The sequence below is a fragment of the Drosophila yakuba genome, chromosome 3L (genome assembly GCF_016746365.2).
Source record: "Drosophila yakuba strain Tai18E2 chromosome 3L, Prin_Dyak_Tai18E2_2.1, whole genome shotgun sequence".
NCBI classification, from domain to species: domain Eukaryota; kingdom Metazoa; phylum Arthropoda; class Insecta; order Diptera; family Drosophilidae; genus Drosophila; species Drosophila yakuba.
The window spans coordinates 10,667,353-10,802,780 of NC_052529.2; the positions used below are offsets into that span (position 1 = coordinate 10,667,353).

At 41.4% G+C, this 135,428-nt stretch overlaps 22 protein-coding genes and 1 non-coding gene across 30 annotated transcripts; 12 read left to right on the top strand and 11 right to left on the bottom strand.

Annotated features, from left to right (window-relative positions):
• Window positions 1-11,658: 11,658 nt before the first annotated feature.
• On the bottom strand, window positions 11,659-12,288 carry LOC26534845 (glycine-rich cell wall structural protein 1). Its single transcript, XM_015194692.3, has 2 exons — window positions 12,180-12,288; window positions 11,659-12,125 (listed from the first exon to the last, which is right to left on the bottom strand). The coding sequence occupies exons 1-2, from the start codon at window positions 12,232-12,234 to the stop codon at window positions 11,800-11,802; spliced, it is 381 nt and encodes a 126-aa protein (XP_015050178.1). The 5' UTR covers window positions 12,235-12,288; the 3' UTR covers window positions 11,659-11,799.
• Window positions 12,289-13,487: 1,199 nt separating this feature from the next.
• On the bottom strand, window positions 13,488-14,460 carry LOC6533599. Of its 2 annotated transcripts, none has more exons than XM_015194694.3 (4): window positions 14,177-14,460; window positions 13,998-14,116; window positions 13,779-13,929; window positions 13,488-13,714 (listed from the first exon to the last, which is right to left on the bottom strand). In XM_015194694.3, exons 1-4 carry the CDS (start codon window positions 14,343-14,345, stop codon window positions 13,581-13,583), a joined length of 573 nt encoding a protein of 190 aa, XP_015050180.1. In that variant the 5' UTR covers window positions 14,346-14,460; the 3' UTR covers window positions 13,488-13,580. The 2 variants fall into 2 exon arrangements, with proteins under 2 accessions (XP_015050180.1, XP_015050179.1); XM_015194693.3 differs by having other exon boundaries at window positions 13,998-14,103; window positions 14,177-14,282.
• Window positions 14,461-15,395: 935 nt separating this feature from the next.
• LOC26536348 lies at window positions 15,396-16,307 on the top strand. Its single transcript, XM_015194695.3, has 4 exons — window positions 15,396-15,563; window positions 15,629-15,712; window positions 15,778-15,925; window positions 15,982-16,307. The coding sequence occupies exons 1-4, from the start codon at window positions 15,435-15,437 to the stop codon at window positions 16,254-16,256; spliced, it is 636 nt and encodes a 211-aa protein (XP_015050181.1). The 5' UTR covers window positions 15,396-15,434; the 3' UTR covers window positions 16,257-16,307.
• Window positions 16,308-16,571: 264 nt separating this feature from the next.
• LOC6533600 lies at window positions 16,572-17,539 on the bottom strand. Its single transcript, XM_002094272.4, has 3 exons — window positions 17,261-17,539; window positions 16,962-17,193; window positions 16,572-16,905 (listed from the first exon to the last, which is right to left on the bottom strand). The coding sequence occupies exons 1-3, from the start codon at window positions 17,372-17,374 to the stop codon at window positions 16,649-16,651; spliced, it is 603 nt and encodes a 200-aa protein (XP_002094308.1). The 5' UTR covers window positions 17,375-17,539; the 3' UTR covers window positions 16,572-16,648.
• A 523-nt stretch (window positions 17,540-18,062) lies between these two features.
• On the bottom strand, window positions 18,063-18,907 carry LOC26536069. 2 transcript variants are annotated; one of them, XM_015194697.3, is made up of 5 exons: window positions 18,769-18,907; window positions 18,626-18,709; window positions 18,415-18,562; window positions 18,262-18,360; window positions 18,063-18,201 (listed from the first exon to the last, which is right to left on the bottom strand). In XM_015194697.3, exons 1-5 carry the CDS (start codon window positions 18,898-18,900, stop codon window positions 18,122-18,124), a joined length of 543 nt encoding a protein of 180 aa, XP_015050183.1. In that variant the 5' UTR covers window positions 18,901-18,907; the 3' UTR covers window positions 18,063-18,121. The 2 variants fall into 2 exon arrangements, with proteins under 2 accessions (XP_015050183.1, XP_015050182.1); XM_015194696.3 differs by having other exon boundaries at window positions 18,063-18,207.
• Window positions 18,908-18,952: 45 nt separating this feature from the next.
• Window positions 18,953-19,884, bottom strand: LOC6533601. Its single transcript, XM_002094273.3, has 5 exons — window positions 19,624-19,884; window positions 19,489-19,572; window positions 19,285-19,432; window positions 19,147-19,227; window positions 18,953-19,089 (listed from the first exon to the last, which is right to left on the bottom strand). Exons 1-5 carry the CDS (start codon window positions 19,801-19,803, stop codon window positions 19,025-19,027), a joined length of 558 nt encoding a protein of 185 aa, XP_002094309.2. The 5' UTR covers window positions 19,804-19,884; the 3' UTR covers window positions 18,953-19,024.
• A 118-nt stretch (window positions 19,885-20,002) lies between these two features.
• Window positions 20,003-23,580, top strand: LOC6533603 (chromosome transmission fidelity protein 8 homolog). Its single transcript, XM_002094275.4, has 3 exons — window positions 20,003-20,135; window positions 23,017-23,140; window positions 23,213-23,580. The coding sequence occupies exons 1-3, from the start codon at window positions 20,116-20,118 to the stop codon at window positions 23,519-23,521; spliced, it is 453 nt and encodes a 150-aa protein (XP_002094311.2). The 5' UTR covers window positions 20,003-20,115; the 3' UTR covers window positions 23,522-23,580.
• On the top strand, window positions 20,250-22,928 carry LOC6533602 (general transcription and DNA repair factor IIH helicase subunit XPB). Its single transcript, XM_002094274.3, has 3 exons — window positions 20,250-20,391; window positions 20,452-22,262; window positions 22,320-22,928. The coding sequence occupies exons 1-3, from the start codon at window positions 20,340-20,342 to the stop codon at window positions 22,863-22,865; spliced, it is 2,409 nt and encodes an 802-aa protein (XP_002094310.1). The 5' UTR covers window positions 20,250-20,339; the 3' UTR covers window positions 22,866-22,928.
• Window positions 23,513-26,901, bottom strand: LOC6533604 (histone-lysine N-methyltransferase E(z)). 2 transcript variants are annotated; one of them, XM_015194698.2, is made up of 8 exons: window positions 26,664-26,901; window positions 25,860-26,591; window positions 25,645-25,805; window positions 25,438-25,452; window positions 25,009-25,106; window positions 24,761-24,950; window positions 24,129-24,698; window positions 23,513-23,985 (listed from the first exon to the last, which is right to left on the bottom strand). In XM_015194698.2, exons 1-8 carry the CDS (start codon window positions 26,783-26,785, stop codon window positions 23,576-23,578), a joined length of 2,298 nt encoding a protein of 765 aa, XP_015050184.1. In that variant the 5' UTR covers window positions 26,786-26,901; the 3' UTR covers window positions 23,513-23,575. The 2 variants fall into 2 exon arrangements, with proteins under 2 accessions (XP_015050184.1, XP_002094312.1); XM_002094276.3 differs by lacking the exon at window positions 25,438-25,452.
• Window positions 26,902-27,159: 258 nt separating this feature from the next.
• LOC6533605 (nuclear envelope phosphatase-regulatory subunit 1 homolog) lies at window positions 27,160-28,726 on the top strand. 2 transcript variants are annotated; one of them, XM_015194699.2, is made up of 4 exons: window positions 27,160-27,337; window positions 27,436-27,507; window positions 27,569-27,715; window positions 28,302-28,726. In XM_015194699.2, exons 1-4 carry the CDS (start codon window positions 27,316-27,318, stop codon window positions 28,454-28,456), a joined length of 396 nt encoding a protein of 131 aa, XP_015050185.1. In that variant the 5' UTR covers window positions 27,160-27,315; the 3' UTR covers window positions 28,457-28,726. The 2 variants fall into 2 exon arrangements, with proteins under 2 accessions (XP_015050185.1, XP_002094313.1); XM_002094277.2 differs by having other exon boundaries at window positions 27,163-27,337; window positions 27,581-27,715.
• Window positions 28,727-28,795: 69 nt separating this feature from the next.
• LOC6533606 lies at window positions 28,796-29,234 on the top strand. The gene is made up of 2 exons (XM_002094278.3): window positions 28,796-28,946; window positions 29,009-29,234. The coding sequence occupies exons 1-2, from the start codon at window positions 28,889-28,891 to the stop codon at window positions 29,143-29,145; spliced, it is 195 nt and encodes a 64-aa protein (XP_002094314.1). The 5' UTR covers window positions 28,796-28,888; the 3' UTR covers window positions 29,146-29,234.
• Window positions 29,235-29,373: 139 nt separating this feature from the next.
• On the bottom strand, window positions 29,374-50,626 carry LOC6533607 (CYFIP-related Rac1 interactor B). Of its 2 annotated transcripts, XM_015194700.2 has the most exons (5): window positions 50,408-50,626; window positions 48,932-49,249; window positions 35,947-36,210; window positions 30,652-30,914; window positions 29,374-30,587 (listed from the first exon to the last, which is right to left on the bottom strand). In XM_015194700.2, the coding sequence occupies exons 2-5, from the start codon at window positions 49,112-49,114 to the stop codon at window positions 30,323-30,325; spliced, it is 975 nt and encodes a 324-aa protein (XP_015050186.1). In that variant the 5' UTR covers window positions 49,115-49,249; window positions 50,408-50,626; the 3' UTR covers window positions 29,374-30,322. The 2 variants fall into 2 exon arrangements, with proteins under 2 accessions (XP_015050186.1, XP_002094315.1); XM_002094279.3 differs by lacking the exon at window positions 50,408-50,626 and having other exon boundaries at window positions 48,932-49,676.
• On the top strand, window positions 30,969-32,089 carry LOC6533608 (putative uncharacterized protein DDB_G0271982). Its single transcript, XM_002094280.4, has 3 exons — window positions 30,969-31,098; window positions 31,170-31,731; window positions 31,795-32,089. Exons 1-3 carry the CDS (start codon window positions 31,031-31,033, stop codon window positions 31,966-31,968), a joined length of 804 nt encoding a protein of 267 aa, XP_002094316.3. The 5' UTR covers window positions 30,969-31,030; the 3' UTR covers window positions 31,969-32,089.
• LOC6533609 lies at window positions 32,522-33,494 on the top strand. Its single transcript, XM_002094281.4, has 2 exons — window positions 32,522-32,674; window positions 32,740-33,494. Exons 1-2 carry the CDS (start codon window positions 32,552-32,554, stop codon window positions 33,397-33,399), a joined length of 783 nt encoding a protein of 260 aa, XP_002094317.2. The 5' UTR covers window positions 32,522-32,551; the 3' UTR covers window positions 33,400-33,494.
• A 309-nt stretch (window positions 50,627-50,935) lies between the features above and the next one.
• On the top strand, window positions 50,936-52,731 carry LOC6533610 (ankyrin repeat and MYND domain-containing protein 2). Its single transcript, XM_002094282.4, has 3 exons — window positions 50,936-51,371; window positions 51,619-52,392; window positions 52,457-52,731. Exons 1-3 carry the CDS (start codon window positions 51,165-51,167, stop codon window positions 52,685-52,687), a joined length of 1,212 nt encoding a protein of 403 aa, XP_002094318.1. The 5' UTR covers window positions 50,936-51,164; the 3' UTR covers window positions 52,688-52,731.
• Window positions 52,732-53,136: 405 nt separating this feature from the next.
• LOC6533611 (1,2-dihydroxy-3-keto-5-methylthiopentene dioxygenase) lies at window positions 53,137-54,157 on the top strand. The gene is made up of 5 exons (XM_002094283.4): window positions 53,137-53,327; window positions 53,410-53,487; window positions 53,550-53,677; window positions 53,741-53,834; window positions 53,901-54,157. Exons 1-5 carry the CDS (start codon window positions 53,205-53,207, stop codon window positions 54,036-54,038), a joined length of 561 nt encoding a protein of 186 aa, XP_002094319.1. The 5' UTR covers window positions 53,137-53,204; the 3' UTR covers window positions 54,039-54,157.
• Window positions 54,158-54,416: 259 nt separating this feature from the next.
• Window positions 54,417-79,750, top strand: LOC6533612 (dual specificity protein kinase splA). 2 transcript variants are annotated; one of them, XM_039373449.2, is made up of 9 exons: window positions 54,417-55,034; window positions 74,923-75,789; window positions 75,847-76,150; window positions 76,952-77,062; window positions 77,129-77,230; window positions 77,297-77,495; window positions 77,557-78,486; window positions 78,551-78,652; window positions 78,798-79,750. In XM_039373449.2, the coding sequence occupies exons 2-9, from the start codon at window positions 74,963-74,965 to the stop codon at window positions 78,980-78,982; spliced, it is 2,760 nt and encodes a 919-aa protein (XP_039229383.1). In that variant the 5' UTR covers window positions 54,417-55,034; window positions 74,923-74,962; the 3' UTR covers window positions 78,983-79,750. The 2 variants fall into 2 exon arrangements, with proteins under 2 accessions (XP_039229383.1, XP_002094320.1); XM_002094284.4 differs by having other exon boundaries at window positions 76,976-77,062.
• A 1,207-nt stretch (window positions 79,751-80,957) lies between these two features.
• LOC6533613 (guanylate kinase) lies at window positions 80,958-82,594 on the top strand. The gene has a single exon (XM_002094285.4). It carries the CDS (start codon window positions 81,100-81,102, stop codon window positions 81,808-81,810), a length of 711 nt encoding a protein of 236 aa, XP_002094321.1. The 5' UTR covers window positions 80,958-81,099; the 3' UTR covers window positions 81,811-82,594.
• Window positions 82,573-83,258, bottom strand: LOC6533614. The gene is made up of 2 exons (XM_002094286.4): window positions 82,882-83,258; window positions 82,573-82,801 (listed from the first exon to the last, which is right to left on the bottom strand). The coding sequence occupies exons 1-2, from the start codon at window positions 83,114-83,116 to the stop codon at window positions 82,752-82,754; spliced, it is 285 nt and encodes a 94-aa protein (XP_002094322.2). The 5' UTR covers window positions 83,117-83,258; the 3' UTR covers window positions 82,573-82,751.
• Window positions 83,259-83,382: 124 nt separating this feature from the next.
• On the bottom strand, window positions 83,383-84,440 carry LOC6533615 (NADH dehydrogenase [ubiquinone] 1 alpha subcomplex subunit 5). Its single transcript, XM_002094287.3, has 3 exons — window positions 84,340-84,440; window positions 84,042-84,203; window positions 83,383-83,681 (listed from the first exon to the last, which is right to left on the bottom strand). Exons 1-3 carry the CDS (start codon window positions 84,358-84,360, stop codon window positions 83,490-83,492), a joined length of 375 nt encoding a protein of 124 aa, XP_002094323.1. The 5' UTR covers window positions 84,361-84,440; the 3' UTR covers window positions 83,383-83,489.
• A 1,149-nt stretch (window positions 84,441-85,589) lies between these two features.
• LOC6533616 lies at window positions 85,590-85,785 on the bottom strand. Its single transcript, XR_005561373.1, has one exon. It is a non-coding gene; the product is annotated as a U2 spliceosomal RNA (small nuclear RNA).
• Window positions 85,786-98,244: 12,459 nt separating this feature from the next.
• Window positions 98,245-99,625, top strand: LOC122319598 (proline-rich receptor-like protein kinase PERK14). The gene has a single exon (XM_043207069.1). The coding sequence runs from the start codon at window positions 98,393-98,395 to the stop codon at window positions 99,323-99,325; it is 933 nt and encodes a 310-aa protein (XP_043063004.1). The 5' UTR covers window positions 98,245-98,392; the 3' UTR covers window positions 99,326-99,625.
• Window positions 99,626-101,926: 2,301 nt separating this feature from the next.
• Window positions 101,927-104,885, bottom strand: LOC6533617 (ninjurin-A). Of its 2 annotated transcripts, none has more exons than XM_015194701.3 (4): window positions 104,568-104,885; window positions 103,100-103,151; window positions 102,520-102,842; window positions 101,927-102,275 (listed from the first exon to the last, which is right to left on the bottom strand). In XM_015194701.3, the coding sequence occupies exons 1-4, from the start codon at window positions 104,643-104,645 to the stop codon at window positions 102,081-102,083; spliced, it is 648 nt and encodes a 215-aa protein (XP_015050187.1). In that variant the 5' UTR covers window positions 104,646-104,885; the 3' UTR covers window positions 101,927-102,080. The 2 variants fall into 2 exon arrangements, with proteins under 2 accessions (XP_015050187.1, XP_002094324.1); XM_002094288.4 differs by having other exon boundaries at window positions 102,520-102,890.
• Between the last annotated feature and the right edge of the window lie 30,543 nt (window positions 104,886-135,428).

The window sequence follows — 135,428 nt, forward strand, 5'->3', positions numbered from 1 at the left end:
TGCCAAGGAGCCAAGTCAGCGGCGGAAGTCGACTTGAATGCGCTTCAAAATGCTGTTAAATTATTTTAAAACGTTGCAGCCCCTCGCCCCTCGCCCCCTCTTGGCACCCCATCACAATAGGCGCTACTTGAGTGCTTGCAATTATTTGTAAGTGCTGCAAAAAGTTGACAATGCCCCTGGAAATTACATTTTTCGGCAGCCAGCTGCTGGACAAAAGTAATGCAAAAAACAAAAATAAATTAACAACTTTTTTCCTTATTTTCATTTTGATGCTTTTTCGATGGCAATAAATAAAAAAGACATTTCGCCGCACGATTGGTATGTCATGTCATGTCAATCTTTCCGGAATATTCCCATCCCGGCGCCGGGATTCGTAACCCTTTAGGCCAGTGAGCCACGCGTTGGGGATCATAAATAAAGCATGATTTCCATTTGACCCCTTCCTGTCGCGAATCTGGGATGGGGGTCCTATTTTATGTGGTCTTGTGTGCATTGTTGTAACCCGATATTCGTTTTTTTGTTCTCATTTTTATCGTCAAATCCGTATGTGCCACGGCAGCCACTCAAACCGTACTGTGGTTCACTTAAATCCATGAAGCCTGAATAACCATATTCCCATAAACCAGCGTTTCCCACACCCCTCGGCTTCCCGGCAATGTGAAATATTTATATATTGATGTATGTGGAATGTATTGTGCTCTTTATGTTAGTCATTTTGTATTGCCCTGCAGTTTATTGGATTTTATCTATGGATAAAAAACGCAGCGGCAGCAACGACCACATGGCGTATACGTAATTAGTCACATTTAGCTGGCTGCCCTAATCAAAGCACTTGTACGTTTTATACGGACATGGCTTTGGTATTTATATTTACTTGGATATTCTATGACATTTGTAAAGAATTTAAATACTTCGACTCTGGGGATAATTTGCTGATTTTTGAGTGGCATAATAGGGCAAAAAACCACATGGCGTATGCGCAATTAGCAGCTTCCAGTTAACTGCCAAACCAAATAATTTGTAGAAATCAGGAAACTAGTTAGGGTTTCTTAATTGCATTTGGTACGGAAATAATATGGTTACATTTAGAAAAAACTTGAACATTTATGTTTCCCGTTTGACTGCATAAACATGTTTGCTTACAAGAGCTACTAGACTTTGTTGGGTAAATAAATGCGTAGGTTTCTGTCCTATGGGAGTTATAAAAGAAACTTACATACATAATAAGCATGCTTTCTCAATTGCATTTTATATATATATATATTGCACAAATCAATGTTGTGCAATTGTAGATCGAACACACGAGGTGAATCAAACAAGGTAATTTAAATTATGCCAGCAATCTAATGAAATATGTTCATGTTCCACTTGAGTGGGAGACTCTGTATGCAAATGAGCATGGGATTAGCATAAAAAGAGCTATCGTGAATAGATTCAGGTTCAATTCGGATAATTTAATACGTGAAATATAATTGCTACATTGCAATGATTAAAAGATAATGTTCACGCACCTACACACATCCAGGCAATAGCAATAAATGGGGATATGCAAATTTGATTGGTCTAACAGGTCGTAAAAATGTGTGTGCATTTCGTTTTCATATTTGGGTTTATTTTTCTTTCGCCACATTAAGGCGATTAACACGTGAAAAGCTTGTGGTTCAATTTCAATTTGTTTGAGAACAAAAGATTTAATTGATTTATATCAGCATGTTGCCTTATGTCCTAAACACAATATGATTTGTGTGCAACCGCAAAAAAAAGTTAGACAAAGTTAATTATTAAATGGAATAGATTGCGTTTAAATCAAAAATGGGAAACAAAGAGAAATAATTAAAGCCACATATAGTTAAAATTTATAGACTATTAATTTGGCTCGGAAAAAGTTTAATCTTGTTACATAAATTAATTTTTTTTAACGCATTTTTTCCGCCAGCCCTTTGCACCTAACTTTTTTGTGCATTTCGCAGTGCAGACAATTTGCATATTTATGCAATCGTTTTGCAAGTGCTATTCTGAACAAAACCGTAAAAAAAACAGCGTACGCATTAAAATCACTAGGAACAGTGTGCGCTTTATTTTGCGTTAAGCGCTGGGGGGTATAATTAAATGCCTCGGGTCATTGTCCAGCTTTGAAAGCACTTGCTGGTGGGATAAACTGCTGTCCACTTCACGGACGAGTGACTGAAACGCTTAAACGGATTGTCACGGTAAACGGCAAAGGAGCCACGCCAACACACACTTGCACACACTCGGCCAACTTAACACGCACATGCACACACTCGCACATGAGCGCCGTAGCGTATGCAGCAGATTCTGTGAGGTTGCAGACAATTGGGGGAGAAAATATAGAATTCAACTTACAAATTCCTTAATAAATGTATTTAACACATAATTTCTTAAGCTGCCTGAAGGTAGCAATACAATCATTTAATTCTACATATGTTCAAATTTTTTATAATAAAAACAAAAATAAATTGCTATCAAATTGAGAAACAAAAAGAAAAGGTTTTAGTATGCCAACTTTTTAACTCTTTATAAATATTGTTAAGCAACGAAAATGCACTTGTATATTTTTAAGTAAAAGCTTTTTTGCATAAATATAAAAATATATAAATATAAAATATCACGAAATGTTTTTTTATTATAATAATAATAATAATATACATATAATATAACAATAAATATAAATGTTAAAGGCAATCTCAAATGCAACACTGATTTGTAATCTATTGTATATTTGTAATTATAGTACCTTATAAACATTTTTGTATATTTTCAGAGCAACTAATTGATTTATTGTAAATATAATTTCATGGCCTGCTATATTATTTCTGCTGACATTGTTGTTCCAACTGGCATTGTAGTTGTTGATGATGCCCTGGCCGAAACTGCTGTTGTGTGGCTCCTTTTGACTAACTTCCGACGGACAGCGCAGCCATTGGCAACCGTTTCCAATGCATTCCCATAGATTATTGCATAATTTCCAGGGGGCCAGTGGCGAAGAGGCGACGGGGCGACGAGGCTGTGCAAAATGAACATCATTTGCAAGTGCAGATTGGACCGGGGGGTTAGATGACGATGGCGATGGCGATGGTGATGGTGAACTGCTTAGCCGCCAGCCAGCTAATCTTGGCCAGGCAACGATGATAAATCGCCCAGTCCAGCCAGGCATGTAAATACTCCCAGAGGACTGGAAACTGGGACTGCGACTGGGACTGGGACTGGTACTGGTACTGAGAATTACTGTCCAGCCAGCACCGTCGTTAAATTTAATTTGCAGTTGGCTTTTAATTAAAAGCGAACAAAGCTTCATTAAAAAAATAGTTTGCGCCTGCTAATTTTTACCATGTGATTTACATAATTCAATTAAAATGGAGTTATGAAACGGGCGCACATTTTGCCCAAATGTTGTCGTTAGCTGAGGAAAATTGGACCAGCTGAGGCAGCGGGGCAGGCAATCCTCTTTGACGACTCTGGACGCCACTTGGTTATGCAAATTATGAACGAATTGCGGACGGGCACTACGCAATGGGTTTTGTTTGTTGAAGCGGCAAAAATAAATAGCGCAAAAAGAGCGGAAATGGCTTACTGACAATAAAGAAGATGATAGAGTATAAAAGAGGTTTCAAAACAGTTGCAAAAATCATTTTTACTTAGTCTTTTAACATGTAAGTAAAACATATTTAAGTGAAAATTTAATGCTTTAAAAACTAAAATTAAATGGATATAAAATGAGTAATAAGTTAAGTACCTACGGATTTTTAAATATCTCTTTGTATGATTTTTTTGATTTAAACATTTTTTATTTGCATCCAAAGTATCAATTGATATAACGTGATATCGTGTAATTTTAAATACTTCTTTATTCTTCAAATTAAAATCTAGAAGAGTGCGCTCAAAAACCCCTTTCAATAGGTAAGCTATAATTCTTTCAGTGTATGCTTGGCACGCAATTGTGAGCGAAGTAAAATGATTCTGTTGGGAGCACTTACAAAGGATTTAAGCGTGAATAGAATATTATTGCGCAAGGCAAAATAAATCAGAATAGGATTTCCGTTTGCTTTTTACTAAATTCCTCCTCTACACCTGAGTTGAAGTCTCATTCCTCTACTTGACCCAAACAAATGATAATCACAATTTTCATCCCCAACCTTTTTTGTCCAACAAATAGCCAGTGTAATCTCCATCTTCATCTCCATTGTCCGGCGCCGGCAATTTGACAAGCCGGACACATTGGAGCAGTACTCGATGTACAGGAACACGGTAATGGCTTGGGCCTATCTGATGGCCAATCTGCAAACGCCCATCGCAGCCAATTTTCCCGCCTTACAAAGTGTCGAGCCCACACGCATACATATATAGCGACACATACAGCGACACATATAGCGACACAATTTACACAACATTGAGGAAACACGTTTGTGATGTTGGCAGTGGGTAAAAGTGTAACAACGAGCTACGCACTCAATTACTTTTATTGTCTTACACACGCTCGGAAAATTCGGGCAGCATTAGTAGCCAACTGGGCGGGGATAAAAACGCCCACTGATGCCAATCAATCTGCGGAAAGCTTTCAGTACAAACTTCAACGACGCAAAGAATACGCTTTAATGGTTTTTCTCGATTCCCATTTTGGTCTTTGGAACTCAACAAATTTCATTACATCAACGGCAAAAAGCAGCGAAATGAGTGAAAAACTTTTTGCCCAAACAGAGAGGCAATGAGGGCGAAAAAAAAAAAAAAAGTGGAAAACTTTTCAGCAAGGACATAATTTACGTGAAAGTTGAAAACGAGGGACCGCATGGCGTATGAGTGTTATTTGACTATTCGCTGCTAATGCACATCAGGCTGGCATAGAAAATCGGGTGGCTATACCCACTATATATATGGGTGGAATACGGGAAGGAATCTGTTGCCACAGCTGCAGGTGAAGTGAAAGTTGACAACGCGGCGTCAGCAGAAAATTTCGCTTTGGCCTCACGTAACTAACACGCGGCGCCCATGACGCCATGTTTTCCACTACATATATATATATATATATATATGTAAATGTATCTATGTATCTACATGTCTCATTCCTTGTTGCTTTAGTTGTTATTGCTGTTGCCGCTAAGAGCAAATGCCAGGCAAAATGCAAAGCCAGCAGGACACATACCTAGATATGTGTGTATGTGCTAGATATCCCAGCTCGTATGTATAAATAAAATATTGAGCTACATAAATTTAAATTTTTGCGCGTTTCACTCTCCTCGATTTCCAGTACGTCGGCAAAAGTTAGTCAGCAAAAATCAGGAAAATCAAGGAAAGTGGGAAGGAGTCGGGATAGTGCGAAGAATCTAGTCATGGGTCGCCATGGAATGCAATTGGTGGGGAAACATCTGGCGTTCTTTTTTTTTTTTTTGACAGGTCTCTTCAGACAACTTCTGATTCAAAAGATTCCGGGGCAAAAAATGTTCAAGCATCGCAGATATGCACACTTGAAAAAGGTGTTTAAGTAATCAAAAAAGTAGTAAGCGGTATCAAATCATTTAAAAGTTTGTTTTAAACAATTTTGTACGATCGAATTATTTATATACATTTTTGCTAATAGCTATGACTGTAAAATCAGAAACAATGTATTTCATAATAACATTAAACACACATTTTCTTAACTTAAATTTTGAAAGCTTTAAAATTGTTATATTGTTCCCTTAAAAAATATAAAAAAAATATATATTATTCTAGTTCGTTTTTATTTAATTACTACCTTTGTGGCTTCTGTATATAATTAATATTCAATAATTATTTTCTTACTTATCAGCGATGTTATTTTTTTTTTAATGATTTATATTCTCTATTTTTTTGTACAGATATATTGCTTTAGAGTTTTTGTTTTGCGTTCACTTGTGGCTGCTGTGCAGAATTAATTAAAGCTATGCCCCAACTTTGTCAAGAAACAAACCGAAGGAGAGCTTCGAGTTCTTGGGGGTGAAGCAGGTGGTTGGCCTGCTAATTGCGAAATTAATGATCGGACTGCGTGAACTCAAACAATGGCCACAAAGCCAACAGCAATCGAGTCGCTGGATTGCGAGCCACAATGGGAATCATCGGGCAGTTGAAAAGTTTTAGCCAAGACAGGAAAAGTTGTAAATGGCAATTAGCCGGCTAGGAAGTTGATATGGCTATGCTAGCTATATATATATATATTTATATACGATATACGCAATGCAGCCAAGCGCAATTTTACCTCTAACATTTATTGTACCAAGGTATCGACTGGACTAAGTCACGACTGGTCCACTTGAAGCGTCCATTTGGCGAATTAGTTAATAATCAGGGGTGGCCAACTCATCACTAATCTCAGCCAGCTTTATGGTCGTAATTAACGGAAATTCAATGCCTGGCACATAACGAATTTGTTAACGCGCAAAACTACAAGGAAGCAGGGTCAGGATACAGCTACAGAATTAACTCGCAGTCCAAGGCAAAGTAATTGTGAAAGCTTTCTTAGAACCGGGCCAAATTCTTACAACAAAACGTTGGCAGCGCCACACACAGAAAGTGATTACAAGTGAAGAGCGGCGAAAGCCGGAAATACTGCAAAAAAAAACCATTTCATTGTGGGATAAGATGGAATAAGTGAAATAAATACTGATATTTATAATCGCAAAAACACAGAAAATCGATTTTCGGCAAAAATCCAAAATCATCATCAAAAATTGCAAAATATTTGAAATAAAATATATTTTTTTTTGAAAATACAGTTCGATTCGAAATTTAATTACCAACTCAACGAGGTATTACATTCCATATTTGGAGCTATATTCTGAAAGTTCTGATCAAAATACTGATATTTATAATCGCAAAAAAACAGAAAATCGATTTTCGGCCAAAATTCAAAATCATCAAAAATTGCAAAAAATGTGAAAAAAATAGAATTTTTACATATGTTGTATGACAAGCTACAAAACCCTTATCCTCCATTTATTTTTATCATATCATAGATTTTCTACTTAAATTCCGAACTCACTGCATACAAGTAAACATAAGTACGCATACGGCGAAAACAACCATTAAATTAACGACCAATTTAGTGACTTATTTTTTTCCAGTACCCCTAGAACAAGAGGCGTTGGCAGAGGAGTTTGGGAGGGGGGTTTGGCGGATCAGGATAGAGCTGCTCGTTGGGGGAAGTGCGCCCTATGCCATGAGCACTAATTACGCCCGGCGAACAAATGGCAGCGGCAATGGCAACTGTGGCGACAACGGAAGCTGCAGCTGGCGCAGTCTTGACTTGGTTAACAAAGCGCGAGCAAAAATAATAGCACCACCACGGCAGCAACGACAACAACATTATTAACAAAGAACCGGCTAAAGCAGTAGGGCAAAAACAAAAACAAAACAAAAAACTGGCGTAGAATCTCAAATACAACTTTAAAAATAAATAAGAAAGAAAGAAAAAAAAAACAAGACATGATTTAAGAATCCTCCTTGGTGCTACTGCTGCTTGGCAACTTCGTTCTTTGCCAATTTCTGTGCTGCTCTATAAGCCGGAAACCATAAAAAAGCAATTCGTTATTAAAACTGCATAACAGAGAGGCAAAATATCCAATGCGGCTAAAGAAGGTAAAAAGTTTAAGTCCAAATCGAAGTGAAATTACTCTAACAGTTTGTGGAAGTTGTATGGAAGAAAATGCTGTGTGAAGGCAACATGGCGTATAAGTGATATACTATCATCTGAATTCATACTAAATAATTGAACAACTTTTCCAATATTGACCAAATAAATAAAGCAATTTGAAAGCCAAGAAAGAAACTTTTAACTATAAATCGGTTTCTCATTAAATTTCTTTATCATAACTGACGCATTTTCATATCAATTTCTTGAGAGCACAGTACGTACCTTAAAATGCACACATAAATTCGCAAATAATTACAATTTCCATATCACTGGATCCATTTCGCCGAACAGCACGAGCTTTTTGTGTTGTCCAAATGAAAAGTAGGAGAAAAACGCTGGGAAAATATAAAGCGGCAGGGCGAGCCGTACAATGCATATTGATAATGCACATAACAGCCATAAGTAACTGGCATCCAGGCAGACAAACGTGACCCCAGCAAAACCACCATGAAAAGCAATGGAAAGGCAATGGAAAAGCAGGAAAAGCTGAGTGAAGAAAATGTGCGAGCGGGAGAGCGTGCGTGACGTGTGAGCGAGAGGGGGCGACACAGATGCCGGTCGAAGCAAATGACATGCAAATAAATGAGAACAAAGGGATAAACGAATGGCCCAAGCCAGTTGAAGTTGGCACTGCATTTGCTATTTGCCATTTTACCATTTTGCCATCGCCATCGTCCGTAGTCCGTAGTCCGTAGTCCGTCGCATTTCCAGGCATCGCAAACGAGCCGCATAATTTTTGCCGACTGCACTTTGCGGCCAAGGCGCCGGAAAAGGCCGACCAGCCCTCATCCTCGGCCACCACCCCCTCCACCAGGATCCTCTGATGGTTCCTGCTTTAATGAAGTATAACGCGGCCAAATGAATGGCGTATTAAGCGAACGTCGCCTTCAAATGCACTGACAAAAAATCCTGCGGATATCTCTATATCTACAGCTAGTTTAACTTAAATTGGCGTTTTTCCGAGTTGTATTCATGAACTATATATCAATAAAAAAAAATCAAAATATTTTAACTTATTAAAAATATATTATGTTTTCAACAAAATAATATATATGTAAATAGTATAGCTTTTTAAATAGTATTTTATATTATTTACACTTTAATAAACTGATTGGGGGAAAGAAATATATATCTTAGTTCAATACAACAATATTTATTGTTATTATTAGTATTTTTAAAAATTAATTAAAATGGTACACGTAATGTAAACTTTCGAACAATTATATACGAAAGTTTAATATAAATATGTAATTATACCCGTAACTCGTTTTAAAATAAGGTTTGCATAATCACAATCATTAAAATTAAGTATACATTTTATTGCCCATAATAATAATTATTCATTATACAACACATTATACAGAATAATAAATTGAAATATTAATAAAACAAGTCAGTTTCCTTGTATGTATATTAATATTATAAAATAAATATATTTTATAAAAACCCGTTTCAAAAGCTTACAAATGGAAATGCGAAAGCCATTTATTCCGTGCAAAATCGCCGTATAAAAACTTTAGTTTGCTTAACTATACCATCATTTATAGCAACAAATACATTAAGTTAATTTAATTTCTTTTCGTTCAGTGGCCACATTGAAATGTGAGGATAAATCAAGGTGGGCTGCGGCCGTGGCTGAGGCTCCTGCTTCAGTTGCCGCCGTAATTTGTAAGTCGAGTGGGAAACAATATTTTTTCATCCGCCCTGGTGACCCGAGACAATAAGCATAAATAACACCAGCGTGGAATATGGAATATGGCATATGTATGTATGGATGGGCTGCCAGCTGTAATAGACAGCGAGTGGACTGGAACTCTGCCGACTGCTAACTGCTGACTGGCAGTAGATGGGATGCTGGCTGTGGATCCAGGACCTACTAGTCCCTCCAGACATCAGGACACATCATGTTCCTTCGCCCAGCCGCCAACCACCCCCCGCAATCCGGTCCTGATTAATGCTTGTTTGTTTGCATGGCCGTGTATCACTAATGGAATTCACATGTTGGGACATGACTGATTATGTACACATTAGTCGACTGATTTGCAATTCCAAGTGTGCCCGCGTGTGAGTGAGTGTGTCATGTCCTGTTTGGGGCCTCAACTTTTCCACTATATGGGCCCCAAAAAAACAATGTTGCATGCCATAGTATTGCGATGCGGCAACTTCATTGGCGTCGCTGTCAGCGCGCCAGATGACTGTATCTACGTGTGTGAGTGTGTGTGTGTGGCACGTGTCCTGTCGCCTTGCACACAGGAGTCCACCCACAAAGGACGCTCCATGACTAAGCGCATTATGGGGCATGCAACGCAGCGCTAATTGGCAGCCGCATTTGTGCTCACCGCCTTCGCAGCGCCTAAAGCAATTTCGCGTGCTCGATAATTTGCTCAAGACGATGCGACACAAAGTGCAACATTGTGGCCTTCAGCATGCCCGCTTCGCTCAGTGTATGCCCCCCTCGCACGCTTAAGTGCAGTGCTCCTTTTTAAATGGTTTAATAAACATGCACCGCAGCCAGCGGTTTGCTCAACAAATTGACTCTTTTGAACGGCACTTTCGAGTTCCATTTGCCGTAATGCCGTGAGTCCTGGCACAGGTGACAAAGGCTATAAAAATATAAATAGAATTCTCTGAATTCAAGGTAACAAAGACTATGAAAAGAAACCGCTTCTCATGTATATTAAGAGTATAAGAGCTTAGATTATATATATATTTAAAATACAATTTAAGAACATCACTTAGATGTTGTATACTGAGAATGTATACCGAAATGTAAGATTATTTAATATTTTTTAATACCTATGTATATAATAATAAATATTTAAAATTTATTACTACATAAACTTTTAGCTTGACTTGTATTTTAGCCTTTTTCTTACAAATAAATGTTATTTTGCTTATTTCTGAAATATTTTTTGTCGCCTGATTCTTGGAAACTCATATGACTTTCTTTTTTTTGGAGCGTCAAGCGGCACTCGAAATGCAAAACTATATAAAGCGTGACTTAAGCTTCCAGCGGCGTCATTTCGGTTTAATTGAGCATGTAACAAGGATAGCTTTAGCTTTTACCTTGCACACACACAAACACACACACACACGTGCTTTGGCAGGACGAAGGATGTGCACACAAAGACCCCCAAAACGGTGCCAAAACTTAGCGAAACCCCCCAAGAGCATATCACCCAGTAAGGATATGTGTGCATCGCGTTATGGAACTAGTGTATATGCTTCGTCCATGTTTATGTTTGCCACCACAAGGACTTGTGTTCAAACTCCTGCAGGACCCTCACACACCTACACAAACACCGGGTAACACACACGTGCGTTTAGTGTGGGAAAACATTCGGTTGGGTGTGTTGGTGATACAGTGGCACCTTCACCCCCTCAACCCCCCCAACCCCCTCAGCCAACTAATTGCCCACCTTTCCCCTTCTCATAAAGTATAATCCCGCCCTTTTCCCACGAACTCCACTACAATGGGCAATATTTTTTCCGCTTTTCCTTACCTGTACGTAGCGGAAATCAATCAATTTCCTGCGTAGACTTTTCCATTCTGATGGGTTTTTTTTTCCTCTTTCGCCGCGCTGTAAATGAAATGTATTGAATACTGGATAGTTGAGCACAGGAATTGATTATGCCAGCAGGTGAGTGGGTGAGTCAAGCGGCTGGGCATGGGAATTCTTATATAATTTAATTAAAATTCCGCGCTGCATTGTGTGTCGGTTGGAATGTGTCCGAGGCATTCTAACAAAGAAAACTAATTAGTACGGAGAAAACACGATAATAAAGAAATATTTATGGCTAGCAAGTAATCACAGAATGTTTTTTTGCATTTGCGGTGTGTACAAGGTAAATTAAATCTGGGAACAACAAATGTTTTTCGTGTTGTAAAAGCAAAACAAATTTGTTCAAATAATTAGTTTTAAGGTATAAGGTGTAATAAATTGCCTCACTTGCAAAATGAGATCATTAAGTTTCTTGTTAAAATGCGTACGTAGTTTTAGTAGTTTCTTAAATCGTTTTACTTGGGCAACAAAAAAATACAAATTAAATGAATTAGTCGTAGAATTTATTTAATTATACAAAATAGACTGTTTTTTAATATACAATTTTTTTTTAATTTACTTTGAATAGGTTATTCAATACCATAAATATTTTGACCTTGGCTCTGGTCGCCTTTGACCCAATGAAATACCATTCCTCCAATATCCCCTTCTTCCTGCTCGGCCGCCTGCCCCACCTGCTCCCCCATCACCTCCACGGCCACCTGCTCCTCCCCCTCCTCCAGCTCCACCTGATCCTCCATGCCGTCCAGGTCGCCCAGGAATTCCCTGGCCAGGTCGTCCTGGTATTCCGGTGCCAGGTCTTCCTGGCTGTCCTGGATTAGCGAAGTAGCTTACATGGCGCAGACTTCTCTGTTTCACTGGCGGACCCACTGCGCCAATCTTCTCTTCGTCAGCTTGACCTAAGCACGGTTATATTCAGTTAATCTGATTAGAAAGTTCTTTATATAATATACCTTTGGGCAACCAGCAAAGGCAGCAAATTAGAAACAAGACGCACACCGTTCGCATTTTCAAGTTGACTGATCCACTTAGCCAGAAAAATTGCTCTATATATAGCACTCGGAAAACCTCAGTCACTCTCTGTTAACAATAAAGAGGAGAACTCACCTCGACAGAGAAGCGAACTACTTAACTCTGCTTAAAAAAGCAACTATTTATATTTATATTTAACTGATTTGTCCATGAGTTAATGATTTTCCAATAGGGGTCTTTTAGATGCTTTGTTTATCGACATGACCATAAATTCTATACATAAGTACGGAGAGCACTCCATGCTGTGGAAAATAACTCGATGTTTTTCGAGTTTTCCACGCTGCTATTTTCTGCACCCAATACCCATTTTCCATTTGTCAACGCTGCTCTAAAATATTTGTTTGCTTTATCGAAATATGTTTCATGGCACATCACAGTCTTAATAAATACTAAAGAGCCATGATGAGCTGTTGCCCGGGCACAAAAGCCATCAAATCCGTCCCAGTGCCACGCCCACTCCATTCTGCTGCCCCAATCCGAAATTCTAACTATGACTATGAACGCTGACGAGCCGAGCTGAGTTGAGTTGAGTTGAGATGGTGAAATTCTGCGCTATGCTGTGCATTCCCAATGGATTTGCTCGTGCGTGTCGACAAGAATTTCAATTTGCAAACAATAAATTTGAGCAGCGAGTCGCTCCTTCGAGGGCGACCACTGCCAGCGCTTGGGGACCAAAGAAAGCCGCACAAAAAAAAACAGCACAGAAATATACGTACATATATAAAAAATAAAATAAAAAAGTTGAAAAATAAACGGACTGCCAGCAATGTTTAATAAAGAAGAAATATTTTGCTTTTCACTTTGGCATCGCGTTGCAAGTGACAAGTTGACAATCCACGCACTTTGTTCCAAAGCTCTGCAAAGCCGGGGAAAATGGAATTAGATGCCGAATTAGGACTAATACAGCTTGAATTTGATTTTGAGACTTCAGTCCAGCTGGCATTTGAGTTCTGGAGAACTTTAAGCGGCGGAGGAGGAAGAGCAGACAAGACCGGAAGCGCAGAGCAAAAAACGGAAATGAATCAATTTCCGTGCTGCAGACCATTAAAAACTACAAAAGCCCTCCAAAGAACCAGATGAAGTACAGGAGAAGCGAGAAACAAGAGTCGGCACAACAGATACAAAATATGCTCTTCTGTCTGGCGCCGTATGAACGATGACCTATGACCTGGCTTCATAATGAGTTTGTGGTCCGGTGTATAGACAACTGAAATTAAATCATGCCAATATGGAAATATTCCAAGATTCAAGCCCACATTTAGGCGTAATATCTAGGAAACTTTGAAATTAAATTTATTAATTTAACAGAAACATGTTTGAATTTATCGCTTCGGATCTGAAATCATCATAAAAGCATATTTCGATTTTTCTGCCACTTTCGCCCCTTCATCTTTGCTGGCATTGGACAAGTTCAAGAAGATGGTGTAGATAACATAGATGAAGCCAAACTCAATTGCTGCCAAATTAAAGCCATAAACATAATAAAGTTAGTAACTAATTGATAGAAATGGAAAACCCACCCATGGTCAGCAGGGAGATCAGAATGTTGGTCAGTGCTTCAATGGCGTCGCCCACAAAAAGTTCGTAGACCCACCACAAAATGAGGAAGACATCGAAGACCAAGCCACAGACGCACCATATCAACCAAAATGCCATAAGCTCCGGTTTTTGCTGAAAACAAGAGTATAGAATGAATGGAATGGGGGTTAATGGGTATCCACGGGATACTTGCGACCCACCAATGAGATGCCAGCTATCATGAGCAGTGTAACGCCAATCCAGACATTCAGCATCAACAGGTAGCCCCAGAATATCCAAAGGTTTTCGCTTTCGCTCAGCTTTTTCCTGCAGAGAAGACCTCGAGGGCATGAATTGGTTAGAACACTGCACTCGAGCACCTTTTATTGAGTGCACTTACTGGGCAGTGAATCCTTGTGGCACTTCACTTGCGCCTCAATCGAAACGATTTCGGATTTTTGTGCCAATCGACGACGTCGCATCATATAGAACATTATCATTTCGAAGAACAGAACTCCCACAATGTCCATCCAGCCAATGGCCATTCCAAACGCATTCAAGGCATTCATCTCGTTCAGCTTTTTCTTGTCCAATCACTCTCCTTTCAGTTGATACTTGGGGGTTTTTACAAACATCTTATATGACAAATTTGGCAGGGTACCGATAAATAAATAAATAGCTTCTGAAATAAGCATGTAATTGTGATTGTTCAATAGATTATTGTTTGTCGTCTGCAAATAGACACTTGAAATGGCCAATGCAAAAGTCTTGTTAGTTAAACAAGCTGTAGTTAAGGACAGACAAATAAAATACAAATAACTTTGTTAAGTTAGGTTAAGTATGTATGTAAGCTTGTGCATTTGTTGATTTTACTTATTTATTTAAAAAACTCTTTTAAATATTAATACAATTTTTGAACTGAACTATAAGTAACATATTTCCTTGAGTTCCATAATTTATTTTAAATAAATTGAGCCTCCAATTCGGTTTCTCCTCTGTGTTTTCCTCAAGTTTTTTTGTTGCTTCTGTTGGAAAAACTTTAACTGCAAGTGAGATGTTTAAGAAGGCTTTGTCGCACCCCGGGGATCAAAATGTGCTCCCACTTTTTCGCCCGAGTTGCAAATGAGCGCGAAAAAAGTAAATTATATTTGTCAACGGGGATTCCCCTCGTTCTTCCTACCACACATACACACTCGCACACACACTCGCACACACACTCGCACACACACTCACACACACAGGGTAAGAGTAGTGGCTGTGTGTGTGTGTGTGAGCCGCCGCACGTATTTCATCAGCACGGCATTATATGCATGGGTATACTCTTATGTACTTACGTACACTACACGGTGGTATGTCTCATTTTTCCCCTGCATAAATAGATGCGACAGCCACAGCAGCGAGACTTGGCTGTCATTTCCGTTTCCGCTTTGATACCGTGTGTGGAGTGTGATCGAACACCGAGTTATTTGATTAGCTTAGCTTTAAAAATATATATAAATATTAATAAATACCCTAAAAATGTAGAAAGAACAAAAATTAGTTTACTTTTCAGAATTAAATAATTATATATTAGGGAAAATAAATTATAAATAAATAAATAAAATATTTAACATATTTTTAAAGCGATCAACTGCTCCTATCTTCAACTGCCACAAATAATGGTTTCTATTTTCGACATGAGCTCTAGCAACAATTCGCTGTTGATATGGGCCTATGCCATCGGATGCTTTGATCTGATCAGCGCCCTGCTTTTTTCCATGGTCAGCTTGAAGACAATTTGCAATCATGTAAGGCTACCTTTTGAATCCTTATATACAACAGAAAGTCTTCAGAAATCCTTAAACTTTTTCAGCTAAGTTGGTTGACCATTTTTGCCGCTGTTTTTGGCCTTTTTTGGATAACAATGATTGTGATGCTCCTGGTTGGCATTCATGGGGTATACACGTACTTAAAAAGCTGGTTCACGGTGGCTGTGTGATGGTATCCTCCGCTTAATTACAGCGCAATCCCAGATGTGTTCGTGCCTGGATTATCTTCTCCTGCGTGGGCATCATAGTCGAGATGTGCCTGGTTTTGTATGCCGTTTTTAACGAGAGCACTTTCCAATTGGGTGTGGTCAAAAATGGATTGTTACTCATGCTGGGATTGCGTGAGTTCAATATTAGAAGTATCGCCTTGTAATTAAATTGATTTTATTACTTTCAGTTGTGGAGTGCGCTTTTCTGTACATCGTTCAACGGTTTTACGTGACTTTGGCCTTTTGTCAAGCCTGTCATAATGCCAAAACCTCAAAGATGGGACAAAGTCAAGCTTGTACGAATTATGAAAGAGAATGCAATCGCCAGAGGCAGCATTATAACAATGGCCAGTCCAAAAGAAATCATCAAATCCAGAATCGCAAGGGAAACATAGTTCTAAACGCACCAACTCAACCCATGAAGCTGAGTTCTTTTCGACCTTCTGTCAGCAGCTCGACGTAAAATGCAGGCTTCTATTTTTATTTTATAGCTAAGAAATGTTAGAATAATATATATTATTTATTTATAATATATAATATTTATTTACAGGGCACGCAGCTCTTCGAATTCGCGTAGGTTAATGTATATTTTTCTTGATTTTTTCTTTGCTCCTGCTGAGCAAATTATTTTAAAAGGATTTTGTGTTTAACATTGGCGTACGCGTGTGTGTGGGTGTGTGGGTGTGTGTGTGAGTGGCTTGTGTAGGTGTGAAGATGTCCGCATCCTGAATGTGATAAAAGTTTAAGAGCTTGTCGCAGACAAAAAGAAATACTGCGCTTCTTGAAGCTCCAATCAAGGCATTCATTTCAATGTTTATTTTAAAAATATAAAAATAATTTAAAGTTTAAATTCGTTTACTTTCGCATTTGTTTCTGAAGTTGTTTGATCACGGCTTTATCCTTTTTCATGCGCTCCTTGGCTTGTTTTTCCATGCGTTTCAGATCCTTGCGATCCAGTGGCTTTTCCTCCTCCTCCTCCTCCTCCTCCTCGTATTCCACTTCACAGCCACTCTTTTCTCTATACTTCTCTTCGTGGTACGATTCTGATTGACTGTAATCAATCATATCCAGATACAGTAGGTAAATGATATAGACAAAAGTCATTTCCACAGCTAAATAGCAGAGTAATGAAATGCAGTAAATGAAATGAACTACTATTGAGACTAACCCAGTCCCACGAAGGGCAGCACTGTGATTTTGACACCCTCCCAGTTCACAGAAATGGCCAAAGTCAGGCCGTAGAACAGTATAAATCCATCTAGGAGTATGCCCAAGCAGGTGAACACCAACCAAAATCGAATCAGTCCCAGTTTCCGTCTGTAGATACCCGCCAGTAGAACTACGATTATGAGCATCCAGAAAATGGTGAAGATCAGGGCAACCAAGGCAGACCAATGACCCTGCAAATAGCGAACTGCAAATTGAACCACAATTTCCGTGAAAGGACTAAAGGGCTAATTGTCTTACATGCCTGGCAAATACCACTCCTGAGATAATTGCGAATAGCATGGCGGATATGAAGTCCAGCAGAGCGATGCAATAGGCACAGGGCACTAAATATCCATCAGAGTTCGACCCCATTGCCCAGGCTAAGATTCATCACATCACTGGCAATGTTGTCTACTAAATCAAAGCTATAATGATGATAAGCACGTACTTGGCGATTGGAGGAGAGGGTCACTCGGGTCTTGGCGGCCTGTTAATCAAAGCCGTTTGATTGCCAACATTCACAGACGCAGCACAGTGGTAATATGGCATGGGAAAGTGTGTAAGTACAGTGGCCAAAAGTATAGGCAAATACAAAAATTAATATTCCTTAATATTCTTAGAAAATGTTATGTGCGAATTCAACCTTCTTTATTTCCAGGAGTTTTCGTCATTTCCGTTTCATTTTTTACCTTTCCGATGGTATAAATACCATTTTTTTCACATTGACATACAATATATAAGTTAATATATATGTCCAACCTCTTCATTCAAATACGCATTCAAATCCCAAAAGAATCTAGACCAATGTGAAGTGCTTATTGCCGACGAAGATGTGACAAGTTTGTGCGCCCATCTGTCCGCTTCTCATTTATTGCATTTGTTTTGTCAGCAGGTCCTGCAGATTGAATTGTCCTGTTTCCTGGTCCCTCGCTGGCAACGTGACTACCTATTTCCCTCGAAGGCATCGGAAAATAAATGGAAAACTGTATAAGTCAATTATTATCATTGCTGATAGGGGGTCGTGAATTGATTTCCGGTGAATAGAAATACAGATAGCACATAAAACACATTTTGAATTTATTTTAGTAACTCTAAAGAGAAACGAACACAAAATATTGGTTAATATCTATCAGTGGTCTTTTCAGTTGTTCCCTTCTTTGTTTCAGTTTCCGTTTCAGTTTCATTACTTTTGTGATCTTCTGTTCCTAAATCGAATTTTTTTATAGTATGTGGTATAAATCTTAATTTACTCATTTTACCTTTAGAGGTCTCATCGTAGTTGTCGCCCTCCAAAAGGATATAGGAATATAATCTTCTAAAGTATCTGAATACCAAGTATAAGCAAGTTACCTCGTAAACTGAAAGGATTCAATGCCTAAGAAATTTAAATTATTATTATAATAAAAACATACAGATGCCCAAATATGAAATAGTCCAGTGCTTGAAATGCTGGGCGTCGAAAACAGGAGACGAAGTAACATTCCATATCAGATAAATAATATCCGTACCAGTTGCAAAGGAAGTAAACAGTAACCAAAATACGAGCAGTGTTGGTTGTCCCTAATTTATATTAATACAATTTTTTAATAAATATTTCGTATGTTTTTAAAAAATAACACTTACCTTTAATAAACCCACAAACAGTCCGACAACAGTCAAAATCCAAGCTACCGTGCTTGAAAAAGCCATTATTGTATACGTATTCGACTTTAAAAATATTAAGAAAATGGCTAAAAATATTTAAAAACCATTTTTTATGTACTTACGTGCATAATCATGACTGAAACTGAACTAAATGAGAAATACAATGAACGCAATAGTTCGCAAGTAGCAATAAAATAGCACGATCTTAGGAGATTATCCTTAGGAATACTCAGCTCTCCCAACTCAAAAGACATTATCTATAAAATAAATTTATTCTCCTTTGATTAAACACACTGTTTTAAGCAATTTAATAAAAATATATTTTATTTGGGGTGGAAAAACAAAGCCAACTAAAGTTTAAGAGTACAGCATTTGGTCTTATTTTTTGGCTTTCTTCTTTTTAGGGCTCTTGCTCGACTTTTTCTTGTCATCTTTGCCGCCACCTATGCAAAAGTTAATCAGTAAATATTTAATATTAGTTGTAAGTTAAGTTAACTTACAGCATAAGGTCCTCTTCTTTTTTGATTCATCCATTATCTGGTAATACCGATGTATGATATATATGCAGGTGCTTTCGATAACTAAAATTAAACTTAGCCTTAATAGTGTTTTTAATTTTAAATTTAAATTTCACTTACATATACCAAGGAATATTAGTGAAAACTCCTGAAGTCGATCCCAATCCACGGTTATAGAAGTCGCAATACCCCAGAGTAGAAATAGAATATCGGTGATAAAGCCGACTAAGGAAAATATGAGCCAATATCTAACGAAAACTGGCTTGCGCTGATATGGTTATAATTTTAATTTTTATAAGATAAAATGACTAAATTGCAACACACCTTGAAAAGGCCAACCATCAGCAAGATTACAATTATAACCCAGAAAATGACACCCAATAGCGCCAACATAGCAAACACGCTGAACTATTGATTTAATATGGATTAGAGTTATATTTTTAATTAAACAACACCTACCTGGTGAACCAGAAGAATCATTGCTTGAACAGTAAAATATAACGCGTGCAGCAGATCGGAAATCGCTATGCCGAAACATATCTTGGGCAGATTATCATTTAAAGAACTCTGTTTCGATTTTTTACTCTTTTTCTCCTGTGACTTCTTTTTTGGCGGGTGTTTCTTCTTTTCGGCGGCCATTGTCTAGGCTTAGGGGTAATTTTTCACATCTAATGATCATTAGATCGAAGCACATGGGATTGCAAAGAGAAAATTGTGGATAAGCAACTCAAAAAAAACATACATAATGTTTAGCTTTTTGAATTTCGGTTTGAAAAGCCAGTGGCTCTAAAACCGTAAACAGCTGCAGTTACGCAGGGTGGCAAGGTGGTACTTCAAAGTTATCGACTACTGATAACTCAGTGTTGCAAAAGAGTCGAAAGCGGCTTTAGGCTGTTGTCTGTGTTTATACGTGATTTATCAACTATTTGCAACTAAAAATACCAAGACAGGATGCCCATTGTAGTGAAAACGTAAGTAGCCTGAAATGCGCTGAAAGCAACTATTAAAATAAGATAAAAGCTGGTAAAAACAGTGAGTATTCCACGGGGCACTCAGCTGGTGGCGTTGCCATACTTGCTTTGTTTATATAGCTTAGTTCAGTCAAGTTATCGAACGTCGATATCTTTGTTGAGCTCGCGGATTTGTTGTGAAATTGTTGCTCGATTTTTGTTTAAATGGGACCGCCGAAAAAGTCAAAAAAGGACCGCAGCGGTGGGGACAAGTTCGGTGAGTGTGTGGCACATGGAAAACCAACGAACTTTGCTGTAATCTAAGAACTATTCCCAGCCAAAAAGCGGCGTGCCGAGGATGAAGCATTCACCCAACTGGTGGACGACAATGATAGCTTGGATGCCACCGAATCGGACGGAGTTCCGGGTGCAGCATCCAAGAATGCAGAGACCAATGACGATCAAATCAATACGGATGAGTACGGCGCCAAAGATTACCGATCGCAGATGCAATTGCGTCAGGATCACGGAAATCGACCACTTTGGGTGGCTCCCAATGGTCACGTCTTCCTGGAATCCTTCTCGCCCGTCTACAAGCATGCCCATGACTTCCTGATCGCCATTTCGGAGCCCGTCTGCCGGCCTGAACACATTCACGAGTATAAACTTACCGCCTACAGTTTATATGCCGCCGTTTCGGTGGGCCTGCAAACCCATGACATCGTGGAATACCTCAAGAGACTGAGCAAGACCAGCATTCCCGAAGGCATTCTGGAGTTCATACGACTCTGCACCCTATCCTATGGCAAGGTCAAGCTGGTCTTGAAGCACAACAAGTACTTTATAGAGTCGCCGCATCCAGAGGTGCTGCAAAAGTTACTTAAGGACCCGGTCATCCAGAAATGCCGCCTCATACGCAGCGAGGGAGAGGATTTCATTCAGGGCACTATGGACGGCAAGGCCATTACTCAATTTGGAACCAAAATGCCACCAGGAGCCACAGACAAGCCAGCAGAAGATCCTGCAGCAGCTGCAGGAGCAGTTGTGGCCGCTGATGGAACCACGGCAGTGCCAGAAGATATCACAGACTTCTACGAGAAGATCGACAAGGAGGAGGAGGACGAGGATGAGGCCAATCTGAAGACCGTTTCCTTTGAGGTGGCCCAGGAGAAGATCGAGGTGATCCAGAAGCGGTGCATCGAGATAGAGCATCCTCTGCTGGCGGAGTACGATTTCCGCAACGATACCAACAATCCAGACATTAATATAGACCTCAAGCCCGCTGCCGTCTTGCGTCCATATCAGGAGAAGAGTCTGCGCAAGATGTTCGGCAATGGAAGAGCTCGCTCTGGGGTTATTGTACTGCCCTGTGGTGCAGGTAAATCGCTAGTGGGTGTCACAGCATGCTGCACCGTACGAAAGAGGGCACTAGTTCTGTGCAACAGTGGTGTTTCCGTGGAGCAGTGGAAGCAGCAGTTCAAGATGTGGTCCACAGCCGATGACAGCATGATTTGCAGATTCACCTCTGAAGCAAAAGACAAGCCCATGGGTTGCGGAATTCTAGTGACCACATACTCCATGATAACGCATACTCAAAAGAGATCGTGGGAAGCGGAGCAGACCATGCGTTGGCTGCAGGAGCAGGAATGGGGCATCATGGTGCTGGACGAGGTGCACACCATTCCAGCGAAAATGTTCCGTCGCGTGCTGACCATCGTACAATCGCATTGCAAACTGGGATTGACAGCCACACTTTTGCGTGAAGATGACAAGATTGCGGATCTCAACTTCCTCATTGGACCCAAACTGTACGAGGCCAACTGGTTGGAGCTGCAAAAGAAGGGTTATATTGCACGCGTCCAGTGCGCCGAGGTGTGGTGTCCCATGTCACCAGAGTTCTATCGCGAATACCTCACCACCAAGACGTCCAAGAAGATGTTGCTCTATGTGATGAATCCCTCCAAGTTCCGCAGCTGCCAGTTTCTTATTAAATATCACGAGCAACGAGGCGACAAAACGATTGTCTTCTCGGATAATGTGTTTGCGCTGAAGCACTATGCGATCAAAATGAACAAGCCTTTCATCTATGGTCCCACCTCGCAGAACGAGCGTATCCAGATCCTCCAGAACTTTAAGTTCAACTCCAAGGTGAATGCCAACTATTCAGCAATTTAGGGAACATTTATCAACCGTGCATTTTTTTAGGTTAATACAATCTTCGTGTCCAAAGTGGCAGACACCAGTTTTGATTTGCCCGAGGCCAATGTGCTTATCCAGATCTCTTCACATGGCGGCTCGCGTCGTCAGGAGGCCCAGCGTCTGGGTCGTATTCTGCGTGCCAAGAAGGGTGCGATTGCCGAGGAGTACAACGCCTTCTTCTACACACTCGTCTCGCAGGACACCATGGAAATGAGCTACTCCCGCAAGCGACAGCGTTTCTTGGTCAACCAGGGCTACAGCTACAAGGTTATCACGCATCTCAAGGGCATGGATACGGACTCGGATTTGATGTACGGCACACAGGAGGAGCAGGGCCAACTGCTGCAGCTGGTGCTGTCCGCTTCCGATTTGGATTGCGAGGATGAGAAGCTGCCGGGCGAGCCGGGCTTCCGTCCCAGTGGCTCGGGCGGCACTGTGAGACGCGTTGGCGGACTGAGCTCGATGTCGGGCGGAGATGACGCCGTCTACTACGAGTATCGCAAGAAGAATGTTGGAAGCGTGCATCCGCTTTTCAAGAAATTCAGGGGATAGACTCGAGAAAGTCACTAATCACTGTGAAGCATGAATAAAATTCTGACCAAAATTGAGAAGAAAGTAAAGTTTTTCATGGAAACTGGGCTTACATTAATTTTTAAGTACTCTTATTAACACTTTAGTGACCCAAACCAACTATGTTATTTAGGCAAAACGCTGGCAAAGGCGATTGGGCCATTATAGAGCTGCAAGGCGATCTGGAGGTGAGGAGCAACCAGGATATGCACGACCAGTTTATTGGCGATCTGTACTACAATAAATACGGCCAACCTGTAAGTTGTAATCAATTATAAAATGTATAGTTTAACAAGCTTTAAAATAATCTGCATTTTTTGTACATCCAGATTCTCATCATCGGCCATCACATTCTTCAGGGACGTGAACAAAAGTTGGATAAACCGTTTGCGGTGCTGGAAAAGTCCAAGTCCAATGAGGGAGAACGACTCCTGGAAACGAGCATGATGGCCTCGCAGGATGTCAGTATGCTGAACGCCACCACAGGAGCGGAGCGCACAGTGCTGGATCACACGATTGCCCAAGAGCACAAGAGTCGCCAGAGAACGGAGTACACTGTGCGCGCTGTTTGCACCAATAAACTGATCTTCAAATCGCGACCCAAACCAATTATAGCCAATGTAGCTAAGTCCGTTTAGGCCTCTTTCCGAAAAATATAGTTTTATTAAATTTGTATGATAAGATTTTCGTTCTCAAACAATTTCCATTTCACGCTCAATGCCCACGAACTTCAGCTGCTCTGTGGGTCCGTATCTGTAGTCAAAGAAGAGCTCCTCGCCGGGCTGAATGGCCCGCTTGGCAAAGATCCCGATGCGATGGTCGCCGGTGACCATCATAACCTTGGCATAGCAGTTGGGATTAATGGAATGATTGGCAAACCGGATTTTGTTGCCCTTTCGAGTGGCGTCCACCACAAAGTCGTTGTTCAGATTGAAAAGGAACGAACACATGTACTTGTCGTAGACTTTGCCACGGCGATCAGCTTCATCCTGGGATATTATCTCGCCGCAATATTCCGAAATGAACTCGTTCTTTTGCGCACCCTCCTTAAGAAAGATGCCCCAGCCGGCGATGTCAGAGGGAGCCATGAGCAGGTGTTTGTCTGCAATGGATGAATATCAGTTAGTTGAAAGGCAAAATCTACTCCGTTGCATCATTTGACCCCTTAAGTTTTAAGACGAATTATATGCTTATATCTCTTGAGGAACCAAACATGGAATACGAGTATATATCAAAGTTTCTTACGCAGTCCCCGCTGCACGCACACGTTCTTGCACGTGATTTTGGTCAGCTTAAACTGATCAGCTCCGCAGGCCTGGCAGAGATCAGGATCGCACTCGCGCACCGCCAGGTAGCAAGGACACTGCTTGGTGTTGCACTGAGCCTTGCAGCGACAGCCTGGGAAACGATTTTGGCAATCGCTGCTGCAGTTGCAGAACTTCTCGCAAAAGTTTTGCGTCTGAATGCAGGAGCAGTTCATGTCGCAGGGATGACCTGGATGGTCGCAGGGTGTGTAATTGTACACGTGATTCGAGGATGAGTCCTTCTTCAGCTGTATCTTTCGGCAGTGCAGCGACCACAGGCGTTGCTTCTTCTTCTTCTTGCGCGGCGGTGTAAAGTCCTGTCGCAAGTCCTCGAAGCTAAACTCGGCGTCCTCCTTCTGGGCAAACTCGTACACCTGACGGCAGGTCTTAGTGAGCATGTTGTGTGCAATCGCGCAGTAGTTCTTCAAATAAACTTTATGCAAAACACGATAAAGTGCTTGGTCAGCACCAGTCCAGACGCACTGCGTGCTGGTGATGTTCATCATGCCAGCTGGAGAGGAAAAGTAAAATGTTAAACACATCTAACAACCATTTTGCTAACCTAAAACTAACCCATAATGGAGTTGATCTCAGCCACAGCGGCGCTGTTTACAGTCAGTCCATTATCCTTGCTGTTCTCATGGTTAAAGTCCTTGTTGCTGAACTGACTGTTGCTGTCATTACTGTCCTCGGAGCTGGCCTCATTGCAGGAATCAATGGGCGGTGTTTTGCTATCGGCCGCCAGCTTCTCCTTCATGCCATCCTGCATAATAAGATATCATTACTTAACCATCCCATTCCTTAAAGTACCTTTAACTTACGATCAACATGTAGCAGGAGTTGCTGCAGGGTTCGGCGAAGGTCTTCAGTTCCGGATAGCGACGCTTCTGCAGATTGGGGCCCGCATGTCCTTGCAAGCCTGTGAACAGAGAGCATAGGGATTAGAATAACTAAATCGTGCTAATATCACTTGATGTCTATGAAACGCTTTTGGATTAGCATGAGGGTAATCGGTTACATTTGAAGAGATAGAGAGAAATGGTCGATGCCAAAGCCACACGAAATGAGGTGAGCAACACCGAGTGGTCAATTTAGACACATGACAAACAGCCAATTATCCACGGATATGAGGGATTATTAAAATTATTAATTCATAGACAGCGAGATGAGGATGCGGAGGCGTTGACGGGCAAACGGCATGAGAGTGTGTGCGTGTGGTTATCGAAACAACAACTACAACAACGACTCACCCTGCACATGGTGACCTAAATTGCAATTAATTCAATACAACATTTTGGAATTTCGTTTTTTTTTTTTTTTTTGGTGGGGGTTTAAGAAATGGTACAGATTGGTTTTTGGCAAGATAATATTGTTTCCAAACAAGAAAAGAAAAGCAAAAACAAAACGTAAAGTCATTAGGTAACCCAGTTGGCGGCAGTTCCCATGGTTAAACTTACGGTGCAAGAAGCAGTCATATTTGAAGCAACGCCGGCAGAAGAGCGTGTGAAAGGAGTGCATAGTTCTTTCCCGGGAAACGCTCTCGGCCTTGACGCCATCAATGTTGGGTGTGCACTCCTGGGGGCGCTCCGGATCCTGGTGCTCCGTGAGCTCAATGTACCTGGCAAAGAGAATAAGTTGTAGAAAACCATACCCTGATTAACAAATTACATACTTTTCCTTGAGCTCTTGCGCAGTGCCCTTGTCTGGAAAGTTGGCGCTGATGGCCTGAAAAATAATGGGGGCAGGGAAGGGCAGCTTGTCCTTGACATCTTCCACAGCGGGTTTAAGATCCCCATCTTCAGTCTCCTCCGGCTCCTCCTTTTCCTTCTTCTCAATCACAGTCAAATCCACTTTGCTGTCGGTTTTTTCCAGTTTCTTGGGAGATTCACCATCTGCGTCCACATCCACTTCCCCATCATCATCGTCCGTTTTGGCTTTCGCAGATGTTTCAGTTTTAATGGTAGATGATGTACCGGGAGCGGATTCCTCCAGTTCCTTGCTGTACGAGCGCATGAGAGCGTGCACCAGTTCTACGAAGATGGCATCGTCCATGAACGAGGGATCCTTGTCGCCGTGCACCTTGCCATCGTAGTTCTTGATCAGCTCCTCTATGAACTTGCCATCCTTATCGAGGACCTCGTCGCCCATGTAGGGTATATTGTGCAGCACAGTCTCATCCTCCACCATGAAGTTCTGCTGCGTTGGTGCCCACGTGTACATGGTGGGTATGGGGGTGACTGCATTGATTACACAGATGGGCACCTTTTGTGGACCACTGGGTATGCCATTGTAGCTGGTCACCTCCGCGCGTTTCACGCAGTCCACATGCGGCGGATCGTAGGGTTTAGCCTGCCAAACCTTCGACTCGCAGTACAGATCCTGTACATTGTGGTTGTGCTCGTCCCTGGAGGAGATAAGGACATATATTTAAGTTGTTTTTCATGCCAGACATCTACCATCTCATTCCCGCGCTTACCAGTTCTTTATCCACGCCTCCTTGATCTCGTCGGCACGCTTGTAGCGCTTCTGCTGCCTGATTTTGATGTATTCCGACTTGACACGCCTCTTCCACTCGGGCGGCACTTTGGTGCTATTCATAATGCCTTCGAAGCGCCTTAAATTTGTTGCTTTTACTTATAAATACACTGCTTTTGCTACGTTTATTTTCCGCCTTTTTTTTTGCAACAGCTGCCGCAGTGTGACCGTTCTGCCGTCGGAAATATAACCTTAACACATGGGCGTATGCAGAAAACCATTTAGTGGGATCGTAATTGTTACGGTAAATCATTCAAACGTCGTTCTGTGAAAATTATTTATATTATAATAAGAAGTATAATATATTTTATTGTTCTTAATACATAAATAAATTACTGACTTTAAATTAGATACAAAATCATTTTGCAGTGGAAGGAGGAATACCCTCTATGGTACGTCGCTGGCGTTCCAGTGTTGAGTAACGCACCTCGTTCGCAGTGCTGTCAAACGTGGAATATCATCAAAAACATAAGAAAAAGGAAAGAAAGCTATGAGAAACTCATCAAATAATAATAACAATAAATACAATTATATTTAAACTGGACAAATTCAATCGCATCAAGACGGCCACGAGCTTTGAGGAAATAGCTGCAATGGAACCGTCAGCCTGCGAAGGTAACTAACCGGCAAAAGCGAACTAACCGGAGAACGCGGAAGCCACTGACTATGTTTACCAACCATAACTGGGTTTGTTTTCCCCGCTTCCCCTGCAGATCTCAAGGCCTTCGAGCGGCGCCTCACCGAAGTGGTTTCATCGTACCGTCCCTCGACGTTCCGCTGGCGCAGTAAGTTGAATCCGGCTGATGGATACAGCAGGGAACAGTGTACGGCCCGTAATAACCGTAGAACTTCTTGCAGTTGTCCTCTCCGCCATGTCCATGTGCACCGCCATCAGCGCCTGGTACTGGCTACGCGATCCGCGCACCACCGTCGTACCGCTAACGGAGTCCCTCTGGATCCATCCCATCTTCACAGTCGCCACCCTGACATTGAGTAAGAATCGGGGCAGCCACTACTGTACTCCGTGCATAGGTCACTTAACGTAGTCAAAGACGGCGGTCATTGAACCTTAGACTTGCTGTCTGGTATAGAGGATAGTTTAGATTCCATTTCAAAATGGTCTTTTACCAGTACTTAATCATATTCATATCATAAAGCAAGTAGATACTGTGTATTTTGAGATACTCAGCTTTGAAGTTTTAAGAAAATTATTTAAAAATTTAGAAAATTGGCAAACAAAACCACTAAATCTTTGACATCCAACTTTTTGGATATTTATTGTAAGTAGAATTCCCTTATATAATCTGGGCTTTTATAACGCTTTAGCATACAAATGATGACATGGCAATCTTTATACTTTCTTCACATTTTAGCTAAATAAGATTTCCTTTAAACTTATCGTAGCGCTTTGCTTAATAGTATTTGAGTAGACTTAATACCCTTGCTAAGTTGTTATTTTACCATATCGCCGCAGTATTGATAGTCCAACTGATTAAGAACCCTTCCATTCAACTTAATCTAATCTGTTTTCAATTCAAACTGAATAACTGATATTGTAAACCTTTTACTTACTCTCCAGTCGTCCTCTTCATCCTGGGCATACAGAAACTAGTCATAGCGCCGCAAATCATTACATCGAGAACGCGAACGGTACTGGGAGACTTTAATATGAGCTGTGACGACACGGGGAAGCTGATACTCAAGCCGCGCCAGAGTAACAACAACAGCACATGAGCAGCGGCCAGCTTCCAGGACATTTATTTAGTTAATTGCTAGTTCCCTTATAATTTTCTTTTTTCCTTTATGTTGATTCGGACACCCACGCTTTGTAAGCGTTATTTTAAAGTACCTATAATTTCCCTCCCCCTTACTTTTGTTTAATTATAGAAGCTCCATTGTACAAAAAAAAACAAAAAGAGAAGAAATCAATTGTTAAGCTTTATGAGTTTCGTTAATGGCGTTACCCATCGCTGCCAAATACACCAAGCGACATTTCAATATCAATTCATTTGTAGCTAATGAGGTGCTCCCAGATTGTGCAACGACAAGTGTTTTTGCAAATTTAGAGCGGTTTCCAGAAAGCCGCGTTCTGTATAAATAGCCAGTGGGAGCAGCTCCAAGGCATCAGAAGCAACCAAGCCATCTGTACATCAAGCCAGCTTTACCATGAAGTTCCTACTCGTCTGCACTCTCATCCTGGGCCTCGCCTTCTTCATGGCCTCTGGCAAGGATTGCTATGGGTAACGCTTCGCATTGCTCTACTTAACTGCTTCCCATTCATTTTAGCCCTTCCCCAACTCAACGATAACGAGGCACCACTGGTGGGCGATGGCCACCACCACCACCCGGTTGTCCGCAGCGTTAAACTCGCCGATGACGTGCAGGCTCCGCACAAGCACGATGACGTCGCCTGCTGCGGCTAGACTTCTCCATGTGGAGAAAGGCGTGACGGCAACTTCATCGATCTTTGACCGCCTTTAACTTTTAATAAAGAGCAATATTGAACAAAAAATATGAAAAACTATTTTCATTTTCAAGTACGTTCGTTTTTGAACGACTTTAAATCCAATTAAACAGGTTCAAAATGATGAACGAAATTAAATATATTATTTTGTTATCTAGATTTTAAATTCGCCCCATAAAAACAAACATTCATGTGGTTGATTTTGCGTGATATTTATTTTGATTCAGCATTCTCTATAGTTTTTTCTTCACTTTCTTCTCGCTCTTATCGCATATATAAATCTTTATTTAGTTTGTGTGAATTTTCATTGTTCTTTATTTTTTTTGTTTTTGGTACAAATTGTATGCGTTAAGTTTTGCCATTTTATTAATCCATTATTTCTATTTGTAAATCTTAAAAATTATTATTATTGCGCAGCTCAAGTTTATTCTGTTGTAGATTTGTTTAAATACGTTTATCAAAGTTGACGGCTTGAAAATATATAAATGCATCCGCTTTTTAGCTTATGGTTCAGTTGTGTGTAGGCATTTTAGGTCGTACAATTCGTTTGTTCTAATAATCAATTAGTTTATGCATTCCTTAGATTTTTACAACTCGTTCTACACATTGTCATGTACAAAAAAATACTCTAGATTTGATTTAAAAGTGTTGTTTTTTTTGTTGTTATATTTATAATCTCTGCATTAGTGGAATTTAGGATTTATCTCTTACATTTCTCCCCAACTATCAGTTTAAACTTTGCGCTAATTTGTTTTTAGGTTAATTGGGTTCCTTGCATTACTTAAAATTAGGGCTAGATTATCAACTAAAATATTGTTGCTGCTGATATATAGGCGTCCCCACTTTTGTCCGACTTCATCGCTACGTTACGTGGTGGCGGCTGGAGTCTAAAACAGTTCTCAAAACAGAAACAAATGCTGGAAATGCACACAGGGTAAAAATAAAACTAGAGGCTGCCTCCTGCTAGCACAACACTCGCTCACAATTTTTACAAATAATACAGAAGCCTACTAATTACATAAATAAAGTAAAACCATTTAAATCGATACGCATACACATACACATAGAAATTAACGTTAATGAACTCTCCGCCCAAACGGCCCACGCCCACGCCCATCGATCCCCGATATCCGATATTATGCGGCCAACAAACGCTGTATATTCTTCGGCGTGTTCTCCCCATTCAAGTGCTTCGTCGTGTATCGCAGGGCATTCAGCAGCGGCTCCGCCTTGATGGCCGGTTGCGCCTGCAGCAGTCGCACGCATCCCTTCACATCCACATGGGCGCCGCGCACGAAGGCGCCCTCCGGATGCACATGGTCGTAGAGGATCACCAGGCCGACCATCACGCGCAGCACCAGCATTTTCGTGTCCTCACGCTCGATCTGTTGCAGGAGTTTTCTAAAAGGAATGGTCCATCGATTAAAAAACTTAATATAACTGATGGTGCTTCATTTAAACTCACGGATTTTCCAGCATGCGCAGGCACACCTTCGCCATGGTGCCCAGCGTTTCCGTCGTGTTCTGGACATCATCGGCATTGTCGTTGACGAACTTTGAGGTCGCCTCGCTCAGCACCTTGAGCATGGGCGTGGCGTGGGCGTAGAACAGGGACATCCGGTTGGCCAGCTCCGTGCTGACCAGCATGTTCTCCGTGGAGTCCACACGCTGTCGACTGACGATGCGTCTGTAGTAGCTAAAATCATTCTGTATGGCGGGGGTTTTCATCTGCAAAATAGAAATAATAATTAAGGCATAAATTCATCTCTTTAAATATGGTTTTATATATAGAAAACTGTTTGAAAACAGATGAGATCTGGGTTCCGGTTGAAACATCCTTCAGAATGAGCAAGCAAAATAGTACGGGTTTTAGGAGCATACTCAAAAATATTTACAAACGAGAAATGCGAGGGTAAATTGTAATTTAATTTCAATAGTTTTCTAAAAAAAACATTTTGGGATGTTGCTTTGCATTGCTCGCAGGAACAGGAAGCAGGGCTATGACATGGAGGATACGGAATCGCAGAAGCCGGAAAAGAAATCTAGTTCTGAGCGCAAAGAGGATCGCAAGGAGCGTAGGAAGGAGCAGGAGTTGGAACGCAAACGGGAAGTGGAACGGCGAAAGGAACTTGCTCGGGAGAAGGAGCAGGAGAAGCAGCTGGAAAAGCAGAATCAGCAGAAGTGGCAAAAGGAACTGGAGAAGGAGCGTCAGCGCGAGAAGGAAATGCAGCGTGATCAACTGCGGCAGGAGCCGTCCACTTCATCCAAAAGGGTAAATGCCGAAATCACCAAGTTCGACGAGGAATTCGAGCGGGACCTTGAGAAGTTGGAGCGCAGCATTTGCCAGCTGGATTTCCGCTCCAAAACGATGGCCACCATGTGGATGGACAAGCTGCGCCATCCACCTCACAATGCAACCGAAGCCAGATCTAGAAACATAATAGCAGCCCACCTGCTCAAGTGCAGTGGCGATAGTATATTCAAGAAGGAGCCCTTCAACCATCCACCGCCGCCACAAAACTTGACCACCATACGGGAGAAGATGGTGTGTTTAAGGGAAATCGTGGCTAAAATATTTCATTTGTTATATTTAATCCCCTCTTTTCAGGTCTTAACGCGCGATAGTACGTGCCACGGAATGCCCATTTCCAAGCAGAAGGAACCCAGCGCCAATCTAACTCAATTGTTTAGCGATTCATACGATGGTGGCAAGTTCCTCAGCCAGCTGCCTGTGCCACGTGATGGGGCATTCTTTATCTATCACATGCAACCAAATTTATAAAAGTGAACAGGGTTTCTAGGAGGCAAGACAGCTAAATTTGATTTGTAATTTTTATACCAAATGTAGGCATACATTGATACTCTTTACAACAGTAAATAAAGCAAGCTCGTAAGGTTTCTAAGTTTCTGTTTGAAGTTGAGCCTTTTTTTGTAGTTAAGATGTTTGTGTAAAAGTACTAGTAAGTTATCCTTATAGCAAGTTCCTTTACCCACAAGATCATCAGGCATTCAGCTTTGGTATCTAGCTATCACTTGCGTTCAACACTCGCTCTTGTTAACCTCTAATTACGTTTGACTTCAAAATCTAATTACTAATTACGCGGTACGTGACACCGCAATTTGCCTGCCGCCAAACGGTTTTCCACTTCGGGCCAGGCCCAAAACAACGATGCCGCACTTAAGCTGTCAGGGCTGCAAAAAAACGTGCGTGAGAAAATAATAGAAAAAAATACAAACTTTACAGAAACGCCGCCGCTGAATTTTTGAGTCAGGTAAAGTCAGCTTGCTCATCCAATCACCTTGGCAGTGGCGCTGCAAACGAACATCATGCACTACTATACATTACTACACTATGTATACTATGTATGCTTTTCCAGAGAGTCTGTTGTGAAACCTCATATAAATACGTTATTAGCATAAATCGTTCTGAACAGTCAGAAATGAAGCCGCAACCAGGACGGATCGTGAGGAGCAGTTCGCCGAGCTGGGTGAGTGTTTCACTAGTTTTAAACTCGACACCGGAGATGATTAATCTATTAATGATTACTTTAAGGTATTTGCATTGCTGCCTTTGATGATCGATGCAGTTTGCGGGAGAGCTCAGTATGCATCACCTTATGGCAATGCTTATGCAATAAGCACATCCAACTACGCCCAATCCAACTACGCCAATCCAGATGTGCAATCGCTATGGTCGGGTCCTCCCATCGTAGTGAATGATAATCAGTATGGTGCCCAGGAACAGCAGCAGTATCCAAAAAGCAATGTATATTACGGCGGTGAACCATATCCAAATTGGAGGAGGAGAGAGGAGTCAGCACGTGCTCCCAATCACAACTACAACAATGTGCCGGGCTACTTTTACTATCAACAACAGGAGACTACACCCTCAACACCACTGCGATATCCCCAATCTATACCACCTCAGCTCCAGCCATATCCGCAAAGAAATCCGGAATTGGATACCAGCGATTCGCGGCGCGAGGAGGAGGAGGAGGAGCAAGTGGTGCAAATTGGCGGCAGTCGCTCCCTGGCCACAAATAACTATCAAAATACGTACAATAATAACGAGAATTTCTATGAGCCCGCTCAGCCCTGGCGGCGTCGTGATTTCCAGGCCAAATATGCCCAACATTTCGCCGAATATTTGCGTAAATATCCAAGACGCCTGCAGCCAGTTTACAGCACCAGCGAAGATTTCGATGAGAAGTAGGAGGCATTTACCCTGAATTTTACCCTGCACAAATAGCAAATATCAAATTGAATAAATCCCCTCAAGAGCCATTAGGCTTTTCGTTGAAAGCGTGCCAAGAAAACAATTTTGCTCTGTGCTCGGAACAGATCAATTGCATCCGATAAAGATAGAGATGCAGCTGCTGCAGAGTCAACATCCAAATACAGTAAATATTGGTTTAGCCCTTTAAAAGGCAGGAAAAAAGTTATTGTACGTAATGTAACTATGCGTAGATAGTTCCCTAAGAGACTCACAGCAATAAAAGTTTTTTAAAAAAATTTTTACATTATTTTTAGATTTTTCTAAAAGAGAAATGTGCATTTTTGTGTTCTTTGTATTCTTCGCATTGCGTCAAACTTTTAACAGCAGTTATCTTGGTTAAAGGAGCAATAAAGGCAAGTTTATTGTTTCCCCCTAACCAATGTACACCGTACTCCATACAAGTATCTTTCAAGCCCAAAGATTTTTCGCAATAAACTCGACATTAAAACGCAGCCAGTTACAAGCAAAGTCAATAAATTGTGCAGCATACTTTGGGGCGCACTGCAAACTGGTGGCAACAAAGGCGCAGAAACAATGCTGCTCTTCATCGAGGAGCGGAAGTAGCAGTTAGTTGGGTAAGCACGTTTGGGCTATATTGTAGATATGTGCATATATCCGTGTATATGCAACTTTTACATGGGAAAATCTATGAGAGCGCCGGGCTGCTGACACTTTGAGCACACAATGAACGTGCAGTTTGCAGCGTTTAACATCATCATCATCATCAGCGCCATTATCATTACCATTATCGTCGGGAGCAGAAAGTTGCACACCAGACATCAGAGACTAGAAGCCGACGATGGCGATGACTTCGCCATCCCTACCTCCACTCCATTATCCCCGATTGTCCTAGTCACATGGTATATATATGTATATAGTGCTCCCCAATCGATTTGATGAAAGTTTCGCCAAACGGAAGCGAGCCATGGGAAATGCGCCATTCACAGGGATTTGCCATTAAACAAATCGATTTTGTTTGCCTCCGTACAATCAACCTGCCACATCCAACTGCCACAGAAACTGCTCTGGCTCTGGGTAATGTTTTAACCCAGTGCGGATACGTTTGCTTGCCAGAAATATGGCCTTTGTCAGGGGCAAACACTTCAGGTTGGGCAAAGTAATTTAATGTTTGAATTTCATTCAAAATACATCGATTTTGTAAGTATTCTTTAAGAGTTTATGTCCGGAATATATTCCAGATATTTATTGCATTAATTAAATTAAGCAATTAGAAATAATAAAGACCATTTCATGCTTTATATAAGCCTTAAAAAAAATTGGTAACAGGGAAAAATAATAGAAAAATGCTAAACAAATATGAGAGCTCCAAATCTCCGATGTATAGCTTATGTTTCTTATATTTGAATAATCACTTAGCATATACAATTTTTTTAATTCAAAATAAACCTTTAGTTTGCTTTTTGATTCTAGCCTTCTTGCTAAAACTCAGTTTCCCATATTTTTTTATATTTTTGTTATATACCTGAAGTGTTCTACTTTGATGACCAGCACTGTCTGGCCACCGGAGCGGACATTATACACTTTACAACTTCATCCGGCCATCGGTCGTTTGTCGTGGGCCATTTGGCTTGCGTGTGCGTAAGTGCCAGCGATGCTCCACTGTGGCCCCCATCGAATGTGCACGGATGGCCCGAAAGATTTTTCATCAATGGGCCGCAGCACGCGCCCGTCTTGGCCATCCAACCAGTCAGTCATTCAGTCAGTCAGTCATTCAGCCAAACATTCAGTTAGTCAAGCAAACAGGCAGTAGTCGGTGGGCAAAAAAGTCAGTCAATTAAAAATGCAACCACGCGCACAATGAGTTGGCAGTCGGCAGTGGGACTTGGTTTGGCTTCATTTGACTCGGCTTTTAGATATCGCTTTGCTTTGGCTCGCCTGTCGACAGCGCCCACATAAGGCAAACAAACAGACAAACAGACAAACGGACAAACAGACAAACGGACAAACTGGCAGTGAAGAAGACTGAATTTAACCCACTAACATTTTTGCAGACGGGCGGAGATAAAATGAATTAAGCCTTTAGGCGTTTGAGGCGTTGTAAACATTGGCACCTCTTTGCACTTTGTGGTATGTGCAAAAGTGTCAAGAACTTCCAGTTTGCTTTACTAAGAGCTTACTAATCTCTTAATTCATGAGGAAACAAGTAAACTTTATATTAGAACCGATTTAAGATTTTATGCAAATTGTAGCGATTTATTAATTGAAGATGATTTTGATTCAGTGTAAAGTGTTTACTTCTAACGCCTCAATCACTCTTATATCTAATTCATTTAATAACCCACCATTTTCCCCTAATGTTGCGCTGTCAAAAGCAAACAATGTCATGTTGTCAGTGCCTGGTTTTCCCACCCACCAGCCATTAATGGGTTAACGAGGTGGGCGTCGCACAACCAAATATGGAATACGTAGCTTGTAACACCCAACTGTCAAAGCAACGCAACTCAACTCAACTCACTCACTCACCTTGTACTCATCGAACTTCAGCACGAACTCCAAGATCTCGGCCAGCTGCTTGACCAGCGCCTGCTGGGTCTCCAGATGCTGTGTCGGATTCAGCTTGCCGCCCACCAGCTGGCCCAGCAGCTTGGGCACAATCTTGTCCAGCTCCATGGAGTGCTCGTAGCAGCGCTTCAGCTTGTTCACCAGCGGCAGCACCGCCGCCCAGGCCTTGGCGGTCACCTCCGGCGAGGGATCGGCGATGGCTTCTCGGATCTCCTTGCCGGCACCCTGTAAATGTAGAAGGAATAGCGTCAGTCAATACATTCGACCAGAAGAAGGATATAATGCGAGTTTGGCATGCGAGCCTTAGACTTTGAACCATTGTACACTCAAAAACAATAGCAATACTTTAATACCTTTTATAATTCATAACTATATACTATGAATTTATGTTCTTAAGTTTTACATCTGACAGATAGAATAAAGTTTGTAGATATTTCTTATAAATGCTTATATATTTAAAGTTACAGTTTTAGTTTGCTGTGCACTATTTCTACGCCTGCTGACCACATTTCATGCATTTGTTTTATAACAATCAGCGAGCTGCGTGCCAAGCCATTGTGGCCAGCTAGTTTTCATCGAGGAAAAGTGTGCGTCTTTATTTCTGCGGCACATGCAACAATAACGATGTGGAAAGCCGCGTGCATTGACCGGCGCAGCGATTTTTATCGACGCTTTATGATCTACAAAAATAATGAAATAACATAAAATAAAGGAAAACCCACACGGCAATGGAAAAACTGAAACTAAACTGGAGCTAACGAACGGTCATTGCATGATGTGCGGAGTTCATTTGGCAGTCGTACAATCAGCAAATGGCGTTGATTATTTCAATTGAGGTCTTTTGGCGTTTTTCAAATGCATTTCAAGTGGCTAATAATACGGCAAATATTTTATTTACAAACGACCATCTAAATTGTCTGTGGTCAACCGCAGCCAAATTAATGTGGCAGATATAATTTGTGAAATGAAAATAATGAGCGCCAACGTTTTAGACTCTCTTATTTGTTAGTTATCATGATTATTTTTTTAGTAACATTTGATATGACTGCTCAATTCTTAAAGAAATTATCTGAAAAGAAAGTTCTTAACTTTTGTAGTTTCTTGGTTGAAGTCTCTTTAAAGATTTATCAACAGTTGCAAAAGTGTTATTGCCTTTCGGTAAATAATTTTTAAAGAAATGTCTGCCATGGGGGTTTATTTTAATAGTAAATATTATTATAATATAATAATAAATATATAAATAGATGTTTCTCCTACAATACAGAATGTTGCTACAATATAAAGATGGACCTTTATCAAATCAACTACAAAGTTGCCTAACTTGATTATGGCTTTACATTCAGTTGCTGTTGGCCAAACAACGCACATAATTAGGTAATTATATAGCATATACCCCCAACTGATGGGTTCGCGTGTCTAACCGATTATACCATATTGGCATACATTATGTGGAATTAAATATAGCCAAACCCCGCCTTCGATTCGACCCAAAACTGCGCTTTAGACGGCTTAGAATACATGCGAATTACACACGGCTCAGTGGCCTGCAAAGTTCAAGCTCATGATGATGGAGTGTGAGTATCTCTACTCGTACAAAGAAGCAAACGCGTGTTATTTTTGGTTTGCACACCTCTTTGTATCATAATGGACTAGCACGTGTTGTGTGTTTATAATTAAATCGCTGCGCATATCAACAAACACTCAGACGGAGGCCAAATGCAGCAGTACACTGCAAGATAAAGGCTGCAATAACTGAAGCAGATGGCTGCAGGGAAAGCAATTTCTAAGAAGCAACGTAATATCTTATCAGCTCAACAGACGTCCAGTGTTTGCTAAGATATGATATAATAATAAACTATTTTATCAGTGTAGAGTAGCAGCCGTGCATTCTACGGCGAGTTCTTTGCCATAATCATAATAATAAGAATGCAACTGTCTGCAGCTCGTCGCCTAGCAAACACACACAGCATCTGCGATGTTTGGCCTTTTGTTTTTTTTTTCCCTCTCGACTTTGGTTCTGTGTGCTGGCATTTCTTTTCACTCTGCATCATTTACACCTGTCTGTAAGTCAAGATCCCACGTCCTTGGCCGCTGCTCTTCCAGCTTCCCAGAATGTTTAACGCGCGCAAACAAGTAAACATAATGTGTGGGGGAGTTTAAAAAAAAAAGAAAAAGCATATATATGCAAAACTTAAGGGGATGAGGACCTCTGTCGTTGACTTGGACCATTGCACACAGCGAGTAAGTAAAGTAAAAAGATTTAAACTGGAGCCCTTAACTTGGGAATTTCTTTTTGTAAATATTTGGAATATGAGTTTGTAAAATCCACTTAGAAATTGGAACTATCTGTGAACTATCTTTATTTATTATTTTATTTCAAGAGCATATTCAAAGGACCCCTATCTTCTTTAAAAGTATTTTTCCCTGTGTTCCTCCCGCATTATTCAGCAGCATTGTCTCGTTTACGCCAGTGACTCTCTAAGGACTCTTGAAGCCACCAACCAGGCACACGGCCATGCAACGGAAATGGTTTTGGTTCTGGTTCTGGCCAGGTTTGTTCTGGTTCTGGCCAAGTCTGTTCTGTACTGTTCTGCTCACTTCTCCTTTGGCTTGGTGGGTGTATGGTTTTGAAATAAACGAGGCCTGTGTGGGCGCACTGTCGTTTGTTGGCATTCCATTCCAGAGATTGCTGGCTGAGATTCCCGAAGATTCGGAGAAGGGGTATACTTCTACTTGGGGGTTTCCTACATATGGCCAAGTGTCGTTAGGCAGCTCACTTTTGTTTATTACCCTGACGGGGGGCATTATGATTAGGGGTAGCAGTTCATCCGTTTCTTGGGGGAATAATAATTGATGGTACATGTAAAAACATTTCACAGTGTGCAGACATTTCAAATCTCTGAGACAAACGTAACTAAATGTTACATATACTATACTGCACTATATGTACTATGTATTATATAGTACATAAAAATTATAGAAACATTAAAAGTGATCATTAAATTGTATATGTCTAGTATATCAAGCGAATATTCCACACTTTGTAATAACGACAAAAGAAATGCAATATTCCTACTGAAAGCGTTTTTAAATTCCTGTAATAAATTGATTTTTTTCCATAAAATGCGCAAGTGTATTTTTCTTATTTTGCCCCATCTTCCTTGAGTTGTCGCCTGCATTTTATCTTGCGTCATGTGCATGTCAGAACCAAAAACAAAAAATAAGGGGAAGCAGGAAAAACAAAGGGCGTAGGTGTTTCTTGTGGGGGAGAACTCAAACTCAACTCAAACTGAAGCAGGAATCCAAGTCACAGGAAACGGGATCGAGATCCCGCATTGCAACTTCTGTCCAGTGAGCAATTGTGTTGATTCATCGCTGCATCGCATCTTAAGTTCACGGCAAAACTCGGATGCGCTCCATTTGGAAAAGCACGTGCTGTCTGCATCGGCGTTTTACCGAGAAAAGGGGAAAAATGAAAGAAAATCACCCACAAGACCACAACAAACTTGAACTTGTAAGACTTTCATACATATGTGTATATGCGCACATGCTTGCTCGGTTGAAAAGTAATCATAATAAGCCAAGAACCGTTTTCCGCGCTTTGTAACTGTTTCTAGTTTGGGCGCTTAATTAAAACACTTGCGAGCAGCATAGAGGCGCAATCAGTCAGCGTTTCATTTGCTCCATCATGCAGCAAACAGAAGCAAAAAAAAAATATACAAAAAAAAAGAGGAAAGAACTGAAAAGCACTCACAATGCCAACCACACATAACCACATAACCACACTTAGATGAATAGTTAATTAACTTTGGCGAGTGTTGCATCTGCCGCAGAATGGCAGTGTTTTTAATTGAAATCGAAATTAGAGGCAGCAATGCGGAAATGCAGAGATGTTGAACTGAAATGTTGAAATGTGCAGCGAATGGTTGAATTGTTGCTGTGCCCCAGATAATTGCCATTGACACTCGGCAAGTGTTGTTTAGCATTAGCGAACATGATCGTGTTCTAATCGCAGCCCACACTCACCAACTAAACTTCGAACCTGCTTCACAGCGCCAGCTTTATCTTGCAGCTACTACAGCACTGAGAGAAAAAATCAGGAGATCTTGCACAATTACAATGCTCAGTAAGGTAAGACTTTCTTTCATAGCAGAGGTAAGTTCGAAAGATACATAAACTCATAACACATACTGGATGTTTAGCTACAAAAAATTCTCTGAACTGATAATTTAATAATTTAAACTATAAATTAATGTTGATGATCTGCTTCCTTAAAATAATATAGGATATAAACCATAAATTAATGTTGATAATCTGCTTCTTAAAAATAATATGGGATATATAATACAATAATGTCTTAAGTAAATCAATTATTCAATATTCAATTATTTAATTTCAAATTACGCTTTTCATTTATAAACTATGAGTTATAAAGTCTGCTATAGATGAACCCGCAATCAAAAGACTTAATGAAACAATTGGTATGAGTAACATCATTTCTTAGTATAAATGTAAATTTTTTCATTACACATTTTTCTCCCTGTGCAAGTGCTTATCCCAAGTGGCGCTAAAGTGCAACTCCGACTTGCCAGCGGACTTTCGCCCACAATGGAAACGCGTGACGCTATAAAATAGTTGATGTCATGCGTTTTCGCGGGGAGAAGGGGTCGCCGGAAAAGTGTGGGTGGTGTTGCAGCAGCGGCAAGCGAATTGGGAATGTGATCGTGGATGCCACAGAAGTTGTTTACACCCCAGTGCAGTGTGTTTGACAAATAAAAAACAGTGCCCCTGGGTGGAGAGACAAGACAGACCTTTTAACAAACAGACAGACATGCCAAACATGCCGGGCATTTTTTTTTGCTGGCTTTTGCTGACATTTTCATTTCCATAAAAAGAGTATATGACTGCGCTTTTCTAATTTCCCGTATGCTTTTGCTTGCATCATCAAAACACTGCATTCGAATTCCCATCACGTTAATGTGAATGAATCGATGAATGAACCGCAGACAAGCGAAAATGACAAAATATATACTTGCTGGTGATAAAATTGGCGAGCCACAAATCAATGCAAATAAATTCCGTGAATTGCAGAGAACAAAACCCATTCCCAGTGGGGGAAGCTCTTTGATGACCCGTAATTTCATATAATTTCGTTTTTAATAAGAAAAACTCAAATGAAAAGCGGAGAACGAGACAAAGGAAGCTGATTCGACAGACACTCGGTCGCCATTCATGACAAAAAATAAAATAAAAACAATAAAACAATTGCAAGTGCTAAAATGACAGTGAAAATTATGGCGAACACGATGGGAAGTTGAGTCTACAATTTTCTTATAGCGCCATTCAGATGACTAACCTAATCATAAATGTTTCATAATTTCCAACAAATTCCGCTGCTTATATCTGCGCCTTCCTTCCGCTGACGAGAATCTCATAATAATTTAATATTCAACAGGGAAAATAAAAGTTTTAGGTTTTGCTCTAGTTTGAAACTGGGAGTCCTCAACACAACTTGTAAATAGGTAAGTGGGGAAATTTGTATTTAATGGCCTTGATTCCACTTCCCTTAATCTATACTTTTTTCTAATTAAATTCAGATTCCACATTTCTGAAACACTTTATGTACATAGTTTTCAACTATGAGTAAGCAAGTTACTTAATGTCGATTTCACATTCAGCTTATATATTTAAAATTTTTAAAAAGCTTGACTCAGAAGGCTGTTTTTTTCTTTTAAATAAATTCGGTTTTGTATATTGTTCTTTGCTTGAAAAAGATTAGTTTTATTTATTTACGTATGTACAACGAATTATTATTATATGAGCTATTTTCAGCCATTTTGTCATACATATTTATTAATTATTAAACATGTCCTTTTATCAAATAAATAAAAAAACAAATTAATTTTAAATAAAAAAAATGTATTTGAATGATATTTGAGCAAAGAATTCCAGAATGTAGAATTCCTAAATATTTTTTTAAGCATTTTTTTAGCCCATTCATTTACAAACAGATATGAAACATATGTTTCTTAGTATAAAGTTGGTTTTTTTTCCCTGTGTAGGCCTTGCAAAATTCTTTGTTATTGTTGATGTTGCGTTACACTTGTAAAACTGCTGACTCGGACAAGAACTCGCAACTATGGCTTTTGTGAGTCATTTTTTGAATCTGAGCGATCGTTGACTGCGGCTTTTGTTGCGGAAAAGAGACAGGAAGCGACAGGAAAGAGAAGGCACTACAGAGATAGAAAACCAGAGGTGCAAGTTTAACTTTTAATTTTCACAAGAATGCGACGATGCTGTGCATCATTAAAAGTCATTTGCGAAACAATAGCATTTCGCAATTAAAACGATCACTTTCAGTTGATGCATCGCTTTATAAATAGTGACTTGCTAAGTCTATCAATATTGCGTAAATCCCAGATGATTATGGTTTCCAGTGAAAATCTAAAGTCTATTCCACATATTTGGTTATTACACAGAAACTGGAGGAACTCGAACGCTGTGTGAATCATTAAGAGCGTTGACAACCATATAATGAACCAAAAAAATAATGAACTTAAAGTCATGGCAATTCTTTTGGTGCGTGCGTCGTAAATTCAATTACCATTTACATTTGAATAAGCCATAATAGCTTCATTTCAACCAAACGGCCAGGCGACTTTGCTTGTCACGAGCACGCACATAATTTATCAAGATAATCGAAGAAAAAAAAACAGAAAAAAATTGAAAAGAGTCGAAAAACAGCAGCAATTACAACAGGCCCGCGTTTGCAATAAAGATAAGATAAGCCGGGCATTATCAATGTCAGGTGAGAACGACGGGGGGATAATGTGTGCTTTTTCGCTGGAAAAGAGTGAAAATTCAAGCAAATGTGAAAAAACAATCCCAGGGGATTACTCTCACCGGTTTTACATGCCAAGTAAGTCATATTTCAATGAAAAACCTTAATGATCTGATGCTATTTCTTAAAAACCCTAGTTTATTGCTATTTACAAACATCGATTGGGGAATATTGTAAGTCATACAGTACTTTCAACAATCCTTTCGATTGCGATCCCTCAATAAAGTTGACAATAATTAATCTAAGCCTTGAGTACGTAAAGCAAACGAAGCAATATGCAAAATAATAGCAATTAATTATCGACACAAGTTCGCTTATCGGAGACCCGAGTTTGACGCACTTCATCCGGGCAGCCAAACAAATGTCAATGTCCCCAGGGGAAAATGCTGTGGAAATGGGCAAAAGGAGTGGGAAAATAGCTGTCGCATTCCCATACAACATGTGTCACTCCCTCGTTCTCAATTAACTCGAGTAAATCACATTTCTCCTGCACGAGGTTGGGAAATATGTGGACTCTTTTTTTTTTTGTTTTTTTAATCGATTAACAACTACCCACACTGCTGCAAACTTGTAAACAGCTGTTGAAAATGGAAATTGGGTTAGCAGCGACATAAAAAATGGAATAACTTCTGTGTTGCTGAACGCATAACGAGAGATATACATACATATAAATCAGAGAAATTTCTGAAAAAACAGTATTTATTTTGTGCAAATTACACGCATAAATGGAGATGCCAAACAGTTGCTCGTAAAAAAGAAATAAAATAATGTAAATACATTTCTGCACAGACGCCTGCAGTTAAAAAAAAAATACTGCTGAGAACTTTCCGTTGCACTTTGTGGATGCACCGGGTTTCTAAGCTGCTTAGAGGGACTCAGACATCAGACATGGACGTTGTTGTATCTGCGATCCCGCCCAGAAGTCGTAAATTGCCAACTTGCCAACTTGGCAGCTTTAAAGCCATTTCAACAAGGAGCGTATTTCAAATACATTTTGCTGTGGGCTTTAATAAACTTATTGACGAGTCTGTGGTCTGTGGTCGCTGTCCTGTCCACACGGCAGTAAAAAACTCATTTTTGAGGCCATCCTTAGTCGTTTTAGTTGCTTAAGCTGTTATAACCCGTGGTCAAAGCCATCCAGTAGAATACAATAAACAACGATCCTCGGGGCGTTATTCAATTAAAGTAAATTCGGTTAAATGAAATCAGCTCAGTGCCATTTTAATAAATCACTAAAATGTGTCATACAAACACACACAGTGCGTTTCAGCAGCGTATGTTTAATATGAAAAGGAAAATATATTTAATTATATTCCGCACATGCACCTTTTAATTTCATTTATTTTTCATCATGCATGCAATATTTATTTTTTAATTAGCCCATCATTTTTTAACGCACTTCAGTTGTCGCCAGTGTGTGGGCGCAATGAAATGGCAGATTTGTGCTTCAAATTTAGGCTACACGAAATTATTTTAAGTGCACTTAAAGTCAGGCGACACGAAATTATTTTAAGTGCACTCGAAAACTTGAGCAAATGATACTCGATGCGTAGCTGTTGAAACAAATTCCTCGTTGAGCTTTACACTTTAATTTACTTGCAATTGTTTACGTTTTAAACTTCGCTATTTTTGGCGCCATTCATTTGCGGCTGATGACGTCGGAAATTCGAAAATAAATATGTTAACGTTTTGGCCATAAACAATCAAATGCAGACTCGAAAAAAGTGAAATGCAATGAATGATGAATTTCAATTTAAATTGCGGCTAATTTGGACACTAAAGGTTAGAGGCATTACAAAATCAAATTCAAATGCTTTGGAAAGCATTTATGATGTGGTTGCAAAATACAAAATAAAACCTCGAGGAGTTCCATTTGCGGATTGTCCTACTTTTTGGGAAATGTTGTAAATGCTACAAATGCGGAAGTTGATGTGTAAATGAATTTGTTGAGTATAATAGATTGATTAAACTGCTGACCTTAAAGGCGGTTTACGTGTTTGTTTACACTTTGATTTGTTTATGCATTCGGTTTTTCTATTTTGGCCGAAACTGATTTGTGGTTTATGACGTGGAATAAAAGAGAAAATATTTATACCTTGAAAGGGTATACAACATTTATAAATAACATCATCAAAAATCCATTCAGCGGAGCTAAATGTAAGTGACTATTAAACTGGATTGATATTAAAATTGTTTGATTACATTTAAGCAGCAAAATAGAATAGTTTATAGATAATAAATCCATATATTTAAATACCAATGTGCACTGCAGTTTTGATAACTTTCCCTTTGAAGAGAACAGATTTTGAGTGCTGGCCAAATGATAATTTTATAATATTCAAATGCAGATCGCTGGCACGCACATTATGGCGATTATATCGACTGACCAACTGAATGAGCAACCGGAAGTTGGCTTTTATTTCCCGCTCTGTGCTTTTGCATTCGCGCACATCATTCAAGTTATTCGTGGCATGGAAACTGGAAACTGAAAACTGGAAGAGGTGGGAGTGCCGAGATGAGAGGTATTCTATATGGAAAGGAGGGGGGTATGGGGGATTGAGGGGTAGGGGGCCTATCTAATGACTGCTCATTCCGATTCTGTGATTATTCTGATTGCCGCTGACTGTCTGTCTGTCTGCCTTTCGCCCTCGAGTGTATAACTCTCATTAAATACTTAAATGTGCATATATTTTTATTCATACGATGCCAAATCGTTTTTTTTTTCTTTTTTATATACAATATGGAGCACGTTTTTATATGGGTCGCTGGCGCATATATTCAATTTGAAGTGGGGCTTCTCCCCTTTTGAGTGAAAGCAGCTGTGACTGTGTTAGTGGGAAAATGTGCAAATATATGACAAATCATTATATTATTTGATGGGAAAGTTTAAGTTGCTGTGGGCTAAAAAGTGAAATGAGCTATGTGAGTTATGTTCTGGGTTTTCCCAATAAAATTTCATGATTTACTGAATAAAATATATATTTCTTATAATTAAATCCTTAGTTTGCGTAACCCGAAAAGAGCTGATAACATTTTGGTGACTCAAAAATATTTGTATACACATTCTTTAAATTATAAAAAATATTAGCATAATGACTCAATTGCGTACAAACTCATTCCTACTGAGCGTAAGTATACATATGAATTCTAAAGCCATATCAAACGTAAAAAAGCCATCCAAACCACAAATAACAAAACCTAGCTGATATAGAGCACTGTGCACTTGTTTTTCATGGGGGTTTGGAAATCCAAGGTTGTGTATTGGATTACTCCATGTGCTGAACATATGCTTGCCGGCAACGATAGCTGGCCATATGTAAGCGTTATCTATCCGCCCGTCGGCGGCATGGAAAACCACAAAAGTAATGGCTTAATTCACATAGTATATAGTAATAGTAAGTACTTCGAAGCAGTTCATCGCGTTTCAATGATCTTGGCCCACAAACCCGATAACTACGTACATTTAGCACCCACACGTTGTTGCTTGTTAATATAGTAATATAAAAATAGTAATTTCACATTTATTGTTGTTTTTTCCCATTCTTCAGGTGAATGCGTAAGCATTATCATCGTGATTATCATCTGCTGCACTGAAATGGTACTTTTTTTTCTGTTATTGTTATTATTTGCGGCCCTTTGTTGACCCTGTTGTTGTGGTGCTTGTTTATTACGCACACACAATAGGCGCCTTTTATGCCGTATCTAGTCTAGGCCAATATTTAACAAAAGCGTCACTAGCAAGTGACAAGCTGATAAATCAGATAGAAAAGCCTATTACCACCGGCAGATAGTCGCACAATGATTGCTCTGAATGAAAATAATATGCCTTTGTAGATGATTTTTGGAATTCTGCTTTTTTAGAACCATAATCTAGAATAGCTACCTGTTTATAACGACATGAAATGTTTAAAACGAATGAAAATGCATAAACATAAACCCCATTAAACATGGCTTGTAAATTGAAGCGCATTTAACGATTTCTTTTAAAGCCAATGTCCAATTCGCAACTCAACTTAAAGAAACAAGAAATGCCCGAGGCGAAAAAATAAAAGAAAAGCTTTGATTTTTCCTCTTTGCAGTTTTCCTTCTATTTATAGCAACTAGCAACCGACTTGCAGGATTAAGTGCCACAAAAAAACCAAACAGAACATGAAGTTTTTGCCATTTTTGCCAGCTTTTTGGCGCTTTTGGCGCCTGGCCAACTATTTTCGTTTGGCAAAAGGGGCAGCGGGGTAAGGAATCACCTACTCCACAACCAGTTTGTTTGCCTTGACAACCAGTTGTGGCAACCCAAAAGCCACCCACTCATTTTTTTTTGGGGGGCTAACAAAAAAGGAAGGCGCACAGAGCAGCGCAATAAAAGATTGCAATGAAAATGAAATGCATAAATGCAGCACGCAAATTAAGCGCATTTTAAATACCTCTGGTTGGGTCTAGAAATGAAAAAATAAATAAATGCGGAACGGGAATCGGTGCACCAAAGGGTTAAATGCCCCACGAGGTCGTCTTTGTTGCTTTCGAACCCATTTAAGTGGGTCAACACAAAAGGAAATGAGCTCATTGGTATACATTTTCCAGTTCATTTGCGTTGATTAAAGCTTTTCGGCCTGACATTTGTTTGTCTGCCGCCCCTCATTTTCCACCCCTTTTCCCTTTTTTCTTTTTTCCCCTTTGCCCGTCTTTTTTTTCCTTCTTTTTTTGCGTCTGAAACCCAATTAATAATTTGCACACACCAATGTGAGTTAGAATTTGTCGTCAAAAGGTCAGATGCACACAGAAAAATAATTAAGTGCTTTATGAATTTTTGTAATTGTAAATTGCTTATTTTATAGTAATTATTCTTTTAATTATTGGTAATTTAATCATATGGCATCTTTATCAGTTTTTCAAAAATGTATTAAATTGAATCTACGAAGTCTACATTTCAAAAGACTAAGTTAACATTGATAAAAGAGTAGTTACAAGTGGTAGTTACCCATCATAGACATTTGTTTTCTGTGTGAGTAACGAAGAATTGGGTGACTAATTCTTCGCGCAGAGAGGCGGAGAATTATCGGAGAATTATGGGAGTGCGAAGAGCGGCGGCAAAAGTTGGTTAATGACGTCAGTGGAGCGACGATAATGAAAGAAGTCCGTCCACCGGATCGGATCATGTGGGCACGTGCGTGACTCAGGCCACCAAAGAGACCCACTGGGGGATACAACACATACCACACATTGGAGGAGCCACACTTGATCCATTGTAAAAAGATCTTTTACAGGTCTGTTAATCTTATCAGTATCAGAGCGTACTTTATAAATCGCATTACTATTACTATACCAAACAAATTCCTCAGAGTTAATTTTATTGATGTTTGTGAGCAAATATTTATTTGATAATGGATTCTAAAAGTGTATCAATATAGGAGCGCCAAAAGCGTGTAGTTCTAAAGCCAACAATAGTTGACTTGCTAATTTTAATGCGGCCATAAACCAAACCATGTTCATAATGACAATCATTGGTTTATAAAAGAGGTAATACATTTGTTTTTATTACTTTCAGAGGGTGTGAGAGCAACAACATTTAAAGAGAGTTCCATTGAACAACGAGATAGCGCTCAGTGGGTCTCTTTTCTCACCCTGCCAAAGGTTAAATACTCAATTTGTTGCTCGTTTATGGTTGCTCTTTTTTGTTGTTCTTTTTTGTTGCTTTCAATTTCCCGGCGATTGTTGTTATTTTTAGCAAGTTGTTGAAATTATCAGTCTTGTACTTCTCTCCCTTTTCGGGGAAGTCCAGGCATGAACTTTAAAGTGTATTTAAACTAATGCAACTTAAAAAAGTTACGTTCTTTACTAATTAATAAGCCAAATGACAAATAAATTAATAAATGCTCTTTAAATATATCACTTCAATTATTATTATATTATTAATGCCCCTTTACAAAGTCTTTATGTACATTTAAGGGCAAATAGGGTGATGAAAGTTCTTAAAAAAACGTGTTGATCATATAGTGACTCGAACTATGGGAATCATTGAACAAATGCGAAATAACCGGTTGCAGGGGTTGCGGTTTAGCCCGTGGCTAATGACGCATATGGCCAGCTGAGACTTTGAGTGAGACTCACCCGATAGATCTGTATCTCCTCCAGCACCACCTCCGATTCCCGGAGCACGCGCTCCACCTCGTCGTAGATGGCCCGCTCCGTTTCCGTGGGCGCGGCGTTCTCGAAGTCCAGGAAGACATCGTAGGATTTGGCGGCGCAACAATTGGAGTCGTCGCGTGACAACAGGCTCAGCAGTTTTCCCATTTTCTTTGATTAACTAATACTTGATGTGTTTTTTGGGAATTTCGTAGTATTGGGTTTTCCTGCTATGCTGTTGCGTTATTAATTAGCACTTTTCGGTTTCGGTTATTTTTGGTTTTCTTTTATTTGTTTGGAGCACTGAAAGGGAGTGGGAACGAAGAGAATAAAGATGATATAGCAGCTGTTGCACCTGTTGTCACGAAAAATAATAAAGAAAATGGGGCAGCTGCAAGAGTTGCTGGGGATAGTTAATAGTGGAGGTCGGTGGCGAAGGGGGGAGGCTGCATTCAATTCAGGAACTTGTTTCATCTTTTGGAGGACAATGGAAAACGGCAGTTGCAAGGGTGGGAAAAGCGGTGAAAACAAAGCCCTGCGTTTTCAATGTTTTCAGCCCCCTTCGAGGATGAAAAAAATAACACAGATGGTTTCGGTTCAAGGAAATTCTTGAATGCTGACTTTGAACTAGTATAAGTCTAACAATGGTTTTCTTTTTTACAATTTTTCTATATTCCGAAGTGAAATTACATAATAATATATTATCTCTTTGATTTAAATGAGTTTAAATGTTTACGATATGTTTTCAAGTCAGCTCTTAGTGACAATTGCATGTTTTTAAAATATATTTAACGTATTTTAATTTAATTATATTTTTAAAAGATCTTAAGAATTATATTTATTTTTCAAAATATAAAAAACAGAATAAACAACAAAGGAAGTCGCCGATTTTCCACCTTGTTTCATCACTAACCAATGTTTACTGTATTTTTTCGACCTCACAAATTGCACTGCGGGGGGTGAAGTGTAAAGCGAAGGAGAGAGGATGATGAAAAGACCTCTATCTCTCTCTCTCTTTCTCTCTGACTTTCCTTGGCAATGTGCGTTTGTGTGCGTTTCGCAGGAAATACTGCGAAATCGAAACAGAAACAGATCGAAATCGGTAAACAAAAAAGGAGAAGGAAAATCGGCAAGGCCAATTTTCACACATCGCGCTAAGTAGGAAAAGGCCATTTTCCTGCTCAAGCAGCACATGTAAACACACATATTGCAAAAAAAAAAAAAGAGCAACAAAAAACGGGCTTGTTTTTGTTAAAGAATTGTGGCCATGTGTGTGTGTGTGCGGCTTTTGTTTATCTGGCTTTTCCTTATCTCGCTCTTTCGCCATCCCTTTTCCGCCTGCTTCGCTATTTTGCGCGCTTATCTTCACTTTTATATTATTTATACATTTCCCCATGCAAAAGGGTTTCGTCTGCATTGGAATTTCTTCCTTTCTTCGTTTTTCTTCAGCACGCTTATCACCTTTTTTCCACTTTGCGAAGCCTATTATATTTTTTTTAATTATTTCGTTAATAGCGCAAGGGCGCCTTCAACATTATTGGCAGCACGCTGGGTATAATTGCTTGTATAAGTTTTTTAAGAACACAAAACACACGATTTCAATTCAATCCAATTCAATTCGACTCAATTCGATGCGATGCGATGCGAATGCGATACACACGCCGCCGACAAAAAACACAACAACAAAACAGCAGAGTGACCGTGGCGAGGGTAGTCGAATAATACCCGTTCGAAAATATACCAAAACAGCCCTGCACAAAATACCGAAACAACAATTTAGGGATGGGAATAAAAAGGCTTAACAATTCTATGAAAAATAAAAAGTTATGAGGTATGAATTAATTAAAGGTATTTAAATTTATATTTTTAGTATACCAATTTAAGCTTTAAGTGTAAATAAACTATAAGGTAACGAGACAGCTGAAAAAAGTATATGATATAAAGTTATAAACCCAACTAACTTAAACTTACTAACTTATCACATATATGCCAATATTGATGTTTTCGGATTTTAAAAAACTCAACACTTACAGTATCTTTAATTTTTTTTATACGGACTCACCATAACGTAGCGATATATCGCATACCAACCGGCAAGCAGTGCTGCAAAACGCCGCAACTATCGCTGTAAGCCCGTGCACGCCGAAAACAGTGGAGTTTTCTTGATTTCCATTTTCCGGAGAGCCCGTGGAAAAATCTAACATAAACTCGACCCACCATGACCGAGGAGACCCCGAAGAATCAGCAGCTGGACGACGTGCAGCGCCAGTTGCTGGAGCACCTGGCCAAGAGTGACACCAGTGGATTCAAGCAGCTGCTGGCGGGAGTGAACAATGTAAACTTCGTGGACGACAGCGGGATGTCGTGTTTGGCCCACGCCAGCTTTAAGGGAAACCGCGAGGCGGTGCAGCTGCTCCTGGACATGGTGGGTATATCTACCGGGCATCCGCCTTTTGTGCTTCTAGCATTGAAGATTCCCAAGCTAACTAGAGTTTCCAGTTCATGGATCTGAGTCAATAAAGCTTAGCTACTTGGAACCTACATGAGCAATAGAAGCTACTAGTGCTGCTTGTATCTATTGAATCATCACTGAAACCATATTGAACCAGGATAATTAATTCATAGAACCACCCCTGCACAGAAACGCATAATAACTGCCTTTTACTCCGTAGGGCGCCGACATAAACCTGAATCAGCATGGAGCTGATTATACGCCACTGCACTTCGCTGCTCTATCTGGTAATACACATGTGTGCCGGCTGCTCTTGGATGCGGGCATCAAGCCAGGTAGCCTCAATAGCGTCAACCGGACCGCCGCCCAAATGGCCGCCTTTGTGGGCAACCACGCGTGTGTGGAGACCATCAACAACTATGTGACCCAGTCGAGCTTGGAGTACTACACCCAAGTGCATGGCCAGCAGACGGAGCCGCAGATACCACCCAGCTTACTAAAATCGTTCCACGCCTTTGTCACCGAAATCAACCTGCACCCCGTGAGGATTGCCCTGAATGTGCAGTCGCTGGGACTACTTAGAATCCTGTCCAGCCTCCGCAAAACGCTGGCCTTGATGTGCGAAAAGGAGATGCAAAAGTCGCATGACCTCAATGAGCTGCTGGCCTTCAAGTTCCATTATCAGGGCTGGATTCTGGCCGAGCTAATACGCTGCGAGGAGCAATTCAAGGCGCAGCACAAGGAGAAAGGTGGCGAGGAGGCGGGTGATGCCAACAAGAACGACTTCATTGAGGTGTTTGTGAAGCGGGTGCTCAAGGAGAACAAGCTGGGCCAGCTGGACTATGTGGAGTACACGTTGCGCGAGTGCGCCAGGGAGTTTCCCGTGAGGGAGTGCACCATCTTCCGGCAAATCGCCACGCAATTTGGCGCCAAGGATGCGCCACCAGCACTTACGATCCTGCGGAATGCCATTAATGGGATGAGGGGCTTTGTGGTGAGCCTAACTATCAGATGCTAATGACTCCAATTCTTTTCTAATCCGGAATTGTAATTTTCAGGACGAGGGCGGCTACTGCAGCACCTGCGGCGCAGAGAAGCCGGACAAGAAGTGCTCCAAGTGCAAGGCGGTGCAGTATTGCGATCGCGAGTGCCAGCGGCTGCATTGGTTCATGCACAAGAAGAACTGCGCCCGCCTCCTGGCCCAATCCCAAACCCAACCGCAATCGCAAGCGAAGGGAGCCATCGACACTGCCGAGCTTCGCGAGGAACTGTCCAAACTGGCTGCGTAATCCTGTGCTCCTTTGTAACGCCAATAAATGTAACATAAAACCAGGAACTAAGCATTTTCGCGTACTAACTTATGGTTAGTATCAAACTGGCAGTTGACTACACAAATTAAACTAGATAATAGTAATGAGAGGCAATATTGCAGGCCACAGATTCAATTAAAGTCAAAACATACAAAAATGATTCACAATATAAAAAAAGGTAATATTGAAACACAACGAATTATTAATACACAATAGATGGGGGTTATTTAAAATAATTTTTATCTTCCCATATTCTTATTTTTTGTTTTAAAATAGAATATTTCAAAAGTTATGTTTTAAAAAAAAACGGTATTTCGAATGCAAAGCTAACAGCGTTCATTTTCGAATGTTGAGTTAACAGCACTAGCGGCATTCGACGGTGTGTCTGTTATCTACTTCGAAAATTCGAAAACGAACAGCTGACGGCAGTTGAATTTTTCGTCTTTAATCTATTTGTTGCTAGTTGCTCGTTAAAACCCGTTTAAAACAGTCCAAAATGGTGCAAGTTTGGTATATGGACACGGAGGAAACCGACCAGCGCCTGGAGCACCACCGCAATCCGCCTGCCTACTTGGAACTGGATGATCTTTACCAGAAGACCGGCGTGGAATACTTCAAGGCAAGTGAAATGAAACTGCGACTTTGTAAACCTCCTCAAGTGACCTTGGGGGCGAGCTTATCTTGATTATTCACGTTTGCAGATCAATGCGGACGCGTACCAGAGCGATAACACCCTCACCGAACTGAGGGCAAAACGTGGCTACACCTACGATGATGAGGCAAGATCGATGTTTCCCTATATAACCCATACAGAAATTTAGTAAGCTAAGTTTTCTTACAGATCACCTGCTCCGAAAAGTGCCTTCCAGACTATGCCAACAAGTTGAAAGCCTTTTTCACCGAACACCTGCACACGGATGAGGAAATTCGCCTGATATTGGATGGATCTGGTTACTTCGATGTGCGCGAGTAAGTCTTGTTTATTTACATTGCATTTTACAGTCTAGTTAATTGTTTATTAATATATTATAGCAATGAGGACAATTGGCTGCGCATTAAGGTTGTGAAGGGAGATCTGATCATTATACCCGCGGGCATCTATCACCGCTTCACTTTGGATACCAATGTAAATAATTCGAACAATCGAATATGCGTACTGTTTTTTAAGCTTTTTTTTTATTTTTTTCTTTAGAACTTTATCAGAACTCGTCGTTATTTTGTGGGGGAACCTGTGTGGGCTCCACACAACCGTCCTGCTGATGACATGGACTGTCGCAAGTCGTACATCAAGCATCAGTCGGAAAACTTTGTGCAATTCAACAAGGTCTAAAAACCTTTAATCGCTTATATATATGTATAATTTTATACCCGTGTTTGATATTTTGAAATAAAAATTACGCAATGTTTAACATATTCATTGGTAACATAGCAAACCATATTTAAAGCTAATCAACCTGGTTTTTATTGCTTAAAAATATCTATATTTATTTCTATATAAATAAAGCCCGCCAAAAATATGATTTCGAATTGGTTGCTGCACATGCTAAAGGTATTTTCGAACTCTAATTCAAGAGAGTAGAACTTGCGGTATGACCGTGCTAGCGCCAAAGAGAAAAAACAGCGCAAGCACAAAATCCCAAGTGCCAGCGATAGTATCCAGCTAACATCGATTCGCGTACCATCGCTAGGGAGGAAAACAAAACAAACACTTTTTTACTTTTTCATCTCTCGGATCGTTCGGACGTGCTACGCGGTCTCGTCTGTGTGTGTGAGGTAGTGTGCGTGAGCGGAGCGGCGAAAAAGCACAATTGAAATTAAATCGAGTTTGTTATCTGCGGATTCGGCGGATACAATACAATATCGTATCGTTATCTATTTACAAACAAATCGACGAGGATTAATAAAATGCCGCACACGAGTGCATGAAGCGGCCTATCAGTGTGTGCGTGTGTGTCTTTGTGTGTGTCACTCTCTTTTTGAAATAGTAAACAAATTGCGTATAAAGTTTACAGCAAAGCAAAAGACAAACAAAAATATTTAAATAAAACAAAGTATATTCTGCAGTGCGTGTAAAATATTTCGATAAAGTAGCCGCAAATAAGCAGCGGCGTCGACGTCAGCAGAGCGCGTGCTGCAAGTGTGTTGGTTAGGCGTATATACATACATACCAACGTATAAGTGCATATATAAGGTGTACATAAGCAGTGTATTTAATTAAGTGAAATCCATATAGTTTTGTGCATGCGAAATTGGAAAAATCCAGAGGAGTTCCGCAGCAGCAGCGCAGCGGCAGAGGCGCCACCGACTAACGGATTTTCACACGCGGGTAAGTTTTCTGTTATTTTTTTCCCCGTTTTCTTGCCCCAAAACAGTGCTAAAATTTTCATTACGCCAAAGAAGAAAAATTCAATATGTATATGTATGCTCCATCTCCAATCGCTCTCTCTCGTTCGCCCCGCTCTCTTTCCTACTCTCTCACTGCCACTATCCAATTTAACCTCAACCGGTCTGCTGCTGCGGCGTCTCGTATGCATGTCGCCCATCTGTGCGCCTCTTTGTGTGTGTGTGTGGTCGCACAATCGAGGTCAACGCAATAGTGGCAATTAAGAAAAGTCACATAATCCCAAAGTTAATTATTTGAACTATCTTATAAAACAAACCATAGAGTATGAGATAGCTAAAACATCGCCAATAGAATTAAATAAATGCCGAATATATTAATGTAATATTATTCAATACTTTTTCCAACGCCTTTATGTTTCCGAGCACTCATTGAAATATTTAACACAAATATCTGATTGAAATTTATCGTCTTATGAAAGTTTCTATGATCTGATCTTGCTGCTATGGTTCCAACCTCGACTGTATGCATCTGCATAAGTGCCTTTGTGTGTGTTGGTGTTTCTGTTTGTGTGCGCTTGTCATTCGGCTCGTTAAAAATGCTCTGCCGACGTCGCAGTTGGCGTTGGCGGCTTCTTCTTTAACTCTCGCGCATTATTTCGCAAAGCTCCAAAGCCTGCTACTTCTTCTTCTTCTCCTCCTCCCTGTTGTTGTTGTTGTTGTTGTGGTTGCTGCTGCCTGCCTTTCTTTCTTCTATATTGACAATTTTTACAGCTTTTATCTGTTGTTGCTGGGACGCCATGCTTAGGAGCTTGTTTCAGCTGCTACTTTTTTTCCTGTGTCGCTTGACTGGGTTGCCGCGGTTTTTCTTTTTATTTTCGGAAGGGGTTGTCGCCGCTGTTCGTTTTTTCTTTCCGTTCCCGTTATCTATACACACATTTCTCGCTTATGAATGAGATTTGTTGGCGGTATTTTACAATGCTAACCGTGTTAATGAACTTTTTCCCATTCGTTTTGTATTATATTCTGTTTAACATGGTATATACTTATATTTGATAATTACCCGCACGCACCTTTGCGCTTTGCAACACTTGTTAATTTCTCGAAAATTACCCCCCACACACACATTCTCATGCAGAAATGCACTTGTTTCGCAAACTCTCTCTCCCATTCAATTCTCTCATTTTTGGGGGCCTCCCTCGCCCCCTCCTCTCTCTTTCTCTCCCATCCCCCATCGCACGCATTTTTCGGCAATGTTGCATGCTCCAAAATACAAACACTCAGCCATACAAAAAACCACCTTGCTGGCTGTCTCGCTCCCACACACAAACAAACACACACATACAGACGCACGCACTAAAACCCGGTTCGTCGTTAGTTTTAAACTTATTTTGGCATTCTTTATGTGCACTGCATTCTCGACGTCTCGTCGAGTTTCCCCATCCTCCTTTGCCTTCGCTTTGCACTTCTCTGCGCCTTTCCGCTTCTCTTCTCTCCTTTCCTCCTTGCTTTCGGTCTCGATTTTACGACCCAGACCCGCATTTCTACTAGTTGTTGTTGTTGCAATAGTGTAGCTGGTGTTGCTGTAATTGAAATTGTTGTTGTTTTGGCTGCACTGTCTGTGGAGGGGGGTGGGGGGTAGCTGAAATGTGAACTAGTTCTCAGCGGATCAGGTGAAGTTCAAAAGATGAGATGAGTGTTAAAAGTTCGGAAGTTTGCTGAGCTTATTTGCAATTTATTACAAAATCCCACTTTTCATAAGAAAATAATTATAGAAAATGAAATTTTAGCTATGCAAATTACTTAACTTTGCCAAGTGGCAAATTTTACTATCAAAAAATGATAGATAAGAAATCGAATACAATGCAAATGGTAAGAATTACACAATTTGTTATACAATACTGTTTCAAAATAAAATATATTTATAAAATGTAATTGAATTTACATAATTGATAATTAGTATGGCCAACCAATTAGCCACGAAAAAAAAGCTCTGAATCGAAATAGGAAATATCTGATAGGTTGGAACGAGAATGCCCGGTTTCTAGATTTATCGCTGTAGATTTGGCTTTAGCGTTACCTTTGTTTGTTGCCGTGTCAGCTCCACACAGGCACCACTCACCCGCGCACACACATACACACTTACGTAGATTTACCTGAGTTTGCAGGTGAGTTTGCGTGTGTTTGTGAGTTTGGGGGAGCAGCTCGATAGCCGAAATTCTCTTTACGTCTTTTCGTGCGTTTTTGTTTGTGCAAGTGGAGCAACAAAAGTCGAGGGCTTTGCAGTAACGCTCCGCTCCGTTCTTCCTCTTCCTCATTTCTCCATTCTCCCCTCCCCATCTCCCCGGCACTTGCTTCGATTTCCGAAATTTTCATCTAATTTCGCTTAAAGGGGTCAAAGGTTCAGGAAATACTCATATTGTTTAGAAGTACACACAGCCAGGTATAAAATATGATAATTGTATTATATTATTGATAAATATATAATATGAAATGTAGCATATACAACGTGTTAAGTTTTCCATGGGTTCTTTTTAATTAGCCTGAATTGAAAGTCAGTCATACTAATGCTAGTTAGGATAGGTTAGTTTGTGGCAAAAAATGAATTGGCATTAAGTTTATTGTTTGTTTAATTCCCACATAAATTTAAGATCAAAGAAACTTTTGATTGAAGCCAGACCATTTTCCAGCCATTTCGAAGTTTCAACTTGTATATACATAGATAGGCTTTTGTAAAAGTTGCATCTTTTAGATGACAACTGGAATTGGTTGGCGATGGCATGTTTTCGGGTGTAATGTCTGTTTTTTTGCCCAATCTCTGCCGCCTGCAATGCAACTGGGGCTGTGTTTCTGGCTATTCCATTCTGCATTCCGGGGAAGCAAACATATTGCAGTTGTTTTCTATTTCGTTTGCTGCACAAGTAACACAGCCCACCAACCACCACCACCCCCCTGTCGACACCCATGCAATGCTCTATGTACAGCTTGCAACAACAAGGCATCGCAAGCCGAAATGCAGTTTAAAGCGCAACTAAAACTAAACAGAGCTTTCCACTCCAAGTGGGTGTCTCTAAATGTGGGCGTTGGGCGGTGGGCGGTGGGGGGTATTTTCGGTACTATATACATACACACGTATACAACTGAAATGTGTTGTGTGTGCGAGTGTTTGGTTTGGTTTTCCATGTATGGGTGGGAGTGTGGAGTGTAGTGGATTTTATATCAAAAGTACAGTCGCTTATTGCTGCTGTTGTTGTATTTCATAGTTCGTAGGTACATACGTACATACATATACATATACATATGCACATACAGAGGTACATAAATTGCATGTTCATGCCTCAATAGTTGCATGCAGCGTCCGCAGCATTGTTGTTTTTCGATGGGCAGAGGGGAGGGCTCGAGGGTGAAGGTTTGATTGGTGAAGGGGTTTTCTGCAGTACCTAAGCCCAAGCCGATGCACCAAACTAAACTCTCTGTTGACAAGTAAAACAAAAGCCCAGCTGCAACACTGCAACAACAACTAAACAACGAGAACAATGAATCAAAGTTCGCAGGCGATTCAAGAGCGATTGTGATGGCGATTACGATAACAGCCAAAGCCAGGGAAGATTCGGTCAACTATCGACGCAAAGAACACCATATTCTTTGTGTTCTTTGAGTAAACTCAAAGATATTGCTCAAGTTCAGACTTAAAGTTTGCAACTGAAATGTACAGATGTCTTCAGACGTATTCATACGAAGAATGTATAACTTTTCCAAGAACATATACAATAAATCATGGAATTCTTGTAAATAATTGAGCAGTAAGTCTAAAGAATTTTATTAAAATTCCCCAGCGAAGTGAAAAGGTCAGAATGGCGGGCGAGCCAAAGGAATTCGTTTATTTGGATTTTCCATACTTTCCACCTTAGCCCAACCTTTAGCCAACCAACCCGATGTTCCGCACCTACCCCACCCCCCTACCATCCCATTTTGCAGGGGAGTTGTTTTCCTGTCTCTTCAGTTGTTTTCACTTCACTTCTATATATACATACATACATATATTCTTTATGGGATCCCCTTTCTGCTTTCGTGCCGAGGATGAGTGGGTGGTTTTAACTTTGGCGCCGCTGCTTCTGAAAAAATCGATTATACGCGACCAAGAAGGCCGAAGCAAACTTAAATTTAAAGCATTAACAAGAGGAATGTGTTTTTTTTATAACTTTATTAAAGATCTAATTGCTGGAAAAACCAACAGTCATTGAAAACGCTGCTCTAACTTTGCTTACCGAAGTCTTATTGATTTAATATGCAGCAAGTTTGTCATAAAAATGTCACGTAAATGGTGCACGCAAAAGTGGAAAAGAAAAAAAAAAGTAAAATTAACTTATTGATTTTGTAATGAGTTCTGTTTTTCTGGCATTTCAAGGGGGTTTCCCTTTTTTTACGTCCCGTTGGGTGGGGGATTTTCGTAAGCTTCCGCTTATGTATAAAACTTTTTCGGCAGCCCCAGCAGTAACAACTACAACAAGAACAACAACAACAGCAACAACAATAAGAAGAAGAATACAACAACTATGGCAATATGAGATGGCTGCTGCTGCAGTGGGTGGGTGGGGGTGTTGAGTGGGCGGCTGGGTGCTTTGGTGGGTGGATTGTTGGTTTTTTCGAGGGGTGGAGTGGGATGGTCGCAAAAGGGAGGAGCTGTGCGGAGCCCATTCCCCTCGACCTTTGTTTGTGTATCGGGTGGCGTTAGTTGAAATGCAGACGTTTTGCATTGTTGTTGTGGGTGGTCTTGTGCGGGGGTGGCTGTGGGTGGTGCTTGGGTGGTCGGGTGTTCTGTGGCGGCGGCTCTGTGGCTGTAAAATGCCCCGAAACGGTACAGCTGTGCATGCACATGTATATAAACACACACACAAACGCACACACATAAGCCAGAGAGCGAGCGAGAGAGAGAGAGTGAGAGGAGCATGCAAAAACAGATACATATACAAAACAGGATAAGGGGGCGTTGTGGTGGGGCTAGGGTGGTGTTCTAGGGGACTTTTGGGAATGGCACGACAGAAGGGGTCCTGCTGCTGCTTTTGCTGCTGCTGCTTCTGCTGCTGGTCTGGTCGCCTGGCTTCCTTCCTCGCATAGTTCAAGTATGCATATAATATCCGGGCTCTCGTCGCTACCCGAAAACGAAGGCAACAACAACAACAACAGCATCAGCAGCAGCAACATCATCCGATGAAACACCGCCCCCTGGAATCGCCATTCCCACCCAACGAAGGCCTACGCACAGCTGAGGTCGAGATTATAGCAAATGCGTCGTTCAGATGACAGAAACTTCGGCAGCTTGGGAAATCACTTAAGAATTATGAATTTTTGTTAGCAACTTTATGCATATCTAGGTTTATTCCTCAAACTACTCTACTTAATGTTGTATCTTGTGCTCATTGAAGTCGCTTGCCTCAAAAGAATTATATTAGATTTCTTGGAAATCTGCTAGATTTAAGAAGCTACGTATATTTAAAGTGAACTCTATCTCAGAAGGTTGCTGATAAGACTTAATAATATACATAACTGTATGTATGTACATATATACAGTAATAGTAAATGAAGCACAAGCAAACTCTACCGATTTAGATGGCAGATAACCTGGGTTTCCTGATTTATGGGCCGGGTTTTCCGTGTTATTATTTTGATACCAGCTGTACAGTGGCGTAGTTGTGTGGTGCACAAAAATAGGGATGGGGAGTGGGGGGTATGGGGGGTGGCTATGTGTGGTTGGGTGGTGACTGGTGGTCCAATGCCCTGCGTTCGATGTGCTTGAGTGGATTTCCTACCATTTTCGGGTGGCCAGCCTGTGGGTGGCTTACGCCGGTGGTACCTTGTGGAGTCGAGTGGCACAAATGTGTCGCCGCGAATGTGTGAAGCCACCATCCATCCCATTCGCACCCCCTCTCTCTCTCTTTCTCCCTCTGTTGCCCCTGGCGGTATCCTGGGAATAGTTGCGTAATCTATGCGATGATATGCCTACACCATTGTATATCGGTATCAGTGAACTTGCTGCTGCAGGTTGAAGCGAATATGGTTTATTCGTACGTCGGGTGATTCGGGGTCAGCACCCCCAAAATATGCAAATTTCCACAAATTTGTAATGCCGAAAATCCGAATTGGTTGATGCTGCTCATATGGTTGGTTTCTGTGTGTGTGTGAACATTGAAACCTTGGACGGGAAATTAGTTTTAGCCACAGCATGATGGTGACCCAGCCCCAAACTACACACGCTGCATTCGACCATTAATATTACGCAATTTTAATGAAAATACCAACGACGACGGCAATGGCAATTAGCGCAAATATCATTGGCAGTTGGGGAAATTGTTTTGGCATGGGCTTTGGGCACCTCAAAATTCAATATTCTGCAATTATTTATGAAACTGGCTTAGTAGTCCTACCCAGGCCACCGAGAATCCAACTATAAATTGAAAGCGCAACTGTACCACCCACCTGCAAATGCAGACTGGTGAGTAATCCTAAGCCGAGGGGTTGGGCTTTCGGTGGGTGCTTTTGGGTGGTTTGGGTGATTTGGGTGGTCTGGGTGTTCTGGGCATTTGTGGGCGGTTTGGGGGTGGAGAATTTTAGGGTGGAGTGGACCGGTCGCCACTTCGATTTTGCGCGTTTGGCAATTATGTGGACATGTGTCTTGATGTGCCGTCTATGTGTATCAATATATATTTATATATATACAGCTCCACTTCAATAGCTCCGACCACTAGCATCTGCACTTTCATTTCAGGGGTATGCGGATTACATATATGGAAGTTTTTCTTTAAATTTGTAGCCAAAACCGCTTATGGTATAGTTTTGGTCAAAAAATCGTTCTTTAATTTGCCGCTTGATATTTTCAAAAGAAACTGCGGTAAGAACTGTAACTGTATAATATAATAAAACGTTCGGTAGAACGTGCATATTTGGTTTATTGAGATGTGTGTGTTTTTCTGAAGTTTCAAATTACAAAAGTTTTTAAGTTACGATGACAGATTTTATTGAATTTTACTGCAAAGTTGTTTAGGCACGTTGCAGTTATGCGAGTTCGACTGTATATCTTGCGAAAAGATTTATATGTGTGCTGAAATAGCGATATCTCCGCCCCACGGAACACCCTACCCCGATTTCGGTCATAGTTTTGTGCCACCAGAAACACGCCCAAAACCAAAACCAAAGGCAATAACACCGACAACCGAAACCAGAGCAGCGACTATTGTTGGGTGGGTTGGCCAGGGGTGAGGGGTTTGAACCAACCCCCTTCCCCAACCCCCCAGTCCCAACCACTTCGCCTATCTGCCACACCCCCTCCAAAGGCCCCACACCCCCGCTGAAGAGTTGCCTGCATAAAATATTTCTAGATACACATTTTTGTGTTAGGGCAAAAGGCAAAAGAAGAAGCAAGCAAAATAAAAAAAATAAAAAAAGTTACCCAACATACAGACAGGTCAAAAGGGGAGGTGGGGGTGGAGGGTTTTCGAGGGGGTGGCGCGTGGGTGGCGCGTGGGTGGCGCCAACGGGCTGTGTTGCTATGTGGGCATAACCTCAGGGGGCGTAACCGGCGAATAAGGGAGCCCAGACGTAAAGGCTTTCCTTTCCACGCTCTTTTCCTTCCTTCCTTCCTACCACTTTTTTAAAGCCCATTTTAAAGGTTCGCGAAAAGTTTCTAGAAACAGCAGCCACCCACTTTGGTTTTTCCCAACCCCCTTTTGCGGCGGATTTTCCTTTTCCCCTTGGCGCGGGGGGAACCGCATTAAGTGAAGTAACTTGTCGAATCTGTTTTTCTTCTTGTTTCATAATGGCGGTTTTTTACTCGAGGGTTGCATTATTATCATGGTAACTTAAGAACAACTTGGAAGACTTTTTCAAACTTAAAACTGGTAGCCTGTCAGATAATACCCATTTCAGAATTCAATTGGTTCATAGTATTTATACAAACCTGTGAGCTTCCCTAAGACTTCTACTAAATGCAATGCCAATTTTCCCATGTTATTTAGTAATTCATGAATCTCACTTAAAATTTAATATCATACGGGGATGTACTTAACAATCAGTTCACCGCTGCAAAAGTATTTAATATTTGCACTAATCCGGTCTTAACGTTTTAATAGGCTATTATAAAAGGTTCAAATTGGTTCGTGGGGTTAATGGGAATGCATATATAACAAACAAAAAATATCTATTAAATAGTAAAAATGAATAAATTAAGTGTTGTAAGTAATGTAGAATCATATTGTGTAGATATATTTGAGGGTAATTTATTAATATCTTTTTAAGCTTACAATACACAAACTTCCCACGAGGCTTGGGATATTATAATCATATGTGCGTGGTGCTTCAAAAATTTGAATTTGTAAGGGTTGCAGAACAACCAATAACCGGTATCATTTAGTCGTGCCGCCTAACTAACAAATACGTGTTATTCTGGCTGCTTTTTGCGCTGTTTTCGGTGGTTGAAATATGTACGTTGAAAGTGCGTGGCATTTGCAGGTTTAGGCCATGAGTGGGTGGGTGGTTTGAACCCGAAAAAGGGGCGGGGCAGTGGAAAATGCCACCCACTGTCTGCAAGTGACAACCCAGCATGTTTCGGCGAATCGTTGGGATTTTCTTAATTTTGCAACCATTATGTAAACAAGAAAACGGCGGCTCCCATTCCTTTGACGTTTCGGTTCTTGCAACACATTCACTTTGCGATGACAGACTTTATAACTATGTGTATAGAGTTGATGGGAAACTTTTTGCTTGTGCTGCTGGCACATTTGATTGTCGATGCCCACCTCAGTTTTGAAATTGTTTCTCTTTCTTCTGGTTTTTTGTGTGAAACCATTTGTTGTTGCTTGGGCTATTTGGTGGCTCTTTAATTGCCTGATTAGCTGTCCCGATGCTTGCACACACAGCTGTACATATGTAGTGCCCAATGTACATGGTAGATGGTATATATACATATATATATCACGAAAGTAGAACCCAAACGGCGGAATCTATGTGTGCGAGTGTGTGTGTTGCGTGTGCACACAGGCAAACATTCCATGCCCGTGTATATAAGGCTGCTCGCTCTCTCTCCCTCGCTTCCTCTCGCTCTCTCACTCTCTCTCGGTTTTTGTATCGGTCTGTCGCCTTCTCTCCCCGATTCCACCTATACGGCAACCTCCCGCCCGCCCGCTCTTCCTCTTCTTCCTCGTATTCTTCTTCTTCTTCTTCCGATTCGACATCTTGGGGCTGCTGCGCTTCGGTAAATTATAATTTATGCACATCCCGATGTGGTTAACATTTTTTAATGGCCGATGCTGCAGCACATTTGAAGAGTTTTGAAAGGCATCTCAGCTGCTAAATATTCATCATCATAACTCACAATCACAAGTTGTGATTGTTGCTTTGGTGTGGCTTAAATACTTATCCAAAATGTATCATATCTGAAATGTGATCTATCTGGAAAGTATCCATACACTTGTCCACATGTTTAAATGGCCTATATTCATGCATTTGTTGTTTTTATATTTCTATGATTTTATATTTGTCTGTTTTTTTGTTGGGAAATATAGCAGACACCCCATTCACAAATAATTTGTTGGTTATATATTATGTGCAATATCATTCAATAAATATTCTCCATTCATTTCAAAACCAATAACAGTTGATTGCAATCTTTTCAGATTTTAATGTTATTACTTATGTATATGCGTTATATGTTATGCGTTAAATATGTTAGCATATCTGTTATTAAATACGTGCTGTTGACCGAGCATAAACTACATTTTCATTGTCGACCTGCAGTTTTTTCGCTGCTATTTAAATGGGCAGCTGTCAGCTGCTCTGCCCCCCTCTCCCTCTCTCTCGCACAGTGGCAGCGCTCCCTTTCTGGCACATTATGCAGTGCCTCTCAGTTTCATTTAGTTTTGTGTTTGGCGTTTTTGTGTTTTTCTGCTATCGCCCTCTCGTTCGGACATTTGCTTTTGGCCGCTTGAGGCAATTGACCGTTTAAATGACTTTTCTGTCGATTGTTTTTTGAAAATGCTTCTTATTTATCTTTGAAAGCTAAAACAGAGTTGCCATCTTTGATTATGAATAATTTATGGTCTTCTTTACGATTTTCATGGTCGTAAAGTTGAAGCAGTAAAGAAAATAAAGTACAGTTGCGAAACTTTCAAAGTTATAATATTTAGTGTATTTTGATTACTAGTTATTTATGCACTGCAATAATAACAGCGGTAAGCTGTTAAACAAATACAATAGTAATGAAACTGGGTAGTAATTATCAATTAGCACTATTGCACTAATAGTACTGAAAATGTTTAGTGATTAAATGCAATACAGATATGCACTTGACGTATGTATACATATGTACATTAGGTATTGTTTACTTTACGAAAGATAAAGCGCTGCTGTAAACAGTTTGCAAAAGCCTACATTGATTTCCACACTTTGTGCTGATTTTTCATGGTCAGCTCTTGCTGACTAATTATTTAAAAGGTATCGGCGATAATTATTGTTGGCCAACACACAGACAAGAAGAAGAAAAACCGCCAGGCCAATTTCGTTGTTTGCTGACGATCATTTCACTCAAGAAAAAAAATTATAAAACAAAAAAACGAGAAAAAAAGAAAAAACAAAAGGCAGACGGCTAAAAAAAAGTGGCAAAGCTACTTTTTGTTGTTATTTCTTTTGGCTTACCTTTTTTACCTGTTTATTTTCAAAGAGCGCCATCTCCCTCGCACGCACAACCCAGCCACTAGTACATATGTTTGTGTGTATGCTGGCCATTTATATGGTGTACATATGTATATACATGCCAACCCATATATACATACATATACATATAAAGAGAGCGAGAGAGAGCGCAAAACACGCGCGCGAGCTCGTTACACGTCATTAAGTGCAAAAATAAGAACAAGCGCATAAAAAAAAGGAATTGTGCCGCACATAGAAGGCAGCACAACTAATACTAGTTTTAGTAGCAGCCACTAGTGCTGGTATTTGTGGCTGTAGTTGCAGCATCACTTAGCTCGTTACCGTTATTTAGCTGCATCCAGCGATTTCTCTTTTCATGCCGAGTTCACCGACCTTGAGCACTATTTTATTCGCCAAGATCAGATAAAGATACACGCGATGCCACAAGATGGTGCTATAGATACTTTGAAGTTTCAACTTGACTTAATCCTGATAAACTTAGATGATCAAGAGTTTGGTTATAGAAAGGCGAACCTTTTACATATATGTATGTAGGTACTGATAAGAAGTCTCCAAAGAAATTGAAATGAACATGTGCAAGTATATAATCCAACTTATATAACTACATATTTTGTTTCTGAGAAACCACTTAACTCTGACATAAACCTTATGTTTAGTTTTAGTTCGGTAGCAACTAGGCAGCGATAGTAAAACGAATCTGTCGAGATTAAGATGAAAATTGTGAATCAGCCCTCCTAACAACAGTCAAATTGAAAGTATTACGTACTCTTCAGACCCTAAACACACTCACACTTATGTACTTGGTCCGTTTGTGTGCATGTATGTATGCATTGTACATACAAATTTGTAAGTGTCGCCCTGCTTATCAGCTAGAGAGCTAGAAAAAATGTTTTCTCTTTTTCCATTTTTTTTTTTTTCGCTGACATTTATTTTTATACGCCATTGCATATGCACAGACAAATGCACAAGTACTTGGACTAGACTGCATTTTCAATACATAGTACATATTCAATCGCACATGACCATGCGAAGAACTATGCAGATCCAAAAGGGTTCGATTTGCCAAATACCCAAACTTAAGATTGGTTGGGGGGATACTTTACTTATCGCTATTGCGACTCTGCAGGAAGTGACGTGGCGCAGATGTAATTATGTATGCCGCTTGGCTTGAGTAAATAATCACAACAGTGGTCGGTCGATAAATGGAAAGGGGTTGTTTGGATGGGCATTTGAAATCTTGACTCATATGTATAATCTTAAAACATGTATGGAATGTTTTGTTGCTTTCTATATCAACAATCTTTACGAAAATGTTTTACTAAACCTACTTACTAACCTTATATACATATAATGGTGTAGATTAATATCATAAAATGTACCAAATATTGATAATAGTTTTATTTTTATGATATTAAGTTACGTTACGTTTGGCAGCTGTTTAGTGGGCAGGTAGAAAGTATCTCACAAATTCCTGAAAATTTGTATCTCGAAGGTTGCTCGCCCCACTGTTTCCGCATACATACCTTTATGAGAACGTACTCTATACACACCTTATGTGGATTGATAGGCGGCTTGTGTATATACCTATATAATATATACCCCTCGACTACACGATTAAAGACTTTGGGACCTGTCCCACCGAGCATGCAGTTTGCAGGCGAAAAACGCGTGCTAAGATACAATTACACGCTAATATGTACATTTGTCTGTGTAACATAGGCGAATAAAATAAAAAAACAGCATTTGCATATTTATATAAATACATAGGTGCCCCTTTGTATATATGGTTCATTGGTATATTTTTATTCGTGGTGGTTAGTTCAAGGCTAAAGTTTAATATTATTGCAATGCCATGACTTTGATAAGCCTATTTATAGAATGATATATTCACTCAATTTACTAATGGCAAACGAAACTGAAATCTCTCAGCAAAATTGAATGAAATTCACGAATATTTTCCGCTTTTTTTCGCACTTATCATCGTAGTATGTCATAAAAAAAGGTTAACTTTGCGCACGTGTGGTTGTGTGTGTGTGTCTGTGTGTGTCCGCGCGAGAGAAAAGTATCGGCTAACTGGTTTTTGTTATTTCTTTTTGGGCGCTGCTTTTACGCGTTACTTTTCGGGGTTATTCTTAACGCTTCTTAACGTTTCTCTCTCATTTTCATTTCCATTCCCATCGTGCAGCATGCCATCTTTGTTTTGCCAACCCGAAAAACCAAATAACCAAAAACCGAAAAAAGGTAAAGCACAAAGCCTAAAAATAGCCAAAAACAAAAAAAGCAGGAGAAAAGCATAGCAACGCGTTGGTAATTTGCTTGATTAAGTGGAATTTTTCCAAAGCATTCGAAGTGCAGGCGTCAATTGCTTGGCGAGCAATATAACAAAAAAGCAAAAAAAGAGCGAGCAAAATAAAACCAGGAAGCCAGAAAGAATTAAGCACGTTGAAATTTTAAATGTGCCAAATGCAAATGCGTAATGATGTACACGCTGCACAGGGTGAATTGTGAATTCTGAATTGTAATAAATAGATCGGTTTGCCTTTTTGCCTTGCCGTTTCTCAGCCAAACAGTCAACGGCCACCGAATGCCATAAAATACATGCTGCACACTCGTGGGCAAGCAATTAGGATAGGCTCTTTCAATTATAGAGCATGACAAAAATTACATGACCGTTAACTGTTAACTGTTTAAAATATTATAGTAAATACTTACAATTTGTTATTTAATGTAATTATTTATCAATTCATCATCCCATTTTTGCGGAAGATTTCATTGAAGAACAATAAATATAGAGATATATGTACATAAAGAAAAATAAATTGCTTTGGGTTAGAACAAAAGTTTTCTTGGCACCCGACTTTTTGAATCGATTTAATTAGTATATGTTAATTGCTCATACCCAATTTATTGACCCCAGGTGTAAGAGCACTCACTCACACACACACACGTACACACAGAACGGCAGAGGGGTGGAGGGGCGCATGGTTGGATAGACAAAAGCAGAGACGGTGACGTCGGCAGCGACGCCGGCAGAGTCGGTCGGTCGTTTGGTTTCATATACAAGTTGAACCCATTGCCTATGTGAAATTCGGGAGTGTGAGTGGAAAACAACATACACATTCATGGATCGGACTGCTTATGTACAACAAAAGTAACAACAACAACAACAACAAATACAAAAGCAACAGTAAACACAGCAAAGACGCAGCGTGAACAAGAAGAAGAGTGGAGAGGTGGGCAATTGCATATTTCGCCATATGTACATACATATATGTATATGCAATCAAATATTTATATATAACATCGTATACATGAATGTATATAACCCCCACCTGCGCAATTGGGCAAAATGGCAAATTGACATGATATGTAAATTGTTAAAGTTTGGTTAGTTTATTAAAATAAAAAAATTAAAAATGGTAACCATCATTATTAGTAAATAGATATCGTGTTAGCCTACTTTAATTAAAAGTGGTGGGCAAGCTAAAAGGTTTATATTTTTGGCAACAAAAAAGGCCTAAGTAAATTATATACTAAATTTTATTTATTCTATGGTTTTTGGGTTATAGCAGGATTACCATCTTTAAAGTCACTTGAACTAACAACTAGTGCTCTGATTGGCTTTTGTCATTGTATTTAAAATACACTTTCTCCATCTGATTCCCGCGTGCAATGCTTATCTCTGGAAAACAACAAAATATGTTGAATTAAAAATAAAAACAGCTTTTCTTACAGATGGAGGCGAACAAAGCATTAAATGATGCTTTGGCATCGACTACCTTGCTTCTTCTTCTCCGCTCAATTTTTTTCTTCTCATTTCACAACAACAACAACAGTAAACAAAACCAGTTTGAAAGTCATTAATTTTTAGCTTGTCTTTGCATTGTTGCTATTGCTCCTTATGTATCGTATTTACTGTTTATTTAGTTGGCAACACTGGTCAAGAGCACGAAGAAAAACAGCTGTTCAACACCCCCCACAAAAGTTTTTTTTTAACTTGCCAATTACTCAGCAGACATTTTCATTTTGTGTATACTTCACTGATAAGCAAGTAAAATAAAACCAAATCAGAATGTAAAGAATCTGGTTCCACTTATTTATTTCTGTCTAGTTTGTCATACAGTGCAGGCAATTAATTTGTGCCTAATGTTCAGTTAACCCATTTAGAACTTTTGGTTTTTTATGTACATAGTCATTTGTTCTCTGTTTTCAGTGCTAGCAACTGGCTCAATTCTACTTATCGGTTGTTATAAATAAACGCAACGAGAAAAACGACAATGTACAGTGGGCTTTTTGAGGAAGGTGTCATAGAGCACTTAAGTTAATTGCATCAAAGGGAAACGTTTAGCAAAACCCTATTTAATAGTTCCATTGAAAGAATATAAGCCAGATATTTCGATTAGATTAGTTTAGTATGGTATAGTACTTTTTCCAAACTACTTTTGTTTGTTTAGATTTTTAAGCATTAATTTGTGGGAGATAAGAAATATAATTTCAGAGCAATGGGAAATAGACAGTACTCAGTTATCTTGGAATATTCTAGATTGCAGTGCTTAAGCATTATATGTACATATATTATAGCTAGTATATAAAGCTCAGATTCACTTTTCTTGGATTTGTTGACCCATTCGCATCCCCTTAGTTGTACATTTATATTAAGATTATGTCAACAGTCGCATAACTCTTTTTGGGTTATTCTTATGAGCAACTTGATTTGTGAGAAGCTGAATATTTTAACTTTCAAGTTGAGGAAGCTAAGAATATCGATAAAGAAAGATGCCATATTTCGCATTTCGATGCAATAGGAAGTGCATAGAACTCTTTAAATGCAGTTCGATAGTTCTCCACAGTTTTCGATGACATCACTTGACTGCAGTTGTCGAATTGGCCTACGTATGGTTTTGGGTTTGGGATTGTGTTTTGAGCACCCGATGCACCACCCTCCCAATTCCGATTCCAAATCCCAGCATGGATGAGTAAATATGTACGAAGGTCGGTCGCCCCTGCCCCCGCCCACTACACCCCGTACCACCCCACCCCGACCCACTCCACTCGACTTCACCCCACCCCATCCATGTACAACAAGTCGTGCTCTTTCGCCTGCTCTCTCGCTTTTTCTCTCAGCAGCCAAGCAGAGACCTACCCCCCCTCCTCCTTTCCTCCTCCTCCCCCTTCCTGCCCTCCCCCCAATCCACTCAACTAAACCTCGTACAGCCGTGCACTCCAACCCCCCGCCTCGCCGCCCATGTACAATGGCATAAGATATAAGATATGCGCATTTCTTATAATGTCGAACCGAAACGTGGCGAAATAAATGTTTGTTTGCTAAGCTGCGTCTTGCCTTTTGATAATTTAAAAGGTTTTTATTCTGTTCCAAGTGACTTTTAGGTGTATTTTAGCCTATAGGCGGTTTTTAAGGAACACTCATAGCCACTTTCTTTGGCATTCATTCAGATTGTGCAAGAGTTATTGACAAAGACCTTGGGCGCTCTATTGATAATATTGCAGAACAACAACTTTTTACTACTATTCTGTGACTGCAGGTAAATAAATATACAAATCTAAGTGGGCTGCCAGAAGGAAAAGTGGGTAGATTAAGGTTTTAAAGTGCTAGGTAACGAAAGCTACAAGGTTCTAAAGCAAGTTATAAATCTTTTCTTATATAAGTTTAGATACATATGTGTAAGTATGTACGTAGTTAAATATGGTTTTTGAGTACTAAAATGAAATCCGCTAAATGCTGTGCGCAATGAAGCTTGAAAGTTATAATTCATAGATTAAAGATATTTATGGTTCTTCAAAATAATCTAAGTATGACTGGTGTGTAATGCATACGATCCAAAAATATAGAGAAAGTATTTAGTTAAGTCTTTATCTGCAAGGCTGATAACAAACTAATATGCAAATGGATGGGTTGGAGATTGGGTGGTGTAACCGTGGTGATTGTGGGGTGATATTGAGGGGGAGTGTGGGGGGATGGTGTTTTTGGGTGGCCAGACCCCAAAATACGCCGCCCGCTCTCCTCTTACTCTCATTTGTCGTGTGTGCGACGTGCGCTCTCTTCTTCCATCTTACTCTCGCTCTCCCGCTTCCTCCTCTCGCTCTCGCCGCTAGCGCTCTCCCTGTCGCTCTCACCGCAGCCACACTCAAACACATTTCGCTTGCTTTGCTGTTGCTCTTCGCTTTTGTTTGTGTTGTTGTTGCTGCTGTTGCTGTTGCCGTTGTTGTTGCTTTTGTTGGTGCTGCTGCTGGCCGCGCTATGTACACAACTGTACTTTTGATTTAACCTTATTTCTTTTGCTTGTTTGCGTCGTCGTCGCTTGTCATTCGCCTCTAAGTTCGTTTCCCCCCCTTCCGCTTTTTATCTCCTTTGGTCACTTTGATATAACCCCATATCGCCTTTGGTCACTTTCATGTGGATATCTTGGCAGTAATCTCCTCAAAATCCCATTGAATTTGTATATTACCACTTCTGCTGCTGCTAACGACCCTTAAACTTGAACTTGAACATTGAGTACACCTGTTCCCAGCAGACCGCCCAAGATCATCAAATACTCGCATATCGCACAACCCATTGTGAACTCAAACTGAGCAACTCACAAATGCTAATTAAGCACATTTAGCGCGCTATTAAGCACAATAATAGTCACACAAATGCCAAACGTCGCAACAAATCGATAAAGTCGTTTTTCGCCCTCGAAGGCGGCCAGGGGTTAAAGGGTAAGGGGTGCGGAAAGCATGTCGAAGAGGGGGTGGGCTGGAGTGGCACTCAACACGCATAATGATCGCCAGCATTAAAAAGCATCTATAAAAATTTAAAAATGTTTGCATTAATTTAATAAGGAATAGCTGACAATCATCAAAGCACACAAACTCACACACTTTGACAAGCAAACATACACAATCTCGCGCTGTGGAATTAACTCGCGCACACAGGCCAACAACTTGGAGGCACAGTGGGACTAGGCTAACAGTGATATAAATCAAATATTTGCTTTACATTAGTATTTAACAATTGGCTGTTTTATAACCAGCAATATATAGAAACTGTTTATAAATATTTTATGTTTTAAGTTTTTACAAGCAATATTAATAGATATAATTAATATAGTTATAATAATTTCGAAATATATTTATCACATAAATTAGGTATTTAAAATAGCATGTTAATAGAGAAATACCTTAAAGAGCAACTATGAAATCTCAAGAAAACCGAATTATTGTTTGGTTTGCGGTACCTGTTGACCACTGTAGCTCCTCCGGCCGACGTTATCGTCGCCCACTATCGCACAGCACGCTTTGCCACCTATTATCTGGTACACCCCGCGAATGCGACCCACTGTGCACTGATAGCGGGCAGCGCAATCTGATGACGACACAAGTGTCGAAAGTAACGAGACTCTGCCGACAGCCGCCGTTTTCATGTTGTTAGGGTGTAGTGGGGGGGGGGGCGTAGGGGAAAGAGAAAGAGCGGAGGAAAGAAAAAAGTAATGAAAAACGAGCGAGTAAGCGTGCGTGTTTGTTTGTGTGCTAGCTTTCAAAGCGAGTTAATTTATAGCACATTGGGGACAACAATGCCAAGTTGTTTAAATTTTGTTATTCACTTTTTTCTATGCCCCAGCTTTGTGTAATTATGCCATTTGATTCGCTCTTCTTCGCCCGGAAAAAAGTGAAGATCCTCATCTTCCAAGCTCTGCTTTGCCAGCGTTGCCACCTGCCTCAATGAATTATGTATTTATGTATTTACGATCCGACGTTTATGTATATTTCATTTTAATTGTGACGCTTATTGCTGGTTTATCGCTGATGGAGTCTTGTTAAAATGATTTTTATTGACATTTTGATATTGTTTGTGTGTGCGCTTTTCAAAATCAGCAGCGGCAGCAGGTGAATGTTTGTCGTATTTGCTGGGCTTTGTTGTTTGTGCTTTGGTGCAGCTCAAGTTGCTTGAAAGGTTTATTCACCTCTCGCTCTCACGTGTCGGTTAGTTCTGTGGTTGTTGTGGCTGTTGTTGTTGCTGCTGTTCGGCTGCGATTGTGTGCGCCTGTTTTTGCTGGTTTGGATCTCGGCTAGTTACTACTACTACTAGGTACAGTGGAGCTTCACTAAAACCGGATTGTGTGTGCTGGAAAAGCAAATTTATTGCAAAAACCCGTTAACCACCAAGTGGCGTTGAATTTTTGTTGTCTTTCAAACCACCTTTTATGCTAATTTTGTAACCATTAACACTATAAAGACTTAAGTGAGCACTCAAGTGTGAGAACTTGCATAATAGTTACATTTTTGATCTACCGATTTTGTTGTTGTTGAAAATAGCTGTAAAAACTCAAGTACTTTCGTGTGAATGAACTTATCAGAACAACATTTCTTTTCAAGTTCCTTAACGATAGTGCAGGTTCTTCTTAGCGATCGGCGACTGTTACAAGTTTCTCCGCCCACCGACTAGCTCAGTTTCCATGTAAATTTTCTTGCAGCCGCAAAACCAGCGGCTTTGTATGCGAAAATTTGTTAAATCGAAAACGTGACTTGTTTGTGGAAGATAAAATGTCCGAATCGAAAGAAATTTTTCGCTTAAGTGCTCTCACACTCACACAAGCGCCCCAAATCCACTTACACTTGGGGTATCTACGATCAAATCCGATTTGATTTGTGATTTAGTGCAGCTTTCTCCCCTCTTTTTCATTTCTCATTATATTTGCCTCGAGAATGGAGTGTTATATATCGGTTTACCCAACAAGGTCGTCGCCTTAATAAATTGAAATCAGGATATCTTTATTATTTACCAGCACGGAAAAGGGAGAAAAGGTGATACAGATACACATTTAGGGGTTAGACAGTCGTACTTCCGCTTTCAAAGTGTCGTTATGGCGAAAGGAAAAACAAAACGGGAATAAAAACGCAGAAATGGAAACCCGAATTCAACCCTTGGCAAAAACACGAAGGCCACAATATTCCCCCTTCCGGGCCACGCCCCCTTAACCCCTATTTAAACACAGCTCACTTCTTTGGGTTTCCAGAAAGGGGACAACATTTTTTGCATATCACCTTTTATTTTGGAAATACAGAGAATTAAATTAAATTTATTTTTAAACAAATGAAATCTTTACTTAGTTCATAAACATTTTGTTTGACACCCAACTAATCGTTTTGTATTCGCTGACTCCTTGCAGTTGATCAACATACAGAATCACGACGACGCGACGAGCGAAAATGGCCAAAATGGAGGTCGACGATGTGGTCGACTTGAGTTTGGGGTCCGGTCGTGACCCGGCGTTAACCATAACGCCGGCTCCGTCTCCGGCGGCGCTCAGTAATCGGGATCTGCGTGCGCTGACGGCCAACAACGCTGGCCTGACCATCACTCCGTCACCATCGCCGGCTACCAATAATGGCACCACCTCCAATAGCAATAACACCAACTCCAACAGCACCACCACCAACAATAACAACAATAGCAGTAACACCAATAGCTCCAGCACAACCAACAACAACAACAGCATTAACGCCAGTGAAGGTGTCACAGGTGCGACAGGTGGTGGATCCATAGGCGGCGGTCAGGATGAGAACAAGGTTCAGAGGAGAGTACTGCGACCCCGTACCGAACCCAAATCCTATGCCGAGGCACCGGACATTGTGTTACTACCCGCTCGCACCAATGGACGCCAGCAGAATGGGAATATCGATTCGGAGACGGATGACGAGGAGATGCCGCCGTATGTGCCCATCAAGGAGCTGAGCCATGCGGAGCTCAAGGAGCGTGAGAAGAGTCTGAGGAAGCTGCGACAGGATCTGCGCAATGAGGAGACCAAACTGATGCTGCTCAAGAAACTCAAGCAATCGCAGCAGGTGATGAAGGAGAATCTGGTGGTAACTCCGACCAGCGTATCTCCCAACAATCCGCTCTCGGCGATACCCGCCGCCCTCACCTCAAAGGGATCGCTGAGTGTGACGCCCACGTCGGCGGTACCGCTGCCCGCCCACAGCAAGGGCAGCAGGAGCAGCTTGAGCGGCAGCAGCGGACCAGCCGTGAGCATCAGGTGGGCATTTCTATATATACTATGGCGATTCTCTTACTAATAATATCCAATCCTTAGCGCCACCAACAGTCGAACGGGAAGCTCGAGCTCAGCGGCGGCGGCTGCTTCGGCCATTGCAGCTGCAGCGGCCGCCTTGAGCGGCCAACATCGCAGCGGCAGCAACTCCATACTGCCGCCGCCACGATCATCGCTGCCCGCTGGAGCCACCTTGGCCGCCGGCACCACCATCACGCCCGCCACCTCCTCATCGCACCGCTCGAGCAATTTGCCGCCGCGCACCAACCTGCCGAATCTCACCATCACGCCATCGGTGACCATCACGCCCACATCGGCACCGCCCTCCAGTCTGAAACCACGCAATGTGAGTTATTGTAATGTAATCGTTGCCGTAAGCGCCGAGTTTTTCTCTCACCTTTTGCCCAAAAGCACCAAAGACACTGCACTGCACATTCACTATACACAAAGCACAAAGAACAAAGCCAACAAACATTCTATGCAGCCAAACATGTATTCCAAACACTTGAAAAACACAAAAACTCACGCTTACCAATACAGTACACATTTTAAACTAACAAACTAACAATGGTAGCCACATTAAGCAGCACAAACTATTGAAAAAGGCAATTTTCCATATAGTTAACTTAAAAAAATGCATCCTAGTCAAATCTATATAGACATTCAGAGAGTAAAAAATAATAATAATAAAAATAATTAATGATATTTTATATCGCATTTCATAAGAGCATTAGAAAATATTTATACAACAAAGAATTATACAATGAACAAGTTTTAATATCCCTTACATAATAGTTTCTATATCTCAAAAGTTCTTTTTATATCAAAATGTAACTTCCTATTGGTTAAACTATTCGATAAAATCAGCTGCCCAACACTAAGCAACGTAAACCAGTTCACAACACTGCTAACACTGCTGCCCAACACTACTCACCTGTCAAATCAGCCGAAGTCGGCCTCTGTATGAGGATTTTCCAAAAACCGAGGAGACTTCGTGCGAGTGGCACTAAATATTCTTTCATTTCTCTTATCGAACTAATCACCCGTCTACTAAAAACTCAACTTTGCTCTGTATTCGTATTTGCTATCCTGTAAAAAATAAAAACCAAACAAAAACCCAACCCAACCAAATCGTTGAAACATGCAGCCTAATATTTCGGATAATTCGAAGGTACCTGGGACCATAAGCAATTCCGTTTCCATCACGCCGGCGCTACCACTGTCCCAATCGCACCAGAATCAGCACAACGACCAGAAGGTTAGTCCTTCTTCACAACCAACAACCCATTCATGGATATAGATTAATGAACTTATTTCTTGGCAGAATGATCGGTCCACGCCAAGAGAAGATGCTCAAACACCCGCTCAAAGACAGGCGGCGGCTAAAATGGCCCTTCGCAAGCAGCTGGAAAAGACGCTGCTTCAGGTGAGTTCCAAAATGCTTAGCAATATTGAGATATTTTGGTTTTATACTGGAGTTTTTCTTCGATAGATTCCCCCACCAAAGCCACCACCGCCAGAGATGCACTTCATACCCAATCCCAGCAACACGGACTTTGTGTACCTTCTTGGTTTGGAAACCGTCGTGGATTATCTGACCGTCAACAAGAAGGCCAATGCTGTGGCAGCTCCATTCCGTTGTGCCCAGTGCAAGATTGATTTTACGCCCGTGTGGAAGTGGGAGAAACAAAGTAGGTGTACAAATATTTTAATACTGGTGACACACAATCTAATGACACCATTTGCTTGCAGCCAACAAAGATCCCAAGGTGATTTGCGAGCAGTGCGTCACCTCCAACGTGAAGAAGGCTCTCAAGGCGGAGCACACCAACCGACTGAAACAGGCTTTCGTGAAGGCGCTGCAGCAGGAGCAGGAGATCGAACAGCGTTTGGCCAGCCAGAGCAGTCCCTCGCCGGTGGACAACCATGGATCGAGTGGCGGTGTCAATTCACTGTCTGTTTCCGCGGTGTCTAGCAATTCCTCATCGTCGCATCTGCAGCGGGAGCGGGAACAACTGCAGGCGTCGCATGCATCGGCGGCCGCTGCACTGGTCAATCTGCCGCCGTCAGTGACGGTGATACCCACCAAATGCCAGACGCCAACGCCAGCGACACCGCGTCCAACGCCGCCGCCACCACAAAGTCAAGCCACACCACCGCCATCGTCTGGAGGATCGCGATCCTCGCGAGCGGCTGCCACCGCCGCAGCAGCAGCCATTGCCGCTCAGCAGGCGGGTATCCTTAGTCCTGGACCGTCACCAGCGCATCACCATGAGCCGACTACATCCTCTAGATCATCCCGCAACGATCGACTCGATCATCACCATCAGTCGCAGCAGCAACAGCAGCGCGATCAGCGGGACAGAGATCAGCAGCGGGATCAGCAGTCGCAACAGCAGGCCCAGAACTACGACAAATACTCGGCGGCCACGCTGGCGGCGGCTGCTCATCTGAGTGCCCTTGGCGGCATGGGTGGCTTGAATATCAATAGCTTGGCCAGTCTGGGCAACCTTGGCAATCTGGGCAACCTCAGCCAGCTGGGCAATCTGGCTGCGCTGGGCGGATTGGGTAACTTTGGAGGAGCATCGACGGGCTCCGCCAATCCGGCGGCAGGACTGAGCGGTTCCTCGCCAGCTGCCACGGCGGCCGCCATGCAGGCGTTCCAGCAACAGCTCTTTAGAGGTGGGTTTCACTTGGATGTCAATTTAAAGTAGCATTTAACTTATTTGTATAAACTTTGTTTCAGCTCTGGGACAAGGACTTGGAGGCAATCCGCAGCATATGATGCAGTTTGCTCCGCTTCTGTACTCTTACCAAATGGCCATGGCGCAGGCGGCACAAGTGGCAGGTGAGATGTCAATGACGTTGACTGGAAAATTCATAACTGGCTACCAGGAATGCGCCTCAGTCAGTCGGTGGATTTCCAATTGCATTCAATCATACACTACAAATTGCATACTAATGTAATGCTCTTTCCCATTTAATTCCCCCAGCCTTCAACAATAACAACAAGAAAAGCAGCTCGTCCTCCGGATCGGCGAAGAATTCGAGCAGCTCCAACAGCATGGCGGACGTTCAGCGGGCGGCGGAGCTGCAGCGCCAGTATCTACTGGAGATGATTCCGCCTCAGCAGCAAAGTGGGGCCAGCGGCAGTCGCCAGAACAACTGGAAGGCCTAAAAGGCCTCCACCAACCGTAGATTACAATTGACAGAAACGTAAAAAACACAAACAGAACAGCAGCAGTAACAACTATTATTATTATTATTATTATTATGGTTTTCTTGATTAGGTAATTTTATAATTTTAACAAAACGGAAGAAACAAAAACAAAAAAAAACAAAAAACAATTTATAAGAAACCAACATCAAATATATACACGTAATTATTAATTATGCTACTTGTAAACAATAATTATACATAATTCTAAAAAAAAACGAAAGAACGAAGAAACAGAGCCGATCTAAACATAATTGTTAGTAGTTTCCCTTTCTGTTAACCACTGCATTACATATTTTAATTAATTTGCCAGCCAGAATATAGCAGCCGATAAATGAATGCAAACTTTTACGCTCCTAGTAATTGAATATTAAATATGAATAATATTGAATCCTAGCCAGTAAGAAGATTGCCCCGTTTTTCTAGGGGCACACACACACACACCATTCACCCACACACCCACACACCAAACACCCAACCTTAAAAAAAAAGTCCCTCGTCACACCTTTTTGTAATTGTTAACCTTTTTTGGGATCGCTGAACTGCATGGCTCCCTTTTTTGGTCTTATTCAACAATTTTGTCGTACAATTCGTTTAGTTATTAGCCTTCGTGAATAAATCTATAAATATAAATATAAATATTATATTTTTTAATCAATTTTAAGCATATGCATAGTATTAGTTGTAAACAAATTTTTAGGGTACAATAAATTACAGAAAACAATTAAACCAATTCTTGCATTGTCAGCCACAAACATAGAACACCCAGAAATCCATGTTTCATCACAATTTTTGATATCAATCCTCCACATGCCTTATCCATGTTACAGCTCCGATACGAAGTTAGTACTGTTATTTAGTTGAGACCGCGAGGGATCCAGCAACCATATAATACCATAAACCATAAATCGTAAACCATATACATACCATATGATACCACGATCGTCGCCTAGGACTATTTGATTTTGTTCCACTGCAAATGCAAAGGCAAAGAAACAGAGAAACATCGAAAACTTAAAGCTAAAGCCGTATGATAATTTGTACATATATGTGACAGCTGAGGTATTTATCTTCGGTAAACCGAACTTTATATACCCTTCCCATTAGAACAGAACAGAACTTCAGGTTTTCGATCCTCCATTGAAGATATGAATATAATATTGACTGAATACTAACTAGCATATACACAGATTAGTAGGAATCTAGCAGAAGCAGAGGCTTGCATAAATCCCTAAACATACGAGGTAATAAAATATATATATATTATATATATATTTGATTTATCGGACGGCAGTAAAGTAGGTTTACATTCAGGCGAATCATTCGGAACACAAACCAAATTCACTTTGGGCATGCGAAATCAAAATGTGATCAAAAAAATATGAAATTACAGAAACGTAAGAAAATGAGAATAATGAGAAAAGAATTCAAACGGAAACAAGCAGATGGGCGAAATTCACAATTATTGTAAGCTAAATACAAATAAAAATGGTAAAAAAGTAAAATTAAAAATAACTACAAATGCATTGTAATTCAGTCGGCATCAGTTTCAGTGTGTATGTGTGTTTGAAATTCTATGCTAAATGTAAAACAGTATAAGAATATAACAGTTTTTAAACCAAAATCGACTGGTGTTTCATTGGGAAGCTAGACTTATAACTAGTTTTTAAACACATTTATTTTTTGAACAATTTCAGTTGATAAATAAAACGTATAAAAAGTTTCAATAATATTAAAATAACTAAAATAGTTCTTTGTTAAGCATGTTTAAAAGTTGAATTAGAATTTATATGGTTTTCAAACTTATTTACTTGTTGCTATTTATTTATTTGATTTAATTGAAAAATAAAAATTTCAATGCAATTTTCGAAACTAGGGGTGACCATACTCGCAACTATCGCACTGCACAGCCTATCGATATAAGTCGAGTTCCGCCCATCGCTGGCACACACACACACGCACTAGCACGCCCACTTCTCTTAATTTAGCCAAAGCCAAATAGAAAAAGAACCAAACCAGCTTTTTTTGGCAGCTATTTGTGTTGTTGGTGCCGTTCCGTACGAATAAAAGGCCACGCGATGATAAGCTTTCTGTTCATTGTAAATCGCGCGCTCAGCAGCAGCAGCAGCGGCGTCAGCAGCAGTGCGGCAACCTTAACGAGAAGCAAGAAGAAGATGACCGCCCCCGGGCCACGCCCCCTCGTCCTATGCGGACCCTCGGGCTCCGGAAAAAGTACGCTGCTGAAGAGGCTATTTGCGGAATTCCCCAACACCTTCGGCTTCAGCATATCGCACACCACGCGGAAGCCACGCGCTGGCGAGGAGCACGGAGTGCACTACTACTTTGTGGAACGGCCGGAAATGGAGGAGGCCATCGCCGGCGACGAGTTCATCGAGACGGCGGAGTTTACGGGTAATCTGTATGGAACGAGCAAGGCGGCGGTTAGGGAAATCCAGGCACAGGGACGCGTCTGCATACTGGACATCGAGCAGAAGGGTGTGGAGCAGATACGTCGCACGGATCTCAATCCCATACTGATCTTCAACAATCCACCGAGCATCGAGGAGCTGGAACGACGACTGCGTCAACGTGGCTCCGAAACGGAGGAGTCGCTGAGCAAGCGCCTCAATGCCGCCCAGGTGGAACTCGATTATGGTTTGACGCCGGGCAACTTCCACAAGATCATCAACAATGTGGACATCGATGTGGCCTACGAGGAGTTCCGCAACTTTGTCGTCCAGGAACTCAAGGAGCAGGAGAAGCAGGGAGTATCCGTTAGCCTGAAGTAAGGTCAAGCATTTTGCGTACGCAGGTGCAATGATATTAACCTCAATTGGGTGGTTTTTGTCTAATCGTCGACAGGGAAAGTAAACTATAGAATATTTATCATTGGAAACGGCAGGTGCTTGTGGATAAACTTCAAACTTATAGGAAAACCAGGTACTCTTTATAAATATTATAAAGATTAGCATATAAGGCAAACCTAAAAACTTACAGAAGATACAGAATTGCAAACTTAACATTTTAAATATTAGCGTTCTTGAATTAAGTAGAAAACATTAGTCTTCTTGAATGAAATAGAAAATAATAGTCTTCTTAAATGAAATAGAAAATAATACTATTTTACATATATAAGAGCAATATCAACATTTTAGTTTTATATAGAAACGAACTATTTTTGAATTCTAGGACAAAGTGGCTTATATTATAATCAAATGTTTTAAAAAGCTTTTAGAGAAGCAAAATACTTTGTCACCAGCGGAATATTGTTAGTAAACAAAACTCCAGCGAACTTGACCTAAAGTTTCCAATGAATGTACACCATAGATTACTTTCCGTGACCCCGATTCCTGAGGCGACCACCCATAGAAAACCAATGTTGACTAATGGCATTTATACTTAAGAAATGGCTTGTATTTATTATTCTCCTCCTGTCCACCTCACTGTTGTGCAAATTCGTTGTTCTAGTTGTAATTTTAAGCTGAAAGTTGTTGCGCCGCTTCACGGTCGAGAAAACCGGAGAAGGCGATTAAAATGGAATCAATAAAGCGAACAGTATGCGGGTATATTGTATTTTCATCAATGTTCTCTATATTCTCTACAAAACCAGGCCTGCGAAGGTCAAAATGTTATCTATCCGTCAGTGGGAATGTTTATACAGTGGCCTCACTTTCCTCACGCAATCGCTCAATTTTGCCCCCTGGCTGCCCGATGTCTGGAACTCCGTTCGCTATTTGTCGAATGTAATGCGCACTCCCACGCGAAAGTCCTGCTCGGAACCTTGGATTACGAGGGATACGCATTGTTCTTATAGTCATGGTGCAGATGCAGTTTCGCCTGGTATCTGGTGCTGCCCGTACCCGATTGTGTTCCGTGTGTGCGATGCACCAAGCTGGCTGATCCATCGATCTTTGTGCGACTGTCTGCACTGCTCCACAGACCGGCGATGGCCTCCAGCGCCAGTTCCGTTTCGTCGTCCTTGTCGTCGTGGTCCGCCGAGACCGTGAGATCGATCTGACGACGCTGGCGAGGCACTGAAGCCGCCAAGCCGATGGAAATGACGAGCAGTAGCAGGAGGTACTGAAGCGCACGCATGTTGAAAACGAACTGAGTTCGTCGCTGGATCGATGGCTTGAATGTGCTATCAACTGAGAGCTGATATTGTGGGGCTGTTCCCGGGTTTAATTATATAGACTAAAATCTCAATATTTTTATAAAGGAAATCATTGCAAAGTGACAAAAGTATTTAACAACATTTGGTTTTTCCTATCTTTATCTACCTAAATTTCCCATCTTATATTGAACACGAAGCTTAAAATCAAAAACCGGAACACGCTGGCAGACGAGACTTGAAAGCTCAATTATTTTTTAGCTGATAAGGCGACCTGCTTATCAACGGCTTTATTGCTCTCTTCTCATTTCGATTTGCTGTAGATTAACTAGTACTATGTGTAGATCTTGAGGCGCTCTAAACCTTGGGCTCCATGATCTGGGCTGGTGGCCAGTCCCACTGCTTGGCAGGTGCGGCTTGGACCAGCTTCTCCCACGGCTTCCAGCCCAGCATTTTGCGGGCGAGGATCAGTTCGTTCTCCGCCTGGACAATCAGCTCCTCAACTTGACCGCAGCCGACGGCCTTTTCCAGGGCAGTGATGTCCTTGTGCTGCGACGAAAAATGTTAAAAGATTATATTGGGAAGTTAAAAGATATTTGAATATAAAATTTGGCTTCTTTCTGCACTACTTTGACAATTGTTTTTCGGTGTAAAGCGTGGTACATATTTTACAAATTTTGAATAAACAAAAAGAAGTTATATTATATATATAAGAAACATATTTTTACGGAAAGATTTTACAATTCGTTAAACAAACGAACTTCTACTATAAGATGCAATGGGAAATTGCAGGATAAAGCAGAGAATAGCCATCTTAAAACCAAATAACAATTGCACGAATCTGTATCTTGGCATCCCGGTTTTGATTGATGGTAAACATGGAGCTACCATCCACCTGGGTAATCTTACTTGGGCCACGGAATCGGCGCGCTGCTTGACCAGCTGCTCCGTGTATTTGCGGTAGCTGGCATCCTGCGGCATTTTGGACACCGCCCGAAGGATCTTGCCGTAGAGAGCACTCAGCGTGTGGTGCGGATTGGTGGACACCGCCAGTCCGGTCAAACCTGTGGACTGCAGAAGGTAGCGATGACATAACAATAACAATTGCCCACAATAACAATTACAGCGTAACTCGAGCGGGAAACAGTCGTCCATTTCCCTGCGCAGTTTTCCCACTTGCTGTTACATTTGCTTTCGTTGCACTTACCGCCTTAATGATCTTGGCCATGTTTGGAATAGACTTTTAGCCGAAAATGCTGAATTTTCCGCACGACTTTATTTTGTAACAGCTGTTGTGCAGTGCTGTGAAGTATCGAAGGTAGCAGTGCTGTTAAATTCTACACCGTAAACAATCGCTGCGTAACGATAGTTTGGCGGCAAAAATGAATTTAAGTAGTAAAACAAGGGAGAACCTTATAGTCGAGTTCCCCGACTATATGATACCCGTTACTCAGCTGGTGGAAGTGCAGAGAAAAAATTTCCACGCTGACAGTTTTTGGTGCGGGGTGCTAATGGCTAAAAATATTATTCTAAAATAATTTGTATCATTTATTATATGTAAATAAATAAATAAAATGAAAAATGCGGGGTGCACCAAAAAAAATTGTAAAAAAATCGGATATTTTTAATCGGCGTTTTCTCCATAACTTGGCCAAAAATGGTCGCACAGTTAAAATGAAGACTGTTTTGTGCTGCTAATAAACATAGCTAACCATGCCTATCCATACTTTTTCGATTTTCAAAAAAAAAAAATTTGACAAATTTTTGCATTTTCGATAAGGGTCATTAAAATTTGCGAAAAATGACAAAAAATTAGCATTTCAATGTATGTACATGGATCGATAGGAAATTTTGTTACGAATTCAACGAGGTATGGCATTCTACATTTGGACAACTATTTTTACTACTATCGAAAAAAAATGATTATTTTTTATCAAAAAATCAAAAACGAAATTTTTTTTTTTTTTAATATCGATATTTTTATGTCGTTTTCTTCATAACTTGGCCAAAAATGGTCGCATAGTTAAAATGAAGACTGTTTTGTGCTGCTAATAAACACAGCTAACCATGCCTATCCATACTTTTTCGATTTTCAAAAAAAAAAAATTGAAAAATTTTTGCATTTTCGATAAGATCACAAAAATTTGCAAAAAATGACAAAAAATTAGGATTTCAATGTATGTACATGGATCGATAGGAAATTTTGTTACGAATTCAACGAGATATGGCATTCCACTTTTAGACAACTATTTTTACTGCTATCGAAAAAAACGAAATATTTTGTATCAATTTTTATGTGGGCCCCGTGCGGAGTGCGGGTATTACACAATGCCCTGATTTGACTTACATTAGGAATGCCGGCAACACTAATGTGCGAACAAATTTTAATTTGTTTTAATCGACTGATTTAGGAACTATATCAGTTTTAGCTATTTAAATACTTTTTCATATTTATTATTCAGTTGGGCCGAAATCCCGGCGGTACTGCAATACCGGGCCAACCCGCGACAGAGGTGGAGCAAGCTCCTAGCACTCCGTCTGATTCCAAAAATCAGTTTAACATTTGTTGTCCTCCAATGGAGGAACTATCAGATGTTAAGCTGATAAGAACAGATACTACACTTTGATCTTAGCCATAAGGCCGAGAAGCGATAACTTGAAACGAAAACGAGCAGGGTCTCCATAAGCAAACGGGCAGAACCAGTTGGAAATTATAAGTATGCGCACTCGAAAAATGACTCAACGACACAGATGTTCAGTAAAAACAGCCTGCTTTTAGGGGTAGTTTGCGTAGCAAATAAAAGGAACACTCTTATTTTTGTAACGGTTAAATTGAAAGGCGTTCTCGTAAATACCCTCTTTTTTTGTTTTTAAATTTACACAAAAACCTTAGTCATATGTATACGTAAACATTTTGAAACGGAAAGACTTGTGAATTATATTGTTTGGGAAATATAAATAACGTACACGGCATTCAAAACTGGCATAAAATATGGAAGCCCGAACATTTTTAATCGGTTTTCTTAATTTAAGAATGTTAATTTTGAATATATCAGATGTATAAAAAATTTAAATTTAAACTGCTGATAGTTAAAAATAAATAACATATAATTTACAAAGTATAACCAATTATTGAAAACGACAAAATCCCAATGTTAATTTACAAAAAAAGGAGAAAAAGCCTGAAATCTACTTGACATGCGCCAAAATACTGTTAACACTCTGGTCAGTGGGGCAGTACCAAAATAGAAAAACAGTTGATGGATATACGCCGAGGCACCTGGAAGAACATTTTCGAAGCGAGCTTAATTCGTGGCGGGATTGACAAATTTTTGCATTTTCGAAGGGGTACCATCATCAAAATTTGCGAAAAATGGCCACAAATAGGATGGATAGGAAATTTTGTTACGAATTCAACGAGATATGGCATTCCACTTTTGGACAACTATTTTTACTGCTATCGAAAATAAACGGATTATTTTTAATCAATTTTTATGTGCATCCCGTGGGGGGGTGCGGGTATTATACCATGCCTCTGATTTGACTTATAGTAGGCCATAATATGGCCAATAAATGTTTGTTTTTTGTTAATTTTTATTAATTATTTTTTTCCAACTTTTATTCTGTTTTCAATGTTTTAATTTGCTTACTTTTGTTTCAATTTGTTTTAAATTTTATTATGTTTATTACATTATTACATATATGCCTCTGGGGCAGGCCGGGCGAGCGTTTAGTGTTGTTTTTTATAGTTTTTTTTTTCATCTTTTATTCTGTTTTCAATGTTTTAATATGCTTACCTTTGTGTTAACTTTTTTAAAAATTTTTTTATATGTATTATATTATGTAAATAACTTTCAGAACATTATAAACTTTTTATTACCAGCTAAAAGGAAATGAATAACTTACACTAAACAATAAACACATATTATAAATGTAGATATAAATGGTGTACGTTAGAATGGGTAATTATGACAGAGTATAAGAAATTATTAAAATGTTTTTAAATTATTGAAATTATTTTTTTTTTGACAATTCAATGGCTGAATGAAATCAAAGGGAACGGCAATTCGAAAACGGATTTGGGTTCATCGGCAAAATTTTGCCGCTGGGAAGGGCATTTTTTTTTTTTATGCAACAACAATTACTAGTGCCCGGCATGAAAACTTTTAGCTCGGCTAAAATGAGCTTACTTATACGGTTTTATCATCGTCACTTCTCCATTTCTTTTACGATAAAATTTATAACTTTTATTTTTTTTTAAATAAAACTTTTCCCCTTTCTTTTGTTACATAAAATATCGTGATGTTATTAATTTGGCACTCACCGCACTATTCACATCCGAAAGCGCTTTTCTCGTTGAAGTGCTAGAATTGGGAGAAAAGATCACGGGCAAGGGGTATAACAAGGGATATAACCAAAATTCGGGGAGATGACGATGACACGCACTTTACACTTGTTTAAATGACACTATTTTTTCATTTCGCACTTTTTCCGACAACCAACCGAACATTCAATCCTCGTTGGATTTGCCGCCCTACATGACTCTACGTATATATTTTTTAGCTTAATCTAACCTTATTCTACAGATTTTTTCTTCTCTTTTTCTCTTTCGGTTCTTTTTCGGGTTTTTTTTTGTTAGGTTGTGGTTCACATTTAGACGAATCTGAGCGTAATTACTGGGCCTTTTAAAAGGTTTATTCCCGGCGGCAAAATAGCGCGGACGGTTCGCGGCGGCGACAACTAACCGGCGGGCGGATTAATTAATAACTATAACGCTCGGCTCAGCGAACTAGGCTCCGTTGGTCCCCAGCACAACAGCTTTTCTTCTTTCCGGGCTGCTTTTTCGTTGACGTTAGCCACTGTTACTCTCTCGCATCAATTCGTCTATGCCCTTTTTCTTACCCTATCTTACCTTAGCGGCGACACAGTTCCTAAAACTACATCTGACCAACAGATGGCGCTAGAAAGTATCTTTCATATAACGAGCAAGCGCTACTACATTGATCTTAGCCATAAGGCCGAGTAGCGATCTTAGCCATAGGGCCGAGTAGCGATCTAAGCCATAGGGCCGAGTAGCGATCTTAGCCATAGGCCCGAGTAGCGATCTTAGCCATAGGGCCGAGTAGCGATCATAGCCATAAGGCCGAGAAGCGATCTACACTTTGATCTTAGCCATAAGGCCGAGTAGCGATCTTAGCCATAGGGCCGAGTAGCGATCTTAGCCATAAGGCCGAGAAGCGATCTACACTTTGATCTTAGCCATAAGGCCGAGTAGCGATCTTAGCCATAGGGCCGAGTACCGATCTTAGCCATAGGGCCGAGTAGCGATCTTAGCCATAGGGCCGAGTAGCGATCTTAGCCATAGGGCCGAGTAGCGATCTTAGCCATAGGGCCGAGTAGCGATCTTAGCCATAGGGCCGAGTAGCGATCTTAGCCATAAGGCCGAGAAGCGATCTACACTTTGATCTTAGCCATAGGGCCGAGTAGCGATCTTAGCCATAGGCCCGAGTAGCGATCTTAGCCATAGGGCCGAGTAGCGATCTTAGCCATAGGGCCGAGAAGCGATCTTAGCCATAGGGCCGAGTAGCGATCTTTGCCATAGGGCCGAGTAGCGATCTTAGCCATAAGGCCGAGAAGCGATCTTAGCCATAAGGCCGAGAAGCGATCTACACTTTGATCTTAGCCATGAGGCCGAGTAGCGATCTTAGCCATAGGGCCGAGTAGCGATCTACACTTTGATCTTAGCCATAAGGCCGAGTAGCGATCTAAGCCATAGGGCCGAGTAGCGATCTTAGCCATAGGGCCGAGTACCGATCTACACTTTGATCTTAGCCATAAGGCCGAGTAGCGATCTAAGCCATAGGGCCGAGTAGCGATCTTAGCCATAAGGTCGAGAAGCGATCTACACTTTGATCTTAGCCATGAGGCCGAGTAGCGATCTTAGCCATAGGGCCGAGTAGCGATCTTAGCCATAAGGCCGAGTAGCGATCTTAGCCATAGGGCCGAGAAGCGATCTTAGCCATAGGGCCGAGTAGCGATCTTTGCCATAGGGCCGAGTAGCGATCTTAGCCATAAGGCCGAGAAGCGATCTTAGCCATAAGGCCGAGAAGCGATCTTAGCCATAAGGCCGAGAAGCGATCTACACTTTGATCTTAGCCATGAGGCCGAGTAGCGATCTTAGCCATAGGGCCGAGTAGCGATCTACACTTTGATCTTAGCCATAAGGCCGAGTAGCGATCTAAGCCATAGGGCCGAGTAGCGATCTTAGCCATAGGGCCGAGTACCGATCTACACTTTGATCTTAGCCATAAGGCCGAGTAGCGATCTAAGCCATAGGGCCGAGTAGCGATCTTAGCCATAAGGTCGAGAAGCGATCTACACTTTGATCTTAGCCATGAGGCCGAGTAGCGATCTTAGCCATAGGGCCGAGTAGCGATCTTAGCCATAAGGCCGAGTAGCGATCTTAGCCATAGGGCCGAGTAGCGATCTTAGCCATAAGGCCGAGAAGCGATCTACACTTTGATCTTAGCCATAGGGCCGAGTAGCGATCTTAGCCATAGGGCCGAGTAGCGATCTTAGCCATAAGGCCGAGTAGCGATCTTAGCCATAGGGCCGAGTAGCGATCTTAGCCATAAGGCCGAGTAGCGATCTTAGCCATAGGGCCGAGTAGCGATCTTAGCCATAAGGCCGAGTAGCGATCTTAGCCATAGGGCCGAGTAGCGATCTTAGCCATAGGGCCGAGTAGCGATCTTAGCCATAGGGCCGAGTAGCGATCTACACTTTGATCTTAACCATAAGGCCGAGTAGCGATCTTAGCCATAGGGCCGAGTAGCGATCTTAGCCATAGGGCCGAGTAGCGATCTTAGCCATAAGGCCGAGTAGCGATCTTAGCCATAGGGCCGAGTAGCGATCTTAGCCATAGGGCCGAGTAGCGATCTTAGCCATAGGGCCGAGTAGCGATCTACACTTTGATCTTAACCATAAGGCCGAGTAGCGATCTTAGCCATAGGGCCGAGTAGCGATCTTAGCCATAGGGCCGAGTAGCGATCTACACTTTGATCTTAGCCATAAGGCCGAGTAGCGATCTTAGCCATAGGGCCGAGTAGCGATCTTAGCCATAAGGTCGAGAAGCGATCTACACTTTGATCTTAGCAGTGAGGCCGAGAAGCGATCTACACTTTGATCTTAGCCATGAGGCCGAGTAGCGTTCTTAGCCATAGGGCCGAGTAGCGATCTTAGCCATAAGGTCGAGAAGCGATCTACACTTTGATCTTAGCCATGAGGCCGAGTAGCGATCTTAGCCATAGGGCCGAGTAGCGATCTACACTTTGATCTTAGCCATAAGGCCGAGTAGCGATCTAAGCCATAGGGCCGAGTAGCGATCTTAGCCATAGGGCCGAGTACCGATCTACACTTTGATCTTAGCCATAAGGCCGAGTAGCGATCTAAGCCATAGGGCCGAGTAGCGATCTTAGCCATAAGGTCGAGAAGCGATCTACACTTTGATCTTAGCCATGAGGCCGAGTAGCGATCTTAGCCATAGGGCCGAGTAGCGATCTTAGCCATAGGGCCGAGTAGCGTTCTTAGCCATAGGGCCGAGTACCGATCTACACTTTGATCTTAGCCATAAGGCCGAGTAGCGATCTAAGCCATAAGGTCGAGAAGCGATCTTAGCCATAAGGCCGAGAAGCGATCTACACTTTGATCTTAGCCATAAGGCCGAGTAGCGATCTTAGCCATAGGGCCGAGTAGCGATCTTAGCCATAAGGCCGAGAAGCGATCTACACTTTGATCTTAGCCATAAGGCCGAGTAGCAATCTTAGCCATAGGGCCGAGAAGCGATCTTAGCCATAGGGCCGAGTAGCGATCTTTGCCATAGGGCCGAGTAGCGATCTTAGCCATAAGGCCGAGAAGCGATCTTAGCCATAAGGCCGAGAAGCGATCTACACTTTGATCTTAGCCATAAGGCCGAGTAGCGATCTTAGCCATAGGGCCCAGTAGCGATCTTAGCCATAAGGCCGAGAAGCGATCTTAGCCATAGGGCCGAGTAGCGATCTTAGCCATAGGGCCGAGTAGCGATCTTAGCCATAGGGCCGAGTAGCGATCTACACTTTGATCTTAGCCATAAGGCCGAGTAGCGTTCTTAGCCATAGGGCCGAGTAGCGATCTTAGCCATAAGGCTGAGAAGCGATCTACACTTTGATTTTAGCCATAAGGCCGAGTAGCGATCTTAGCCATAGGGCCGAGTAGCGATCTTAGCCATAAGGCCGAGAAGCGATCTACACTTTGATCTTAGCCATAGGGCCGAGTAGCGATCTTAGCCATAGGGCCGAGTAGCGATCTTAGCCATAGGCCAAGGCCCAGTAGCGATCTTAGCCATAAGGCCGAGAAGCGATCTTAGCCATAGGGCCGAGTAGCGATCTTAGCCATAGGGCCGAGTAGCGATCTTAGCCATAGGGCCGAGTAGCGATCTACACTTTGATCTTAGCCATAAGGCCGAGTAGCGTTCTTAGCCATAGGGCCGAGTAGCGATCTTAGCCATAAGGCTGAGAAGCGATCTACACTTTGATTTTAGCCATAAGGCCGAGTAGCGATCTTAGCCATAGGGCCGAGTAGCGATCTTAGCCATAAGGCCGAGAAGCGATCTACACTTTGATCTTAGCCATAGGGCCGAGTAGCGATCTTAGCCATAGGGCCGAGTAGCGATCTTAGCCATAAGGCCGAGTAGCGATCTTAGCCATAGGGCCGAGTAGCGATCTTAGCCATAAGGCCGAGTAGCGATCTTAGCCATAGGGCCGAGTAGCGATCTTAGCCATAAGGCCGAGTAGCGATCTTAGCCATAGGGCCGAGTAGCGATCTTAGCCATAGGGCCGAGTAGCGATCTTAGCCATAGGGCCGAGTAGCGATCTACACTTTGATCTTAACCATAAGGCCGAGTAGCGATCTTAGCCATAGGGCCGAGTAGCGATCTTAGCCATAGGGCCGAGTAGCGATCTACACTTTGATCTTAGCCATAAGGCCGAGTAGCGATCTTAGCCATAGGGCCGAGTAGCGATCTTAGCCATAAGGTCGAAAAGCGATCTACACTTTGATCTTAGCAGTGAGGCCGAGTAGCGATCTTAGCCATAGGGCCGAGTAGCGATCTTAGCCATAAGGCCGAGAAGCGATCTACACTTTGATCTTAGCCATGAGGCCGAGTAGCGTTCTTAGCCATAGGGCCGAGTAGCGATCTTAGCCATAAGGTCGAGAAGCGATCTACACTTTGATCTTAGCCATGAGGCCGAGTAGCGTTCTTAGCCATAGGGCCGAGTAGCGATCTTAGCCATAAGGTCGAGAAGCGATCTACACTTTGATCTTAGCAGTGAGGCCGAGTAGCGATCTTAGCCATAGGGCCGAGTAGCGATCTTAGCCATAAGGCCGAGAAGCGATCTACACTTTGATCTTAGCCATGAGGCCGAGTAGCGTTCTTAGCCATAGGGCCGAGTAGCGATCTTAGCCATAAGGTCGAGAAGCGATCTACACTTTGATCTTAGCCATGAGGCCGAGTAGCGATCTTAGCCATAGGGCCGAGTAGCGATCTTAGCCATAGGGCCGAGTAGCGATCTTAGCCATAAGGCCGAGTAGCGATCTTAGCCATAAGGCCGAGAAGCGATCTACACTTTGATCTTAGCCATGAGGCCGAGTAGCGTTCTTAGCCATAGGGCCGAGTAGCGATCTTAGCCATAAGGTCGAGAAGCGATCTACACTTTGATCTTAGCAGTGAGGCCGAGTAGCGATCTTAGCCATAGGGCCGAGTAGCGATCTTAGCCATAAGGCCGAGAAGCGATCTACACTTTGATCTTAGCAGTGAGGCCGAGAAGCGATCTACACTTTGATCTTAGCCATGAGGCCGAGTAGCGTTCTTAGCCATAGGGCCGAGTAGCGATCTTAGCCATAAGGTCGAGAAGCGATCTACACTTTGATCTTAGCCATGAGGCCGAGTAGCGATCTTAGCCATAGGGCCGAGTAGCGATCTACACTTTGATCTTAGCCATAAGGCCGAGTAGCGATCTAAGCCATAGGGCCGAGTAGCGATCTTAGCCATAGGGCCGAGTACCGATCTACACTTTGATCTTAGCCATAAGGCCGAGTAGCGATCTAAGCCATAGGGCCGAGTAGCGATCTTAGCCATAAGGTCGAGAAGCGATCTACACTTTGATCTTAGCCATGAGGCCGAGTAGCGATCTTAGCCATAGGGCCGAGTAGCGATCTTAGCCATAGGGCCGAGTAGCGTTCTTAGCCATAGGGCCGAGTACCGATCTACACTTTGATCTTAGCCATAAGGCCGAGTAGCGATCTTAGCCATAGGGCCGAGTAGCGATCTTAGCCATAAGGCCGAGAAGCGATCTACACTTTGATCTTAGCCATAAGGCCGAGTAGCAATCTTAGCCATAGGGCCGAGAAGCGATCTTAGCCATAGGGCCGAGTAGCGATCTTTGCCATAGGGCCGAGTAGCGATCTTAGCCATAAGGCCGAGAAGCGATCTTAGCCATAAGGCCGAGAAGCGATCTACACTTTGATCTTAGCCATAAGGCCGAGTAGCGATCTTAGCCATAGGGCCCAGTAGCGATCTTAGCCATAAGGCCGAGAAGCGATCTTAGCCATAGGGCCGAGTAGCGATCTTAGCCATAGGGCCGAGTAGCGATCTTAGCCATAGGGCCGAGTAGCGATCTACACTTTGATCTTAGCCATAAGGCCGAGTAGCGTTCTTAGCCATAGGGCCGAGTAGCGATCTTAGCCATAAGGCTGAGAAGCGATCTACACTTTGATTTTAGCCATAAGGCCGAGTAGCGATCTTAGCCATAGGGCCGAGTAGCGATCTTAGCCATAAGGCCGAGAAGCGATCTACACTTTGATCTTAGCCATAGGGCCGAGTAGCGATCTTAGCCATAGGGCCGAGTAGCGATCTTAGCCATAAGGCCCAGTAGCGATCTTAGCCATAAGGCCGAGAAGCGATCTTAGCCATAGGGCCGAGTAGCGATCTTAGCCATAGGGCCGAGTAGCGATCTTAGCCATAGGGCCGAGTAGCGATCTACACTTTGATCTTAGCCATAAGGCCGAGTAGCGTTCTTAGCCATAGGGCCGAGTAGCGATCTTAGCCATAAGGCTGAGAAGCGATCTACACTTTGATTTTAGCCATAAGGCCGAGTAGCGATCTTAGCCATAGGGCCGAGTAGCGATCTTAGCCATAAGGCCGAGTAGCGATCTTAGCCATAAGGCCGAGAAGCGATCTACACTTTGATCTTAGCCATAGGGCCGAGTAGCGATCTTAGCCATAGGGCCGAGTAGCGATCTTAGCCATAAGGCCGAGTAGCGATCTTAGCCATAGGGCCGAGTAGCGATCTTAGCCATAAGGCCGAGTAGCGATCTTAGCCATAGGCCGAGTAGCGATCTTAGCCATAAGGCCGAGTAGCGATCTTAGCCATAGGGCCGAGTAGCGATCTTAGCCATAGGGCCGAGTAGCGATCTTAGCCATAGGGCCGAGTAGCGATCTACACTTTGATCTTAACCATAAGGCCGAGTAGCGATCTTAGCCATAGGGCCGAGTAGCGATCTTAGCCATAGGGCCGAGTAGCGATCTACACTTTGATCTTAGCCATAAGGCCGAGTAGCGATCTTAGCCATAGGGCCGAGTAGCGATCTTAGCCATAAGGTCGAGAAGCGATCTACACTTTGATCTTAGCAGTGAGGCCGAGTAGCGATCTTAGCCATAGGGCCGAGTAGCGATCTTAGCCATAAGGCCGAGAAGCGATCTACACTTTGATCTTAGCCATGAGGCCGAGTAGCGTTCTTAGCCATAGGGCCGAGTAGCGATCTTAGCCATAAGGTCGAGAAGCGATCTACACTTTGATCTTAGCCATGAGGCCGAGTAGCGTTCTTAGCCATAGGGCCGAGTAGCGATCTTAGCCATAAGGTCGAGAAGCGATCTACACTTTGATCTTAGCAGTGAGGCCGAGTAGCGATCTTAGCCATAGGGCCGAGTAGCGATCTTAGCCATAAGGCCGAGAAGCGATCTACACTTTGATCTTAGCCATGAGGCCGAGTAGCGTTCTTAGCCATAGGGCCGAGTAGCGATCTTAGCCATAAGGTCGAGAAGCGATCTACACTTTGATCTTAGCCATGAGGCCGAGTAGCGTTCTTAGCCATAGGGCCGAGTAGCGATCTTAGCCATAAGGTCGAGAAGCGATCTACACTTTGATCTTAGCAGTGAGGCCGAGTAGCGATCTTAGCCATAGGGCCGAGTAGCGATCTTAGCCATAAGGCCGAGAAGCGATCTACACTTTGATCTTAGCCATGAGGCCGAGTAGCGTTCTTAGCCATAGGGCCGAGTAGCGATCTTAGCCATAAGGTCGAGAAGCGATCTACACTTTGATCTTAGCCATGAGGCCGAGTAGCGATCTTAGCCATAGGGCCGAGTAGCGATCTTAGCCATAGGGCCGAGTAGCGATCTTAGCCATAAGGCCGAGTAGCGATCTTAGCCATAAGGCCGAGAAGCGATCTACACTTTGATCTTAGCCATGAGGCCGAGTAGCGTTCTTAGCCATAGGGCCGAGTAGCGATCTTAGCCATAAGGTCGAGAAGCGATCTACACTTTGATCTTAGCAGTGAGGCCGAGTAGCGATCTTAGCCATAGGGCCGAGTAGCGATCTTAGCCATAAGGCCGAGAAGCGATCTACACTTTGATCTTAGCAGTGAGGCCGAGAAGCGATCTACACTTTGATCTTAGCCATGAGGCCGAGTAGCGTTCTTAGCCATAGGGCCGAGTAGCGATCTTAGCCATAAGGTCGAGAAGCGATCTACACTTTGATCTTAGCCATGAGGCCGAGTAGCGATCTTAGCCATAGGGCCGAGTAGCGATCTACACTTTGATCTTAGCCATAAGGCCGAGTAGCGATCTAAGCCATAGGGCCGAGTAGCGATCTTAGCCATAGGGCCGAGTACCGATCTACACTTTGATCTTAGCCATAAGGCCGAGTAGCGATCTAAGCCATAGGGCCGAGTAGCGATCTTAGCCATAAGGTCGAGAAGCGATCTACACTTTGATCTTAGCCATGAGGCCGAGTAGCGATCTTAGCCATAGGGCCGAGTAGCGATCTTAGCCATAGGGCCGAGTAGCGTTCTTAGCCATAGGGCCGAGTACCGATCTACACTTTGATCTTAGCCATAAGGCCGAGTAGCGATCTTAGCCATAGGGCCGAGTAGCGATCTTAGCCATAAGGCCGAGAAGCGATCTACACTTTGATCTTAGCCATAAGGCCGAGTAGCAATCTTAGCCATAGGGCCGAGAAGCGATCTTAGCCATAGGGCCGAGTAGCGATCTTTGCCATAGGGCCGAGTAGCGATCTTAGCCATAAGGCCGAGAAGCGATCTTAGCCATAAGGCCGAGAAGCGATCTACACTTTGATCTTAGCCATAAGGCCGAGTAGCGATCTTAGCCATAGGGCCCAGTAGCGATCTTAGCCATAAGGCCGAGAAGCGATCTTAGCCATAGGGCCGAGTAGCGATCTTAGCCATAGGGCCGAGTAGCGATCTTAGCCATAGGGCCGAGTAGCGATCTACACTTTGATCTTAGCCATAAGGCCGAGTAGCGTTCTTAGCCATAGGGCCGAGTAGCGATCTTAGCCATAAGGCTGAGAAGCGATCTACACTTTGATTTTAGCCATAAGGCCGAGTAGCGATCTTAGCCATAGGGCCGAGTAGCGATCTTAGCCATAAGGCCGAGAAGCGATCTACACTTTGATCTTAGCCATAGGGCCGAGTAGCGATCTTAGCCATAGGGCCGAGTAGCGATCTTAGCCATAAGGCCCAGTAGCGATCTTAGCCATAAGGCCGAGAAGCGATCTTAGCCATAGGGCCGAGTAGCGATCTTAGCCATAGGGCCGAGTAGCGATCTTAGCCATAGGGCCGAGTAGCGATCTACACTTTGATCTTAGCCATAAGGCCGAGTAGCGTTCTTAGCCATAGGGCCGAGTAGCGATCTTAGCCATAAGGCTGAGAAGCGATCTACACTTTGATTTTAGCCATAAGGCCGAGTAGCGATCTTAGCCATAGGGCCGAGTAGCGATCTTAGCCATAAGGCCGAGTAGCGATCTTAGCCATAAGGCCGAGAAGCGATCTACACTTTGATCTTAGCCATAGGGCCGAGTAGCGATCTTAGCCATAGGGCCGAGTAGCGATCTTAGCCATAAGGCCGAGTAGCGATCTTAGCCATAGGGCCGAGTAGCGATCTTAGCCATAAGGCCGAGTAGCGATCTTAGCCATAGGGCCGAGTAGCGATCTTAGCCATAAGGCCGAGTAGCGATCTTAGCCATAGGGCCGAGTAGCGATCTTAGCCATAGGGCCGAGTAGCGATCTTAGCCATAGGGCCGAGTAGCGATCTACACTTTGATCTTAACCATAAGGCCGAGTAGCGATCTTAGCCATAGGGCCGAGTAGCGATCTTAGCCATAGGGCCGAGTAGCGATCTACACTTTGATCTTAGCCATAAGGCCGAGTAGCGATCTTAGCCATAGGGCCGAGTAGCGATCTTAGCCATAAGGTCGAGAAGCGATCTACACTTTGATCTTAGCAGTGAGGCCGAGTAGCGATCTTAGCCATAGGGCCGAGTAGCGATCTTAGCCATAAGGCCGAGAAGCGATCTACACTTTGATCTTAGCCATGAGGCCGAGTAGCGTTCTTAGCCATAGGGCCGAGTAGCGATCTTAGCCATAAGGTCGAGAAGCGATCTACACTTTGATCTTAGCCATGAGGCCGAGTAGCGTTCTTAGCCATAGGGCCGAGTAGCGATCTTAGCCATAAGGTCGAGAAGCGATCTACACTTTGATCTTAGCAGTGAGGCCGAGTAGCGATCTTAGCCATAGGGCCGAGTAGCGATCTTAGCCATAAGGCCGAGAAGCGATCTACACTTTGATCTTAGCCATGAGGCCGAGTAGCGTTCTTAGCCATAGGGCCGAGTAGCGATCTTAGCCATAAGGTCGAGAAGCGATCTACACTTTGATCTTAGCCATGAGGCCGAGTAGCGATCTTAGCCATAGGGCCGAGTAGCGATCGCTTCTGTTTTAGTGTAGTGGGAAGTCTGTTTCTTTTTATTATGTTTTTTACGAAAAAGTCCTGGTCTTTGAAATTCATTGTCTAAATTTTAAATAAAATTATAAAATTTAAAAAGAAAATTAATTAAAGAAGCGATGAAATATCTCTGAAATTCAATCAATCAATTAATCATGGCGTCTCAGCGAGTGCACGTATTTGCCTACCCCTTCGTGGGACCATTCCGGTGCTCCGTATGCATGGATGCGTCCGGGATGCATCCCACTAGGTCGCTGGGCGAATACGGCACATACGCTGCGGCATATCAGCACATAACCCGGCGCCACCCACAAGTGGTTATTACATACCGTTGCCGGGTCTGTGGCGCTGATATGCCCCGGGGTATGAAGCAGCTCAAAGCCCATGTGGCCGCGAGCCACCCCGAGACCACCACAGACGCCCACGGGATGCTTGTGGAAGCAGCCACAGCCCCGAACCCTGCCTTACCACTCCCCGCCTTCTCCCCGAGACAGTCAGCGCTGAGCCCTGTGACGACGAGAGCCAGCGAACGCGGTACGCCTCTCCCCACAAGCAGGCGCGTACTCTGCACGACGCCGAGCCGCGCGATGCTTCCCGGGAACATGCCCCATCCTGCGCTGAGCCCCGTTGTCACAGGTGCCAGTGGACGCACTGGAAGGACTGTTGCCCCCATTCCACCAACACGACAGATGGCCCCGAGGGCACCGACCGCTGCGCAGACACCATCACCAGCCCCGCAACGGCCGCCTGCCCGCAACGTTCCCCCTGCCCCCTTGGGTCAAGTAACGGGTGTGACGAGACGGCTCCTGAGAAGCGGCAACCAGCCGCCGATCTCGTCCATACCGCCCCGTTCGCCGTCCTCGTCCGTGCCGGCCCGTTCGCCGATCTCGTCCGCGCCGGCCCGTTCGCCGACCACCACCAGGACGACGACCCCCTCCCGCACCGGTCTGGGAGTCTCGGCCCCCTCTGCTCCAAGCAGAAGGACCCCCGAAAGACCCACCAGCACCGCCACAGCGGGCAGGCCGGGAACCAAACCCACACGGACATACCCAGAGCCGCCCCCAGCAGAAGGGCCGCAATCTGCCTGATGGCCAATGCCGCGGCCACCAGGGAGGACCTGCTGAGGGCCGCCACCAGCCTTTCCGAAATGGCGGCCGCGAACCAGCCTACCCGCTCGCCCACTGGAGGTGGCGAGCCCACCTCACAGGGTAGGCGCGGACCGCAAGCACTGGCAGACGCAGCGAAAAGGATCCAACAAATATACAGGACCAACATACCTCGCGCCATGAGAAAAGTCCTGAGAACACTGCTCACGGCAGTGTTTAGCGCCTGCCTGAGGACAGGTCATGTCCCCGATCTGTGTAAAAAATCCAGAACGGTCTTAATCCACAAGAAAGGCGACAGAACTGACCTGTCAAATTGGAGGCCTCTTTCCATGGGTGACACCATCCCCAAATTGTTCGCAGCCGTCATGGCGGACAGGCTGACGGCGTTCCTCACTAACGGAGGAAGGCTCAGCGAGGAGCAGAAGGGCTTCCTCCAGCACGAAGGCTGCCATGAACACAATTTTGTTCTTGGCCAAGTGCTGGAGAAGAGCAGACGCCAAGGCAAGGACCTCGTCATGGGCTGGCTGGACCTGTCCAACGCGTTCGGGTCGATTCCGCATGCCACCATCATGGACGCGGTCGCCGGTATGGGGATCCCTTCGAGGATCTGGACCATAATCCACCAGCTGGCCACCGGCGCCGCGACCACCGCCAAAACCATTGATGGCATGTCGGAAGAGATCCCGATCGAAGCGGGGGTCAGACAGGGCTGCCCAGTCAGCCCAATCCTCTTTAACATCGCAATAGAGCGGGTACTTCGCAAAATCAAAACCGTCAACGCGGGGTACCTGCTCTATGGGAGCCGCATTAGCACGCTGGCGTACGCCGATGATCTGGTGCTAATTGCGAGCTCCCCAGAGGAGATGAGGTCCTTGCTGCGTGCTGCGGACGACGCCGCAATAGAAGCCGGTCTGCACTTCAACCCCAAGAAGTGCGCGACCCTACACCTCACGGGGAAGAAATCCTCGCGGAGGGCAGTGCAGACCGGCTTCCTCGTCCGTGGCACGCCAATACCGGCTATGACAGAGGGGGATGCCTACGAATACCTCGGCATCCCCGTGGGTCTAAACGTGGACCAAACACCCAGAGCAGCGATGGAAGCGATAGTTGGGGACATCGCCAAGATAGATGACTCGCTGCTCGCCCCGTGGCAAAAGATCGACGCGGCACACACTTTCGTGGCACCGAAGCTTGACTTCGTGCTACGAAGTAGTGCCACCTTGCGGGCCCCGCTGCGTCATCTGGATACAGTCATAAAAAAACACATAAAAAAATGGCTGTATCTGCCGCAGAGGGCGAGCGCGGAGGTAGTATACACCCCGCTAAAGAAAGGTGGAGCGGACATACTACCTCCATCTATCTTGGCTGATGTTCTAACTATCGCCCAGGCTCACCGCATGGTGTCGAGGGTGAGGATGGCCACCGAAAGGTAAGCTGTGCATCTGGGGGTGCGCTGGGCCTGGAGACGAGGTGAGCTACTGGTCGAGTGTAGAGGACAAAGAAACCGACCAGTGGATATCGACTCGAGCTCCACGACCTCGAACTCATCTAACTTTGATAACGCGAGGGGCGAGAAGGAAGAAAAATACCGCCCCCTAGCTGAAGCCCTGCGCGCCATGGGATACCAGGTGAAACTGGAGGCATTCATTGTCGGAGCCTTGGGCTCGTGGGACCCTAAGAACGAAAGGGTCCTCAAGACTTTGGGTGTCTCCAGGTTTTATGCTGGCCTGATGCGCAGACTGATGGTGGCCGACACCATCAGGTGGTCCCGGGACATTTATGTGGAGCATGTATCCGGGATCAGGCAGTTCACCCTGTCAAGTGGAGCTGCCTCCAATTAAAAAATAAAAATTAAAAATAAATAAATTATAAAATAAAATTTGAAAAAGAAAAAATACAAAATTTGGAAAAAATGTAAAAAAATCGGATATTTTAAATCTGCGTTTTCTCCATAACTTGGCCAAAACTGGCCGCACAGCTAAAATAAAGACTTATTTTTGCTGCTAATAAACATAGCTAACTATGTCTATCCATACATTTTCGATTTTCCAAAAAGAAAAATTGAGAAATTTTTGCATTTTTGATAATGGTACCTTATCAACAAAATTTGCGAAAAATGGCCACAAATTACATTTTCCTTTTTTGAGCACAGGTGGATAGGAAATTTTGTTGCGAATTCAACGAGATATGGCATTCCACTTTTGGACAACTATTTTTACTGCTATCGAAAATAAACGGATTATTTTTGATCAATTTTTATGTGCACCACGTGTGGTGTGTCTGGTGCGTGGTGCATATGATTAATTACATGATAAGGATGGCAATGCTGCATCGGTTTTATGCACGATGTATTGCAACAACTATCGATTAATGTGATGCCACGTTTAACGTTAAGGGAGTGCTGCCAGAATTTTAAAAATTGCTATAAGTGGCCAGTTTGATTTTTTAAATAGCTAGATTTCCCGCCAGCAGCTAGCTAAAAAAAAATGTTTTATAAATATTATAATACAATATTTAAAATGTATTTGTTTATAAAATGTATAGCTGAAATTACCCAAAGTAAGAAAAACAAGTTTTCAGCAATTAGAATAAGGTGAGAAATGCTCGTGGGATTTTATTTATCACAATTCATTTTAGCATATTGAAAAATGGGGCGCTGTGTGAATTTTAACAAGGACTAAACAATGTGAGTATTATCTAAGGATGCGGCTCATAATACTAAAGTCTACTTTAAATATCAATTAACCCCTGTGTTATTGGTGGTAGCTATGGTATCTGTCGTCACGGTGAAGGCCGATATCAGAACATTGACCACCGTGACTATAAAGATGCCGATGACTGTATAATTGTTGATCCTGTTCGCCCGGCAGATATCGTAGCTGTTCTTAATGTTGTACTGGCTATTCCATATCAGACCCACGCCCACAGCAACCTGAAATGGAAAAGAAATTGAGAATGTGCGTCATCAAAAATATGGGTATAACCTGCCACAGTGAAGTCTGGTTAACGTAAACTACTTTGGTTTTAAACTGAATAGATTGTAACAGTGATAAAAGGGAGAGCACAAAGATTTTGCTTTGTATATATTGGTTTTTAATGCATCTAAGAAATATTCTAAAATTCTGACTTTCCAAATTTAAACTTGCTAGAACAAATAATTGAATAAATGAATTTACCTGGAATATAATGCTGAGGGAGATGAACAGCAGACTGGGAATATAGTAGATATGTGTCGACTGTCTATCCAAAACATAACGCAGCTGATTTGCATTCGCGGACAGGAGTGCCAAGTCCATCATTCCCTGAGCCAGGGTTTTCTTGTGCTGATAGGCATTCACATCGGGTATGGGTGTCTCCACTCCGTTGATGATCGCGAAACCATTTCCAGTGTATCCCGGAAAGGAGAAACTGGGTCGTCTTCCGCCGTTGGGAACGTTTACATTCACATTGCCATTGCCGCCAAAAAGACCGTCATCCACGCCGGGATTGTCACTCCCATCTTTAACAAAGGGACGATCGTCGTTGTCATCATCATCGGTTTCGGGAACTACAAAAAGGCGAAATAATACATTCAATTTAAATTGATCACCACCTGCTTATGCTACTTACACAATAATTGTGTTGGTTTGCGCAAATTGTTTAAAGATCGCGGTTTTAAGCGGCATTAGTCACAGGTTCATTTAACATATAGGTAAGCACAGAATATGGTTCTAGTTTTTTTTTTTCAGAGATTTACGAGTAAGTTGGTATACGAACCTGCTCTGGGCACTCGAAGATTATTACGTGTTCGTCCGTCGATTCCATTTTCCTGTAAAATTTCAATAAAAACGTTTCCGGAATATTAACAACTTTGCTTTCAGATCCATTGTCTCAAAATGCAAATTCATTTATCCAAACAGCACAGCTTCTGTTTGGCAGCGATGATAAATGTGTATGTTTTGATTAATGCAACTATATGCTAAGTAGCGCCTATCAGTAGGAATATGAAGTTGGAATTTGCATGAGAACTGTTCAGTAACATTGACAATAAAAATTGATAAGCTTCAGGGACAAAAAGGCTTTGAAAAAAGCGGCAAACATGTATATTTCAATAGATAAAAAAATAAATCTTATTGTAAGCGATAATACCAATACAAAATAAACGTACGTTGTTTCATTGCTATAATCACGCTCTAATTAAAGAAAAGACAGCAATTTCAAATGATTGGTTAAGTCTGCAGACTATGAGTCACAGAAAAAGATTTTCCATGCAGCCAAACGGGGAATTTATGCCCAACAAAAAAAAAATAACCGTCACTATTATTCGGAGATTTCTCCTTTCTTGACATAAAAAATTAGACGCATGATGTTTACAGCAAGCATTGACCTCAGTTGATTTGTTCTAAAAATTAGTAACTTTAAGGGAGTAATAATACTCATAGTTCAGTAATTCAATGAGTTTGAAATTCTTATTTCCAAGAAATGCAGACTTCAAAATTGTAAGACGTCATGCGTTTTCCGGCTCAGCTGTCATTTTTCCCGAAGCTGCGAAGCTCTCATCAGCTTACACACAAGTGAAACCATATATAATTATTATACCCGTTACTCGTAGAGTAAAAGGGTATACTAGATTCGTTGAAAAGTATGTAACAGGCAGAAGGAAGGGTTTCCGACCATATAAAGTATATATATTCTTGATCAGGACCAATAGCCGAGTCGATATGACCATGTCCGTCTGTCCGTCTGTCCGTCTGTCCGTCTGTCTGTCCGTCCGTATGAACGCTGTGATCTCAGGAACTACAAAAGCTACAAAGTTAAGATTAAGCATACAGACTCCAGAGACATAGACGCAGCGCAAGTTTGTCGATTCATGTTGCCACGCCCACTCTAACGCCCACAAACCGCCCAAAACTGCCACGCCCACACTTTTAAAAAATGTTTTGAAATTTTTTCATTTTTGTATTGGTCTTGTAAATTTCTATCGATTTGCCAAAAAACTTTTTGCCACGCCCACTCTAACGCCCACAAACCGCCAAAAACTGTGTTTAAGACTCTCCTTCTCCCTTCCACTAACTGAGTAACGGGTATCAGATAGTCGGGGAACTCGACTATAGCGTTCTCTCTTGTTTTTGAATAGATAAATAGCCATTTTAACGATCTATCCGTAAAGTAAATAAAGCACCGGTTTATAGGAATTTGTTTACCTGCCCCCAGCTTAATGATAATGAAGCTGCATATAACTCACTGTGTTTCTTGCCAAAGTTTTATCATCTTCTAGTGGCACCTTATCCATTTCCATTGTAATGTGTTCTGCGTTACTCATTTTACAATTAATTAATTGCAATTAATGTGTCTTTGGGCAATTATAAATGAGGAATTCAATGCCAAGATGCTTTAAGAATTTCTTTGTTTATTTTTATGTAATATCTTTTTATCTCTTTATCTAGATCTTCTCGGGCAAATCACTCCGTGGCTTATTTATTCCTATTTTTTCGGCTTGTGTTTAATACTCGTGCGCTATTTGCGACCGCTCAGCACGCTATTTCTCGCACAACTGACCAGAGAAACAGAAACCATTGATATGGCGAATATTCTCTGGGGTCCACTTGTTTGGCCGGTTGGTCGCCAGCGTTACGTTTCCCCAAACAATCATCCATTGGGGATTTCACGTTCGCACTCTACAGAGCAACAAGCTTACAAGTTTTTGGTTCATGATTTTCTGAGCTGATAAATGTACACAGAGATATGCTTTTATTTACTGTAGTGCAATGAACCTAGTATTATTATTATTATATTTCTGTTTACAAATTGACATTCCTAAAATGTTAAATAAGTGAATAAAATTATTTTGAATATTTTATTAATATGTATGTAAATTTCTATCATATTAAATAATTTCAAATAAGCCATAAAAGGAGAAAAATGCCATATATATTTGAACAAAAAAGTTATAAATTTTTAAATTTTGTAATATTAAAACAAATAAATATTCGGCTTAAATTATCTTTTTTTCTAACTGTATAAACGAGCTGTTTGAAGCTAAACCTTCTCTATCTCTTTTTAGCGCCTACAACTTTCTCTCTTTCCAATGTGCTATGCCCCTCTCTTTCTGTTGTTGCATTATTTCCGCAGTCTAGCACGCCAAGTTCCTCGTTCGCATTAAAATGCATTCGGCTTGCAATTAATGCTTCTACGTCATTGCATTCGGCGCGATAACCCATAGCACCAATTTATACACCTCATATATAGACTAGATGTGCTGCTCTTTTTTGCTACCGTTTTGAAAAACGCGAGTTCTTGGAAAATGCCCAAATGAGCTAGCAGGAAAATGTCACGGGAATATTTACGTTTCCCCCGATTAAAATTAGTCACCGCGTGAGAGAAGGCAATTCAATGAGGACTTTCACAACTGCAGAACAATCAAGTTCTTTTTGTTTATCGAGCATATAACATTGAGAATAAGAAAACCGGTTAACGAGAGATGGCTACCATATACATATGCCTACATGTTTACATACATTTCAAGAGTTTTTACTCTCGGCATCTGTATGACTTCGGAAATTCCCAATGGGAATCTGTTGGGACCAACAACAAATGGCTTTAAACATTTCTTGTACTAATTTATTTTTAGCAAAAGAGATATTTGACGTTGTTCAAATGGGCATGAGTTTTTTGGGTGTCATGCTAGAATTATGATGTCAAAAATATGTAAAGATTATTTGGCAAACATTTGTTTTAATGCAAATATGCAATTTAAAAACAAAGATTAATTTATCAGAACGATAAATTTGAAAATTTACCCAAATAAAATATGCAGTTTTGATAATTATTTAAAACTCAGTTGATATACATCTTTCCTTAATATAAGCACCGCTCATCTGTAATTTATAATAAATATTAATAATAAGATACTTAATTTTGTTTAGGTGGATAAATAAGTAAATTCAGTTTTAGCCAAAGTTTGTTTGGTGCTTTTAAATTATGGCGGGCTTGTTTGCACACTTTACAGCACTATATCTCAAATTTGCGTCGTTCTCAAACATTTTGAGTGAGATTGTTGAATACAACATAAATCAATATATTCATATATTTATGCAACATTCATTTTTGTTTATTTTGTATTTTATTAAACATATATTTGTAAAATTAAATCACTTTTATTTATTAATTTAGTTAAAATATTAAGCGCAGTTCAAAAAATGTGGTGACTTTAATCTCAGACTCCAACCATACGAATACGTGTTGAATACAAATTGATTTTCCCGCCAAAGATGAGTGGTGAAATTAATAGGTTCAAATGAACTATGTTGAGAGTTAACTAAAAAGCGGATTATAAATGAAATCGTTATCCGCAACGCAAAATAATATTTTGTGTCTTAACATCTGCTGTTATTCAGTCTCTTATTCTCTTTATTTAAGGCTTCAATTCAGGCTTTCGAGTCATGCACAACTTTAGTTAATTAGTCGTTTCGGTTAATATGGTAATTGAATGTGCATACGGAAATTCGCAACTATACATAAGCGTGCAAGGGCAGAATGCATGGCAATAATCCGGCAACTGTTATGTCATTGGGCTTGCATAAATTATGATTGTGGGTTGGCTTTGTGTGCGAGTGGGTGCGAGTGTGTGTGTGTGTGTGTGTGTGTTGGGATAAGCGTAATGTCAGGTGGGTGTGCAGCAAGTCCTTTGGCCCAAATCGATACAAATATGTAATTGAAACAGTGTAGGTTGCACTTATGCCATCCTATACATTACCTATAAGAGAACGCGATATGTTTAGGTATTAAGCTGCTTTACTTCTTTCCCATTATGATAATAATGAGTCTATTTAAAATAGTGCTTTATAATTCGTTAATATAGTTTTTGCTGTTAGCAGGGGGGGCTATTTGATTATTGTTACAAGTAAGCCCCCCTTTTACATGTATTAATCCGCACAGCAATAGCCCACAATCCATTATTGCGAACCCCGCTGTGCTCGTATCTACAAGGACAAACAATCATGTCCTACGCTTGTTCCCATACTCCGGCATCCGTATGCATGCATAATCGGACGAGGGGCCCAAAACCGAAATGGCGAGCACGTAAACGGAAATCCAACGACAATCGCACATTTCCCAATAATTATATTTCAATGCATCAGAATTTCAGCACGACAGTTGTCTGGTTTCCGCAGCCCAACAACAAAATGGTGAATAATAACAACACCAGCATCAGCACCAGCACCAGAATCATCATCATCATCATCATCATCATCAGCATCATCATCATCATCATCATCATCATCATCATCATCATCAGCATCATCAGCATCATCAGCATCATTGGTTTATCATCGTTGGCAGGAAGAGCAGCAGCTGAAGCAACTGGAGCAGGAGCAGAAGTTGGAGCAGCAGGAGCAGCATCATCGTCATCGTCAACGCCATTGATACAGTTATGAAAGGCCGGGGAGCATAACAATGCCCTCCTGGTCAGCTCACGTCCACATGCCCACTGAGCCGCCCACTGCGCTCTGCCCCTCGAAGGTCCTTGCTGTTCTGCGGTCGGTCAGTTCAGTGGGTTTGGTACTGGGATTGGGTTCAGAATGGGCGGTGCTGGCCTTTGTGGGTGGCACACCGGTGTGGATGGAGTGGTGTGCTGTTGTGTGCTGTGGTGTGGTGTGGTTTGGTGTGGTTGGTCATTATCTGTTTAACAGTTCCACATTTAACGATGAAACGTCCGCTGGCATTGCCAGCTCGTCATGATATGGCCACATTCGAGTGGGCGGCTCAGAATGGCTTGAATGCCTCCCACTGCCCCGTAATTCCCTTACGCCAATCCGACTGCTAGAGATGGTCAAATTCAGCAAAGTTTAAATGGAATGGTACGTTAGGTTTCGTTTTAATGCGTTTATTTTAAGCACAATTGGCTTTGGCTGGAAGTAAATTTCGATGTGTATTACTCTGTGAAATCTAAGGGGCACGAAAACATCAAAATTAAATGGGTGGCAGCCATAGAATTGCTACTTCTGTTAGTTCTTTCGCACTCTATGTAAAAACTTTGTTAGAAATTGTAAAACTATATATAAATAAACCAAATATAATTTATTCACCTCATTGTTTGGTTTACCTTAAAACTATATTTTAAAATGCTATTGTTTTCTATGGCACATTAGTAATAGTCCCAATATAAGTGTATGTAATTTTTAGGAGGAATTAGTATATCAAGTACTTAAGTACTCTTAAATAACAGTTTTACTATTCTCGCAACGTTTTATAACTGATTTGCTAATAAAATAGTTTGATTTAGTTTAAGAAAGAAACTATTTCCAAAGAGAAAAGAGATTAACTTACAATATGTTTTCTAATAATGTAATGCAATACAGCAAGCAGAACTAGAAGCACTTCAACTAGATTATTCCATAAATGAGTAGCCAGCACGTTGGGCCATCCCTGATATTTACCGCCCCATGTGGCACATCCTGGCATATTGTGTATTGCAAACGGACAATCAATGGACAGGCATGGGGCCAATAAGTTTATTACTTACCTCGGCGCATTGCCCAACCAACCATGCTCGGATCGGCAGCGGGAAGGAGCAGGAGCAGGAGCAGGAGCAGAAGCAGGAGGAGGAGGTGGTTCAGGATAGCACAGGACGACGAGTCCTTGAGCAGGAAATGGACATACACACAAACACACGCAAACACATACTCACACTCGCACAGACACACACGCAGATGTTCGACATCGCAACGCATCATCTTGCCGTGTATAATTCATGAAATGCACATCATTGCCTCAATAATGATTGCCGTTACACACACTCATCTACGCACACACAAACACACCCACACTCGCACATACACACAGTAGCACGCCCCAATGGCTGTGTATACAAAATATATTTGCCTGCCAAGGCAGGGGGAATCCCAGAATTTATATGCTCATGTGTGTGTGTGTATGTGTGAGTGTGTGTGGGCGGATGACTTGGTATTTGTGGGTATCCCGTTGCTTTGTTGATTGTTGAATTAGATGGCAGATACCAACTAAATTTTATGTCAGTGATTCATACATTTTCAATGCTGTTTGTTGCATAACTAAACGGAACTAACGTCTTGAAGGAGAAAATTCGGCTTTAGCTTAACTCATCGAATTCTCAGTTTTCTCATCGAAAACTCAGTATTTACTATTAGTTTCTGCTAATTTGTGTTTCTAAAATAGTCAGCCAATATAGTCTCAAAATGCTTAAAATGGATTGTCACAATTTCTGTTATCTATCGCACATAATTTGCAAAGGATTATCAATCGAATTTCAGTCAAAGCTTTAAGACACTTTCAATACTCATTCTAAGCTTGAATTGCAAGAAATATAAATCAAAATCAAATTCAATTGCCTAATCCTTGCGAATAAACGATGAAACACTGTTTGAATTTAATTACAAACTTATCCTTTGTCTTTCCTAATCGATTTTCTCTTTCTTCTCCGATTTATGGCAATCACAAATAAGTAATTTTCCCACCTGCCCATGTAAAACCACATTGCTTAATTCTTGGGTCATCTAACAATTTGCCATCTTAACTCGATGGGAAATGAAATGAATTGATAGTTGCTTAATAACAAGCGTTTCAGTTGAGTTATCTCTGGGGTCTCAGGCGTGAGAAGAAAGCTGCCAAAACAATGTGTGGTTAGGCGGCCAAAAGGAGTTGCTCTTCCACAATCACAAGGCCCAAAGTATTGACGAGTGCAACTGACTGATACTTGGCCTCAACTCCATCACTCACTGGCACCGAAACACTTCGATTGCGGCTAGCATCCTTGCTGTTGAAACATTTCAAGCACAACACTTGAAGATAATTTGCAAGAATTAAATAAAATAATTAAACTATGCTAGCTTACACATAAACTCATGCTAAATAAACAAAAATATTTGTAGAAATTGTACAATATATATAAAAAAGTTCATCATGCATTTAATTCATTTTAATTGTCAGAGCTTTGAGTTTAATTTAAAAAGGATACTTGCTTTATACATTCAAATGTTGTACATTGTCAATTATAAAAGTGATTTATATACAATTGTTTTTCTTTTGGCTTTTTTATGGAAATGTATAGTATTTTAAGGCTCATAAATATTACAAAATGTTAAAAAACTATATAAAATATAGTTAGTGGAACATAATTATGTTTAGTTAATTGGTAATAATTTCTAGCTGTGCAGAAATAAGCAACCTAAAACAAGTTCACTCACACACACACACGCACTTAAAGCGTCATTATTAGCACAACAGAGGGGATGAGCAAGTGGGGTGCGGGAGGTGGAGGGGTCGACCATAATGCCCACTTGTGAGGCAGCACATTCACATGCCCACCTGCCGCCTGTCACGCCCACTTGCCCACTTCCACGCCCCCAAAAAACGGACATGGAGGCCGAGCCTCCTTGTTGACACACTTCTGCCAACAGTTGATCTTGTGGCCGACCGCAGGCATGCGGATTAAATCCATAAAGGATACGCACACATGTTCATTTGATATGCAGACGTGTGTGCCTGTGTGTATTTCTGTGTGCATGTGTGTGCGTCTATGAAATTTTAAGCACGTCCGTTTCATGCCTAACGAGCCCCATTTCCAGGTCCCGAGCGAGATGGCAAGTGGGACAGCCGCAAAGAGAGCGAGCGAGACAGTTGCAAGGATATGGAGCGCCCGAAAGTAGGCAACAAATTGTAGCTGCTTGTGCGTAGAGTGCAATTTCTCGACCAACAGGAAATCAACACTGGTTTGCCATTGATTGAAAATACTCTAACAATCAAGCTTGCAATTAACTCAATAATTGAAAATTAGTTTTTGTGGCTTACACAGTAAGAAATATTTAAAAATTGTTTGGAACAAAATAGCATTTATTAGTAATGATTTTCTGTTTAAATGAAAAAACAACATTAAAATACCTCAAGTTCATTAAGATGCAATCAAGCTCATAAATTTCCATGTACGGCATTTAATAAGCTCCGCAGGCGTATGAAACACTTGGAAAGGCTTATGCAACCCTTTGAAAGGATATGTGCATTAAGTACTGCCCGCAAACACACTCACACACACACTATGAAGTTGTATTGTGTGCTGTATGTATTATGTTTACAAATCACACCTAATAACAATTGAGCAAGGATTTGGCACGTCCCTTTCGGCCTTTCGCCCCTCCGATGCTCGCCAAATGGTTGAGAGTTTTGTGTGGCTTTTTGGGTTAATTAAAATATGCAAGCAAATAAAATGAAATTGTTGCAATGCCGTCCCCTCTCGCCCTTTTCATTCCATTCCGTTACTTTACCTATTAGATGTGGCGCAAAGTGTGGTCAGCATTTTGTTTACTTGTTGGCTTACACGGGGCCTAACAGTAAGCGGTGTGGCGAGGTATGAAAATGCATTTTTAATTTCATTTAATTTGCTTCGCTTTCTGCTCGCCAGAGTGAAAATGAAATTGATTAACGCTGTAAAACTCTTGTACATTTTCATAATAACCCGACCGACAATGGCCGCACACAAAAAAACGGCCAAACGACACAAACCCAAATGAATAAAACCCAAAAACAAAAAAAAAAAAAAATGGTTAAATAAATAAATTAAAATCAATAAAAACCACAAAAGTACACACACATACATATGTATGTACGTATGTGCGCTTGTTTGTGTGCCAGGGAGCCATTTTAACATGCACATTATTACAATTAAAATTAATTTAATAATAAATTCCAAAATAATTACATTTCACTTGTTTAAATAAACGTTTCTCGACCGTGGAATGGACTCGGCGTGAAGGACCAACAAATAAAAATGATACCGATAAATGTCTGTGCGTGTGAGTATCTGTGTTTACAATGTGTTACTGTGTGTGTAGTGTGTCACCGTCCAATTGGCAATCTGCTGCACAACTTTATACCAAAAAGCAAAAAAAGAAGTGCAGCATTTAAATAAATTGTATGCCCTTTGATGATTGAGGGTATGTGCACTCTTCTATTATTTATATTTCCTTGAATAAAAACATTCTCCAAATATTAAATTTAGTTAGAGCATTGTTATATTAAATATATGTTTATTCTACCTTTTTTTAAATTTCTGTTCTAATTGTGTGTTTATCAAAATCTAATCTTTGTGGCAAAATAAATATATATAAATACATATATACCATAAACTAACATTAAATTACCTTCTATTTATTTTTGATTCAGCATAAAATGCTCTAAAAATTTCCATGCTCCCATCTCGAAATACAAACGTATCTAAGATACAAATACATTCCACCCGAATAAATCTCCCGCATAGATCGTCGGGTAAGAGAAATACAATTTTCTGCTTTATATTTGCATTAAAAATTCAACATTTTTCCTGAATCTTTTGCACAGGCATCGCATAAATAAAATGCCGCACACCATATATACAAAAGAGGTATGTATATGTATATGCATATATATGAATGTATATATTTGTCAGTCATGTGTGTGATGTGTATGTCTCTGTATAAGTAAGTGGAGTGTCCTGCGAATGTTTCTGTGCTGTTTGCTCCTTTTTTGCGTGTGCTTTTATTTGTTAATTTGTATGGAAAATCACTTTTTGCCAGGGAGCTCTGGGATAAAAGCAGCGAACATTTTTGGGGTGTGGGTTCGAGTGTAAATAAAACCCATTTAAAAAATTACGCTGTTTTTATAAGGTAACAATGCATACAGCAATTTACACACGTGTGTGCGGATGATGCAAATTTGCATAACATTTTTGCCAGGCACCGCAGGGCGGGGGCAACGACCACGCCCCCACTTTTCACACACACACACACAAACGGTTGTAACAAAGTGTAATTCACTATAATGTTTATCAAAGTAAAGTAAAGGTAAGCAATATTGTTATTTTCTGAACTAGTTTCTGATTATTCAATATAAATATAATCATATATGTATATTAGTTATATATTTTTTTTAAATATATATTATATTATTAATTGCTTACTTATGCTGGCATATACAATTGTGAGCACTACTGTACTTACATATAGGTTTGCTCGGGCATATAAATTCACATAATAAGTACTTCGTCCTGGCGCCCGTGTCGCGTTTCCTGTGGTTTGCGGATGCTTGTGTTTTTGTTGTTGCTGCTGCTCTTTCCACAGTTGTTGTTTTTGTTGTTGTTGTTGTTGTTGCTGCTCAGGTTGCTGTTGTTAACGTTGATTCGCGACAAAAACAACAACAATCAAAAGCGAAAACGGCAACAGGAAAAGCGTATGACAGGGATATCATCCAGGGATATACAATTTGGTAGGTCATTATCCCTGCTCCGCAACTGCTGTTTTGACTGCGGTTGCAAATATGGCAAATAATTGTGAAATATTTCTAGATTTTGGCTCTTCGCTTCCTATATTATTATCATCATCATTTGGATCATTATGGCCGTACGCCATCTGGCGGCTGTTTTTGTTAATTCTTCGGGCCATTTTTGTGTCGCTGCTTATTGTTTCTTGGTTTATTGCAAATTACTGGGCTATAAATTAAAATAACATACTTTTTAAATGGGTAATCACAGCTGGTTAGCCCAAATGCTGACAGTTTGTGAAATGAGCAAAGCAAATATGTATGCTATTTGTGTTTTTATACATGTTTTTGATTACTTTTCAAAGTTAACTACAAAGTTGTGTTTATGAAACATTTAAAACTGTTTCTTCATGTATTAATAGTAACTAATCAATTTGCCAGACATTTATATGTAAACTCCATTTTAGTCGCCTTAAAGCAGACAATAGTATCGCAATAACAATTACAGTAGCAGCGAAAGCAAACTGCAATAAACTACAACACAAGCTCCGCAGGACTTTCCCCTTGCTGCCGCAGACGGATCCTTACCATTCTACGGATGTTGCTGCCGCTTTCCACTTTCTTTCAGCCAGCTTCTTGTGTTGGCTGCGAAATTGCGTTGAATGTTACCTGCCATTTGGCAGGACACACACATACACGCAGGGTCCAGGATCCCTTTTAACCCGGGATTCTGCACCACCTCCACTTCGCTCGACTCCTCCACTCGAGTATTGAGTAAATGTTGGGGCCTAGGACCTCGGTTCTATATGGAAGTGTTGTTGTGCATGTAGGAGGTGAGTTTGTGAGGGGGTGAGGTTGTGCGGGACTATATACAAAGGAGTTGTCTACAGCATGCATATGCAACATGAAGGACTCGTGCTACTCTGCTACTCCTCCTCGATTTCCTTACAGTCCCTTTCGTTATTGCGTTTCCCTTCTATGTGGCAGACAACAGACAGGACACCGGTGAAAGGATGGCAGGATTGGTGGAATGGTAGCATGATGGGATGGCGACTAAAGGTGCTCAACGATGCTCGCTTGGCGTTTATTTGTTGCCCCCCTTTGTGCTTCGGTTTTTGGTTCGGTTTGGTTGTTTGTTCCCTGCCACGCCAGTCAGCCAGCATTCTGGCCCACAGAGTACAACAGCCGACAGCCGGAGCTGCAACTTTTCCATTAAATCTTCCTTGCCACTCCTTGCGGCTTAGAGATGAGCCGTGATCATCAGGTAAACATGTTTAAAGTGCTTCAAATATCCAGAGGTCCAACGCAATGGAAAATCCGATTTGTATCGGTTACGTCACTAGCTTGTTATTTACTTTTGGTTATAAATTTGACTGCAAACGAATTTATTTATAATAAAATATTGCATTTTATACTAAGTCTATTATAACGAATATTATATAAAAGAAACTTCCTTGGCTCGCTGGCAAATTAAAGGGGCATTTCATAAAAAAAGTTAAATCTATAACAATTAATTTTAATAAAAACCTCAAATTCACATTCTACATAAATTCCGCTAATCTAAAAACTGAAATCTATATTTTCACGACCACATCTCTAAAGCATATCTAAATGTATGCCCGCCCACTCTTTTTAATTTTGTTTAAGCGGTCCTTTTCTACTCGCCGCCATTGTCATTGTCTAGACTTCTGTCTATTGGGTTGATAGCCTGGCTCTGCCCATGCTAAAAATTTAAGCCAGACCCTCCATGTCGCATACTTAATATTTGTCTGTTGTAAACTTAAATTAATCATACGCATCGTTGTGCAGCATAAAAATTGGCAAAACTTTTGTGCCTTTCATTCTGCAACGAGGTTCAAAGGGCAGCCAGTGTTCGAATTGAGCCATCGAATGGCTGGCCCAAACTTCAGTTATCCTTGCAGTTCCACCTTGCCGAGCAAACAAATAAGTGTGTCCTGTCCGTACGTGCGTGTCCTTTGCTGTCCCTGCCGCCTCTGTGCAGTACGAGTATATTTGTTGACATGTAATTGTAACTAAATATTTTAAATTGCTTTAAAATAAAGAGAAAAGCTTAACGCCCGTTCCGCCCTTGTTTCCAAAAAAGGTTATGCAAATGACAAAGTTTGCAGGATGCACACACACACACACAAACACACATACACTCGTGCATTAAGAGGGAGATGGAAAGAGGGAGCAGAGAGTGGATGCGAGAGATATATGCGGCAGGTGAGGATGCAACGTTTGTGTAAATAACATAAAATTCGTATTTATACACAGCATGCAAGTAAACAGTAGAGAGGGCACATAAGGGGGCGTTGTGGAAATGGAGGCGTGGCACAGGGGCGGCAACTGGAGGCGGCAGGTTGCAACAGCAGCTGAGGAGAATCATGAAATTTCTGTTTGCATTTTACATTTGACTGCGTGTCGGTGTCAGGATAACTACGTGTCCGTGTCCTTGTGTGGGTGCGTTTGGATATGCGAGCTCATATACTCGTATGTATGTGTTTTTGCAGTTTGTGTGCGCCTGAGTATATTTATAGTGGAATGAGAGTACATCACTCGTGGTGTTTGAGTGTGTGTATGTGCGTGCGTGGGTGTGTTGGGGCCTGATATGTGGAAATGCTTTTATCAGTGGCAGACGTAAAACAAGTGAGAAATACGGTAGTATTAACACTGTTTGTACTTTCGAAATATCCTGTTTAATATTTTAATAAATATAAATTAAATGTACATCTATAAGTATTACAGATAATAAAGCTTTTTAAATCAGAAAGCTCTTATTAAATACAAATGGGTTTAAAACGCCCCACGTTGGGCGCCAGTTACTTAATGCCTTATAGAATATATCATGTAACGTTTGTTTTTAATTGAATATCTTCACGAATATACCCAGAAGGCCACCCTCTACAAACATTGAGATAGCATTTTACAGCCATGAAATTTGCAGTTTATTGCCTTCGTTTTTATGTGGGCGGCAGAAAGAGAGGGAGTTAAACCGCACACAGGCGGTAGGAATGGATGTGAAAGAGACACAGTATTGTTGCCGTTACAAATTAATTGCATTTCGGCATAGAGCCAAAACATCGATTTGCATTTGTATTTTGTAATTTCTGATGTTGCGTTTGCTGCATTATAAATGTCAAATGCTGGAGGCGGAGGCGGAGGGCGTGGATGTGTGTAATTAACACCACAAAGGAAACTCCCATCGCACTTGTCAGCGAGTCACTTAAGTGACTCCGCGACCTTCAATCATCAATCAGTCCAGCAGCCAATCATTCAATGGTGAGCACAGCGAATATAAAAACAAGTTTCGTAACCGCATTCTTCAACGCAAGCGGAGACAATTTAGAGTCGTAAATAGTTACGGTCGTCGACAGTTATGTGAAAATATGATCGAGAGTTATCGATAGCCAGTCAATAGAAGGCGATAAAGAAAGATATCATTCGAAAGCTACACAGAAAAAAAGACTATTGAGCGGTGAAGAGAAGTTAATTAGGCGCCCGTGCTAATTGTCACAGTGTCTTCTCTTTTTCTCCACCTGTTCTCCCAGTTACTTCAATTAGTTTTACATGCACTTTGGCGCCTGCTACTAAAAAAAAAAACTGGTTTTCCAAACGTTTGCTCTCTCTCTTTCTTGATCGAGAAATGAGCAAGAAGAAAGAGCTGGTAATATGGGTAAAGAAAGAGAAAGAGAGCGTTGTAACTATCGCTGACATTTAAGGCAAGCTCATTGGTAATATTAATTAACAGAATTAATAAAACATTTGTGAGCGTATCTGGAGCCAGCCAGAAATATTAATTAACTCGAACCGCTTTGAGTAACTTGCTTCCGTTGGCACTGCAGCAGGTGGGCCAGGATTGGTTCGCTGAAGGGGGGAGTGGGGTGGTTGCGGCGGTGGCGCGTCGTTGTGTGTTATACAATAATTAAGTTTTCAGCACCTGCGTGAGTCCAAGTTGGAGCCGCTACCGCTGCAGCTGCTCGTTTGCAGCTCTTGAGCTTGTCCAGACAACCAGCCCGATGCCAATGAGCGGCTCCAAAGATTTGCCAGCATTGGGCGCTTCGAGATAAAGGGCTCTTTAAATTTGAATATTTTTTTTAGGCATATTTATATTTATTATTGATGCATTCTTCATATTTCGGATAAAATCCTCTTCTTAATATCCTCTTCGCTGATAATAAATATGAATTATTATTAAATATCAACAGCTCAAAAAACGCCCCACGTTGGGCGCCATTTAACAAACGCACCTTCTCTTCTGTCTTAGGTTTTTAAAAAAAATTATAAAATTTAACATTCTGCAACCTCAATTCCGCACCTGCTTTCCAAAACCGAAAAATTTCTTTACAAAATTGTCGCCCGATCGCCTCGACCGACTGTCGCTTTTTTGGTGGCCAGTGTGGCGCATGTTTGGGCCGCTTTACATGGCTTGGCCAGTTTCAAATTTCAGTCCTGTTTGGCACCACGGCTCCCTCATCGCCGCTTCTCGTTTAGCAACTGTTTCTTGATCGTTTCCTTGCTCCTGTTTCGGGTTATGCGTGAGCGGCGCTGTTGACGTGTTTGTTGCACATGCGCATTAACCTGGCCGCAAATTGTAATTACCACAACGCATTACAACATAATTTCTCATTGCACCGCACCGCACCGCCCCGCCCACCCTCTCCGGCTTCCTTCCTTGGTGTGAATTTAATGATTCGAGAGGATCAGACAGATGCCGAAAGAAAGTTCGCCCCAATTGCCGTGTCTAAGTGGCACTGAGAAGTGGCAAAGAGAAGGGCACCGCACCCCGTTTGGTAATAACATAATAAGCCAAAATATTGTTGGCATTGGAATTCAATTAGTCAAAATGCAGCAGTACCAAAAACAAAAAAAATAAGGTAGGCATGTGAAAGGAAGCTGCAAGGTAGATGATGTCGTCCACCACCAACGGGGCCGCTTCTCACCCAGTTTGAGGTCAATTGTCGAGAATCTCGGTGTCTGCCAGCTGAGGGCCAACGCGAGGAGCAACTTCAGGTTCGATCCCAAGCACGTGCACTCGACCAGTTTTCTGTGGGCTGCCCTCTAGACAAATTGACCAGGCTTCGGATTCGGATTCGGTTGCGGCTTACCAGTGGCCAACTCCTCTTACCTGTTCCTGTTTGCTCTCCACATATGCGCTTGTTCCTGTGTGTGTTTGTGTGTGTGAGTGTGTGTGTGTGTGGATGCCATCAGGTGTCGTGTATTTTGTCAGATATATTTGCGTTTCGATTTTTCCGCCTCACTGCAGACAGAAGTTGTTCGACCGGCCATGTCGTGATCGGCTGGCAGGGAATGCTGGCATTTGTTTCTACGACCATGAGATGTTAGGGGGAGGATCCCATATCTGGCCAGTATCAGGGGTTTTTGCTTTGATTTCCTGTGAACAAAGATGCTCCATTATCTATAACGAAAGCTAGAGTTGTTGGCTAGAACCTTACACGTGAATAAATGCAAGCTAAAATATGTAGAATTTGTTTAGTAATTTCCAGTAATAAAGAAATATATATTTTATAACATATTTATTGTAAAAACTTATTAAAAATACCAAATTTTTAATTGCAATAAAAAAAAGACTATCCTTCAAAACATTATAACATTATTATTATAAGGGCTAAACAGGTGTTTTTTATTTGCCACAACACAAAACATTCTAATAAATATTGATACTCAGATCTTTGAAATATTAAACGATCCGTCTGTTGTAACAACTTGAATGTTTAAAGGTGCTTTGGACCTTTCTCCCCATTTTTCAGTGTTTGCATTTCGGGGCTATTGGAGTTTCTTTTCTATTGGCCGAAAAAAACTTGACCCAGGTCTAGACGACCGAACTGCATCGAAATGGAGGCAACTGGAGTGAAGTGCAGTGGAGTGGAGTGAAGCGGATTGCAGTGCTCTGGCTTGGATGTTTGGCTGTGTGGCTGCAGAGCCGCTGCTCAAACTCGTTTCAATTAAAATTCTTGGCCAAGAAGCGACAACAACAGAAGTTGGCAGCAAACAAACAAAACCAAGCGACCGACCGAGAAGCAACCAACAAAAAAAATATAAGGAAAAAGCGGCCAAAGGCAGCAAAAAGACAAATTAAAGGGGATTATGAGAGGAGCAGACAAGCGTAGGATATATCTTATATATATATATATAGTTATATATATACATATATGTATGGGAATGCAACTGGTAAGAGGCTTCTCTTTTCGCTGCTGTCGTATGCGTGTAAGTAAATTTTGCAGAAATTGGTGCAGAAGACAAAGGAAAAGCACATAAAATAAAATAATAACAGACGCAATCCAAAAGAAGACCGAGACGATGATGACGACGGGCCAATGACTAAATGACTGACTAAGTGCCAAAATGGTGAAAAGAGGGATAAGAGGGATACACCGAAAGAAAGTCTGTAACATACTTAAAATGCACAATATGCCTTCGAAGTTCTTACCACTCAGCAGCTCGTTAAACTTATTTGGCCGTCGATTCAAAGTTTTGTTTGATTTTCTTATATTATTTATTTATGTATCTTGCAAAAGTATCAATTCTTCTTATCTCCCAAGCTTTGCAAATTATTATTTATTTGCTGTGCAGGATACAGGGACTTTTGGGACTAAATGCGAAATCGAAACGAGATATATCAAGAAGGTAGGGCATATGTATACTCATATATGTATGTATATATAAAATACGAGTGCCGCCTTCAACGTCTGTCCTCCCTCTACCACTTTTCCTCTCGAGAGGATCTCCCCCCCTCCGTTTGAGATCCTATAGTTCCTCGATCTTCTCATCTTCGATCCATTGCCATTCGTCGCCGTCTTCGTCGTCGTCGTCGTCGCTCATTATAAATTTTTTTAATCGGCTGCGCTGCTGCACACAGTAAAACATCAAAGATCCGTCTGCCAGAAGCGACCATATCCTCTGGTCCTCTGGCCGTTTCCCCACCATTTCAGCAGCAGATCCTGCTGCAAGTTTAAATATTTAAAACAAAGTCTCCTTCATCCTCCCGTGGCACCCGTGGCTCCTGCATCTGCAACATTCCTGCCGATCTCTCGCCCCCACCTCCAGTTGCGACTCCTCCATCTTTTCCTTTTTTCTGACCGCATCCTCGATGCCTCGGCCAAGAGACCCAAAACACACTCCGCACATGGTTAATATTTTCCTTGGGTTCTGTTTTTTATTTTTTTTTATTTTTTTGGACTGACCTGTCGTCGTCGTCGTCCGTCTGGAACTTCGACTTTGGCTCCGTTTCGGTTTCGGTTTTGAATTGGCAACTGTTGGCGTATTTCACCTGGCATCGGTCATTAAATGCCCTCAAAATGCATCCGACAAAAGAGCTCAACAAGTTAAAAGGGCATAACAACAGGGTCTCATGCATATTTTTATTTATTTAATATTGTTTATGTACAAAACAAATTGTTCAGGTGCAATGGGCAGCTGATCAGCGTCGTTGTATAATAAGATGAATGACTTTGAATAAAGGATAAGAGATTGTAAAGTAGTTTTTAAGAATTTCAAATAAAATTAGGCTATTACAATATTGCATAAACATTTCCAAGCTCATTAAATCCCTTTTAAATAATGTCATTTTAATTAAATTGAACATTTTTCACCTCATTACATGACTTTTATCTAGAGTATATTATTATTTATTTATCTGCAATAAATGCAATAAATTTGTATATAGTTGCCTTTTTATTTTTTGTTTATTCATTCATTATACATATATTCCTTTAGATTGCCCTGTTTAATATTCATATCTGCCTAATGGATTATAATTGAATTTGATTAAATCATTGAGATCATCACTCAATTAAATACACAATCATCTACATCAGAAAATTATCATACGAATTCCTTTCATTCACAAACTCATTATTAATTTTTAAGCTTTATCATCTTAATTGCTGCGTCATGTTACTTTTATTATTTTGTTCTTTTTTTTTTTGGTGGGACACATTGCATTTCATATCTTTGCTTTTGTTTTGTATCTTTTGAGTGGCCTTTTGTATCTTTTGTGGCAAGTTTTACATGCCGCACAAATGGAAGTGAGGATGAGGAAGAAGAATGTGCGTGTGTCGAGTGGCCGAAAAGTGCCAGCAACACAAAAGAGACAACGAGAAACAACAGGAAGCAGCTGCTAAAAAATTCTTGGAAATATCACATTGCTGCCTTAAAAATGAAATACATGTGCACATGTATGTATATATGTATGTAACTTTCATTCAGAGCCTCGAACTCGACTTGCATATAATTTAATAAATTCGAAATGAGACAGCGATAAGCGCAGCGAAAAACAACTTCATTATTAGGAGAGGAGAAAATCGTACGACTTTGGGGTCAATAGTATCCCAAGGAATTCAATGGGCTCTTTGCATTTGTTGTGGCTCAGGCCCAAAAGAGCTAAGGCCAAGGCAAGTTGGTCCAAAGCAGAAGCTGAAAGAACGTACCACCCCTCTTGCAAAGCCTCCCATTGGTACACCGAAAGAAAATACCTGCGTGACATATATCAGATACTGCGGAAAATATAGTTTTAAACTTTTGATACAATGAATGCTACATAAACATATTCAGCTGCCTAAAATTTGTAAAACTGATTTCTTTGTACTTAAAATTGTAACACCAAAATAAGGAATAAAGGTTTTTATCATAAATATTATATTAAATATTATTAACATTTTATAATTTCGAGCTGGTTAGATCGCAGATATAAAAGGTTGCTGGTGGCATTAATTGTCTCTTTCCTTACAAAACTGTTTCACTATACTTTGACTAAAGTGATCCCCTTTTTTCTAAGTGCACCTCTCACAAGGAAGCGCATTTTTAAATGCCAAAACAAATGGAAAAATTAAAGCCAACGAACGAGGAAGCAAGGGCCAAGAGGGGGAAAGAGATGGCAGCTAAACCTGCACGCCGCCGAAAGAGTGAGATGGCGCGACTGAGAGTTGACTGTAAAAATGCATCTAAGCCGCTTTTTCTTTTCTTTCCTTTTTTTTATAATTTTTTTTTCTTGCTGCCCAGCTTCTTTTGCTTTTTCAACTTTTACCAACTGGTTTGCGGCCACTCTCCTAAGCCAAGCTCACCCACCACCGCCTACCCCCCCGCCGATCCCCTGCATCCAAGGCTGACACAGCAGCAGCCGCAACACTTTTATTATATGCCTTCATCTAATAAGCCAACTCCAAAGACCAAGGCGAGCTTCTGCTGAATCTGCGCCTGCTGCAACGGCTATTGAGCTATCCGTGTCCAATTGCCAACTGCAAACTGCAAACTGCAAACTGCAACTCCAACTCCAGATACACACATACATAGACATATCATGGACGTACTTGTACCCATACCATGCAGTTGTAGTTCTATCGCCCGACGATGATCACCAAACATGATTGTTCAGCTTTGCTGTTTTAACGCCAAATAAAATAAATCAAATTCCTGAGCGGTCGTCGACTAGACGTATAAGCTTTTTGCGCCCAAGGATGAGTAGAGTGCTGCCACAAAGGTAAGTTGTAATTATAATCTAGTATTTATACAGGAAGTTTCTTTATGGAATGGAATAGGTTTTATAACTACTGAAACTAATTTACAGAAATATGCTGTTGAAATGTGGATTTGTAGATTTTATAACTACTGGAACTAATTTACAGAAATATGCTGTTGAGATTCTGTTGTGGCTTCAAGGCATACATGATTAAGTAGTAATAAATATTTGAAGTTAAATAATAAGATGAAACTTCAAGTGAATTAAAACATCATTTTTGGTATTAATACTCTATAAATGTGAAAGAAGAATGAAACCCAATGCCCATTGCCCCATCACAGTGCTGTTGAAACGGGGATCCTGAGTAGATCGCTCTAAAAAAAAGCCCCCTGGCATTTCGACTTGACCCCACTCAGCAAAACCACCTCCTTGGACCCTCCTGTTCCGCCTCCCGAGTTCCCACCTACTGGCCAATGGCACCAAGTGTCGATCGATGTGGATGTGCTCGATGTGCTGGATGTGGTGGATGTCGATGTCCTAGGCCATATAATAAACTTGAGGAATGCCGCATGAAGATCGGCAGCAGAACGATGGAGAGTCGTATCCAAATGCAAACGGCTCCCAGTTTGGCGGCTCCCAGCTCCCTGTTCCCAGTTCCCATTTCCCAGCTCCATGTCCATGTCCAGCCACAGTTTCAGCTCCAGTTGGAGCCCCGAAACATGTTAAAGGCAGAGATTAAATTCAAATAAATCGACATGGTCGCCTGGAAATGAAAACATTCACAGAACACACGGGACAATAACAACAGCAACAACGGAGGATGGGGAATGGATCGATGTGGAGGTGAGTGCAGGAGGTAAGGCCATAGTCACCATAGAGTCACAACAACGATAAGCAGGAAAGATCAGTGTAGAAGGAAGTGATTTTGAGCAACCCGACTAGAAGAATACCCATGGAAATGAAGGAAAAAAGTTCAAAGTTAAAGCTAAGATAAATTATTATAAAAGCATTATATCACTAAAAATGTTATCGAGATTATAGCAATGTTAATGTTTTGTTATATGTACTATAAAATTAAGCATGTTATATTATACAGCTTAAACTATATTTAAGAATTAATGTTTTTAAAATATTATTTATATTTTTAAAGAGTGCATATTACGCTTTACTTTTGATTTAAAACTTGTTCTTTGATTTCGATTTAATCTCATTGAATGCCCCACTTATATACCCTATAATACCCTCGGTTATAGCCAACGATCCATGAAAATTTTGCCTGCTGCCTGACGATTTGCGTGGCTCAAACACACACATTCTGAACGGCTGAAAGAGAGATCCCAAAGGAAGAAGGCAGAATGAAGAGAACGGATTTGTGGCAATGAAGGGCTGCAGAGGGGGGAGTGGTGGGGATGGGAGGGGTATGTGCCTCATCAGAGGAGGGGGCGCAGCCAATTTGCGAATATTTTCATTTCAATTGCGCGACGGCTCCCAGGATTGAGCCTCCTCACCATTCCCGCTCCAATGCCCCCCTCCGTCCATGGCTTCATGTCCAGGTCCATTTCTGATGCCAAGTCTTCTGCGGCCATTGACACACAACAAACACACACTAACACACAGCGAAGACTGGGATCCCGAAGACCCAGACCCAGACCCAAAGCCATACCCATGGCCATTGGCATAGCCAGAGCCAGAGCAGAAACCAAACACAGAAGACAGCTCGGAGCGCGTTCTTCTCGGGTCACACGTTCCGGGCAAGGCCAGTCCATCAATAGCAGGGGGAGGATGGGGATGGGGGTGGATTTCCGATCTGATCCCCATGCAGGTACACAAAACGTCACTTGGCGGGATGATCTATGTATGCAAAGAGTTTTCGGCCACCAGTCACCTGTGCTCTCTCCACAAATACACATACACATTTCTGATCCGTTTTTTTGTTTTTTTTTTTGGCCTCGGGTTCGGAGCCTTTCAAAATAAGATCTGCGGATCGAGACCCCTGAGAAACCCCATCAAGGCTATCATTAGTCCATAAGCCTGGGGCCAAAACAGTTTCGGCTTTTTATTTCTACTGCTGGTCGTAAGGAAACCAAATACCCTGCAAAGGATAATCCAAGAAGCCATACTCAATTTTCACATTTCTTTTACAAGCAAGAATTTATGAGGTACTTGCTGTCTATTAACATATTCAGCATAATTTCTGCATAAATATTTCTTTGATTTTATGTGCGGTAGGAAAATGCTTTTAATAAATGTTAAAAAAATACAATTTGCATTAATTATTTCTTTTACCATTTTTTTTAAATTTTTAATTTACAGCGTATTTCCTAGTCGGCACTGGACTTTTCCACCAAATCATTCTAGTCGCTTATTTCCTTATGCATCATCGCCTTTTGTTTGTGCAAAACTTTCTTAAAAATTCATTTCTGCAGCGGCTTCTGCTGTTCGCAGTCGACGCCGGCAGCGCTGCCCGGCCAGACTAGTTTGGTATCTTGAAGTTGAAATAAAAATTATTTACGATCGTTTTGTCAGCGGCCAAGAACTGGACGGCAGAACCCAGAGCTCGCACCGCAGAGCGGACCACTGACCATCGACCACCGACCATCGACCACTTGCCACTTACCAACGACCACTGACCACTGACCAGTGACCACCGGCCAACGGCGACTGGTGTCCTATGTCCATGTGTCCGGTGTTCGATGTTCGTGGCTTGGTGGCTTTTGGGCACCTTCGGAGCAACTGTCGCCGCCCGTTCCGCCCCTTCCACGCCCCGCGCGCCACGCCCTCTTCACCACTTGTTGCTGCTCTTGACTTTGTTGTGTTTCACGCCCATCAAAAACATCGCGCATTCGAGCAGCGACAATTGTGGAATCTGTCTAGCGATGGCAGCGTACTCTTGCTAGCAACAAAATATTTCAATTAAACAGCATTTTAGTACACTTTTAAAAATATTACTATAATGAATGTTAATTCCTAACTATGGTTTAAGTATTTGTTGTTTATGTGAACAACATTGGGTTTTTATGGCGTTGTTAAGAAAATAACACCCTTGACATATTAAGATAATAATAATAATAATTTCTAGCCATTGCTTTTGGAATAAATATTCAACCTGGAGTAAATTTTATATATCAACGAATATTGGTTAAATCACTTTAATAATTCATTTTAATATTTTGGAATATACATATATTATTTACATATCATTTTATAAAATATTTTTTAAGTCTTGCTTGTGAGAATATTTCAGATTTTTGTTTAAAACATATCCTATTTGAACATGGGCTAATCTTAAGTTAAAACGAATGCGATTAAGCGCCAGTGGTAAGTAAACATTGAGACATATCGCGATACTGCCCATCACCTGTCTGCACAACTTCTTGATCCTCAAACTTGTCTCTGAGTTCGCTTGTCTCTGAGTTCCTCAAGTTCCTCAAAGATCTCGCACTGCTCAACGAGTAAATCTCATGGTTTGTTCAGGTTGAGTCCGTGAGTTGCGTGCCGCTGTGGTTAATCGGCTATGAACAGTTATCGGACTGGTTTTAATATTGCTTAGCATTTGTTATGTGTAGCGGCCAGTTCTGGAGGTACATCCAACCATCGCAGCTATTTATAGTGGATTTAGTGCGCTTCTGATGCGATAAGCGAATTGTGCGAGTTTTAATAAGGGAATTTATATGGTTTTCATTAGTTTTCCAGTTTTATCAATTATGATGGAAAATGAAAAACAAAATAAGAGTTGATGCCTTTCCAACTAGTAAATGATTTTACCTAACCTATACCCTTTTGGTATGTCTAACTATTAAGTTAGGGTATAGTTTAATTTTTGTGTTTATAAATACCATGATAACTACTAATAAACCATTGGGTAGTAGTTAAATTAACAGATTTTGTTTATTATTATTCATTGAAAGCTGAAACTAAGTTCCAACTTATATACTTCTATTCCTATTTGTAGGGTATAAGTTAGGTGTAATTACTTATTCGTTAAATGCAATAAAATCGTTGTACATTCTGTATATACAACACCTAATTCGACTTGGCTAACGGAAAAGTTTTTCAAGAGTTAAGATGGTTACTTCGCTGCCCGTCCTTTAATATGGACAGCCCAATAAAATGTTATTTCGTAGCTCCCTGGCAAATGGACTTGTGTATATGAATAGTAAATCCGCACACACCCACACACACCCAGACATCCACACACTCATACACCCACGGCGGCAGGCACACAGACAAGTTGCAAGTCTATCGTATTTATGGGTCGAGGCTACTCGGAGACCGTTGAAAGAGAGCGAAGGTTGCCACCGGCGGAGGCGTTTAATGGGTGGCCCAGCTAGGTGGGCGAGGTCGTTTCACTCTAACGGTTCTTTAGCGTTCTGTGGGTGGTGGGTTGCCGTTGGGTTGCCATTGCCCCAAGTTGGGTGTACTATGTATATCTGTCCTCTGTTTCAGCCCGCGCACTCGTATATTTTTACTTATGAATCCACCGCTTCTAACCCAACCAGAGAAAAGGATCCGCTGGTGAAAGGGTGGTGAAAGGGAAGGGGGTAGCGGTGGATTGTAGGTCGCGGGGTCGCGGACTTGTGGGGCGCCTCCAAAGGGGGTGGCTAACTGACGAAGGTTAACAATAAGCTGGCTCGCCATCCTTGCGGCAGTTGAAGGTTAATAAATATACGTGACAGAAACAAACACACAGCAATGGCGAAATTTGTTTTCCATTTTCTTTCCACTCGCTTTTGGTACATCCAAGCTTCTATTTATATATATTAAAAATGCTATCCCTAATGACGTCACTGTTTTGGGTGCTATGACGTAACAACTACCCACTCCACTTGGCTCCGTCGCCATTCTTTTTCATAATGCTGAAATTGGTTGCCAATGGCATTTCAGTCACCCACACAATTTGTCTTTGAATTAAACCACGGTTGCCTGGAAATGAAAGCATTTGAAGATATTTATAGATCTTAAACATTTTTACACGTCTTTGAACATTTATAAGGTGATGGAGATGACTTTGGCACAATTTAATTGTGCTCTTTATGCCACTCTTTAATATAATATTGTATGTTTTAGATCAAAAATGAATACTAAGGTAAATTTATGTTTTTTTGACTAACTATTAACTATTATTAACTATTTTAAAACCTACTTTATTTACTTTTGTTAGTATCTTTAAGTATTCTTATCTTCTGTGAAACTATCTTTACTATTAAAAGACTTCTGGAAGAATATTTGCCCAAAAAGTATTATGTAGAACTGTGCTCCGTCAAAAAGTTCAACCAATTTGCATTCGAAAATGAGTGCGAGTTGCACACTCCGTTGAAGAAAAGGTTGAAGGTTGCTCAATTGACATTTTCGCATTCTTAGTAGAAAGAGGCAGCAGGTGGCGGCTTTTAAATTAAAATTTCTATCGCTCTGCGTTTGCTAATTAGCAAACCGGCAAAGCGCGACGAGCTTGAGCAGTATTGTTTATCAAGGGTTGCTGGGTGGTTGGTGCCATTTAACGAAGTTAGCTTTTTATAGCATACTTTCTGGGGCATCGGAGATCAACCCCCGCATATATGGCATTTTTACGCCTGCCGGCGATGTCAACATATGCAGCACCTGTCGCCAATTTTGCGCTACCCCAAAACCACCGAATGTCAGTCCCTTACACCCGCACTCCCCCCCCCCCCCTGGAAAATCTGCAACCCCTTCAGGACCCTTCTTTGCCGAGCAATAAAAGTCGCACGCAGTTCACCTTTGTTAGCCTTCGGGTCTCCATTGCCTTTTACCTTAAAGGACGGCCCCCAACCAATGCCAGCAGTTTACAATGCACAAGGACACCCCTTTAAGGATCCCTACACACCCGTTCTGATTCTTGCACACGGGGGAAAAATATTGCACAGATTCAACAACTTTTGTTAAACTTCTAATTAGAAAACTACTTCAATGAATATCATCATCAATTAATAGATGATGTTTTATTTTCGTTGTTCATTTAAAGTTTATATAAAGTTTAATTATATCAAATGTTAATTTATTCCAAAATTATTTAAATCTTCAATACAAGGAGTTTTTCTTTTATCTTTTTACTGGCAAGTTAAAATTATAATATTTTAAAACGGATTTTAACATTTTCGCATTTTTCATATAAAAAGTATTTTAGTTTATAGAAATTCTAAACCACTTTTTCGGTGTACATCTCTTGCCTCCAATCCAGTCGCACTTGCTGCTTTTTCTTCTTGGCGCGACACAAATTGCCAACGTTTTTGCATCCTTTTTCCATATTTCTTGTGTGCACCCCGCCATCCTGCCGCACACTTTCTCTGTATGTGTGTCTCTGAGTGTGTATGTATATACTCGAGTGGCTGTGTGTGCGTTTGTGTCGGGAACATAATTACATATTGTGCGCTGTCACTTTTGGCGCTCCCGCTGCCTCGAACAATGACAAAAAACCCAGGACACTTCTCCACCTCTTCTCCACCTCTTTCCCACCTCTTCTGTCCCCTTTTCATTTATAGCTTTGCATATACATATAAATATATTCCAACACATATATATTCAAACGGGAGTACCCATTTTCTCTGGAAAAGAGCCCCAACCCCTTGAAAACCTTCTCCATTCCCCATTGCCATCTTTGTTTCGCTCCTGCTGCCGTTGTTGTTATTTATGTAATTATTAACATTTTCGCTGTTATGCTCGCTGTTGGCATTGTCACTCCGTCGACATTATCGTCCTTGCCACGCCCCCACATCCCATAGCCCAAAGCCGCCCACCTCCGGCAATCCACTCGTGCCCTCCACTTAGTTGTTATTGCAATTGTTGTCATCGTCCTTTTGCCAACGCCTCACTTTTCCATTGCTGTTTTCATTTAAATAATAATTTCATTGCAAAACGCCTTTGCTGATGGCCGTGGGGCTCGTCAAGGGGTTAATGTAGTGGCAGTGGGCGGGTGGGCGTTGGGGAGAGTGGGTGTGGCAACACAAAAGAGCAGAAAAAGGGCTAATGAGTGAAATGTTGTTTGCTCTTTGAGCAATGGCGAAATGTATTTAAATTCCTTGTTATATGCGTATACGTAATCGATTTAGGAAGCGAGGAGTTCTGAATTAATTGAATAATTACAATGGTTTTGGTAATATTTTTATATTCTATATACTTTACATAAATACTGAAAATTTGAAAAGCATACAGAAAATACAAATTATAAAGTAAATTTAAACGTTAGTTTTGTATTTTGATTCTAAGCAAGATAGCCAGCAAAAAATTAGGAGTAAACTTTTTGTTTAATCATTGTTATATATTTACAATCAATTAATCAATGTTTAATCATTGTTATATATATACAATCAATTAATATAAATATAAGAAAATATTACAAATTAAATGAAACTTAATATATAGCTAATAATATTTTATTAAAATAATTGTATTAATTAATTTTTATATACATTATTATACAATTTCCAACAACTTTAAATTCCCTTTAATAATTGCTCACTAATTTATTCTTATCCGCGTTCAGTCACACACACACACACGCACAGCAACCACCTTTCACCCATACAAGTACATATGTACTCATCGTTTTTGTTGTGGCATGCAAAATCTGCTCAACTAATGAATTCAAGCGTATTAATTATTACGCATACGCCACATTGTACGAAGGCCGTTCAGCACACAGACAGCCCAACGCCCCATTTGCCAACCACCTTGTCCCCCGCCCCCCTTTTTCCCCGCCACATCCCACTGCCACACACACACACATTCACATGCACACGCACACATACTTGGAAAGGCGCAAATTGTGCCAGGCTTTTTGGGAGTTCCCTTGCTTCCTCTTTCTCTGTTTGTTTTTATTTCCGTTGTTTCCCTTTTTTTTTTAGGTGGTAAATGGTGTTGGTGGTGGTGCTGCTGGTGATGCTTCCTGCGCTGCCGTTTAGAGAGGCTGCCAAAAAACATTTATACAAAATTTCGCACGGAAATACACACTCATTCAGCCACGCAAACATATATGCCCACTCACACACACCCACACACACATACGAATGGAGCGCATAAAAGTTTAAGCAGAGCGGCAAAAATGCCAAAAAGTTTCGCACAGCCCGAAAAACGAAGACAAAGAGGGAAAAAGGGGAAAGCGGGAAAGCAAAGCGGAGCAAAAAACCCGAGCAACAAGAAAAATCTATGAAAATGAAAATTAAAGCAAAGCTGTTTTCGGGGATGGAGAATCGGGGTCTTGGACTGTATTTGAGCTCTGATGCAGATGTTGCTCCGTGTTAGGGTATGGCAAATGTAGTTATATTTCGCGAAAAACAATGGAATATAAAGTTTCCAAAGTCTATACTTATAATACAACTTATTTATATTAAAAACGTGTCTGTTTTGAAAGACATTCCATGATCAATTTATTAATGGATATTTAATTATAATATATTATAAAAAATATTTTTTGTTTTCAACAAGGGATAATATAGTAAAAGTATGTCCATTAAATTAAGAAAACCTAAAATTATGAGTTAGATAGCTTTTTAAATTAAACAAATGTAAATAGTAAAAGTATATCCATTAAATTAAGAAAACCTAAAATGATGAGTTAGATAGCTTTTTCAATTAAACAAATGAGAGAATTGTATCGAGATATTTTCCCATATTTTCTTTTTGGTTTTTGTAGTCTTAAGGACATTAAAGTAATAGTAATAAAAATAATAGTAAATTAAGATAGCTTTTCCAATAAAGCAGAGGAGGATTGTTGTAAGATTTTTTCGCATGTTTTTGCTTTTGGTTTCTGGAGTCTTGAGAACATCCCATCTTCGTTGTAATAGTTCTATATGTCATCGTGGAAGGCTGCAAAAGTTTTAGTGGTTTGACTGAAGGAGAAGGCCTCTGAATTGGATGCGAATATTATGCATGCTTGTGTGCGTGAGTGTGCGAGGCCGGGTAACTTTTCGGTGACATCGTTGTGTGTGTGTGTGTGTGAGAGTGCGATTGTATTGTTGTTGTTGCCTGTCATTTTGCCTGCCACATGGCACAATGCAGAGAAGAAGAAGCTGATGCCGAAGGAGCTACGTAGCTGGCTTTTGCTGGCTTGACTGTGGCTGGGACTCCGTTTCAGTTGCTCCGGCGTTATCATTCAGTGCGCAAGCTGTTTGCTCATTGTCTATTTATGCAAACCCATACAGCTGCAAGTGGGGAGCAAGGGATATGGAGAGACAGAGAGAGATGGAGATATGGAAAACTGGAGAAAGCTGGAGAAAGCAGGGGAGGGATGCTAGAAGAGATATGGGCACGTAAGGCAGCACACATTGTCTGGCTCAAAACTTTTTTGCAGGTTGATGGCTTTTCCCAGAAAATAAAGAGAGAATGGGGACGAGCAAATAGGGATACCATGAGCAGATAGGGACACTAGTACCCTCACACACACACACACACACACACATAGATGCGGCGAACAGAATAGTTACAATTTGCTCGTATGCTCGTATGCTCGTATGTGTGCGCATATTCGCTTTCGCAATATCCTTTGCTCCCTTTTTCGGGCAAGTGTCGAGTGTTGTCTATATAAATGTTGATCTCGAAAGGCCCCCGCCCCCGTCCCCCCTCTTTATCCCCATGTGCACACACTATGTAAAACAGACATTGACAATGCATTTGCTGCAACCGCCCCCTCTTGCAGGCACGCCCCTGTAAACATTTGCCATGCAAATGCAGACAAGCGTGAGAGGAGGTTTGCTGCTTAATGTTTGCCCTGCTACCAATTGCTGTTGTCTTTATTAATTTCAATCGAATTCTAAAGGGATAGAAGGAATCTACTTGGAAAACTCCGAGAGTGCTAACATTCCCTCTGTAAATCAGCCAAAAACGAGCTCATAGCCTTGGGCATTAATGTAAACTTATTTATTATTTATTTTCTATATGCTATGCAACTTAAACTATTGTTTTGCGTTCAAAAATTCGTTGACACTTGACAGAGCTTCGTATACAAGTGAGTTTGCAGTGCCTCCAAGAGCATTCCACATCGTATTTTTCCTCTTTCACTTCGCATCGAATGAGAAACGCTCACACACAAAATTCTCTGGGGTTAAAGGGAATGAAAGTGGGGAATGTGGGAAAAATGGGGGGGCATGGGCATCGAGTGTTGGCTCTGCGATGATACATATGGTATGTACATCAGTCTGACCTGTTTGATAGTCCTGCATGTATCCTCACTTCTCTTGTCCCCCATTTTCGTAATTTGCTTGTCTCGTTTGCTGTTCGCCTGGCCATTTGTAAGCAAAAATTTTTAACTTTTTCTTTTCTCGGAAAAAGTTGGTCTTATATGTATGTGTGTGTGTGTGTGCGAGTGTGCGTGTGGCACATTTGTTTGTGTTGTCATGTCGAATGGCTGGGGAATATGTGGGGCCCAACAAGGATATTATTTCATTCTCTGAGGCCAAGTCCCAATGAGATGTTTACGTTTTGTTGGTGATTATGAAATGCGTATAATGTGGGCAAAGATCTGGTGAGTTGTTGGATTCATGTGCTAAGCTATTGGTTGGGCACATCCATGATGAAGTTGCTGAAATGATTAGGTGAATGAGTTTCAGCTTTGTGCGGAATAGTTTCGGTTTGGTTTTGGATTAGTAGATTAAAAGACAAGTTTGTATTTGTATCTTAGTTTCACAAATGTACTTTTGTAGGTCAAAAGATTTGTTGAGTACGAGTATTTCAAATTAAAAATCTATATCCAACTTTGCTCATTCAATTGAATATGTGATATGCTTAGAAACCGAAATCTTCGCTTAAGGCTATATAGTTAAACTAAACTTCTTGCACATTGGCTTTGTGCCACATGGCAATACATATATTTCTTGCCGTTTGTGTGTATATCTGCATTATTAAGTATTACCCACCCACACCCCCGCCCACTTTCTTTTGCATACATGACAGGTGCCACAGCGACTTTTAGAACCCCCCCGCACTTGCCCACTTTCGCCGCGTTTACCCACCTGAAAAACCCAAACCCAACTCATCCCAATGCCATTTCCGTTCTCGTGGAAAAGTTGCACCACTTAGCGTTTAAGTGGGCGGCATTCTCATCTCGTGGCGCCACCCGCTCTGACATTTTGGGCAAATCTTCTTTAACAAGAGCCACCGACAACACAAAAAGCATAAAATGCTATGAAAAAGCAAACGAAGCCGCCGACAAACGCACGCACACATTGTGAAACTCAAACATAAGTCGCACACAAGCACACACACACTCACACACACACAGAAAAGATAGAAGGCAAACATTCTGGTGGCCCGGGGGAGTTGAGGGGGGGTGGTGTGATTGTGGGTGGTTGGGTGCTGTTGCTGTGGTGGCTAAAGCCACAAGGAGTCAGGAGGCGGCAAGGACGTTGTGTTATAAATTTTATGAGCTTGCCACTGGCAGCGATGCTGTGTCTGTGTTACTGTATGTGTGTGTGTGTGTTTGTGTATGTGTGTGTGTGGCTCATAAAAATAAGTTGCACTCGTGCCACGATTCTCACCACCACCCACTTTTACCGCCCGTTTTTGCTATAAAAATAAGAGAACTTTTCTCGCTTTGCCTGTGTGCGTTTTGGTTTTCCGACTGTATGTGTGTGTGTTTGTGTGTGTGTGTGGGTGGGTGTCTCTTGGCAGTCAGTCAGTCAGCCATTGTTGCTGCTGCCTTCTTTACCAGCAAACCACCCACCCACCACCCACTCGGCTCCACATTTTCCCACCCCCCCGTTTCCCTTGGTTCGTGTCATCGCTTGGGCTTGACTGGCAAGCGGAAACATAACCAGAAGGATAACGTTATAATGCCCCAGTGTGGCACAATATATACAAAAATGAATACAACAAAAAATGAAAATCAACATTTCTTGCCAGCTTTCCTCTCGCCACCCAACTTTTCCGCCCACCGCCCTGCTCTTGGCTTTGGCTTCTCCGCTTTTCCTTGCTTTCTTTTCTTTTTTTGCAACTTTTGCTGCTGTTGCTTCTTTTTTTTTTTTTTTATTTTTAGCCAGCAAACGAGATCCTTTATTCCTTCAGCTTCTTTTGCCTTTCGTTTCGAAAGGCTGCAAATGGTTGCAGGATGGAGGGGGGATAGTTGAAGGTGGCATTGTAGGTATGTAAACTATTTTTTGAAAATGTAAGGAAAAATGAGAAATGACTTTTACTATAGCAGTGGGAGGATGCTGTTGTAATAGAATTGAAAATGAGTATGATATGGAACCGGATATTTTTTATTCACATGAATGACATAAGATCATCAGCGATGAAAATCACACTATGTATATATAGTCTTTGTGTATAAAGCTGATAATTTTATTAATTTAATACACTTAAATCTTATACATTTTTAGTTTGGTAAGTTCAATTGTTGTTTATTCTTAAGAG

Excerpts from the sequence above, each read along its gene's own strand:
- LOC6533612 (XM_039373449.2), top strand. The coding sequence starts at position 74,963 with ATGGCCAAAATGGAGGTCGACGATGTGGTCGACTTGAGTTTGGGGTCC. Across the intron at positions 77,496-77,556 it reads GTGGAAGTGGGAGAAACAAA|CCAACAAAGATCCCAAGGTG; the intron begins GTAGGTGTACAA and ends ATTTGCTTGCAG. Across the intron at positions 78,653-78,797 it reads GCAGGCGGCACAAGTGGCAG|CCTTCAACAATAACAACAAG; the intron begins GTGAGATGTCAA and ends TAATTCCCCCAG.
- LOC6533607 (XM_015194700.2), bottom strand. The coding sequence starts at position 49,114 with ATGGGAAAACTGCTGAGCCTGTTGTCACGCGACGACTCCAATTGTTGC. Across the intron at positions 36,211-48,931 it reads AGGAGATACAGATCTATCGG|GGTGCCGGCAAGGAGATCCG; the intron begins GTGAGTCTCACT and ends CTACATTTACAG. Across the intron at positions 30,588-30,651 it reads CTGCGCATGCTGGAAAATCC|AAAACTCCTGCAACAGATCG; the intron begins GTGAGTTTAAAT and ends CATTCCTTTTAG.
- LOC6533610 (XM_002094282.4), top strand. The coding sequence starts at position 51,165 with ATGACCGAGGAGACCCCGAAGAATCAGCAGCTGGACGACGTGCAGCGC. Across the intron at positions 51,372-51,618 it reads TGCAGCTGCTCCTGGACATG|GGCGCCGACATAAACCTGAA; the intron begins GTGGGTATATCT and ends TTTACTCCGTAG. Across the intron at positions 52,393-52,456 it reads ATGGGATGAGGGGCTTTGTG|GACGAGGGCGGCTACTGCAG; the intron begins GTGAGCCTAACT and ends TGTAATTTTCAG.
- LOC6533602 (XM_002094274.3), top strand. The coding sequence starts at position 20,340 with ATGGGACCGCCGAAAAAGTCAAAAAAGGACCGCAGCGGTGGGGACAAG. Across the intron at positions 20,392-20,451 it reads CAGCGGTGGGGACAAGTTCG|CCAAAAAGCGGCGTGCCGAG; the intron begins GTGAGTGTGTGG and ends AACTATTCCCAG. Across the intron at positions 22,263-22,319 it reads ACTTTAAGTTCAACTCCAAG|GTTAATACAATCTTCGTGTC; the intron begins GTGAATGCCAAC and ends GCATTTTTTTAG.
- LOC6533599 (XM_015194694.3), bottom strand. The coding sequence starts at position 14,345 with ATGAATGCCTTGAATGCGTTTGGAATGGCCATTGGCTGGATGGACATT. Across the intron at positions 14,117-14,176 it reads CCACAAGGATTCACTGCCCA|GTCTTCTCTGCAGGAAAAAG; the intron begins GTAAGTGCACTC and ends CATGCCCTCGAG. Across the intron at positions 13,930-13,997 it reads TGATAGCTGGCATCTCATTG|CAAAAACCGGAGCTTATGGC; the intron begins GTGGGTCGCAAG and ends TCTTGTTTTCAG.
- LOC6533608 (XM_002094280.4), top strand. The coding sequence starts at position 31,031 with ATGAGCAAGCAAAATAGTACGGGTTTTAGGAGCATACTCAAAAATATT. Across the intron at positions 31,099-31,169 it reads TACAAACGAGAAATGCGAGG|GAACAGGAAGCAGGGCTATG; the intron begins GTAAATTGTAAT and ends CATTGCTCGCAG. Across the intron at positions 31,732-31,794 it reads CCACCATACGGGAGAAGATG|GTCTTAACGCGCGATAGTAC; the intron begins GTGTGTTTAAGG and ends CCCTCTTTTCAG.
- LOC26534845 (XM_015194692.3), bottom strand. The coding sequence starts at position 12,234 with ATGCGAACGGTGTGCGTCTTGTTTCTAATTTGCTGCCTTTGCTGGTTG. Across the intron at positions 12,126-12,179 it reads CCTTTGCTGGTTGCCCAAAG|GTCAAGCTGACGAAGAGAAG; the intron begins GTATATTATATA and ends AACCGTGCTTAG.
- LOC6533611 (XM_002094283.4), top strand. The coding sequence starts at position 53,205 with ATGGTGCAAGTTTGGTATATGGACACGGAGGAAACCGACCAGCGCCTG. Across the intron at positions 53,328-53,409 it reads CCGGCGTGGAATACTTCAAG|ATCAATGCGGACGCGTACCA; the intron begins GCAAGTGAAATG and ends TCACGTTTGCAG. Across the intron at positions 53,835-53,900 it reads GCTTCACTTTGGATACCAAT|AACTTTATCAGAACTCGTCG; the intron begins GTAAATAATTCG and ends TTTTTTCTTTAG.
- LOC6533613 (XM_002094285.4), top strand. The coding sequence starts at position 81,100 with ATGATAAGCTTTCTGTTCATTGTAAATCGCGCGCTCAGCAGCAGCAGC.
- LOC122319598 (XM_043207069.1), top strand. The coding sequence starts at position 98,393 with ATGGCGTCTCAGCGAGTGCACGTATTTGCCTACCCCTTCGTGGGACCA.
- LOC26536348 (XM_015194695.3), top strand. The coding sequence starts at position 15,435 with ATGGTTTCTATTTTCGACATGAGCTCTAGCAACAATTCGCTGTTGATA. Across the intron at positions 15,564-15,628 it reads TGAAGACAATTTGCAATCAT|CTAAGTTGGTTGACCATTTT; the intron begins GTAAGGCTACCT and ends AAACTTTTTCAG. Across the intron at positions 15,926-15,981 it reads GTTACTCATGCTGGGATTGC|TTGTGGAGTGCGCTTTTCTG; the intron begins GTGAGTTCAATA and ends TATTACTTTCAG.
- LOC6533606 (XM_002094278.3), top strand. The coding sequence starts at position 28,889 with ATGAAGTTCCTACTCGTCTGCACTCTCATCCTGGGCCTCGCCTTCTTC. Across the intron at positions 28,947-29,008 it reads CGCCTTCTTCATGGCCTCTG|CCCTTCCCCAACTCAACGAT; the intron begins GCAAGGATTGCT and ends CATTCATTTTAG.
- LOC6533609 (XM_002094281.4), top strand. The coding sequence starts at position 32,552 with ATGCTTTTCCAGAGAGTCTGTTGTGAAACCTCATATAAATACGTTATT. Across the intron at positions 32,675-32,739 it reads GGAGCAGTTCGCCGAGCTGG|GTATTTGCATTGCTGCCTTT; the intron begins GTGAGTGTTTCA and ends GATTACTTTAAG.
- LOC6533614 (XM_002094286.4), bottom strand. The coding sequence starts at position 83,116 with ATGCGTGCGCTTCAGTACCTCCTGCTACTGCTCGTCATTTCCATCGGC. Across the intron at positions 82,802-82,881 it reads CACACACGGAACACAATCGG|GTTCCGAGCAGGACTTTCGC; the intron begins GTACGGGCAGCA and ends TCGTAATCCAAG.
- LOC26536069 (XM_015194696.3), bottom strand. The coding sequence starts at position 18,900 with ATGTCTTTTGAGTTGGGAGAGCTGAGTATTCCTAAGGATAATCTCCTA. Across the intron at positions 18,563-18,625 it reads TGTTTGTGGGTTTATTAAAG|GGACAACCAACACTGCTCGT; the intron begins GTAAGTGTTATT and ends AATATAAATTAG. Across the intron at positions 18,208-18,261 it reads CTACGATGAGACCTCTAAAG|GAACAGAAGATCACAAAAGT; the intron begins GTAAAATGAGTA and ends AATTCGATTTAG.
- LOC6533605 (XM_015194699.2), top strand. The coding sequence starts at position 27,316 with ATGGAACCGTCAGCCTGCGAAG. Across the intron at positions 27,338-27,435 it reads GGAACCGTCAGCCTGCGAAG|ATCTCAAGGCCTTCGAGCGG; the intron begins GTAACTAACCGG and ends CTTCCCCTGCAG. Across the intron at positions 27,716-28,301 it reads AGTCGCCACCCTGACATTGA|TCGTCCTCTTCATCCTGGGC; the intron begins GTAAGAATCGGG and ends CTTACTCTCCAG.
- LOC6533604 (XM_015194698.2), bottom strand. The coding sequence starts at position 26,785 with ATGAATAGCACCAAAGTGCCGCCCGAGTGGAAGAGGCGTGTCAAGTCG. Across the intron at positions 25,806-25,859 it reads GCGCAAGAGCTCAAGGAAAA|GTACATTGAGCTCACGGAGC; the intron begins GTATGTAATTTG and ends TCTCTTTGCCAG. Across the intron at positions 24,951-25,008 it reads ACTCCTGCTACATGTTGATC|GATGGCATGAAGGAGAAGCT; the intron begins GTAAGTTAAAGG and ends CTTATTATGCAG.
- LOC6533603 (XM_002094275.4), top strand. The coding sequence starts at position 20,116 with ATGCCCATTGTAGTGAAAAC. Across the intron at positions 20,136-23,016 it reads ATGCCCATTGTAGTGAAAAC|GCAAAACGCTGGCAAAGGCG; the intron begins GTAAGTAGCCTG and ends TATGTTATTTAG. Across the intron at positions 23,141-23,212 it reads ACAATAAATACGGCCAACCT|ATTCTCATCATCGGCCATCA; the intron begins GTAAGTTGTAAT and ends TTGTACATCCAG.
- LOC6533615 (XM_002094287.3), bottom strand. The coding sequence starts at position 84,360 with ATGGCCAAGATCATTAAGGCG. Across the intron at positions 84,204-84,339 it reads TGGCCAAGATCATTAAGGCG|TCCACAGGTTTGACCGGACT; the intron begins GTAAGTGCAACG and ends TACCTTCTGCAG. Across the intron at positions 83,682-84,041 it reads GCGCCGATTCCGTGGCCCAA|CACAAGGACATCACTGCCCT; the intron begins GTAAGATTACCC and ends TTTTCGTCGCAG.
- LOC6533600 (XM_002094272.4), bottom strand. The coding sequence starts at position 17,374 with ATGGGGTCGAACTCTGATGGATATTTAGTGCCCTGTGCCTATTGCATC. Across the intron at positions 17,194-17,260 it reads GAGTGGTATTTGCCAGGCAT|GGTCATTGGTCTGCCTTGGT; the intron begins GTAAGACAATTA and ends CGCTATTTGCAG. Across the intron at positions 16,906-16,961 it reads GCTGCCCTTCGTGGGACTGG|CTGTGGAAATGACTTTTGTC; the intron begins GTTAGTCTCAAT and ends TCTGCTATTTAG.
- LOC6533617 (XM_002094288.4), bottom strand. The coding sequence starts at position 104,645 with ATGAGTAACGCAGAACACATTACAATGGAAATGGATAAGGTGCCACTA. Across the intron at positions 103,152-104,567 it reads AAACTTTGGCAAGAAACACA|GAAAATGGAATCGACGGACG; the intron begins GTGAGTTATATG and ends GAAATTTTACAG. Across the intron at positions 102,276-102,519 it reads CCCTCAGCATTATATTCCAG|GTTGCTGTGGGCGTGGGTCT; the intron begins GTAAATTCATTT and ends TTTCCATTTCAG.
- LOC6533601 (XM_002094273.3), bottom strand. The coding sequence starts at position 19,803 with ATGGCCGCCGAAAAGAAGAAACACCCGCCAAAAAAGAAGTCACAGGAG. Across the intron at positions 19,433-19,488 it reads TGATGGTTGGCCTTTTCAAG|CGCAAGCCAGTTTTCGTTAG; the intron begins GTGTGTTGCAAT and ends TAACCATATCAG. Across the intron at positions 19,090-19,146 it reads AAAGAAGAGGACCTTATGCT|GTGGCGGCAAAGATGACAAG; the intron begins GTAAGTTAACTT and ends ACTTTTGCATAG.